General features: G+C 35.7%; 1 protein-coding gene and 1 non-coding gene across 2 annotated transcripts; one reads left to right on the top strand and one right to left on the bottom strand.

Moving 5' to 3' along the window:
- Positions 1-60543: 60543 nt before the first annotated feature.
- Positions 60544-128675, top strand: RAD50 (DNA repair-recombination protein (RAD50)). The gene is made up of 27 exons (XM_086427582.1): positions 60544-60792; positions 60900-60986; positions 72529-72696; positions 75231-75406; positions 79812-79926; positions 92791-93019; positions 93156-93334; positions 93451-93621; positions 96315-96419; positions 96520-96627; positions 96726-96937; positions 97043-97135; positions 98661-98788; positions 99348-99462; positions 99556-99685; positions 99780-99989; positions 102651-102859; positions 103002-103203; positions 120681-120850; positions 120927-121251; positions 123773-123898; positions 123989-124041; positions 125914-126064; positions 126138-126200; positions 127179-127312; positions 127389-127517; positions 128246-128675. Exons 1-27 carry the CDS (start codon positions 60670-60672, stop codon positions 128283-128285), a joined length of 3951 nt encoding a protein of 1316 aa, XP_086283708.1. The 5' UTR covers positions 60544-60669; the 3' UTR covers positions 128286-128675.
- Positions 76200-76317, bottom strand: LOC147382545 (U5 spliceosomal RNA). The gene has a single exon (XR_015174097.1). It is a non-coding gene; the product is annotated as a U5 spliceosomal RNA (small nuclear RNA).
- Positions 128676-144179: the final 15504 nt, after the last annotated feature.

Raw genomic sequence — 144179 nt, 5'->3', positions numbered from 1 at the left:
ACATACATTCTCTAAAAAACTCCCTTACACATCGATCCCCCCATCAATCATCACTCATCTCACCCCACCAAACACTCTACCCAAATGGATTTGGGTAGGATCCAAACCATTTGAATCTAAATCTCACCCATTTTTACTCATTACAAAATTACCCTTAAATCCCCTCAAAATTTCATATCCTCCACCCCCAAAACCAATGTCATTATTCATTTTTCCAACCCTTCACCCCATTATACCCCTAAACATCCTCCAAACATCTATAAATACCATCATCCTCTTCTCAAAAATTATTACTAATTCCTCACCCACTATCACCATAAAAATCTAACCAATCATTATTACCAATTCTCACAAAGTCAATCAATCATCATCTCTTACTAACTCCACACCAAGTCTCACTAAAAAAAATCCCTACTCTCTCTAATCACCTCTTCCCACTCTCGTACTCTCATATTTTACTAAGAACTCAATAAGAATTTTAGAAGACTCAAAGAAGAAGAAGGAAGGAAAGAAAACATTGAAGTATAAAGGTGGGTTCAAAGCACCCCCCCCCCTTTTCTTCTTCTCTACCCTCTCCTCCTCCCTCTTCTATTATCCCCTCTCACCCTCACTTTGTTTTAAATGGATTTATGATGAATGGATCTCAAGGCTAAGGGTCTATAAGGGGCATCTTTATCAATGGGATGACCATATGATCAAGCCAAAAGTAAATCCCTACTTAAGGTACAAATACACAGACATGGCATCTTATTTTTCATTTTTTTTAAATCAAAATGATCGAGTTCTTTGAGGTTACTGCCACTTGACGGAGAGAAAAGAGTGCCTAACACCTTCCCTTTTCTTTAATCGAGTCACTTACCCGAATCTCAAGGTTTGACTACCCCTTATCCATCGTGAGTCACTAAAGTGCCAAAATAGTAATTTTTTGAAAAATGTACATCGGGTAACCATTCACACCCACTTATAATATGAATGGTGGCGACACCAAACCTTAGTAGATGTGACTGTCGTAATGATGAAAATCACGTATCTACACCAAGTAATCACTTATAATATTTTTAAAAATAAAAATAAAATGATAAGGACTCACTCAATACAAGAGATTTTTTAATCATGTTTTAAGGTCTTCAAGTCCTTGAGTTCACGAGAGCTTTTCGACGATCCGATGTTCCAATCACATCTTTAAGTTCTTTGACTTTTTGTGCTTCACTCCTTCCTTCAACATCAGCTTCTTGCTTCAATAGATGTGTCAATGTGTGCAAGGGTTAAGGTAAAGTGAAAAAGGGATTAAATCAAAGGAAGGGGCTTAAGTTGAATGGGGTTTCAACTAAGGTTTGGACCTTCCAATGTGTAGAGAATGCTCTCTAGATGGGAGAGGGGAGAGCACAAGTTCTTTAGGAATCAATCTAACCCACAAATGAACTCACATGAGTTCTAAAATATTTGGGGTGATTTTTGGAGCTTAATGATAAAAAAATATGACTATCTAGTGCTTGCTATCGGTGGCATTGTTAGCCATTGAAAGTTCCAACGGTGGCGTAATTGGAAAATTATTAAAATTCCACTGAGGGTATTTCGACCATAACTTTCAAACGGTAGTTCCGTTTCACACACCGTTCAGGAATCTGATAGATCTTACTATGTAAAACATCCCCAAACTTCCACCAAGGGGTGGACTATGGTATAAATTTGTGAAAAAAATCAAAATACCCATATTTTCATTTTTTGTTAAAATGAGCTCTTAGGAAGTACAATGATGAAACGATTCAGAGGTGCCATAGATCTTACTAATATAAGCTTGCCAAACAATCACAAAGGAAAGTGGATGGTCTTAGGGTGGTCAAATTTCTAATGTCCTTTAAATGATCAAATTTATTTTTCGAAAGATCCGCTGAAGGAACAGGTTGAGCAAAAAGTGTTCATTTATCAATATGGGTTGACTTATCAATCATCTATATATTGGAAAATGTTCTAGGTGGTCTCATTACGTTTTAGGCTTTGTGCACACTCGTTGGAGCTTTTTATCGAGGTACATTCAGTTTCACATCTTTACCGGAGTCTTCATATGTTTTCAATGAAAAATTGATCTAATACTCAATATTAATCTCAGGATTTACAAGATATGAAACTAACAGTCACTCCTTTTGTCAATTACGAGACAAAACCTAAACTATAAAGAAAAATATTCTTAGAATGACCAATACAACTTACACCTTATTAGAATCTTACAAAAGTGTTTAAAAATAAAAAATCTAAGATTTTAACTGCTTCACTCCCTTAAGTACTGTTTCCATTGAATTCAAATGAGATAGCACACACGGGTAGAAACTACATTCTCCCTCTTTTTATCTGTATTTAACAAATGACATAATCAACCCAATGTCAATACAAGATATATATTAATAAGCATAGAAATAAAATAATAGGCATGCAAGTAATAAATTTAACTATAAGAGAAAGATCCATGACCAAAGTAAACAAAGACATGCCAAAAATAATATAACTATAAGGCATATTTGTGGGCTTTAAGTGAATATGACCGATTCACTAATCTAGTAGGATTTATATTTTACTAAGGGTCTTTAAACTTGTATTTAACATAATTTAAGAGATAAATTTTTTCAATGCAATTATTTGTCACCAAATTCTTTTCATTTTTTAATGTGATTTCATAGCCACCCATTTTTAAAACCTTGGATCTAAGTATTATTTTTTTTTTAAATTGAATTTTATTCTTAGGTCCAAACTCTTTTTCATCAAATTTTTAAAAAGCTTTGAAATTGGATTATATATGAGGTGACCACATAACGAGATGATCCTTAGTAAAATTTGAAATCCTATTGCGCTATTCGGGTGAGCTTCCTTTTCACCCTAGGTTTGTTGGGTAACAAACTTCATGAAGTAAAAGTATTTTACATGAAAATTTCAAGAGATTGGTTTGCGTGATAAATTTTCTTTTTTTAAAAACATAAATAAATAAAAAGAAGAATTTCTTTTCTTCGAAAAAAAATCAATTTGTTAAAATAAAAAAGGGGGATTCATCGCACCTTTTCCCTACAATCATCATTCTATCATCAATTCAATATTTGTTGGAATCTTGATTTGTTGTGGGTCGCCCAAAAGTGACCCTTGATTGGACCATAGATAAAAAAATCCTTTTGTTTGGATTAAAAATAAAAATAAAAATTTTCTTGTTTCAATGTTGGATCTGATTATTATTCTTTGTGTTGTACCCATTAATTGCCCATCTATTATGTCATGATCTCTACAAATATATTTTCGATGTGGTTGCCTTGATTTTAATATGTTATGTTTTGTATTTTTTGATTAATTTGATGTCTATATTTTGTGATCTGATCTGACCCACAGGCCCATTTATTTGAAAAATGCCCCAGGCACACCCCATCCTATGTTGCACACTACTAGCACGTTTATTTTGTTGCATTGCACGTTTGCATGTCTCTTAAGCAAACGTGGCACTAGTGCATAGTCCGGTCTTCTCGTGAGATACGATGTCATTCATGAAAATCACAACTCCAATCACGTACCTTTATGGTATATAAAACTGGGGCATCCCTACCATTTGATTAGGTGACTCTGAAAGGTATACCGATGCACCCACGCTGAAACGACATGAGCCTTTGTCCTATTGTAAGCCACAAAGTCACATGTCCCGATTGCCAATACAGTACTAGTACGTGGTCGGTCCCCTTGTGGGATTCTAAACCATTTATGAAAGCTACAACCTTAGATTCATACCTATACGGTATATCAAAACTAATCTAAGTTGCACTAATAGCACTTCTTGATCAAAATCAGTGTCTAAGCGAGATCCTGGCCTGTTGTACCTCGTGTACTAGAGGGATATACGACGTTTATTCTAGACGAAAGGTGACTTAAGAGTGCCTTTGCTCTGCATCGTGCGCCATCTCTCAACTAGGAATGAAGCTGGTTACTTCAATTTTAGAGATTTGAGTTAGAGTCTCAGATTATCACTTTGAATACTTATATGGTATATCAAACTAAATCACCATGTACCGTTTGATTGAGTACGCTCGAGAGGTATATAGGTGCATTTGGGCAAAAGTGGAAAGATAAATTATATTGCACGTAGTAAACGTAGAGTCTAGGAACCTCCCTATAGGTCACGACACAAATTTATCGTAGGTGCTCCCGGGTTGCTTTTTTGGAAAGAAACTTTTTAAATGTTGAGATCAGGAAGTTATAGTTTTATCCTGAAGATAAACCAAATTTTTGTTTAATTTAACTCAGGGCTATCATATCATTGGGTGTACCAACCCAATAAAGAATCCATTTTAAATGTCGCAATAATTCAGAATGACCTAGTCCATCTCGATCTAACAATCACGATGGGTCAGACCATTCAAATCAAAATGGTATTCAAATATTTTTCTAATTCGGTTCCCAACCCATTTCAAAAGAAGAAAAATATTTTTCCAAAGAAAAAGAAAAGGATTTTTTCAAAAATTCTATTTTTTACATAGACTTAGAAAAATTACTAAAATATATTTTTCTAAAGGAAAAAAAAATAGTTTAAATAAGATTTGTTGAAGGTTGTTATTCAATGAAAATATTATATTTCAATAATTTTCAATAATTCAATAAACACTATAGTAAAATAAGGATATAGCAACAGCCACCTGGACTATCGATGGTCGTTGTTAAAACCTCCGACGGTATATGTATTATCAACGGCCAACTATTCATAAAACTATCACTATATATGGGAGTTATAGCGACAACCGCTATTAGCCATCACTATAGGGTATTTTATAATAAAAATATATATTAGGCCTTTAGCTACGGTCGCCGACCGTCGTTATAGGGTATTTTTCAAAAAAAGTTATTAGGTCTTTAGCTACGGTCATGACCGTCGCTATATGAACTTTTGAAAAAAAAAATTAATTTTACACCTACCCCCCTTACCTGTTGCTGAATATTGGAGATACCCATATGTTTTAAAATTGATGACCTAGACCCTAACTAGCAACATGAAAATACCCAAATGCCCCTCGTCTTCAATTTTCATAAATCTAACTATTTTCTGAGCCACCTGTAGTAAATTATATATTGTTAGAAAGTAAAATCAAACAATTACACAAATCTATCTACCAATCCAAATTCTAGTCTACAATTTAAAATTATTGAGAACCCATTATTAGGATCGATCTCAAATGTGTACTTCAAATCCAACTCAACTATGTCCAAATCAAGTATCTCCATGTATGCTTTGGCTCTCCAGAAAATCGTTTTTACATTGCTAGGTTCAAGTTTCAATACATGTTTTGAAACAAGTGTAGTAAATAAAATAAATTTATTAAAACAAAATAACTTTGATAGTTACACTACCTGAAAATATAAATCAAATTAAAAGATGCCTGAAAACCAGTTATTATTCATAGTTACACTACCTGATAGTAGCTATCACAAGCATTGCAAGGAATGCTGACACATGGGAAATCATTTAAAACACGAATTCCTAACATCATTGAGTGAATTTTTGAGTATTCGATGACACTGATTGCAGGTCCATGATGTTGATGTCTATCATGAATCAATGTAATTATATTTTGACAACTAAGTTAACATGTAAGATCAAACAAAATAAGGCTTCAACAGGAACAAGGCCAAAATACAATACATTGATTTACAAAAAAAAATTAATAGGTTAGTTTGTCACGAAAATATATCGTGAGGATAATTTAGCCAAAATTGGTTTAATAAATTCAACCAATATATGAACCACAGTTGCTAAATTAAAACAAATGTATTGTTACAACATTCTTTATCAATGCTTTGCACTAGGGATGACAATGGGTCGAATTGTGTCATGTTTGTGCCTTGTCAAGGTAAGGGTATTCTGAAAATTTACCAAACCCAAACTCGACACATTTATTAATTGGATTTGCCATTTGATGGCAAACTTGTAGAATAGAAAATGCCCAACATATTATTCATCTCACATTCTTAGTTAACAAAATTATTATAGGAAACGTGAAATGTGAAACTAACATGGCCTACTAAGTTTGCAGTCCTAGGACTAAATCACAATGCTAATATTCAACATATATATAAATGCAGGGTTTAAGATTATGGATAAGAAGTAAATGTGTAGGTGACTATATCCATGGGAGTGAGAAGATCATAGGAGGCCCAATGTATGGACTCTTACAAATTGGAAAGGCACTTCTAACCCAAATTTGGTACAGATGCTACTATTTGAGCAATACGATAGACAACAGAAATTATAGTTCTGGCTATTGTTGTGATAGATGAGATATTCTCCAACATCACTTTATCCATTAGATTATTTGAGATAGAAAAATATTTTTCCCAGAACTGAATTATGCACAAACACCAGCACTAGCACTAACTCATGTTTCTAATAGCTATAATACTTAAGGTTCATATGTATATATATATATAGATATGGAGGTAAAATTTGCACCTTATTTGATATCTGCACAAGGCACTCATCCACAGCAACTTGAAATTTTCTGTTCCACTTAATTATGTCAACCCCCAAGTTTGAATCATCAACTAAGCAATATATGCTTTTCTGCAAATGTCTCATTAGGTCATTTACTGCACCAATTATTGCTATAGAAGATTAAATCTTGGAGTGTTGAGCAGGGGCAATGGTGACTTCAACAATATTTATCTGCATATCAGGTTGTTTAATGACACTCTTGTGGTCAAGATGTTTGATTAAGATAGACAACAAGAAGTGTGTGTTATACCTTGAAAGTTGAATTAAATATTAACAAAGTTTAACATCTAAACCCGAACAAAATACAGAAAGAAAATGGCTAAGTAACATTACTGCTTAGAAAATTGGTTTGGTCCTCAAAATGGAAATATAAGTTTTTCCATCTGAATTTTTCTTAAGGCCTCCATAATTTTCCAAAACTACTGAAACAACCTGTAAATCAAGAAATAAACAATGATGAAGAATATTAAACAACATAAGGTCTTTATACAAGCGATGAAGCTAAGAACACTTTCATGCTAAAACTATTCTAAAGATGCCCTGACAATTCATTCAAATCATAAAAAACAAAGTGAACAGTGTTCAGATAGTATTTCTATAGTCAAACATGCTGCCTCTAGTCATGGTTTGAAAATCCAAGTAAACAGAAAAATCAATGTAGATATATCACTTGATGTGGAAAATAAACATTCCAATAATAAATCAACAAAATTCAGCATGATTCTGCAGTGCTATTGAGTTTTTTTTTTTTTGAAACATATATCTATATATATATATATATATATATATATATATATATAATTTTTATCCCATTTTACTTTCAAAAATTCAGTCGATTTCTGGAATATTAATCGAAATATAAAAATAAATAAATAAAAATAATATATATACACACACCTTTAAGTTTGAATTTTCCATGAAAAGAAATAAGACAATGATATGCCATGCTCTATTTCCATGGTAGTTTGCAATATATAAAAGCAAATCAATCAACAATACCACAACTAATATAGATAAAAGGTAATTGTAATTTATGGATCCTTAGGAAAATATTCCTAATACTTTTGAGTAGGAATAGACTTCTTCGGTGCTATTGCATCTTTATTCTGCAAACAAGAACATGAAAGTGTTCAACAAGACAAGTAGTGACATTAAAACATGCAAATACTATAGAAATACACAATGCTGGCACTACAACAAAAATGTAAATTAGGAACGGTTATAAACCATTCCTAATCCAGTTTGAAATGGTTGTTAGACCGTTTCTAATCGAGGCATCGTTAATGAAGTTAAACTATTGGAAGTCGTTCTAGATCTCAGGATTTGGAACCGTTAAAAATAGTTCCATAACTCAGAATTTGGAACAGCTAAAAACGGTTCCAAATCTGCATTTATATAACATCGATTTAAACTCCGATGTCTATAAGATTGATGTCCTAAGTCTGAAACTTTAGACATCGGTTACAAACCGATATCTAAACTTTAAAAAAAAATTAATTTTTAATTGTTTTTTCTAAGCACCCATTACCCGTGGTCAAAATAGACCCAAATAGAGAACATCGAGATTCTCTATCACATTAATTTATATACAAAAAGAGTTACAATGAGTCACAATTTACAAATCCAAAATTACAATGCATCGATAAACCCTTCGTAATCGTTACACAAGCACAAGTGCCTACAAGGAAGTAAAAGGATAGATACCTCCTTACGCTTGCATGCCCTACAAGCCATCTTCCCTCCCTTGCCAAGATTCTTACATTCACTTGGATGACGCTCAGATGGTTGTTCCGATCAATATAAGAGGCTGCGTCGTCAATTTCGTTGTCCCCGCAATCTTTCTTCACTTGGTCAACATCCTGTGCAATGGCCTGCCTAAGGTTGTTCTTCAGAACATTTACTCCCGAGTCATTGTACTTGGCTCTATAATGCCAAAACTGGACTTCCCTAGCTACTTACTTTATTCTCTCGACTAGTTCCCTAATTTTACGATTTATAATCTCTATCTCAATATCTTTCTCTTGTAGCTTCTTGCACACCTAAGAATGGAGTTTCAGACATATCAAATGAAAATGAATAAATCCAATTTAAGCAATAAGACAAATAATGGAACTACCATCAGAAATCTCACAATGTTTTAAATGGAAGTCGGAGGCCAATCCCGAAATAAAATTTTGGTACTCTTTCAACATTTCAAAACAATATATATTGGTGCCCAGTGCCAAACAAATGGAGTAAGATATATCCAAAGAATAAGAAAGTGTTTCTCTAAACAATGTAGTTAATACGTACTCCCCTGTTCAAGGCCTTAATAACCTAGAAATTATTTGGGCCAATTCTGTTTAGATTATTGACACCTAATCTAACCTATATTATCAATTATATTCAGCAATATGACTGGACTATGGGTTGTGCACATGTAACCCATCAAGTTACTATATAGTCATACACACCACACATAACCAAATGTTTCAAATTATAAACTATCCACCAAATTCTTTTATTTTTTTGTAAGAGAGGGAGTTCTAATTTTCAATACCATATTTATGTTGCATTTGTATTAGATTAGTATAAGGCAAAAAATAAAAAATAGTTTATAATTTATATAAATGCTCTTCACGAGTCTTCGATCAATTCACCATTCGCAACCTGCACAAATATTTCCTAAAAGCCAAAGCATGAAAAAAGAAGCCATACCAATCATGCATAACTCCTATCAGTCCACAGTCATATATAACAGGCAAGGTGTTGCGGCCACTAATAAGAACAACGTTCATCACCCAGCAATCTACTTGTAGATCAATTACTGCTGCTGCAAACCTATCATGACCGTAATGCACAACCAATCAATGAAGTATAATAATAAAATAAATGAACTCAGTACCCTCTGTGTCATTTGAATCTGATGAGAAGTCAACCTGAAAATTTTCAAATTTTCTTGATTAGCTCAACCCCAAATCGATGAGAAAAAGCTTCAATGATTATGTGGTCTTCCATAGTTTATGGGCTGATATCCCTTGAAAGTGGAAAAACACAAAATTTTAAAGGTCAGGATACATGTATCCCGAGGATACATCAAGTGTCCCTAGCAATAGCATAAATCCAAACCACTTGATTGCATGTTTTAATGGTCTGGATTTTAAGTTTTTTCATAGTCAAGCATATTCAAATATGCCAATATATAAGTACCATTTCTAAATGAAGAATGAAATGTTTAGTACCAGATCTTTTGAACACAAATTTGTGAGGAGTTGAAGCAGAGCACGTAAATCCTTATACTTCTATGTCTTTGCTTCGCTTAGCAAATTGCTTGAAAGACTCAACGATATCTAAGAACATAGTAAAAATTTATAGTCAGACTAAGGAAAGCACATCTCAAGCAATGTTTAAACAATCCAGCCTCAAGGAGAGGCATAGCATTCTACCTAAGAGGCCTAAGCCTTGACTTGTTTATAAGAGGCTTAAACCTTACCTAATTGGTTGCTCCTCTTAGCCGATCAAACAAACAGCTGACCTACAAGATGTTCATGATGCTATGTGGATCAATCTATCATTCTAATGATGGAAAATGTGGATCAAGGGAGACCTTGCATTACAATCCCTTTCTAGACTTACTGATAAACTAGCATCGAGCTGTTGAGTGATAGTTTTGAAGTCATTCTTACCAGATATATCTACTAGGTATGCTGTCATTGGTCCCATGAGATCCCTCACAAACCTATAAGAATTTCATACTTAATTATTAGGCCATCCGGTATTCATTATCTAAAAGTAAATAAATAAACGAGAAAATCAATGAAGAGCGGCTCACTAATTGGATGCCTCTGAATTTCTCATGCTAGAAATAGAACGAACAAGAGTTTATGCTAGTGAACGCTACAAGAAACAATGAGGATAACCACAAAGGTTGTGATTAGTTAATTGTAAATATCAGGATAACATAGTGATGGGGTTGAAACATATCAAATTCTTACTTGATGAGGAGCAGTTAGTGAGAATAAACTTCTTCTATTTGCAAAAGCATTTGCTAAATTATGCCATGAATCCTGTAGAAAAACGCAACTTCTCTAGAGTGATACTTCTTTAAGTAGCTAAAAAAAAAAAAAAAAATTCAAGTATAATAGTTTCTAAATGTAAAGGGGTTTAGGGCACACATTAACATGAATTAAATACACCTTGGAAATAAGCATTTGGGGGTAGTTTTGGTGGAATGTTTTTCTGGGGGGGTTTTTGGTAGGAAAATAAAGTTTGGAGGTGTATTCAATGTATCTTAACGTGTGCCCTTACGACACATGTTGACAGAATGGGTGACATGTCATCGAGTTCTGAGTGAAACATGCCACCAGACAGTACTGCCATGCCACAACATGAACCTTCATGTGCATCATCTCATGCATCAACACCTTGAATGACAAGTACCATATAAGAGCTGACATATGGCATAGAATCAACATGATGCTAGTACACTAACACGATCTTCTTTCAAATTTTAGGCAACAACACCAACAATAAATAATAATAATAATAATAATAATAATAATAAGTAATACAAGGGACTTCCATGTATGACCATATGAGCCTGCGCATCTTAGTCTTTTGTGAATGTGTTCCAATGTACAGGAATTAAGCAATGTGAAACATGCAAAAAAAAAAAAAACGCAGGAAATGGTATGGTGCTTCCTGAGTAAACCACAAGATAAGAGCAACTAAAGCTCCAAAAAAAAGTATAGCCTGAAACCAGTACTTGAAACATACAGAATTGTAAAGCAAATCCAATAATAACAACAATAATACGAATAATAGTATCGTACCTGCAGAGCCTTCTCTCCAGGATATGAAATAAGTGTCACCATGGAAATAGGAATAGTACTATCAAAAACAAGTTTTCCCTAATCATGCTCCCCGTAAAAGCTAAATAAAGCCTTTCTGGCATAAAAATCAACAAAAGCAGGGGTTGTGCAAAACAAAGCTTAGTTGAAGATTTCCTCAACTAATAATGAAAACTAGAATACAAATTAGTGATCGATAAAATGGGTGAAACAGATTCGATAACACATGAGATCCATTATGCTTTAATGGCTCACAGAGAAAGTGAGATGGTGAAAAAAGAGGTGAGTTACCATAAATGACACTAACAAGTAGTTCATACCATCTTATGTAGTCACCTAAAATAGAACCCCAATTTTAGTGAGATGGGGGAAGAAGAGGTGAGTTACCTTTTAAGGGAAGCACCCTTATTAGGTAGTATCCAAGCATGGTCCTAGACAGACTTAAGGCGGCCCTTACACCTTCTGAATTGGCGCAAACCCAAGAAAGCAAGATTTCATTAGTATTACACCTTTTTTCTATTAATTTATTATTTGCACCACCAAAAGTTGATTAATATAACCCACACAAAAAAAAGGATAGAGAACTACTAAATTTTGACAAGCTTACCCTCATCGGTAAACTCAACAACAGTAAATCATTATGAATAAATATAGAAACGATGTAGCTTTAAGAATTTATAACTAACCATGCATCATCAAGATTTGAAATTCAATCAACAATAACTAAATTAAACTATGTTTTGTAGAGCTAAATGTTGGGCAGTCCAAAGAAGCATGATGTTAATAAATTGAGTATAGAAAAAACGAGGACGTTGAAATGGACAAGTGGAAAGACTAAGAGACACAAAATTAGAACAATCAAATGGTGAGAATGATACGCAAACAGAGGTCATTGGTCAAGGTGGTGTGCCCCAATATAATCAATCTCAAGCTTTATATGGTATGCAAGCAACAATGATCACAAAATTGAAACAAAAAAAATAAATAGGAATTCCTCTGTGAAGAATTTATATTTGTTATTTTGAAGTATTACGCTGCAATAGTATATTGGTTGCTTGACCCACGAAGTTATAAAATTCAATTAGGCGGCTGGAAAGTTAAAGGGATTAAAAATCGAGTTGGGTTTTAAGGCTAATTAGATAAAGTCAAGGGTCATTGATAAATATTACAGCCAAATAAAATGATTCTATGAAAGAGTATCTTGAAGAAAATGAAACATTCCAAATAACAAACAACGCTAACAATCGATTTGAGTTTTTTTGGTGCTGAATGTTGTGTATGTTCGGTGAAGGTTGATTACAACCCTACTTATAAACTAGATACAACACTAAAAGTAGGATTTTAAACAAGCGGAACAATGAATGTAGAGTTTGAGGATATATATTGGGGCAACAATGATAGGTTGCATATTTCCTCAATTAGAAATTTGACTTTCAGAGAGCATCCGAAAATGCATCCCAATAGATAAAGAGTGTGAAATACAACTTTAGCATACTTTAAAAGGGGTAAAAGAAACTCAGATGGACTAACTCTACAATTACAACATAAATGCAGAGGTTTCCATCAACCCAAGAGAAGTATAAAAAATAAATCAATATCTCATCAATTTAAAATAAAAATTACAACAACATTACTTAACAACTTAAAGTTTGTAATTATTCTTGAGAAATGTTTCAATACCTAATACCAAGTACTAACATTTGATGAATCAATCAATGAGTAATGATTCAAAACAGAACAAAAGTATAAGTTAAGAGAGAGATGTGTTAAGAAAGAGCTGTTTACCTGCCAACAACTCTATATAAATACTTTTGACCCATCAAACCATATTCTATACTCATTGTAAATACTACTGAGGTACACCTAAGAGTAGTGTACATGGGAATGTTTACTGCTGTACAAAAAGATGTGAACAACCACATGTCTCAGTGCATAAAAAAAAGATGGATATACATACTCTACAACCAAACGTGTCTCTAAGCTGTAAACAACCTCTTATGGAGTGGTACCCCAAGCTCGGATTATAAGGTTATTGTGTGTGATGCCCCTTTAATGTAGCTTACCTACCAAAACAAAATGTGCATGATAAGAATCAAGTAATCCTCTATCCATATGAAAATTAGCAGTAGTATCCAACCCAACTATCTAATGCATTTGTTCTTAGATAATACATAGAAACATTCATCTTTGGATAAATTCCCACTTATATTGGATGATGTAATGGAAAAAAAATTCCTATTTTCTAACGAAGCAGTGGAGACCAAATACAAATGCTTTCTTCTAAACCAAACTCTAACATACTCATCTATGATTAATTTATAGAAATATTAAGGACTTCTTTAAACTTCGAAATCCATTACAAACTGTTTGATAGCTTATTGAATCCCTGACTTATGAATATAATGAGACTTCCACAAAATTCAAAATTGATTCCTTTTGTTGTTTCTAGTATTTGATGAGTGTCTCCAAACACTCAATTATACGCACATTTTCTGGATATTTATCTTGATTTTTGTACCTATTTCTCTATATTAAGATAATAATCATGATAAGTCTCAAACCACCATTTTGCATGTTAATTAGGTTTAATTATATATAAATAAATTCATTTACTAGATAAATCTAATTACGTGTGTTTCTTGTGCAGAAAATCAACAATTTGGAATCAAAATCTCAAGACAAAAGCATTTGGGCCCACTTTGGAATGTCCTAAAAAAAAAAGTCATTCCCGTTTTCTTTTTCACCCTTGACAGCAGAACTTAAACTGACTGTAACTTTCTACTCCGATCTCCGATTATCTATTAGTGTATATCGATTTGGGGTAGAACGAAATTTTCTATAAAATGTGACAAAGTCAGCAAGATTGTGGTAAGTCAGATTCTGTTTTTGAGTCCGTTTACTATCATTTCTGCTAACATTTCTGTTTTACTTCTTGTAGGTGAACATTTTTTTTCTTCTTTTCTTTCAATTTCTTTTAATCTTTAGTTAGGTTTATTTTTCTATTTTAGAAACTCTTGTATAGGATTTCTTGTAATTTTTTTAAATTATCCAAGAAGGCTTAGATTGTAATAGACTAAGGAAGGACGACGGGTGGACAATACCGTCACGCTCCTTAGGTTCGCACACTAAAATTGGAGTTGGTGGCCTAAGTCGACTCAAACCGTCTTCACCCCGTCTAGTACGGGAGGTAATCTTGAAACACCCACGCCTCTCTTTGCTAGTGGGTTACTCCTTGCCTTTGTATGTTATTTTTCCAATTTGCACACACTTGGAATAGTTAATTAAGTAGTAAAGAGCACCCCTCTCCTAGGGATGGCATGATAAGATAAGGATTGGAAGTCATTACCAATTCCTTGCTCTAATTAGGATAATCAATTCACTAGTCATCCAATCAAATTAATTAAAATCAATTAGACTTGACTATAGGGCCCACGAGTTCAATAGGAGAAATTCCACTTCAAGTTGTGCCAATTGCACTTCTTGGTCATTTTTGTATCTAGTAAGATCCTGCCCTTTGAGGGGATAGACTCAGTCTATTCAAGAAAGGAAGGTATTTAAGCGTGCTCTTGCTTATGCATTATGCGCCTCCTCCGATCTAGAGATCCGAATGATTCAAACTTGACTTCATAGAACCAAGTTGGAAGGCTAGTTGCGTTATTTCTACCCAATTAGGAGCTGTCTAGCTTTAGGCAACCTATCTAGGTCCAGTCTTTTCTTTTCGTGATTGTTTGATCGACTGTGTGATTTGTATGCTTGGTAGACGTTCACAAAATAACGTGTTTGAACCATTTGATCCTGAGATCGAACGTACCATCAGTAGGATACGCAAGACACCATAAGTAGTTATGATGGGTGATCAAGAGCGAACTCTCAATGAGCTCTTCGCTCCAGCTTCCGCATCTCCTCCCACATGCATTGCTTTACCGTTGAACAATGCACCTTAGTTTGAAATTAGGACTGCCACCATCAATATGCTCCCTAAGTTCCACGGTTTAGAGCGTGAACAACCTTACACCCATCTTAATCGATTCTTGACCATATGTCAAACTTTTAGAAATCAGAATCTAGATGAGGAGAGTATCAAGCTTATTCTGTTCCCGTTATCCTTGGAAGACCATGCAGCTGCGTGGTTGAACTCCCTAACACCCAATTTCATATCTACCTGGGATGTTCTATCAAAAACATTTATGGTCAAATTCTACCTTGTGGCCAAAACTGAAAAAATGAAGGACTCTATTAGAAATTTTAGAGCCCGTCCTGATGATGAATTTTCCCAAACTTGGGAAAGATTCAATGATTTATTGGTCAAGTGCCCACACCATGGCATTGACAAAGCACAGTTGGTGCAAAGTTTTTATAGAGGATTAACAATGAATCAACGTACCTTAGTCGAGTCAATGCATAAAGGTCAGTTCATGAACCAGACTCCCAACCAAGCGTATGATTTTCTCGTAGAGTTAGCCGAGAGTGCTCAAAATTGGAGCACTAACCAAGAAGAATTTGATAGAGACGATCCGGTTAGGAAGACATGCATGTATGAGATGAAGGCAGACCCTGATCTCAAAAATGTCATGCGTAGTCTAGTGAGTGGGATGAATAATCTCACGAAGAAGTTAGATGCCTTTACCATCTCAGCATCCAAACCTCACCTAGACCCTCGTACAATATCGCAAGTGACTGTCGAACCGAGTTCTTTGTGTGTCATATGCAACGGCAATGACCATTTGGTCGAGTGTTGTCCCACCTTACCTCAAATCAAAGCTGAACAAGCAAATGCGATTAATGGCTATAGTGCTTTTAAGAAGCCAACTTCAAACTCCTTTAGCCAAACGTATCACCCAGATAATAGGTTTCATCCTAATTTCTCATACAGACAGAACGAACCTATTCAATCTAGTGGTCCATCAAGTTACAATAGGAGTTTTCCTAGGCAATCTGGTTCTTCCACAAACCAAACCATTGTTCCTCAAGTCCCTTATCAACCCCAACAATCTACAGATTGCAGAGCCATCATACCAGATCCCATGACCAATTACCAGCAGTCTGCCCAACAACAATCGTCCTTAGAATCTATGATTGTCGAGTTGATGAGACAGCAACAGTAGTTCATCCAAACTCAACAGCAAACCCATCAAAATCAAACTCAGATTAACCAGGTCACAGCGCAATCCATAGCTAAGATGGAAGTTCAATTGGGACAGTTAGCTTTTTCCTTGAGTAGGAGAGAGAAAGGTCAATTTCCTAGTCAGACTATCCCTAACCCTAGAGGTCAACCTATGATTCCAAACGGATCAAAAGGTCAATACGAAGTAGGAAGCCATTCTGGAGCTCCACAAGACTCAGTCCAGGCTATCCACATCTTGCGTTCGGGAAAGAAGGTGGACAACAAGGTCCAACCTATTGACACGGGAGAAAAAGTCTTAGAAAAAGACAAAGTTCAAAAAGAAGCCATAGAGTCTCCAACAGAGAAGGAGAAAGATTTGGAAAATCCTCCTATCATTTTGCCAATTCCAAAAGCTCCATTTCTCCATCGTCTTAGAGATTTTAAAAAAGGTAAGCAGTTTGAGGGTGTCTTAGAAGTCTTCCAAAATGTGCATATCAATATCCCATTCCTAGATGCCATTAAGTAGATACCTTCTTATGTGAAATTCTTAAAGGATTTGACCACAGCTAAAAGGAAAACACCATTTCCTCGGGAAGCAATTATGGCAGTCCAAGCTTCGTCACTCATCCAACAAACGATTGCAACAAAATTTAAGGATCCTGAATGTCCGACAATTTCTATTCATATTGGAAATCAAGTGGTCGAAAAATGTCTCTTAGACTTAGGGGCCAGTATGAACCTTTTACCATATTCGGTTTATAAACAATTAGGTTTGGAGGTTTTGAAACCCACCGATATCACGTTGAGTCTAGCCGATAGGTCCATAAAAATTCTAAAAGGTATAGTTGAGGACGTGATAGTTAAAGTCAAAGATTTCTATTTTCCTGTTGACTTTGTTGTCTTAGACACAGTGCCAGTCATCAATTCGAATAGTCATATTCCTATCATCTTAGGACGTCCATTCTTAGCCACGTCTGACGCATTCATTCGTTGTAGAAACGAAATTATGACTTTAGCATTTGGGGATATGAAAGTGAAACTGAACATCTTCCACAATTTCCAAGGAATTGATGTAGATGATGGTATGGAGGAAGTGAACATGATAGATACGCTAGTCAATCAAATGTATCAAGAATTAGGGTACTCTGATCCCCTAACGAAATGTTTGGCTCACTTTGGCCTTGACATGGACGTAGAAGAGTCTATAAGTGAAGTCAATGCTTTGCTTGAATCCATTCCACCCTTAGATTCTGTGCGGTGGCACACAAAAGCTGAAAGTCTTCCTGTGCGCACATCCAATCTTGTTCCTTCTCATGTCGAGCCTCCAAAATTAGAACTCAAATCGCTTCCAGAGACCTTGAGATATGCATTTCTTGGCAAGAATCAAACCTTGCCCGTGATCATTTCCTCTCACCTCAATGAAGTGCAAGAGAGAAAGTTGTTAGGCGTATTAAGGAAAAATCAAGAAGCTATTGGTTGGAGCATAGCTGACATCAAGGGAATTAGTCCATCTGTGGTGATGCACCACATTCGTTTAGAGGATTTTGCTAAACCTTCCTTAGAACCTCAGAGACGACTAAATCCTATCATGAAAGACGTGGTTCGGATGAAAATGATGAAATTGCTAGATGCGGGTATTATCTATCCTATCTCTGACAGTCGTTGGGTGAGTCCTATACAAGTAGTTCCTAAGAAATCTGGTATCACTGTGGTAGTAAACCAAGACAACGAATTAATCCCCACTCGAGTCCAAAATAGATGGAGAGTGTGTATCGATTATAGGAAACTCAACTCGATGACTCCTAAGGATCATTTTCCCTTACCTTTCATTGATCAAATGTTAGAGCGTCTAGCAGGACACTCTTACTATTGCTACTTAGATGGTTATTCCGGGTACAACCAGATACCTATTTCTCCAATCGATCAAGAGAAAACAACTTTCACCTGTCCCTTTGGAACTTTCGCGTATCGTCGCATGCCTTTTGGATTGTGCAATGCACCCGCTACTTTTCAACGGTGCATGATGAGTATATTTTTCGACATGCTAGAAAGATATCTCGAAGTATTCATGGACAATTTTTCAATTTTCGGACCAAGTTTTGAGGATTGTCTCCATCACTTGACTTTGGTCCTTCAACGTTACAAAGAGGTCAATCTAGTCCTCAATTGGAAAAAATGCCATTTCATGGTAACATCGGGGATTGTGCTAGGGCACATTGTTTCTGTTAAGGGGATTGAGGTAGATAAGACTAAGGTAGGTCTAATTGAAAAATTATCACCTCCTAGAACGATCAAAGAAATTAGGTCATTCCTAGGCCATGCGGGTTTTTATCGTAGATTCATTAAAGATTTCGAGAAAATCTCAAAGCCTTTATGTGAGCTATTGGGAAAAGATGTTCCTTTCGACTTTTCAGAGTCATGTCTCTCTGCGTTCAACAAGCTCAAGTCCGAGTTAACCTCGGCACCCATTATTCAACCTCCAAACTGGAGCATTCCATTCGAAGTTATGTGCGACACTTCAGATTATGTAATAGGCGCTGTTTTGGGTCAGCGAATTGAAAAACAACCTCATGTTATCCAATATGCTAGTAAAACCCTTAACGATGCTCAACTTAACTACTCTACAATAGAGAAGGAAATGCTAGCAGTGGTCTATTCCATTGAAAAATTTTGCCCCTACCTCATAGGATCTAAAGTCGTGATCTACACAGACCACGCAGTATTGAAGTACCTTCTATCAAAGAAAGATGCAAAAGCAAGGTTAATCCGTTGGATTCTACTTCTACAAGAGTTTGATCTCGAGATCCGAAACAAAAAAGGGATAGAAAATGTCGTAGCTGATCACTTGTCTAAGATAGTTAACAAGCCATCCGAGGAATCCTTACCCATCTCTGAATCCTTTCTCGATGAGCAACTTATGCAAATCTCTCAAGCCAATGCTCCATGGTATGCAGATATTGTCAACTACCTAGTTACAGGTCAATTCCCAGTCGAAATGACTAGTCAAGAGAAACTTCATCTTTTGTAAAAAAAACAAAATGGTATTTCTGGGATGAGCCATACTTATTTAAGTATTGTCCCGATCAAATCATTAGACGTTGTATTCCAACCTGTGAGCAAGTCAGTATCCTAGAGTTTTGCCATAATCATGCCTGCGGAGGGCACTTCAGTGGTAAGAAGACTGCCATAAAAATCTTACAATGCGGTTTTTTCTGGCCTAGTATTTTTCATGATGCCCACGAGTTTAGCAAATCTTGTGATAGATGTCAAAGATTAGGAAAAATCTCTAAGAGAAATGAAATGCCTCAAAATCCTATCCTGATCATCGAAATTTTTGACGTGTGGGGTATAGACTTCATGGGACCCTTTCCTATCTCCCAGGGTTACCAATACATCCTAGTTGCCGTTGACTATGTGTCAAAATGGGTCGAAACTGTGGCATGTAGAACTAACGATCACAAGGTTGTGATAAAATTCATCAAGGAGACAATTTTTTCAAGATTCGGTACTCCGCGAGCTATCATAAGTGATGGTGGCTCGTATTTTTGTAACAAGATCTTTGCTGCGTTGATGAAGAAATACCTCATAACGCATAAGGTTGCCATACCTTACCACCCACAAACAAGTGGGCAAGTGGAGATTTCTAACAGGGAAATATAAACTATCTTAGAAAAAACAGTCAATCCTTCAAGGAAAGATTGGTCTTTGAGATTGAGTGATTCACTCTGGGCCTATAGGACTACATTCAAGACACCCATAGGGATGTCTCCTTACAGGTTAGTTTTTGGCAAGGCCTGTCATCTCCCTGTAGAACTAGAACATCGTGCATATTGGGCGATCAAGCGCCTCAACTTTGATTTTGATAAAGCCGGTGAGAAGCGAAAGTTACAACTAGACGAGTTAGAAGAGATTAGAAATGACTCGTATGATTGTGCCAAAAGGTACAAAGAGCGTACCAAATTCTTTCACGATAGGCACATTCTTAGGAGGAATTTCATTCATAATCAAAGAATTTTATTGTATGATAATAGACTCCACCTTTTTTTCAAGAAAACTTAAGTCTCGATGGACTGGCCCATATATTATCCAAACAGTTTACCCCCATGGTGCTGTTGAAGTCCTTAATCCTAAGGACGGATCCACTTTCAAAGTGAATGGCCAACGTCTCAAACCGTTTCTCGAGTATGTTCCGCAGGAGGAAGTTCTTTTTCTCAATGATCCCGTCTATCAAAATTAACTATGTTTTCGTCTAGCTAAAGACGTTAAACTTAGCGCTTCTGGGAGGCAATCCATGCACTTCAAGGGATATTGTGTTAAATATCAACAAGACTATAGGGTCTTTCTCAGGTGCTATCTAACCCACTTCATTTCATTTTGTCAATTTCAATTTTACCTTTGCATGTATATGTTGAAATATTGAGGACAATATAATGTTTAAGTTTGGGGGTGTATGGGTCGGATTTCCACTTATTATTTTCTTCTTTCAAAAAAAAAATATTGAAAAATATTTAGTTGGCGACTTTGTTGTATTTTGCTCAAAATCTTAGCTTGTATCTTTAAGCACTTAGTTAAAAATATTTAATCAGTCTTTCATTGGAAGCTATGATCTGGAGTCCCCATTTGTGTTTCTCTTAGGCAAAAATTAGAGCAAAGTTATCTTTTGGTTTATAGTTACTTCTAATAAGATTATCAAGAGTCTAGATTATATTAAGAGAGCTTGTTACCTTCTTTCTGCCTAGAGTTTAAGGAAAAACTAGGTTTGATGAACTTTGACTTCCTTGTTCAATTGGTTGGCTGATTAGAAGAAAAACAGAACTGGGTTGTATACACATTGTACAGCAACCATTGAATTAGACTGGGTACCTTGAAAAGGGCTGCCTACTTTTCTTAGAAAAAGAGTGAAGAAGTAATAAATAAATAAATAAATAAAGGAAAAATCTTTCAAAAAAAAAAAAGTCAAAGATCCAAAAGTTTATATAAAGTTTTAGTAGGGTGAAAGCCATCAAGTGTAAAAATGTGAGTATACTGGAATATCACAGATAAAGCCCCTTAGAGGTATTAAAGTGAATATCCTCACTTCTCACTATCCCAGACAGGATGCTAAGTTTAGAATTAAACCCTAAGTTACTCTAGTTATTCTTGAGTAGTTAGAAGGTTGAAACTCATTTTAGAAAATCGAATCTCTTAAATTTCTGAGTTAGAATCACTATCGCTCAAAGGTCAATTTAAGTCTAAGTTTGGTCGTAAAGAAATAAGGGTTGGGACTCTATACCAAGCAGTACTTCTAATTGATTGAAAAAAAAAAGACTTGTGCTTTTCAATATAAATTTTGATTTTGACTATTTTTACTTCAAAGTTGTTTTCAAATTTTGTGGGTATATTTTCTGCAAACCCTCACGAGTCAAACTCGTCCACTAGGGGTAACCTAGCGGTTCAAGGGCTTACTGCATTCGCTAAATGCAGTCGAGGTACCTGCGAAAGTGGCAGTTTTATTTTCTAGGGACTAGAAAAAGGTAAGTTTGGGGGTGTGATGAGTGTCTCCAAACACTCAATTATACGCACATTTTCTGGATATTTATCTTGATTTTTGTACCTATTTCTCTATATTAAGATAATAATCATGATAAGCCTCAAACCACCATTTTGCATGTTAATTAGGTTTAATTATATATAAATAAATTCATTTACTAGATAAATCTAATTACGTGTGTTTCTTGTGCAGAAAATCAACAATTTGGAATCAAAATCTCAAGGCAAAAGCATTTGGGCCCACTTTGGAATGTCCTAACACTTTGAATGCCCTAATCCTTTGGAATGACCAAATCCTTAACTCATATTCTCTTCTTTTGTCTTTTTGTACAAAGAAAAGTGGAGGCTACTTTTAGACTCTTCTACACACATTTTTCTCTATAAATAGAGTCTCCATTTCTAGATAAAGGGTCCCATCTTGGTTCTCTTATCCAAGACTCCTTTAATCTAAGGCTCTTTGCCTATTCTCTTATTTTTTGTATTTTCATTTTCTAGTTATTTTCTTTTGGCTAATTAGTCTTGTAAGAAGTAGAAGAAGAAGAAGTTGTAATTTTCTCTATGAAATGAAGAAAAGTTCTTTCATCTCTTATCTTCCCTCTCTTGCAATGACATTAGGCTAAGTTCCCCTCCATTGGAGAGTGGAAAAGCCTAGAGCAAGTTCTTGTGTTATTTTTAATTTCATGCCTTTCTTTTATTTAAAATGCTTATAAATTCTCTTTAAATTTCTTGCACCTTTTATTCTTAATATAGATACTTTATGCTTAGATTAGATCAAGATAAAGTATGCTTAAACTAGATAATTGGTAGTAGAAAGTTTTCAAAGAAGTCTACTTTGTTTATATTCCCTTATTTCATTTCATTTGTAAAACTTTTCGATCTAAGGAGCTAACACCAAGTCCTTACGATTGAGTTATAAAAAGGCTTGAAACTAAGAATTGCTCATCAACATGTTCTAGGTAGATCCACCTCCAATGGTGTTTTAATTTCATAAGTTTACTTGCTTTTAATTTCATTTACTTTAGTTTAGTTTCTTTTCTAGTAATTTTACATTTTCTTATAAGTTCAAAAATACAAAGAAAAACAGTTTTAATTCCTTTTAGTTAATTTGAATTTTATCTTCTTAGCTTAACTCTATTCCTCCTTTCTCTTGGGTTCGATCCCCTACTTGCCCCACAAGTAAGGTAAACGTAAGATTATTATTAATTCTGGTGAGAAGAACAACGATAGTCTCATCAGTATTCTATTTTATAACCACTGATTTCCAAAGAATCGATATCTTTAGATTGATTCCTTCTTTTGTATCTAGTATTTTGTTTTGTAACCACAACCGTGCTTCGTGTACATCTAACTAATTCTTGAACTTATGAATATAAATCTTCTCCTAATCTGATATTTTCAGGAGTCATAGGTCTTTCTAGTGCTCATTCCATTATAGTACTCAAGAAAAATATATCAAAACACAAAGTAGGACAAAATATAACAAAAAGAAAGAAAAAGAAAAAGAAAAAAAGAAATAATGAAGAAATCACATACACCCAACTCAATAAACAGAGGGAGCTAAGAAATCAACATCAAAATACAATGAAATGAAGTAGAATTCCTCACCCTCGACATTCCTCACTCGTTGGAAACTTTTACTCTTAAAACCATTTTGAGTGTTTAAATACAATGAATAACATTTTAACTTATAGACATTGTCAACAATCAAAGGGCAATTCGTTCACCAATCGGATGAAATTGAAGATGTAAATTTGTGTTTACACTTCTTAGTAGTATAGCGGAGAATGTAAGTTGATTGGAGATAAATTGATAGAAAAGAGGAATGTTGGTTCAGACATCACGTATTGTATCGATTTGATATTTGAAGAATGGGATTATTGCTGGCATATGTCCATGAATTGAAGGAGAAGAATGTGAGCAATTTTATACAGAGTTGTGGTCAACTATTAACTTTGATGACAAGCTTCACCAAGAGAAAGCATATGACATACTTGACAAAACTAATCATGTTCAAATGAAAGCATCCTTTGGACTATGTTCACATTCCAATAGTGGGTATGTACTATGTATTAAGTGGCCCAATCAGCTATAATGAAAATTTGTAGAGACCTCTCAAAAGAAAAGTTGTGAGTTAGCAAATTTAATGGTGTATAATCAAACCAGCATCATAGTTAGAGCCTTATCCTTAATTAGTAAGTAAAAGAAAAACAAAACCTCAAAAATATGTAAAAATGAATAACATGAACAAAAACAAATCATACTAGCCGATGTACACTCCAACAAAAGCATATCGATGCCTTTGCTCATATTCAATGATATTGTGTCTAAAGATCTGTATTCATGTAGTCCATTATAATGGTGGAAGAGTTTTAGTACTATTGTTAAGATCCTTAATAGAGTTTCATTTTAATGGTGAGATCAAAGATTGGTATTCATGGAATAACATGGAACCAAACTACATGGTTTAAAAAGGTCATTATAAAAGTGCAATGATGTGTTGATGTTACATTATGATAGTGGGATCCATAGTTCTTGTTACATAACATAAACAAAATGTTTTTTGAAAATTAAAAAATGGAAATGATATGGCATTTAGATTTGATAGTAAAAATATTTATATAAAAAGGTTGTTTTTTGGATGAGTAAATTTAGGATGATTATAACAACAAATTGTTTTAAAATAAGTTTCTAAATAACATGGTTTTTAAATTCATGTGCAACTTTTTGAAAATGTTAGTGTGTCCATCAACATGCAGATCTAACAGATTGAAAAATTCGATAACAAAAACTACAAATGTTAAGAGAGAAACAAAATCAACAAGAATGCCACAAATAGATCAAGCAACCAAAACACACTTCAAATCTAACAACCTCAATCGAAATATTAATGAAAGATCTAAGTGATTATCTGAATCTAGGTTTCAAAATCCTTAAAAAAAATAATGAGAGAGATCAGTCATTTATAAAATCTCATCTTTAAAGAGATTAAGAAGCTCGAAGGTCACACTGATTGAGATCAAAATCAATCAAATCTCACAGAATCATTTGGCTTCAAGAAAAAAAATCGAGAAAAAAAATCCCAAAAGGAGTAGATTTTGAAAAAAATCCCTGATCAACCCGATTCAGAACAAAAACTTATAAAGAAAAATAAATGTCGATATTAGGGTTTTTGCTTTAGATCTTACAAGTTTGGTAGTCAAGTTCCTTATCGAAATCAAAGATGAATAAGGTTGAAATGAGATTTACATCTCCAAATCGAAGATGACAAGGGTTGAAACGAGCTTCACCATCTCATAATCGAATATGAATGGGGTTGAAATGAACTTCACCTTCTCAAAATTGAAGAAGAATAGGGCTGAAATCGATTTGAATCGAAAAAATCTTTTAAATCGATGGAAGAAATATAAAAGGGGAGAGATCGATGGGAGATATTATTGTTCCTGTTAGAATGAGAGACCTAAGAGGTTTCTTTAGATTTTTTCCATCTACAAGTACCCATTAGAAACGCCCTTTAAGGGTGAAACAGATTAAAGCGTTTTTAATTCGAAACGGCTAAAATCCATTTTACAAATGTTGTTCCTAATTCACCATTTTCTTGTAGTGTGGTGAAGACAACATCGTGATTATTTCTACTATAAAAAGATTTATAACACAATTAGATAACTTGGATATGTACCAACATCCGTTCCTTGGACTCTACAAGAAGGATAAGAGAATAAAACACTCTCTAAAAGGTTGTAACGAGCTAGCACCTTCATAAGGTTCAAGTAATCAATGAACACAAAAATACTAAGATCTGAAATTCTATCAAATATAACAAATGGGTACCTAAAAAGCATACAAACAGAAGCAAAATGAACACAAAAATAAAAGAGAGAGCTCTAAATAATAGTGAAAAAGATAAAAATAGAATAGAATTTTCCATATAGTTGAGGCATTGGAAGTAATATATCTCAAAACATGACAAACAAATTACAGTATAAGTTGTTACCCAAAATCCAACTATACTAAGGAATAAAAGTAGCATGGAGTATGTGAACCAACTATGCAACTCATAGCTGCGCACCAACTCTTATAGTAGAGATAGAAAGAGAGATGGTGAAATGTATCAAATCATTGAGAGAGCAAAGCCAAACAAAGAATGTGAAATAATTAGAATGGAGTACCTAAAGATATTGCACCCTCAAGGTGCCATATCGTACCGTTCGCTCTAGTTGCCTCTTATTGAAATATCACAATAGGAAAGTTTATTTCGCATAAAATAGTTAATAATATACAGAAATATGCTAATTAATAGATGTACAGTAAAAAAGAAGCATCAAAGCAAGAGAAATACCATGGCCAAGGAGAGTGAAAAGTCTCTTCCATGATGAACAATGTTCTTTTGCAATCCAATGAAATAAACAAAGAATAATGAGGAAATAAAGTAATTGAATGGCTTTATAGTGTGCATCAAGTAATTAAATGAAATATCAATTTTTTTTTAGGATAAACTTCATGCCTTTGTTGAGAATGATGTGGACAGCGATGGTAAGAAAAGGAATCATAAATGAAACATAATTTTCAGGATAAACAAGCGGAGATGCATAAAGAAGGAAATGAATCATAGTATTATTGAAGTTCATCATAGCTGAAATGGTAACTAGATAAATCAAAATTCAAACATCCTTATTTCCATTGCTCCATCATTCTTAAAGAACACAAGGGGACTAGTTCTGCCAATTTTTATAGTTGGACCGACTCAAATCATTGAACAACTCTATAGGCTAAGTTGTATGGTCTTTTTGTTCACTAATTTGGAACCTCCACATTAACTTTTTTGTCGTATAGTGGTCTCGTATTGGGATTGTCCTATGCTTACCAAACAGAAAAAGAGAAGTAGAGAGCTTCAAAATCAATATGGAAGTGAACACTTATCATGTGTTTCTGTTGGAATCTCACAGCATTCTTGATGATTTGATCTAATTTCTTGTTATAAGTGTATGACCAGTTTATATTTGATGGCTTGACAGAGATTTTCAAAACAATAGAATCTATGCATCTTCCAACCACCTTTAGATCCTCTGACCAAGGTAGAAGAGAATTTGTGGTCTAAAAAACAATTATAGAATCTTTCCAGCTTCAAAAAATACCAGAATTCAGAAAAACCTTGATTTTGTAAATTAGGTTTCCATGATCAACATCCTCGGTCATCTCAATTTTATAAACTTTTGACGACATTTTTAGTAGGAAAATTAAGTTTGGAGGTGTATTTAATGCATCTTATAGGGGTAAAAAATTAACAAAACCCACGAGTGATAGGAACAGCCTTGACACAAAACAGGACTTATGTTCCATGAGAATAATAACAATTATGCTTTTTGGTTGGGTCTCAGCTCATGTAAGTTAGTTCAGCTAGGTCCTATCTTAGTTTTCTGGTGTCGATCACAAAATGAATTGGAGGGACAAAAACGATAATAAAAAAGAACCTTGATAAAAGTTTTTTGGTGGTCTATTTTTGCAAATCAAATCCAAATTACATTCATCATTCCCTAATCAGATGAAAATAAGAAAAATTAGAACTAGAAATAATATGTTAGTGATGGATGGGTTCAAAATAAAATGGTGCAACAAAAAATTGGCATAAAAAAGTGGATGAGACAAAATGTCATTTGGCCAAGTTTGAAAACACCACTTATTTGCAAATGCTACAATTTATGATGGTGAACTGCACATTATCCAAATCATGCATGTAAAAAATAGAAACAGTTGACACCACCTGAAAAATCATACAAGATCAGATGCCACATACCTGTATGAGTAGAGATAAATTATGTCAAGCATATAATGGTAGGCAATTTCACTTGACAAAGGAAACAGAAAAAAGTTGGGGTGCATAACATAAACTGAAAATTTTACGTTGCAAAGAAGGAAATCACGGGTGAATAGAATTGACATCCTTGTTTCTGAATTAATTGCATATGCCTCATTTGTAGATAGATAACATGTTCTTACGCAAAAATTAAGCATGGTTCTGGGGCTCAATGAATTGGGAAAAAGCTAATAGAGTCTGCATAAAATAGATCACATTTAGAAACAAATTGGGAAAAAAGGATCTTGGTAGGTCTGATTGAAATTCACAGAAAACAAGAAAAAAAAATCTTCTACTAGTTATACATTTTTTTACACATTCAATTTAGTCAAAAACATAAAATGTCAACTTCACACATGCATTTCATATCAAACAACACCGAACCGAATCTAGTCAAATAAACTCTCACAATTAATTTTGAACTTAAAGACTCTAAACTTTACAACAAATGCATCAAAATCCAACCAAAAACTTCACTCCAAACTCAAATACATGTTCAAACTCTTCGAATTCGTAATCGAGATCACATATTCAGCCACAAGGACAGTAATGTTATTTATTTAATGGGTTTGACCAAAAAGATAAATATCTAAGTTCAAATTCAACTAGAAAAGGTACAAATCATGAAGAAATCCAAGCGTTAAAGCTCAATTAAGTGTGATAGAAGTAGGATTCAAATGTAGAATCACATACCTATAAGAGAAATTTCTGTTATTTTGAGATCAAAATAGTTTATTGAATCCATCCCTCTAACTTAGATTGTGTTGAGAATCACACAACGTGGGTCAAAAATTGAAACCCTAATGTAATTTAAGATTTGAGACGATGGCAACGGTGACGAAGATTCTGAGGTCACTGATCAAGGAAAGGAAAGAGAAATTGGAGATAATCCAAAATTAATACACACAAAAATACAGAGAAGAATCACAGAAAAAATAAAAAAATTCTTACCCAGTTTGCAAGATTTTTTGGCGATGATGGCAGCAAACACTTCGAACCTCGAAGAGAGAGAGAGAGTTATAAAAAAATAAGAAAGAGGCAATGGTGGCAGCATAAAAAGCTTTAGAAACTCAAACGAGAGAAAGGTTGACAGGTGAGAGTGAGTACTAAGAGAATACCATAGCCACGGTTGAGTTGGTAAGCTGTCGATAGCTACTCTACTACAACGGCTAGGGGTGATAGTCGTTAATTTTCGTTGCTATAAATCCATTTTCGTGAAAATTATTTTTCCTTTTGAAATAATCATTGCATGGATGAATTGTTTAATGGATTGGTGCACAGAATTCAATAAAATCTCAAGATTCATTAAAATATTTTAAGGGGGTAACACTAAAATTAATTAAATTCCCATTCGATTAAATTTCAAGGTAATCATTGCGCCTAAGCATAATCGTCCACCGCCTAACTAGAGTCATAAGTCCAGTCAATTAGAATGAATGTCGGCACCAAGTCAATCATCAGAAAAACCCTCAGAATATCTCAACATTGCCTAGTTGTTCCTTGAAGATCCCAATGCCTCCGTCTTACTGGTTGGAAACAATGTCCCGAGTCCTCGGTCAATAGTCAAGCCCGTTGTGTGTGGGTAATTGTCTTTCATGAGTCCCGAGTCCAATTTTTTTTATCAATTCATCAATGTCGTATTTTCTTTAGATCGAGTCTACTTTTTTTTTTAGTCGAGTTAGTTTGTCGAGTCTATAGAGGTGTCTGTCGTCCTTTCTGAATTTGATTGGATAAAGGAAATTTGTAAATACTTCGAACTCATTAACGAATTAACTAATAATCTGGCTTCAAGAATAAATGTTCCTCCTAAATGAGAAGATAAATATCGTGCTCATCTTCTAATTAAAGAAGCAAAGGTCACTGACCTCGAACAAAAAATAATTCCCAAGAAATTCAGATAGAAACCATCCTATCCCTAAAGGAACATGAGGGGATAATGAATTTATTAAGAAATTTCAAAAGACTTGCTCGTATAATCCTATGAGGATATGTTAGGTGCAAGCTTGGGTGTTGTCTAACACAGAATAGATACTCGCCCAATAAAATGAAAATATCAATGAGATCTAAAAAGATGTTACAAAATGTATCAATGTTGTCCTCACTACATCTTGAATTACGAAGTTCACTCAAGCACATATTACCAATCGATATGGGGATACCTTTGGAGCTGATATTTGATAATGGATCGTACTTCAAAGTTGAGGTTATTACTCTATGTTCAAAGTTCAAAATCCAGCATTATAAATCATTTCTCTACATTTTTAGACTAATGGAAAAGTTGAAATAGCCAATAAAAATCTCAAGACAATCATCAGAAAAATGTGTTAATCGCACGGGATTGGTTAGAGAAGTTATCATTCACGCTATGAACCCATCACACTTCAACTCGATATTCCATTAGAGCCACTCCCTACTCCCTAATGTATAGTATGGAAGCAGTCTTGCCAGTTGAAATAGAAATCCCGTCTCTCAAGGTCTTTTTGAAAAGTCAGTTGTCAAAAGCAAACTAGATCTGTTATGGGTACAAAGAACTAAACTTTATTGAAGAAAAACAACTTAGAGTTTTGTACCATGTGCAAACTTATCAAAAAAGAGTCACTTGCACATTTGACAAGAAGGCTAAACTTCACCACGTACAAGTCAAGGATTTAACCATCACACTTCAAAGAAAATTGAGCACCTCTTCTCGACCATAGGAGGAAGTCTGAACTTAATTGGAGAGACTCATTCATCAGCAAGGAAACATTATTTTGAAAAACCATTAGACTTCAAAGAAAATTGAGCACTCCTCCTCGACTATAGGAGGAAGTCTAAACCCAATTAGAGAGATTCATTTATTAAGAAAATATTACTTGGAAAAGCCGTTAGACTTTAAGATCATGATGAAATTGAATTACCAGAACCAACCACCTTGACCAAATCAAGTGGTACTACATTTAAGAAGGCCATCTTTGGCCAAATCAATTTTCCTATTAATTAGTTCAATATCTCCTTTCTCAACCCTTTACAACCTTTGTCAAAAAAAATATAACTTTCTCTTTATCATACCGATCACCCAACCTAGGAAAGGATTGATTCGAATTACGTCTTCGTCTGATCCATAAATTCTGGGGCACGTAAGCAACCTAAGAAATTACTCCAGGCCCGACCACGTCAAAATAAAAAAATATTTCTTAAAAACCAAAAAGAAAATATATTGTCAAAATGGGAAAGAAAATAGCACGAAAATGAAAAAAAAAATTTTAAATGTCACACAAGGGGCATTTCGATTTTTGAGCCTCAAACTTCCTTTCTTTTTATGCCCAGTCCTAAGCTTACCCATGAAAGTCCTCCTAAGTACCATGCAAAAAAGTCAAGGAAAGTAGCAAGCATGATCACAGTAACTCTAGAAGTTCAAAATAAAAAGGAAAAAAAAAATTCCTGCTAGTTTGAAAACTTGAAAGGGCGATTTAGGCAAAAATTAAGGCAAGCTCGCAAGATCGAAAAGACGACCTTGATAAGAATTAGAGTAAAGAAACTGAGGCCTGCTAGGTTGAAAACCCAAAAAAGTGATTTAGACAAAAATTAAGGCAAGCTCGCAAGGTTGAAAATCTGAAAGAAACGGTCTTGACAACAATTAAAGCAAAGAAAAAAAGCCTACCTGTTGAAAACCCGAAAGGGCGACTTAGGTAAAAATTAAGACAAGCTCACGTGGTTGAAAATCCGAAAAGACAGCCTTGATAATAATCAGAGCAAAGAAAAAAAAATTGTAAGCTCGCAAGATCAAAAACCTGAAAAGACTATCTAGGCAAAAGTTAGAGCATGCTCGCTAAATTGAAAACTTAAAAAGGCAATTTAGACAAAAGTTATAACAACTAAAAACCAAAAGAAAATCTCCGTTGAGTTAAAAAGTTAAAAAGGCAATCTGAGCCAAAACATCAGAAGTCTGAATGACTATATGTAATACCCAGCTTAAACTAGGCAAAGACTCAGAAGCCACAAGTATCTGGTCTACGATTGATCTAAAATTTTTTACTTCCCTAAGTAAACCAAAAGGAAAATTGATGAATTCTATGATAAATCTCAATAAGAAGTATTTTGTTTCCTTGAGCTTGACCAAAAATCTTCAATGTAAAAAGTTAAAATTAAAGATTAAATATTTATTACGCTTGTGGTAATCAGAGATTTCGAACCTTCAAAATAAGGGACACTTTCCTTTTCTAAAGCGTGTAGTTTTCCCTTTGCACTAGGAGCATTTTTTTTTCTAATTATGTTCAACTATCTCCAGTGCAATATTTCTTGTCAAATTAGGGGTATTTTGTTCTCAAGCTTGATCAATGTTAATTCTAAAGGATAATGGGAATCCCGAATTTAAGGTTACCCTCTTGATAGTAACTTCTTGAAAACCCATGAGGTTCAAAAGAAGTTAAAAAATTCATAAAATTTTTGAAAAACTTTGAGGTTCAAATAGAAGTATTTCTAATCTCATATTTGGTTTGGTCCAAAAAAATAGTTCATTACTCTTTCAACCCGAGTAGGTAGAGTAGGACTCTCAAAAAAATAATTCATTATTCTTTCACCCCGAGTAAGTAGAGTAAAACTCCCAAAAAATAGTTCATTACTCTTTCACCCCAACTAGGTAGAGTAGGACTCCCAAAAAGAATAGTACATTACTCTTTCACCCTGAGTAGGTAGAATAGGACTCCCTAAAAAAAATATTTCATTACGCTTTTACCCCGAGCAGATAGAGTAGGATTCGAAAAAAAATAATTCATTACTCTTTCACCCATAGTAGGTAGAATAAGACTAAAAAAAAATAGTTCATTACTCTGTCACCCTGAGTAGGTAGAGTATGACTCCCAAAAAAATAGTTCATTACTCTTTCACCTAGGGTAGGTAGAGTAAGACATTTAGATTATGCATAGATTATGCTCAGATTTTACTTAGTTTTGGCTCTAATTTGGCTTGACCCTCTGAGATTTATATCAGATTTCAAGTGCACACACGTGCACATTTGTTCCATTAATCAGGAAAAATCTTTTCAAATTCAAGGATCTAACATCGTTAGTGAGAGCTCACGCTCGATGACTTGACAATTTTTAGTTCGAAAAAAATTTTACCCTCAAAAATCCGAACATCCCGACGAATTGCTAAATCAGGCTGCAAAATGAACTGTTGCTAGCTTTGACATTCGGATATCGCACGATCTACGAAAATAGATTTGCTATCTAGTTTGTTTCAACCCACTTCCAAAGAGGGGTATCTGTAGTCATCCCATTTTCTCACTCACCTGATTAATCAACTCGTCAACCCGATTATGACGGTTTCTAATGATGGATGAATATTACAATATTTTTTATTTATAACTAGATATATTTCATAAATTTAGATGAGGTATTTCAAACAAGCAAAACTTTAGAAACCAAGATACGCTATGAAAATATGACTCAAAACATAGAAATCATCAATTTGAGACAAAAAGAAGTTTTACGAGAAAAATCTCTAAAAAATTATCAAATTATTGAAATACCCCTAACATCAAAACATCGTTAGAGCATATATTACAATTAGGAAAATCCTTTTAAACACATAAAATAACAAATTAAAATCAAATAAACTATTTCGTCAATTTTTACCAAATTTGAAAAAATTACGAAAATACCATTCATAGGGTCCACAATCATTTCATGCTAAAAATCTATAAATGATATAAATCGATACTCTCATTGAATTCTTTACAAAAAATTAATTTCAAAACATCGAAAAATAACCCCTAAACCCAAAAGTTCTCTTTGAGAGTAAAATGATAATTTTTCAATCCTAGAAATTTAAATTTTTAAATTAATACTTTAGAGATGAGAAATGTTCATCCTTGAACCTCAATGCTACATTGTTTGGAGTCGCCACCATTCTTTTTTTGAAATGGATGTGAATGGACTCCCGAATCGATTTTTTGAAAATCATTTTTTTCAGGGCATTATAGTAACTCTCATTCATGGAAAATATATAGTCTACCTAAGATCTAGGTAAGGGAATTCGGTTAGAGAATGAGGAAGGTGTTAAACACGCCATTCTCCCACTTCTAGACACCCCATTTTTGTATTCACCTGATTAATCAACTCGTTAACCCGATTGCGACGGTTCCGAATGATGGATGGTTATTCCAATGCTCTATTTATTACCAGATATGTTTCAAAAATTCGGTTGAGGTATCTCAAATTAACAAAACTATAGAAACCGTGCTACGCTAGGAAAATATAACCCCAAAAGCCTAAAAATCATCATTTTTCAGACAAAAAGAAATTTTACGATAAAAATCACTAAAAAATGATCAAATTACCAAAATAACCCTAACATCAAAACCTACCTAGACCCTACATGACGCTTAGAAAAACATTTTCAAACACATAAAATAATAAATTGAAACCAAATGAACCATTTTGCCAATTTTCACAAAATTTGATAAAATTACGAAAATACCCCTCATAAACTTCACGATCATTTCATACAAAAAATTTCATAAATGGCACAAACCAATATTCTCATTGAATTTTTTAAGAAAAATCGATTCCAAAACATCCTGGAACATTGAAAAACGACTTAACACCAAAAAGTCCTCTCCGAGGGCAAAATGATAATTTTATAATTTTAATGATTAAAAATTCTAAAATTAATAATTAAAACATTAATTAATGTAAAGTGAAATTCTAATTAAAATTAAAGTCAATCAAGTAAGACTTAAGTCAAAATCCTAAAATCTAGTCAATCAAGCAAGACTTAAGTCAAAATCCTAAATTTTAGTCAATCAAATGAGACTTAAGTCAAAACCCTAATCAATCTAATAAGACCAAAATCAAACCTTAACTCTAATAGAATTCTAATTAAACTCTAAAACTATTTAAAAGAAATATATTTAAACTCAAAAACTATCTAAAAGAATTCTAATTAAACTCTAAAACTATCTAAAAGAAACATAATTAAATACTAACTCTATCTAAAATAATTCTAATTTAATACTAACTCTATCTAAAAAGTACTTAAAAAATTTATAAATAAGGGTCTCTACAACCTATTTTTGTATCCAAGAGAAAATCCTAGAAAAAGTAAGTCAAAGAGCCTCCCCAATCTTCCCAAAACCTTAATTTTGAAATCCTAATCCCTTACCTATCACCCCAACTTTTGTTCAAAAAATACCTAAAAAATCCTCCAAAATAGTCAAAAATCCATTTAAAAAATCAGAAAACTCACAAATCTAAGAAGAAGATACCTCAACTTGGAGATCAGAAATAAATCCAGTGACAAGAGAATAACAAGGAAATACATACGAGTATACTCTCCGCTAACTCTGAGGGAACTATCATTGTGATTATCTAGGTATTTTTCATTCTGGACTTTTTATTATTTATTTAGATCTTTTAACAATGTAATTTTATTTGGAAAAAGTAAAGATCAGCATTTGTTGGATGGGGTTGGTGCCTAACACCTTCAAACCCCGTAACGTGATCCCCGAACCCGTATTTTCTTTTGTAGATTAATATTATTTGCCTTTTAGAGTCAATATTCGATTCCTAGACAGTAATAACTAGGTGGCGACTCCCAAACCTAAAAATTCAAAAGTGGATCCGAGCACCCCGTGGATCGAGGGCGGTTTCACCACCTAAGGTGGTTACCTTTAAATTTGGCCATTTTTGAAAAGATTAACATAACTAAGAAAATGCATGAGATGCATGAAGTGGGTGTGTACACATGGTAAATATTTTCCTCTTTGAAAAAGAATTTAAAGTTAGTGTTGACATGAGGAATATCTTATGGAAGAGGATATCCCATGAAACCAACACATTTCTGCATGAGTTGAAATATTGGTTTAGGATTTTAGAGAAATTTTATGGATGGAGGTCCTTTAGATCCACAACCTTAATGCATTCATGCTTAGTTAGAAATTTAGTGTTTTAACCCCATCAAGAGGGTTACATAATTCTTCACCATAGCCAAGCATGTGGTATATGTGTGTGCATAGTGTACATTATGATGCCTGAGGTAAAAATGGGTTTAAAAGGGGCTTCAACCTCCATCCTTTTGACCAAATCTCCTCAAGCATTCCATGCTCAAGGTTGAGATTCAATCTACTCGGGATGAAGGAAGGTTCTCCATTACATCCTAAGTCTTCTAAAAAAGAAAAGAAAGGGATAAGGAAGAATATGCAACTTAAAAGAAAACTAAATCCTAACCCACCTTATCCTCCTGGTAGTCTTGAATGAATTTTGAGCTTTGAGAGATAAACTTGAGTGTTGAATTATATAGTTGAGGATTGAGAGAGTTGAAGGTTGAGAGATGGGGGCTTGAGAGCATGAATTGTTCATAGAAAATGAGGGTATTTATAGAGTTTTTGAAGAACTTTTAAAGATAAAATAGTCTAACCCTAAAAATAAAGAGAATGGACATGAGGTTTAAGTTATTTCTTTTGTAGATTTTTCATTTGTATGAAGGTAAATATGACATTTGTGAAGAAACTCTAAAAGTATTCTTTAATCTTTGATTTTTTGATAAATAGAGGTGAGAGAAAAAAAAGTACTTTTGGGAGAGTGAATAGAGGAGTGACATGTATAAAGGTGGAGTGGTAGGTGAAAAGTGAACTTTGGTTCATTTGTAAATAACTAATAAAGCAAAGGTGGAAGTATATTTTTGAAATTGACCAATAGGAGAACAAAACTACTTTTGGGAGAGTGAGTAGGAAAGTGACATGTGTAAAGATGAGGTAGTAGATGAAAATTAGACATTGATTCATTAACTCATAAAGTAAGAGTGGAAGTATATTTTTTAAATGGACTAATACGAGAGCTCAATGTATGTAGTTGAATATTCCCACCTTTTGAGGGTATGATTGGAAGTTCTCTCAACTTTATGGATTATTACTAAAGACCCAAGAATCTTTGTTTAACCAACCTTTTTGGGAAAGGCATTCTTGGATTTTCACAAGGGAGAGTTGACTCTCCAATTAGATAATGATTGGGTATTAGGAGCTTATGAGAAATCAACATGTGTCATCTTTTGAAGGTGTGAGAGAATAGACTTAAAATGGACTTGGTATTGGGCTTAGGGGATGGACTTGGGCTATGGATTATGGGTATTATGATTATTGACTTAATTTATGGATAATGGGTTTGGAGATGACTTGGTTTATGGATTATAAGTTTGGAGATGGACTTGGTTTATAGGTAATGGTATTATAGACATTGGGTTAAGGAGTGGGTAATGGATCAGTTAATGAAGAACGGATATGGATCCGGATTGGATCATAGAGGTGGTATGGAATTAGATTGGATTAGAGACAAGGTTAAGCATGCAAAATTATGTGACATGATACATGTAGGCATGTATGCATGAAAATGATGTTAAGTGGCAATACGGGTCCATAGAAAAGTTTGAGTTTTAAATCGGAATCAATTCGAGGAAATTTGAATTTTTCTAATGAGTTCGTGCAAATTGGGGTATCTACAAATACTTAAAATATTAATTAACGTAAAGTGAAATCTTAATAAATCAAATTAAAATTTTTAAACAAATAAAATCAATTAATTTAGCCCACGGGCCAAATTTTAAGTAGTGGCCCATTTATTTAAGTGGGACCCACATGATATTTATAAAAGACCCATCCATCTGGGGTCCCAAAAAATTAAAAATATAATTACGGGTTCTCCAAAAACTTAAAAATCTTAATTGTACGTAGAATTAAAACCTTAATTAAACAACTTAACTTTATCTTGAAGAAGCCTAATCAAGCACTAACTCTTTCAAAAAGCTCTATAAAAAGGAGCCTCTACAACCTAAACTCACAGGTCAAGAAAAATCCTAGGAAAGAGATGACAAAAACTCTCCCAGGCTTTCCCAAAATCTTAAATCTAAAGTCTCAAGTCCCTATCTAACATCCAAACCTTATTTTTTACTCAAAAAACACCCAGAAATCCTAAAAGAACACCTAGAACATCCAAAAAATATTTAGATCTAGGAGAAGAATACTCATCTCAGATATTGGAAGCAAATCAATGACGGAGATAAAAGTAAGAAAACTCACATATGGGATGCTCTTCTCTAGTTCTGAGGGAATCAACCATCCCAATCACCTAGGTAAATTAGGCTATTTTTATTTTTATTTTGGTAATTTTTAGCAATGTAATTTTTGGAAAAAATAGATATCAATATTTGTCAGACGGGATTGGTGCTTAACACCTTCCAATTTCGTAACGTGATCTCCGGACCCATAGTTTCTTTTTTGTAGATCAATATTGTTTATCTGTTTAGAGTCATGATTCAGTTCCTAGACCATAAAACTAGGTGATGACTCCCAAATACCAAAAAACGGATCCACCCATGCGGATCGAGGGCACTTTTAGTTACCGATTTCTTTTGTACTGCATACTGGATAAAGTACCTTGTTGCAAAGCTATCTAGTCTATAATCATCCTTGATTTCAAACCATTTTTTATCTTATCAACAATAAAAACCAATGCGGAAAAGCTGGACGAGATGTGCCCTATGAGATGAGTATAGTAGTATTGCCCTAGTATTGAGATAAACATTATGTTCATCTCGATTTTTGTCATGGGCGGATTCACCTGCGAAGCGAACTCCCTGAAAATACCAGACTTCGTACCATGTCTAGTCCTAGAAGGAGGACGAATAGGATAATTAAAATTTCTTTCGATTTATCCAATTTTAACTTAGATTAATAATGTGACTATATATTCAAAATCATTTACCTATCCTCGATTTTGCACTTATGTCTCTCAAATGTATTTAATGAAAATACATTTGAAATTTAAATATTTATTTTGTCATGTCATTCAATAGTCCATTCATATAATATTTACCTATTCGGCATTCATGGCATCTTATGACATTCAAAACATTCAAGTGTAAGTTGCATAATCATAAAGCATGTAGAGATATAAGACTTATAATGGTTCGGCAATATGGCTACATCCATTGTCACGACAAGTTTCTATTTTGCAATGCAATAGTTGTTCGCTTAGAATTTAAACATTTATGGCATGTCATACATAGCATAATACTCATTCATAGCATGCATTCATCTAAGTGTAAATTAATAGAGATATTTCTACAAACACGAGACAAGCAATTTATAGTGGTTCGACAACGTGCCTACATCCATTCTCAAGGTTCCTACCTAGGAACTTAGTATTTACTATCAAAGAGGTTTATGGTTCATCTCGAACCTTTTACATAGAATTTTTATACCTAATCTAAATTCTAAAACTTTAAGATCTAGAGAAACACATCATCTCGAAATGGTAAATTTTGTTCATAAAAAATTCACAAACCTCTTCTCGTGTCAAGAGTTCTAGATTCTAACAAAAGCTTGATTTTTAATAGGCTAAACCAGGTAACCTCATACATAGATTTGGAAATGAAAAATCAAAATAACAAGGACCCACTCAACTCTTAATGTTCGCCAATGGGAATCTTGAGTTCCTCAGTTCCTTGTGATCACTCATTCCATCTTCTCCCTTTGATCCTTAATCTATGATTGTACCAATGTGTATGTAAGGTGAGGTTTGATGGTTGAAATGGGATCAAATGAGAGGTCTAAGAAGGTTGAACGAGTTTACCTAAGTTAGACTCTCATGAGAGTAGAAAAAGCTCACTAAGTGTAGAAAGAGGAAAGCTAAACGTCTCTAGGATTTGATCTCATCCATAAATGAACTCAAGAGATAAGTTTTAAAGGCATTTGGGAAATAAAAATTACCTACCGACGACGTCGGGTGCTCTAACGGTTACATTTTCAAGTTTTCAAATCATTGGAGTACAACCCGATGGCGTCAGGTGACAAATCGACGCCCTTAGTAGAAAATGGCACTGTTGCTAGGGCCTCTAGTGAACAACTCGACGATACCAGGTAAATTACCAAAATACCCTTTTGATTTATTTTGGGCCATTTGGCATCGATGAGGTCTTAAACCATGTGACGAAGAGCAACACAATGATCAATAAGGTGACTATGGTTCTGGTGAAACTCACAAATAAATTTGAAGTGTGAGAAACGATTAGCAAATTTGGTAAAGGTCCAAGTTGAAGCAATGTAATGAGTCATTTCTTTACTAATTTCTAAAAAACAATGCTTAAAGACATCCTAAAATTAGTGAATTGCCGACACGGTCGAGGTTGACTGGGATTACTTGATTAATAAAAGGGGTAGTAGATTGAATGAGTATAGTAGATATATTGGCTACGTAGACATGATTGGTTCTGGGTTTGAAAATGGTGAAAGGTTTTTTGAGCTTATTGTTAGAATGGCTGGAAAGGACTCCGAAAGTGAAGACATCTTCCAGTTGGCTACCATCTTGTAATAGAGACTTGAACGTGAGATTGTATTAGGCGACTAGATGTTGGGCATATCCTTAAGTGAGATTCTTCAAGATAATAGCTACTTGTTCCTTTTTTAAGGGTTTATCCCATATTTGTGCAGTCTTAGCTCTCCAACGATTGATGAAATCAATAAAAATTTCTCCATTATTTAGCTTCGTTGCTTCTAAATCTCTCTGAGAAGTCTCAATTTCAATATTATACATGTATTAATACCATAATAACTTTAACATATTTTCCCAAGTTTTAATAGCAAATGGGTCTTGAGGCATCAGCTATCGTAGTTCCGATCCTGACAAAGTACATTAAAAAAAATGTCATATGTTTATCACTGAAGCCAAAAGTTTGCATGTTAATGACATACACCTTGAACTGTGTTCTTGCACAACCTACTCCACTGTATTTTTTCATCTTTGGCATTACAAATTTTTTTGGTAAACGAATCCTAGGGATGTGATTCAAAGCCTTGATATTTGTTATAATGTCATTAATTCCCTTTATACTTTTTAGGGTTGTCTTCAGGTGAGACATTCAATGGTTAACATAAGACTTTCATTGATAGGTTTTTCATCTTCATTGAGTTCAAAAACATCTTGTAGGTGTCTAAACACGCTACCATCTATCATTTTTTCGTTCAGAAGGGCAAGGGGGTTTCCCATTGATTCTTAGATTTGTTTTAACACCTCCACCTTGCTTTTTTATGTTATTTATATTTATGGCGAAGATTGTCAAGATCTTGCGGATCTCTACGAGTTCAGATTCTAAGGTCATTTCTAATTACTGACTTGGTACTGACTTCGTTTTAATTAACCCAACCTACAACCCCAACTAGACGAAATGCTTGAACTTAGGTGCAATGATAATCCTATAACCCCATCGAAGGCAAATTTAATCAATTTTAATGTTAATGGTCCCTCTTGATAGCATTTTAATAAGTCTTGAGGTTATTAAATTTTGTGCACCAATCCATTAAATAATTCATTTATGCAATGAGTAATTTAGTCAAAGGAAAAGTAATTTTATTGAATTATTGAAAATAAGGTGAAAGCGCCCTCGATTCGCGAGATGTGCGGATCCGCTTTTGATTTTTGAGGTTTGAGAGTCGCCACCTAGTTATTACGATCTAGGAACCGAATATTGACTCTAAAAGGTAAATAACACTAATCTACGAAAGAAAATACGGGTCTGGGGATCACATTACGGGGTTGAAAGGTATTAGGTACCAACCCCGCCCTACAAACGTCGGTCTCTACTTTTTCCAAATAAAACTACATTGTTAAAAAACCTAAATAAATAATAAAAAAATAATAATGAAAAATACCTAAATGATCACAACGATAGTTCCCTTAGAGCTGGCGGAGAGATTCCTTGTTTCAATTCCGTTACTAGATCATCTTCTGATCTCCAAGATGAAGTATCTTCTCCTTAGATCTAAGTGCTTCCAAATTTTTGATGGATTTCTGAATATTTTTCAAGGGTTTCTGGGTAATTTTTGAGCAAAAATTAGAGTTTGATGTTAGGTAAGGAGTTCGGGCTTCAAAATTAGGGTTTGGCGAAGGCTAGGAAGACTTTTTGACCTACTTTTTCTAGGATTTATTTTTACCTACGAAAGTAGGTTGTAGAGATCCCTATTTATAGATTTTTTTAGGTGTTTTTTAGATAGAGTTAGTGTTAGATTAGAATTCTTTTAGATAGAGTTAGTGTTTGATTAGAATTCTATTAGAGTTAAGATTTGACTTTGGTCTTATTAGATTGACTAGGTTTCCTTAAATTAGAGTTTTGATTTAAGTCTTACTTGATTGACTAGATTTTAGGGTTTTAACTTAGTCTTACTTGGTTCACTTGACTTATGATTTTGACTTAAGTCTTACTTGATTGACTTGACTTAAAAAAATTTAATTTTAATTAGGATTTCACTTTACATTAATTAATGTTTTAATTATTAATTTAAGAATTTTAAATTGTTGAAATTAAAAAATTACCGTTTTGCCCCTAAAGAGGACTTTTGTGTTTTAAGTCATTTTTTGATGTTCCAAGATATCTTGGAATCGATTTTTCATAAGGAATTCAATGTAAATATCGATTTGTGTCACTTACGAATTTTTTCGGCATGAAATGATCGCGAACTTTATGAGGGGCATTTTCGTAATTTTATCAAATTTGGTGAAAATTGACGAAATTACTTATTTGGTTTCAATTTATTATTTTATGTGTTTGAAAGGATTTTCCTAAGCATTCTGTAGGCTCTAGGGATATTTTGATGTTACGGGTATTTTGGTAATTTTGTCATTTTTAGTAATTTTTATCGTAAAGATCTTTTTGTCTGAAAAATGATGATTTTTATATTTTTGGGGTCATATTTTCCTAGCGTAGTGTGGTTTCTACAATTTTGTTAGTTCGAGATACCTCATCCGAATTTCTGAAACACATCTGGTAACCAAATAGAACATTGGAATAAACATCCATCATTGGGAACCGTTGCAATCGGGTTGACGAGTTGATTAATCGGGCGAGTGCAAAAATGGGGTGTCTACAGATGCCCCTCTTTGGCAGAGGGTTAAAACAAACAAGATAGCAAATCTATTTTCGTAGATAGTGCGATATCCGAATGCCAAAGCTAGTGACAGTTTATTTTGTAGCCTGATTTAGCAATTCATCGAGGCGTTCGGATCCTTGAAGGTAAAACTCTCTCCAAACAAAAGGTTGTCAAATCTTCGAGCGAGAGCTCTCACTAACAGTGTTAGATCCTTAAATTTTAGAAAATTCTCCCTGACTAAAATGAGTAAGTGTGTGCACTTGAAATCTAAGATAAATCTCAAAGGTCAGAGCAAAATCCGGGTAAAACTGAGTAAAATCTGAACAAAACATAAAATCTAGGAAAACCTAAGAAAAAATTTGACTTTAAACAAAACTTGAAAAAAAAATTGAGGTTTGAGAAAAATTTGAGCAAATCTTGAGAAAATGTTGAATGTTATACTCTACCTACCCTGGGTGGAAGAGTAATGAACTTTCTAGGAGTTCTACTCTACCTGCTCGAGGTGAAAGAGTAATGAACTTCTTTTTTTGGGAGTCCTACTCTACTTGTTCGGGGTGAAAAAGTAATGAACTAATTTTTTGGGAGTCTTACTCTACCTACTCGTGGTGAAAGAGTAATGCACTAATTTTATTTTTTTTGAAGTTCCACTCTACTTACTCAGAGTGAAAGAGTAATGAACTAAGCTTTTTGGGAGTCTTATTCTACCTGCCCAGGGTGAAAGAGTAATGAACTAATTTTTTTGGGAAGTTCTACTCTACCTACACGGAGTAAAAGAGTAATAAACTAATTTTTTGGGAGTCTTACTCTACCTGCCCAAGGTGAAAAAGTAATGAACTAATTTTTTTGGGAAGTTCTATTCTACCTACTCGGAGTGAAAGAGTAATGAACTAAGCTTTTTGGGAGTCCTACTCTACCTGCCCAGGGTAAAAGAGTAATGAACTAATTTTTTTGGGAAGTTCTACTCCACCTATTCGGAGTGAAAAAGTAATGAACTAATTTTTTTGGGAGTCCTACTCTACCTGCCCTAGGTGAAAAGAGTAATGAACTAATTTTTTTTTTTGAAGTTCTACTCTACCTACTCGGAGTAAAAGAGTAATGAATTAAGCTTTTTGGGAGTCATACTCTACTTACCCAGGGTGAAAGAGTAATGAAATAATTTTTTTGGGAAGTTCTACTTTACCTATTCAGAGTGAAAGAGTAATGAACTAATTTTTTGGGAGTCCTACTCTACTTGCCCAAGGTGAAAGAGTAATGAATTAATTTTTTTGGGAAGTTCTACTCTACCTACTTGGAGTGAAAGAATAATGAACTAAGCTTTTTGGGAGTCCTACTCTACTTGCCCACAGTGAAAGAGTAATGAACTAATTTTTTTGGGAAGTTCTACTCTACCTACTCGGAGTGAAAAAGTAATGAACTAAGCTTTTTGGGAGTCCTACTCTACCTGTCAGGGTCAAAGAGTAATGAACTAATTTTTTTGGGAAATTCTACTCTACCTACTCGGAGTGAAAGAGTATTGAACTAATTTTTTGGGAGTTCTACTCTACCTGCCCAAGGTGAAAGAGTAATGAACTAATTTTTTTTGAGAAATTCTACTCCACCTATTCGAAGTGAAAAAGTAATGAACTAATTTTTTTGGGAGTCCTACTCTACCTGCCCTAGGTGAAAGAGTAATGAACTAATTTTTTTTTTTGGAAGTTCTACTCTACCTACTCGGAGTAAAAGAGTAATGAATTAAGCTTTTTGGGAGTCATACTCTACCTACCCAGGGTAAAAGAGTAATGAAATAATTTTTTTTGGAAGTTCTACTTTACCTATTCAGAGTGAAAGAGTAATGAACTAATTTTTTGGGAGTCCTACTCTACTTGCCCAAGGTGAAAGAGTAATGAACTAATTTTTTTGGGAAGTTCTACTCTACCTACTTAGAGTGAAAGAATAATGAACTAAGCTTTTTGGGAGTCCTACTTTACTTGCCCACAGTGAAAGAGTAATGAACTAATTTTTTTGGGAAGTTCTACTCTACCTACTCGAAGTGAAAGAGTATTGAACTAATTTTTTAGGAGTTCTACTCTACCTGCCCAGGGTGAAAGAGTAATGAACTAATTTTTTTGAGAAGTTCTACTCTACCTACTCGGAGTGAAAGAGTAATGAACTAAGCTTTTTGGGAGTCCTACTCTACCTGCCTAGGGTGAAAGAGTAATGAACTAATTTTTTGGAAAGTTCTACTCTACCTACTCGGAGTAAAAGAGTAATGAACTAATTTTTTTGGGAGTCCTAGTCTACCTACCCAGGGTGAAAGAGTAATGAACTAATTTTTTTTTAGGAAGTTCTAATCAACCTACTCAGAGTGAAAGAGTATGAACTAAGATTTTTGGGAGTCCTACTCTACCTGCCCAGGGTGAAAGAGTAATGAACTAATTTTTTTGGAATAAATGGGGGATTTACACGGCATTTGATTTTTTTTTTTAAGTAAAAAATTGAATTTTATGAAGGTCTGGTAAACATTTTAACTTTCTTTGAATCGTAGGAGTTTTCAAAATTACTATCAAAAGGGTAACATTTAATTCAAAGTTAACCTTATCCTTTGGGGTTGAAATTGACCAGGCTTCAGAATCACAATGCCTCTAGTTTGACAGGGAACATTGCACTGGGGATAATTGAACATAATTTGAAAACGAATGCCCCTAGTGTAAGGGGGGAAACTGTACTCTTTAGAAAAAGGAAGTGCCTTTGTTATGAAAGTTTGAAATCTTTGATTACCGCAAGCGCAATAAAGGTTTAACTTTTAATTTTGCCTCTTTATATTGAAGATTTTGAGTCAGGCTCAAAGAAATTGGAACAAAATATTTCATTGTAAAATTCATCATAGAATTTGTACGTTCTCCCCGTCGGTTCACTTTAGGACATGAAACTCTTCAGATCAATCATAAACAAGATACTTGTATCCACTTAGTCTATATTTGGCTCAAACTAGGTATTGAAACTTGATCATTCGGACTTCTGATGTTCGGCTCGGACCGCCTTCGCAGCTTCTCAACTCAACAGAGATTTTCTTTTATTTTTTGGTTGCTCTAAGTTTTGCCTAGATTACCTTTTCAGGTTTTCAATCTTAGCGAACATGCTTTAGCTTTTGCCTAGATCGCCTTTTTAGGTTTTCGATCTAGTGATCTTATAATTTTTTCTCTTTTATTTGTTCTAATTGTTGCCAAGGTCGTCCATTCAGATTTTCAACCTTGCGAGCTTGCCCTAATTTTTTCCCTAAGTTGCCATTTTGGGTTTTCAACCTAGCCGGCTTCATTTTTCTTTTTCTTCCATTTTAAACTTTTGGAGTTACTGTCTGATCATGCTTTACTATCTTCCATGATTTTTTTCGCATAGTACTTATGATGACTTTTATGGGTAGGCTTAGGATTGGGCATAAAAAGAAAGGAATTTTGATGCTCAAAAATCCAAATGCCCATTGTGTGGCATTTCCTTTTAAATTGTTTTTTTTTCCTTGAATTTTTTTCCCCATTTTGGATGATATTTCTTTTTCTTTTGAATTTTTTCTTTGTTGGGGAATCTATTTTTTTTATTTTGATATGGTCGGACATAAAGTAACTTCTCAGGTTGCTTACGTACCTTAGAATTTTGGGATTAGACCAAGACGTAATTCGAATTTCCCTTCTCTAGATTGGATGATCAGGATAAGAAAAAAAATGTATATATATATATATATTTTTTTTTAAAGACTGCAAAGGGTTGCGAAAGGAGATAATGAACTAGGTAGTAGGAAAATTGATTCATCAAATGGCCTCCTTAAATGTAGTACTGCTTGATCTGATTAAGGTTCGTTGACTCTGGTAGTTCAATTCTATCATGATCTTGAAGTCTGACGGTTGAATCATTGATTTGTAAGTAAAGAACTTTGATTTTCTTATCAAACGTGTAAATGACTCTTCTCTGATAAGTTTACACTTGGTACAGAACTTTAAGTTGTTTTTTTTTTATCAAGTTTACTTCTTCATACTGCTGAAGAACACAGTCTGTTTCTAACAATTGACTTTCTATCAAGACCTTGAGATACGGGATTTCCATTTCAACTGTTAAGTCTGCTTCCATATCATATACTCGAGAGTAGGGAATAACTCCAATGGAAGACTGATATGCCCATAGTATGAATGGTAACTTCTCTGACGGATCCTAGTGCGATTGACACATTTTCCTGATGATTATCTTGAGATTTTTTTTATTGATTGTTTCAACCTTTCCATTAGTCTGAGAACGTGGGGAGATGATTTATGATGTCGAATCTTGAACTTTGAACACGGAGTAATGACCTAAGCTTTGAAGTACAACCCATTATCAGAGATCAGCTCAAAAGGTACCCCCATATCGACTGATAACATGTGCTTAAATGAACTTTTCAACTCAAGATGTAGTGGGGATAGCGCTAATATATTTTCTAACATCTTCTTTGATTCCATCGATATAGATGAGTATTTATTCTGTGTTGAACAACACCCAAGCTTGTACCTAACATACCCTCATATGATCACACGAACAAGTATTTTGAAATTTTTGAGTAAATTCATTATCCCCTCATGTTCCTTTAGGGATAGGATAGTTTCTATCTGAATTTCTTGGAAATTATTTTTTATTCTAAGGTTCAATGACCTTTCCTTTCTGATTGAAAGTTGTTGAGCCTGACCCTTATCTTCTTTTTCAGGAGAAAAATATATCCTTGAAATCAGATTATTAGTTAATTCGTTAATGCGCTCGAGATATTCAAAAATTTTCTTTATCTAATCAAATTCAGAATAGGTGATAAACACCTCCATGACTCGACAAACTAACTCGACTCAACAAAAAAAAGTATACTCGATCTAAAGAAAACATGATATTGATGAATTGAAAAAAAAACTTGATTCAAGACTCATGAAAGACAATTACCCACACACAACGAACTTGAGTATAGGCTGAGGACGCTGGATATTGCTTACAACTAGCAGGATTGAGGCAATGTGATCTTCAGGGAACAACTGTGTAATTTTGAGAGATTCCGCGACCATTTTTTATTGTTGACTTGGTACTAACGTTTCTTTTAGTTGACCGGACTTACAACCCTTACTAAACGATGGATGATTGAGCTTAAGTGCAATGATAATTCTGAAACCTTATCAAAGGTGGAGTAGGCTTTTAGCAATTAGAAATAGAGGTCCCTCTTGATAGCATTAGTTAACCACCTAGATTCAAAAACTCTAACCGATGAAATATTCCGATCACGAAACATTACATGAAAATGATTTACCGATTGACAATGAATCTTAGAAAATTTTGAATCATGATTAAGGATTGTACAATTTTCTAAAAGTAAGATCCAGGTTATACTAATTAGTACATCCCTTAATATGACTTTTTTACTAATCCTGATCTTGTTAAATATGAAATATTCAATCCATTGAATTAAATTGGCCGATACAAGGTGATTGAGACCATGTCCCATTTGAATTTGGGCTGGTTTGACCCAATGGATCTAAATATTCTACTTGAATCACTTCATCAACTATTTTTTAAGCTAATTAATCCAATCGGTCCATGTGTTGATCTATAAGATCCATTTACCAATTAGGCTAACTAGTTTAATTTCATATTGATCGATATGTCTCATCAATTAAGTTTACTGGGTTGGACTGGTATTGCGGGTTGGATTGAAGTAGTATGGACCAGTTCACCCACTTACCTTTGGGTTGGAATAAATAGAGCAACCCGGGAACACCCATAGTCAGTTCAGATCGTAACCTATAGGAAGGGTCATAGATTCTAGGTAAACTACGTGCAATGTAATTTATCTGGCCACCCTTGCCCAAGTATACCTATATACCTCTCGAACGTACTCAATCAGACGGTACGTGGTGACTTAGTTTGATAAACCGTATAAGTGATAATCTAAGACTCCAACCCACATCTCTGAAGTCAAAAGCAGCCAGTTTAATCCCCAGTTGAGAGGTGGCGCATGATGCTGAGCAAGGGCCTTCTTAAATACCTCTCGTCTAGAATAGACGTAGTCTATCCCTCTCGTACAGTATGGTACAGTGGGGCAGGATCTCGTTTAGACACTGATTTTGACCAAGAAGTGCAATTGGTGAACTTAGATTACCTTTGATATACCGTATAAGTACGAGTCTAGGGTTGTAGCTTTCATAAATGGTTTAGCATCCCACAAGGGGACAGATCACATACTAGTACTACGTTGGCAATCGGAATATATAACTGTGGGGCTTACAATAAGACAAAGGCCCAGGTCGCTCCAGTATGGGTGCATCGATATACCTTTTAGAGTCACCTAATCAAACGGTACTGATACCCCAGTTTTATATACCCTAAGGTACGTGACTGGAGTTGTGATTTTCATGAATGACGTCGCATCTCTGAGGAGACCGGACCACGCACTAGTGCCACGTTGGCTATAAGGGACATGCAACGTACAATGTAATAAAATAAACGTACTAGTGGTGTGTGCAAAACAAGGTGGGGTGCGCCCGGGGCCTTTTTCAGATAAATGAGTCTATGGGCATAATCAGATCACATAAGTATGAATATCAAATAAATATTGATTTGAAAACACAAAATTATCCATAACATCAAGATTAAGATCAAGACATGCACATCAAAAATATATATCAATCAAGATCATGGCATGTCAGATATGCAATTAATTAGCATAGCACCAAAATAATCAATCATTGAACAACCATCGAAATATGCACACGAATTTTTTTTTTTTAAATGAACTAAAACAAAAAGACTTTTTTTATGGTCCAATCAATGATCGCTTTAAGCGACCTAAAATAATTCGGGATTTCAATGAATATTGAATTGAAAATAGAATGATAGTTACGGAGATAGAGAGTAATGTCTTTTTTTTTTTAAAGAAATTCTTTTTTTTAAGCAATAAAAAATTTTATAAAAGAAAAGAAATCTATTATTAATTAGTACTACACAAATTACTAAACAAATGGACTCTTTCTTAAGAAAAATTGTTACTGACTATTAAAGAAACTTAAAAAAATAAAAATTCCTATAATTTTGTTGTCACACCAATTTTTACACGTAAGAAAAAAAGAAAAACATTATAATAATGTTTTATATGTAAAAACTGGTGTACTAAAAAAAATCCTTTAATGATGGCGTAGTCGAAACAAAATCTTTTTTTATAGAAAAGCTTGATACTGAAAAGTATTTCCCACATAAATGAGAGATCAAAAATTTCACATGAAATTCAAATCCTCTCATTGAACGCTTCTTGAATCCCAATCAGAATCAAAGGAATTCTACAAAGAGGGCAAATCTTGATCACGATTCATCCAACAATCCAAATATTTTAGGTGGAAGATATGATTGCACTCCATCGACCGTCAGATTTCTTCATCTCCAAATCTAGATTCAAATCCCTGTTTCAATTATCTCTAAAGCTTTGTTCTCGTTCCCCTTTCAATCTCTTAATTTTCGATTACAAAGTCATGATGGAAATATTGTTGTGTTGAACCCCAAAATTTTCCCATCAGTGGACGATTTTAGCATTATCAAAATCCTAATCCTTAGCTTCAGACTCATCTCTAAGCAAAAAGAAATCGGGATTAAGCTTTTCTTAAAAAAATTCGGGTTTCAAAATAAAAACCAAATTTTTAGGAAGAAACAAAATTTTATTTATTTTTTCTAATCAATTTAGATTGAGAGGGAAAGAGAGGATAAATAGATAGAGAGAGAGAAAGAGATGAAGAGGGTAGATGCGTTTTTTTTTTCTTCTTTGCGGTTTTTCGTCCTCTTCTTTCTCATTGGAGAAAAAGATAGAAGTACGAAAAAAAAAAGGTTTTTATTTTTGTTCTTGGAATCATCTCCTCATCAAAAACAACATTAAAAAAAGGTACTTTTTTATTTCTTAATGCATCACTCACAAATAATTATTTTCTGCTAATGGCACACCACGCATAAAAATATTTTTTTTGCAATTTCTTTTCTTAATTTTTTTCTTGAAACTCTCTCCTCATCATGAACAACATTAAAAAAGGCATTTTTTTGTCTCTTAATGCATCACTCACAAATAATTATATGAGAAGAAAATGAAAAAAAAAAAAATTTAAAAATCGTTTTCTACTACTAGCATACCACACATAGAATTTTTTATTTATTTATTTTTTTACGATTTTTTTTCTGATTTTTTTTTTTGGAATTCTCTTCTCATCACGAACAACATTAAAAAAGATAATTTTTTTATTTTTTAACGTATTACTTACAAATAATTTATTTTCACAACTCGCCACCCATGTAGACGTGCTAAAAAAATTTCATCCAAATTTTTTTTTTTTAAAAGATAAAATCCATGACTCTCATCCCAATCACCATGATTCCATCCTCAATTTATATATCAATTTGAATCTTTCATTGTTTAGGATTATCAAAAAGTGACCCTTAATTAGATCAAAAACAAAAATACAATACCCAAAATCCAAATAAACAATCCACAATCAAGTCACGAAAATAAAAATAAAAGATATAAATAAATAAATAAATACTAAGTTGATTTGGCAATATTCCCATACGTGTGACTTTTCAAGTTTGATCCTCAATAATCCTCAGTGGAGTCGCCATTGAAAGTGCTCTCTATCCGCGGAGTGCGCGGATCCACTTTTGATTTTTGAGGTTTGGAAGTCGCCACCTAGTTATTACAGTCTAGGAATCGAACATTGACTCTAAAAGGTAAATAACACTAATCTACGAAAGAAAATACGGATCTGGGGATCATGTAACGGGATTGGAAGGTGTTAGGCACCAACCCCACCCTGCAAACGCCGGTCTATACTTTTTCCAAATAAAAATACATTGTTAAAATACCTAAATAAATAAAAAAAAAAATAATAATGAAAAATACCTAGATAATCACAATGATAGTTCCCTCAGAATTAGTAGAAAGATTCCTTACTTGTGATTCCTTGTTTCGTTTCCGTTATTGGATCCGCTTCGAATCTCTAAGATGAAGTATCTTCTCCTTATATCTAAGTACTTCTTAATTTTTGATGGATTTTTGAATATTTTTGAAAGATTTCTAGATATTTTTTGAACAAAAGTTAGGGTTTGACGAAGGTTAAGGAGACTTTTTGACCTACTTTTTCTAAGGTTTATTTTTACCTAAGAAAATAAGTTGTAGAGGTCCCTATTTATAGATTTTTTAGGTGTCTTTTAGATAGAGTTAGTGTTTGATTAGAATTCTATTAGAGTTAAGGTTTGACTTTGGTCTTATTAGATTAACTAGGTTTCTTTAAATTAGGGTTTTAATTAGGGTTTTGAGTTAAGTCTTACTTGATTGACTTGACTTATGATTTTGACTTAAGTCTTACTTGATTCATTTGACTTAAAAATTTTTAATTTTAATTAGGATTTCACTTTACATTTATTAATGTTTTAATTATTAATTTCAGAATTTTAAATTGTTAAAATAGAAAAATTATTGTTTTACCCATAAAGAGGACTTTTGCGTTTTAAGTCATTTTTCGATGTTCCAAGATGTTTTAGAATCGGTTTTTCATAAGGAATTCAATGAAAATATCGGTTTGTACCACTTATGAATTTTTTTGGCATGAATTGATCATGAACTTTATGAGGGGCATCTTCGTAATTTTGTCGAATTGAGTAAAAATTGGCGAAATGGCTTATTTGGTTTCAATTTATTATTTTATGTGTTTGAAAGGATTTTTCCAAGTGTACTGTAGGCTCTAGGGATGTTTTGATGTTAAGGGTATTTTGATAATTTGATCATTTTTTAGTGATTTTTATCGTAAAATTTCTTTTTGTCTGAAAAATGATGATTTCTATATTTTTGGGGTCATATTTTCCTAGCGTAGTGTGATTTCTACAGTTTTGTTAGTTTGAGATACCTCATCCGAATTTCTTAAACACATCTGGTAACCAAATAGAGCATTGGAATAAATATCCATCATTGGAAACCATTGCAATCGGGTTGACGAGTTGATTAATCAGGCAAGTGCAGAAATGGGGTGTCTACATAAGGAAAACTGTTATTTTCATTGAATAACAACTTTCAACATATCTGATTTAAATCTTGAGATGACACAAGAAAGGTAATTCAGTAATTTTTCAAGGTCCATGTAGAAAATAAATATTTTTATAAGTCATTTTCTTCCTTTTAAAAAAAAAACATTTTTTCTTTTTTTGAATTGGATTGGGACCCGAATTAGAAAGTTTGAATGGCTCGACCAATAATGATTATTAGATCAAGATGGACTGGGTCATTTTAAATCATTGCCATAATTAAATGGATTTTTTATTGGGTTGGGGCACCCAATGAGATAATAGCCTTAAGTTAGATAAAAAAAAATGTTTGATCATCTTAAGGACGAGATTGCCATTTACTGATTTTAATGTTTGAACATTCTCTTTTTAAAAAAACAACTCAAAAACACTCACAATAAATTCGGGTCGTGACCTATAAGAAGGTTCCTAAAATCTATGGTTATTATGTGCAATGCAATCTATGTGACCACCATTTCCCAAGTATACCTATATCCCCCAAGCGTACCCAATCAGATGGTACATGGTGACTTAATTTGATATACCGTATAGGAATGGAGCTAAGGTTGTAGCTTTTGTACATGATTTAGCATCCCACAAAGAAACCAACCACGTACTAGTATTATATTATAAATCGTGACATATGACTTTGCAACTTACAATAAGACAAAAGCTTAGGTTGCTCCAACATGGGTGTATGGATATACCTTTCAGGATCATCTGATCAAACGATATTAACGCCCCAATTTTATATACCATAAAGGTACGTGACTGGAATCGTGAATTTCATGAATGATGTCACATCCTACGAGGAGATCGGACCACGCACTAGTACCACGTTGGCTATAAGGGACATATAAGTGTGCAATGCATCACTAATTAAACGTGCTAGTGGTGTGTGCAAATAGGGTGGGATGCGCCCAGGGCAATTTTTGGATAAATAGACATATAGGCTAGATCACATCACTAAAATATAGATATCAAATAAATATTGATCATAAAACATAAAAATATCCATAACATCAAGATCAAGATCAATGCACACACATCAAAGATGTATATCAATTAAGATCATAGCATACCATATGCAATCAATTAGGATAATGTAAAGGAGAATAATGACGATGAATCAATCAAGATAACACAAAAATAATCAATCATCGACTAACCATTCGGATAGGCACAAGAATAACCTTTTTTCTTTATGGGACATGCTTGACAAATCTTCTTATTGAATTTTTAATACAAAATTCCCTTACTTTATAAAGTTTGCTGCACGACAAATCTGTGAGTGAGAACATAGGCTATCCTAATCAATTAAATAAGATTTGAAACTTTACTAAGAGTTATTGAGTTCACGTGGATCTTCATATCGGAACATCAATACCACAACCTTCTAGATTTCACGTACAAAGCTTGGATTGAAAAATAAAATAAAATTCGAAAGCAAATTCTTTTTTTTTTCAAGCTTAAACCCAAGATCTTGAAAATGGACGTTTATCAAATTTAAAATTCAAAAAAATCAAAATTCAAAAAAATTCAAAATTTTTCTTTAAAAAACTCTTATAATTGCTTCCTCCACAAGCTTGTGACATATGATTATTTTTCGGGTATCACATGATGAGGTCAATGACTCTTAATAACAAAGAAACCTTACAAAGTTAGTAAGGCTAGCCCTACTCTTTGGATCTCTTTTAAGTTAATAAGAGAAATTGATTTTCTCATTTAAAAAAATTATGTGAGACATATCAAAGTTAGTTTTGAGTAACAAACTTATAAAGTAATGAGTTTCTGTGATGAAAACCAGACAAGTGTGCCAAATTTTTTTTTTGATTTTAAAAGAAGATATGGTGGGCCCAGTCATGGTCTGTTAAATAAAAAACTTTATAAATTTTTTTTTGATGTGGTCCACCCAGGTAATTCTTTATTATTTATTATATCTCACTTTGCTGCACAAACACGCACATCTCACCCATCCCTCTCTCCACGCACACACGTTACCTCTCTTTCTTAGAATCCCCTTTCTATGATTCGATAGTGCGTCAATGATACGCAATCATAACTACTACAAATGCTTTTAACATTTTTGAGTGCAGCAAAATATCTTGCTATCTTTATTGTCAATGCAATCACATCAAGGGAAAATAGTTCTTAATAATTTTCCCTTGGAAATGCACCAAATCTCATTAATTTGGAGAACTGATGCGGCCTAGAAGAAATTGAGCTTCCCCCACATATAAGAATAACAATTGACACCAACTTACTATTTCCTCTCTACTCTAATGGTTTATTTTTATCTACCCAAACCCTGTACATAGGCTTTTATCTCCCGAAAAATCACTTATTTCACAAATGATGGAGAAGACGACTTCTTCTCATAAGGAGTAGAAGGAGAACGAATAGTGATCATGAAGGTTTTCCATTACCTTCTCCACTAACGACCCCGAATTGAACATCAAATCCTTTTTGCGCTCTACCATTGTTAGCTAGCAGAAGATCAATTTGAACATTAACTTTTGCCAAAAAAAATAACGATGCCAAAAATGCCTTGAAATTGATGCCAACTTTCACTATTTCCTAGCTACTCAAATGGTTTATTTTCCTCTGCTTAAAACCTTTCTTATGTCTCCTAACAACACATAAATCACTTATTTCATGGATGCTGGATACGAAGGCTTCTTCTCATAATATGAATCAAAGTAGTAGAAGGATAATGAATCTTGATCTTGAATGTTCTCTCCATTACCTTCTCCATTAATGACCCCAGATTGGAAATCAAATCTTATGTTTGCTCCACCATTGTTGGCTAGCAGAAGCTCGATTAGAAACCCTAACTCTCGTGAAAGTGACTCTAATAAAGATGCCAAATGCCTCGAAGTTGAACTCTCTTTCACTCTTTACTATCTACGACACCACACATCACATACCTTTTTTTTTAACTTTCCATTCCACGCATCTTTTTTTTGTTCCTCTTTTCAGCACACTTTTTCATTAATCTTCATTCTAATAATTGGATCTATCCTCATTTCATTATTATTTTTTTAAACGGTGACCTTGATTGAGACTTTCAGAAAATCACAAAAAATAATAATAATAAATGACAAAAATAAAAATAATCACAAACATGCCAAAAAAGAAGAAAATAAAACTTGGCCAACTTTGCAATGTACCAATATTTGAGATTTTTAAGTTTAAACTTTACAATCTTCAACGGAGTTGTACTGAAAGTACTCTCGATCCGTAGGTCCGGATCCGATGTTTTTTTTTATAGAGTCACTACCTAATTTTATGGTCTAAGAACAAAAAATGATTCTAAACAAATAAAAAACACAAAACTACGAAGATATTGTGGGTACGGAGATCAGGTTACAGGATTGGAAGGTGTTAAGCATAAATCCCGTCTGACGAAAGCTGGTTTCTACACTTCTCAAAGATTTACATTGGAAAAATGACATAGATCTATAATAAAAATAAGAAAAATTATCTTTGTTTTTACCTGAGTGATTGTGATGATCAGCTCCCTCAGAAATTGGCGGTGAGCGTTCCTCATTTGAATCTTCTCGATTTTGTCTTTGCTTTTAGATCTACTCCCGATCTTTAAGATGAAACTTTCTTCTTCTAGATATGAATATTTTTTTTTGACTTTTTGGGTATTTTTAAGGTTTCTGAGTATTTTTAGATTGAAAATTAGGGCATGGGGTTAGGTATTAACTAGGGACTCTAAATTTTGGGTTTTGAAAAAATTTTAGAGAATTTTTTACCTCTATTTTTTAGGGTAAGTGGTAAAGTTCCCTTTTTAAAGAGCTTTATTGATAAGATTATGATTTGATTAGGTCTCTTAGAGATAGCGTCTATCTCTAACTAATCTCATAAGTAGTTTAGATAATATTTTAATTAGTTTATTTGGATTTTGATTTTTTGACTTACGTAGAATGAATTTTTAAAAATTTTGGAAAATCTCCCCAAATGGAGATTTATTTATTAAATTATTTTGAATTCTTTGGACCCTCCGGTGGAGGGTTTTTTTATTAAATATCAGGTGAGTCCCATTGAATAAATGGATCACCACTTGAAATTTGGCCCATGGGCTTAATTAATTGAATTTATCTGTTCGTCAATTTTAATTTTATTTATTAAGATTTCACTTTATATTAATTAATATCTTAATTATTAGTTTTAGAATTTTGAATTTTAAGGTTGGAAAATTATCGTTTTTCCCTCAAAAAAGACTTTTGAGTTGGATGTTGTTTTTTGTCGTTTTGAAATAATTCAGAACCAATTTTTCGTAAGAAATTCACTGAGAGTATTGGTTTGTATTACTTATGGGGTTTTATCGTGAAATAATCGTGAATCCTATGAGGGGTATTTTTGTAATTTTAATAAATTATGTGAAAATTGACGAAATAATTTATTTGATTTTGGTTTATTATTTTATGTGTTCGAAAGGGTATTCCTAAACATAATGTAGTCTCTAAGGATGTTCTGGTGTTAGGGGTATTGTGATAATTTAATAATTTTTTTGATGATTTTTCTTGTAAAGCTTCTTTTAGTCTCAAAATGATGATTTCTATGTTTTGGATCATATTTTCTTAGTGTAGTGTAATTTTCTAAAGTTTATTTGTATGAAATATCTCATCAGAGTTTAGAAGCACATCTAGTAACAAATAAAAACTTTAAAATATTCATTCATTATTGGGAATCGCGACAATCAAGTTGACGATTCTATTAATCAAGCAAGTGTAAAAATGGGGTGTCTACAATTCCATTAGAATTTTGTCATCTACTAAGAAAGGTGCAATAGTCTCGATTTTGAAGTATTTTTGTTTCCTTCTATTTTTTTGTTTCTGATTTCTGTCAGTCCAAATTTTTTTCAAAAAATCAAAATATTTCAATTTTTTACAATCTATGAACCAACATAAGGTCACTGTTGAAAAATAATTTGCAAATCTTCTGTTCTACCCACGTTGCATAACAAACTTATTGTGCTGCGGTAAATAGTGTGATTTGGGTCCTCTAGTTTTGATAGAATTCCTTTGTTGTTCTCTAAATTGTAACAATAACTTTTATTTTTCTTTATTATTTTCTATTTAAATCAATTTCAGATATTCTATTTTCTTTTTGTAGGTTTGTGCATCTCAGAGAAGAATGATAAAAGATTAATCTAGAACCTTAAGAGTGCTGTTATTTTTAGATGGGTTTACTTTTCTATAACAGACATTTTGTATTATGTTATTTGTAATTTTAGTTAGATTTTAATAAAAAATATCCAAGAAAGCTTGGATTATAATAGAGTAGGGAAGGATGACGGTTGGACAATACCATCACGGCTCCGTAGGTTCGTGCACCAAATGTGGAGTTGGTAGCCTTTGTCGACTCAACTCGTCTTCCCTTATAACATGGGAGGTATAGCTTACAACACCTACATATCTCTTCCTAGTTAAGGATACGTGGGTTACTCTTTATCTTTGTTTGTTAATTTTCAATTTGCACACACTTGGATATCAAATTAATTAGTAAATACCACTCCTACTTAGGGATGGTACCAACAAAACAAGGATGGTAAGTCATTACAAATTCATTGCTTTAATTACAACAATTAATTCACTAGTCGCCAAAATCAAATTAACTAAAATTTATTAACTCGATTATAGGGCCAACGAGCTTGATAAGAGAAATTTGTTTCAAGTTACACTGATTGCACTTCTTTATTATTTACAATGCCTATGACAATCTTGTCCTTTAAGGGGATAGACTTTGTCTATTCGAGAAGGAAATGTGATTAAAGAGTGCCCTTGCTTATATATTGTGCATTGCCTCCAATTTGGAGATCCGAGTGATTGATTTTGATTTTATGGAGTCGAGTTGAAGGCAAGTTGCGTTATTTCTACTAGTTAGGAGCTGTCTATAATTAGGCATCAGATCTAGGTCAAGTCTTTTATTTTTGTTATTTGGATCGACAGTATGTTTTGTATGCTTCGTAAACGTTTGATAAGTAACGTGCTAGAACTTCTTGATACTGAGATCAAACATACCATTATTAGAATTTGTAGAAAATCATCATTAACTATGATGGGTGATCGTGAGCGAACTTTAAATGATTTTTTTGCTATTGCTTTTGCTACCCCACCTATTTGTATTATTTTACCATTAATGAAATGTCTATCAATTTGAAATTAGGGTAGCCACCATTAACATGCTCCCTAAATTCCACAGTATGGAACGTGAATAACCTTGCACCCATCTTAATGAATTCCTAACCATCTGTCAAACCTTTAGATATTAGAATTTAGATGAAGAGAGTGTCAAACTTAGATTCTTCCCACTTTTTTTTGGAAGATCACACAACTATATAGTTAAACTCATTTGTATCAAATTTCATAGCTTCGTGGGATGTTTTATCCAAGAAATTCATGACTAAATTTTATCATGTGGCAAAAAATAAGAGCATGAAAGATATCATTCGGAAGTTTAGAGGGCGTCCTGATGAAAAATTTCTTCAAAACTTGGGAGAGATTCAACAATCTACACCATAACATTGATAAAACACAGTTGGTGCAAAGTTTTTATAGAAAATTAACCATGAATCAACGTCCCTTAATTGAGTTTATGTGTAAAGATCAGTTCATGAAATAGACTCTCAACCAAGTGTACGATTTCTTTATTAAGTTATTGAAAGTGCCCAAAATTGGAGCACTAATAATAAAAAGTTCGATAGAGAAGATTTAGTTAAGAAGTTTGGCATATATGAAATTAAGGTAGACCCTAATCTTAGGAATGCCAAAACTAATCTAGTAAGTGGTATGAACAGTCTTACGAAGAAACTAGATGCTTTCACCATTTCAACGTCTAATCCTCACTTTGATTCTCGCTCAATTTCATAATTGTCAGTTGACCCGAGTAATTTATGTATTTTGTGTGACGACATGACCATTTGGTAGAATTTTTTCCTAACTTATCATACATTAAGGCTGAATAGGACAATGCTGTCAATGGCTACAATGCTTTTAGGAAACTCACATCGAATTTGTTTAGTCAGTTATTGGTTTTAACGAATGTTGACATAGTCATTCGTTGTAGAAATGAGATTATGAATTTAACATTCGGGGATATGAAAATCAGATCGAGAATCCCTAATTGATTAGGGGACTAAAACAACCAAATCTCTTATTCCTATAAAAGGATGGGAAACTCATATGTGAAAGACACACAAAACTCTATATAATTTTTATCTCCTCTCTAAGTTATGCAAAATTCTTTGAGCTTTTATCAAGGACCTTAGGGGTGGGAAGTTCGTGATTGCTCTAGTAGCATAGACGTGATGGGTGTTTAGACTCTTCAATCTCCAACGATCGGTGAATGTGACACAATTCAGGGTTGGATCTCCACTGCGCGTAATGGGTGTTCATACTCTAAACTACCAAAATGCTAATGCCTATGTGCCCTTCACTGAATGCCCAATTTATTCGCAATCTTTTGCATACACAAGGGCACCACTTGCTTGCTTTCTCATCAACATCATCCACAGAGATCGATGATTCACAACGATCATCACAAGGATCCTACAAGTGGACTACAATGTCATCCATCAAAAGAATTAGGGAATGTATCTATAGGTTCATTACACAAATATTTTCACACCAAACCACACAATTGAAGCACACCTGCAAAGCTAGTACCTGAAGATCACGTGCAACACACGTGCGTTCAACGTGTAAATTCATTTTTGTTTGCAAGGCCCTTGTATGTATGTAATATATATGTTCCAACTTCCGACCATTGTATTAGGTTCTCCATATGTAGCAACTGTGTAGTGTTGAAGCAGTACTCTTGTGAGAATTCCTCTAATTTCCTTTGCTCTTGCGATATCATAAAGAAACTGAAGATATGAGCACCGTTGATAAGATGCTGATCAAAGGCATCCGGAGTTTCGATCCGGAGAACAAACACGTCATCACCTTCTTCAGACCCTTAACCCTAATTGTAGGCCCCAATGGTGCTGGCAAAACGGTAATTAGTGATTAACTCTCTCTCTCTCTCTCTCATTTAATTAGTTTCATTTTCTTCTTTTTCGCTGATTAATTTAACGTCCAACATCATAATAATCATCATTGCAGACCATCATCGAGTGCTTGAAGCTTTCTTGCACTGGAGAGTTACCTCCCAATGCAAGGTCTGGTCACAGCTTCATCCATGACCCTAAGGTCTGCATCTCTCCTCCTTTTACCCCTTTTATATATATATATATATATTTTTTTTTTTTGGAATTTTTTGATTATTTTGTTGCGTAAATTTGAGATACCCTTCTGGGTTTTGTTGGAAATCAAACTGATGAAATACCACCTTGACTCGGAAAATGACTGAACTACCCTCTTCTTCAACATCTTGCCAAAGTACCTTGGTGGGGCAAACTGTAGTTAACTGGTAAGATTGAAGATGATTTGTTTTGGGGAGAAAATTAAGGGCTTTTGTTTAGAGGTTGAAGAAAAGGCCATTTACGTCATTTTTATCAGTCTATCAGAGAAGGCGGAAGTGAAGGGGGCAATGTAGGGTATCTCAAACATTCACCCAGACACCAAAACACCTACAATCTTCTGTAATAGACTAGTGTGAAATAACCACAGTGACCTCGTCTTCAAGTTGAAACCAATAACCCTTTGATTTCCCTTCCCAAAAGCAGTCATCTTGAAACTCTTGGGTAAAAATTATGACTACTTTTCTACCTTAACATTAATCTACTTTAACCTTCAAGCCTAAAGAACAAGATATGATTTTTGAAGTGGAAGATGATGAATATTTTTTTAGGGTTTTGTTAACTTGTGAGGCACATGTTAAAGAGCAATAAAAACACTTTGAAAATTGGAATCAAAGGGTATTTTTGTGAAAAATAATTTTTTAAAGGGCATTTTCGGTACAAAATCCAATTTCCAAAGTATATTTATTACATTTTAACATGTACCCTTAGGGTACATGTTAACAAAATCCTTTTTGTTAATAGAAAATTCGAGGGTTTTCTAAAAGGAATTATTTTGATGTTCAAAGTGATGAATTGAAAATGTGGTTACATAGCTTTAAATTAATTTATGCTTAAAGATGATTGATTTTAGATAGGAAGAAAAATTAAGGGTTTTTGGTTATGGGTTGAAATGAAGTTATTTAGGTTATTTTTTGTTAGTCTAGAAAAGAAGAGCAAGTTCAAATGGGTATGTCATCAGTTTGAAAACAAGGAGTATCTTAAATATTTACCAAAACGTAATGGGTTGTCTAAATCGCCCATTGAGAGGGAGGGGGAGGAGGGGTTGAAAACACTTGGGTATCTCAAATATTCACCAAAATGTAGGGGGCAACGAGGTCAAATGGGGCTGTCATCAATTTGAAAGGTCAAAGGTGGCATGTTTGAAAACACAAGGGGTATCTCAAATATTCACTAAAACATGTTTTGGGGGGAGGGGGTACTTTCATCAAATATTCACCAAATGTACAGGGGCATCTAAATCACCAAAAAATTGAGGCGGAGGGGCAATAGCCCCCCATCACCCCTACTTGGTTCCAACCTTGCACATACATACACACATGGGAAACAATGATCCAATGCAGCCAATCTCCTACATTTGAATTGTTAGTAATCAAGAAATTCTTAATGATCTTCTCCATGCTGCTTGCCACAAACATTGAAACCATGAAAAGGAACAAAAAAAATAAAATGAATCGACAAAGTTGACAGGGGGCTTTCATCAAAATGAAAACATAGGGGTATCTCAAATATTCACCAGATATAGGGGCGTCTAAATCACCAAAAAAATGAGGGGGGAGGGGCAATTGCCCCCCATCGCCCCTACCTAGCTCCAACCTTGTGCACACATACACACATGGGAAACAATAATCTGACATGGCCAATCTCCTACATTTGAATTGTCAATAGTCAAGAAATCCTTAATGATCTTCTCCACGCTTCTTGCGACCAACATTGAAACCATGAAAAGGAACAAAACATAAACTGACAAACCTGACAGACTACTCTTGATCGGAAAAAAAAATCTTTCCTCATTCGGCCAAATACCTAGATTTCCATTCCTCTAATTTTCTATTAAACCTCTTGGTCATTGGGACTCATTGTACTTCTGAGTTAACCTTAGCTTTGAAGAGAAGACCCAAATAAATCGATCGAAGATGATCAGCCAAACAACCCAAAGCAAGGGTTAATTTGTTAACAACTACCTCCAATGCAAAAATATGCTCCTTGTTGATTTATATTTAAACTTGATATTTCTCCATAGCAATAGAAAAAAGCTTAAAGATTCCTCATAGACTGAAGTGATGACTTTATAAAGAATAATGTTATTATTCGAGAATTGATAATAAAATACCATCAAATCCTCTCTCCCAACTTTGAAATCTTTTTAACAAATTAATGTCTAGTGCTTTTGACACCATTCTACCCAAGCCACTCTATACAACAATATCAAACAAAAAAGAAGGGGGGGGGGGGGGGTGGGGGCGGGGTTGGGATGACAGGATCTCCTTGCTTCAGACCCCTCGAACTTCGTAAAAATCCTATCAGGGTTTCATTAGCTAGCAAAAAAAGATGTGGATGAAAACACTTCAAATTCTACCATCTCCGAGTAATGCAAAAATCATTCTCTCCTGAACATGATCAAAGGTCCTCCATCTAACATTATCTTGCACTTTTTCCCATGGTTTACTTACATAGTTACATACCACCCCAGGTGAATTCGATCTTAATCGTGAACCAATCATTTCATTTTCAATAGATTTCCATCCAAAATCTGCTGTCCCTCAACAAAAGCCCCATGTCAATTTGAAATCACGTAGATGAATAAATTGTAATCTTGATGCTAGAATCTTAGCGATCACCTTATAAACACTTCTCACTAGAACAATAAAGGACATAAAGGACATTACCTAAGCAAGATCTTCTTGAAAGTCTTTTACCACCTTTATATATTGCCCGCAACTTTTTTTTTTTTGATAATTAAAGATGATTTCAATTAAAAAACGAAAGTCGAGGAGACCAGCCGGAAAACAGAAACAAGCAATCACAAGGCTGAAAAACAGTCAAGAAAAAGTTACCCCATTTTTACATTGCATACCCTCTCTCACCTAAGAAGGAAATCTACGAAAAAAAATGCCCTAAACTCCTCATACCTTTTACACCAAAAAAATAACAAAGCTAACACCTCATCATTCTCGTCCATAGCTTTGTTTTCAAAAACTTGACTGTTCCCTTCCTTCCAAATCAGCCAGCATATAGCTAAAAAAATAAAATCCCACAGCAACCGCTTTGCCTTGGTAAAATATATTGGAAATAATTTAGTTTGTTGCTATAGTTTCTTTTTAATCTTAATTACATAGTAGTGATAGTCTTTTATTTAATCCTTATTTATAAGGGCCTTTCTGTAATATGACCTTTGTAATTAATATGAATTCCTGTCAAGCTCTCACAAGGAGATTTGACACAATTATTCTCAAATTCTTCTTGGTATTAGAGCCGAGGAATTTTCTCTTTTCTCTCTTTCTACTCTTCACTCACTAAACTTAACCTAGAGTCAATCTCATTCGATCTTCTCCCCTTCGGGAGTAGTTCAATATTTTTTTTTCTCTCGTTTTTCTCACATGCTGCAATAATGCGCTGTGTTTATACCCTATGCTAGGGTTTGTCTTTTCGGAACAACCATTTTTTGTGTGTGCGATAGCAACTGCGCCACAATAGTGGCTGGTTTTTGTGCAATACCTCGCTGCAACCAGAAAAAAGGGTTTTGGCCTTGTGATAGGTTTGATTGACCCTGCTACAACTATTTCTTCTTATGAAGAGCTGCGATAGGTCCTACGACTTCATAGCAAGAGGTCTTGGCTTCGTTCTTGGTTAGGCGACACTGGTTTGGAGTCGTTTTGGACATGCGACAACAGTGGCTGTCCTGATTTGGTCTTGCGATAGGTTGGTAGCTTCGATTTGGTTAGGCGACAACAGTGGCTGCCTTGATTTGATCCTGCGATAGGTCTCGACAGCCCTAATAACTTCAAATTTACTTTGCAACAGTAGTGGATGACTTGATTTGGTCCTACGATAATTCTAAGGTCTTGCAATTGGTTTGTTAAACCTTGTGGAGCAAATACGACTCTAGGTGGTCCTCACCGGAACCTAGTGACAGTAGTTGATATCTTGGTTTTGGCCCTTTTTGGTATCTTTGAGTCTTGTAATTACATCAGCAAGCTTAGGACTCTTTTTTAAGAAATTTTAAATAATTTCTTCTTCAGATCTCCCTTCAAACCAAAACAGTGTCTTCAGAAAAAGGAATTACAACTTCCGCTACAGTCCTTGGGTCTAATTCCTCAGCTCAACGTACTACCACTACTCTTTTCGATGGTCGGAACTTTCAGTCATGGTCCCGATCTGTGCGTTTCTTTCTAGGCAGTAGAGGGAAATCTGGATGGCTCTCTGGGACTGTTATTAAACCACCTTTAACTGATCCTAAATTTGAATAATGGGAAATCAACAACTGTATTATCCTTTGGTGGCTGTTTAACTCCATGGAGCAGCGCATTTATACCATGTTGATGTACCATGAGAAAGTTCCCTCTTTATGGTCAGCGCTTACTCGAACATATGCACATTCCAGGAATGACTCAAGGATTTATGAACTTTATCGAAACATTGCCCAGGCTACCCAAGGGACTCAGAGTGTAGCCGATTACTTTGGATATCTTCAATCACGTTGGGAAGAATTTTCTCACTATGAGTCTATGGTTGAATTATCTTCAGAGGTCGCTGATTATGTTGTCAAGCAGATTGCTCGACATCAAACCTACTAGTTTCTTATGGGTTTACGTCCAGAATTTGAGGCACTTCGAACACAGATCCTCAACACCACTCCTTTACCTTCCTTATTTGAGATATTTGCAACCATTGACAGTGATGAGCGTCGTCGTCGTATTCCTCCTCCTCAGACTCAGGTCCCTGACATTCTTTCTTCTCCAGCTACAAATCAGATGGTTTTAGCTACCAACTCGAGTTTTTCTGATTTCCGTACCTCTGGATCAGGGAATCGTGGTCGTGGTAGCTGTGGTCGTGGTAAAGGGAGAGGTTTTACTTGTAGTCATTGTGGGAAGACTGGTCATGAGAAGGCTTGTTGCTTTCAACTTTATCCTCATCTCATACCACGATCTTCCTCCACATCATCTTTGGGACATTCTGCTCCTCGTGCTGCTATAGTGGAGTTCTCATCTACTGATCCTCCTTCACTTGGCACGATTGATTTACAACAGCTACAGACTCAGATTGTCATTATTGTTCGGGATTAGATTCAAGCTCACACTAAACCCTTTTCGACTGCAGCCTCAGGTATTCGCCTCCAGGTACATCCTCTGCATTCAATGTCGCTCAGTCTAGCTCTACTCCTCTGACATGGGTTGTTGATTCTGGTGCCTCTGATCACATGACCGGTGAGTCTAACTACTTTACTTCTACTTTTTCACCACCCATAGAGAAGTTCGCCTTGCTGACGGATCTCTTACACCCATCCACAGCAAGGGTATCATCCCTTTATCCTCTGGGATTTCTCTAGATTCTGTATTTCATGTCTCTCACTTATCCTTTAATCTTTTGTTTGTTAGCAGTATTACTAAATCTCATAATTGCTCAGTTACTTTTTTTCCTACTCATTGCATTTTTCAGGACTTGACTTCGAAGAGGATTTTTGGCAAAGGGTATGAGAGGGATGGGCTATACGTGTTTGGATCTCAGCCTACTGCTGCTCCGATTTCCGTATTTCCATCATCTGGCAGCCACACTTTTACTTCTCAGACTCTAGATTTACAGCATGCTCGTTTAGGACATGCCAATTTTAAACACTTGTGTTATTTATTTCCTGTTTTAAAAACTGCTTGTAGTGGACATAAATTTCAATGTTCTGTGTGTGAACTTTCTAAACACACACGTACTTCTTATATTCCTCGTATGCATCGATTTAATATAATATTTGATTTAGTTCACTCTGATGTGTGGGGGCCTTCCCCTGTTACTGCCTTTAATGGTCATCGATATTAAGTTACATTTATAGATGATTACTCTCGTTGCACTTGGGTTTATCTGATGCGTTCACGTTCTGAGGTGCTCCCCATTTTTGTTAATTTTCTTAAAATGATTCAGACTCAGTACAATATCACGGTCAAATCCCTTAGGTCTGATAATGGGGGGGGGATATATATTAGATGGTATCCGCTCCCATCTTCATGAGAATAGTATGCTTCACCAGTTGACTTGTCCTTATACTCCTGAACAGAACGGGGTGGCGGAACACAAGAATCGCCACCTCATGAACATTGTCCGTTGTCTTCTTCGCAGAATACATGTTGCAAAGTCATTTTGAAATATGACAGTTCTTACTGCGGCTTTTTTCCTTAATCGTGTTCCAAGTTGCACCTTGGAGGGGCAGGTGCCCTTTCATGTCCTTCAACCTGATAGTATTCTCTGCCCTATTACACCTCGTGTCTTTGGGTGCACGTGTTTCGTTCAGGACAAGACCCCCAATCGTACGAAATTGGATGACAAAGCCATTCGATGCATTTTTTTGGGTTACTCCTCTATGTTCAAGGGGTATCCGTGTTATGATCCAGTTTCTCACCGTATCATCCACACTCTTGATGTTACCTTCTTTGAAAATGTTCCATTCAATCATGCTTCTTCTACTTTGCAGGATTCTCTTACTTTGCGGGACTTGTCTCATATTGTGCTACCTTCTCCAGTTTTTTCTCCGTCTTCGCCGCCGCTTCAGGTTTACACTCGTCGCACTCACCCCTCTACACCCTTACCAACCTCCTCTTTGGATTCAGGTATACCCTCTTCTACCTCCACACATATATCTGTTCTTATTCCGTCAATTTCTGATTTTCACTTACCTATTGTCCTTCGTAAAGGTAAGCGGTGGTGTGTTACTGATCATCCTATTGCCCAGTTTGTTTCATATCAGGGTATTTCTTCCTTTTATCAGGCCTACCTTGCCGCAATTGATTCTATTCGAGTTCCTCGGTCTGTCTCAGAGGCATTAAAAGACCCTCAGTGGACAAAAACTATGACTGCTGAAATGGATGCTTTGCAAACCAATAATACTTGGGAACTTGTTTCTCTTCCATCTGGAGCGCGGACTGTTAGTTGTAAATGGGTCTTCACAGTGAAATATCTCACAGATGGTACTATTGATCGGTATAAGGCACGCCTTGTTGCGAAGGGATTTACACAGATCCCAGGGAAAGATTTTGGTGTCACGTTCGCTCTTGTTGCCAAATTCTCCACTGTTCGCCTTCTTAGCTCCCTAGCTGCATGTAACTCCTGGCCACTTCACCAACTTGATGTAAAAAATGCCTTTCTGAATGGTGATTTGACTGTGGTTTTTATATGGACCCTCCTCCAGGGTTTCGTTTTCAGGGGGAGTATTTTAGGAAGGTATGCCGCTTTCTTAAGTCTTTGTATAGCCTGAAACAATCTCCGTGAGCTTGGTTTCAACATTTTTCTGAGGTTATTATTTCTATGGAGTTCTCTAGATGTCACTCAGATCATACTTTTTTTGTTCGTCGAGGAGTAGATGGTCGTTGCACCATTGTTTTGGTCTATGTGGATGATATCATTGTGACTGGAGATGATGCACAGTGGATTGACAAGGTTAAGACGCTATTAGTTTGTGTTTTTGAGGTTAAAGACTTAGGTCCACTTAAGTATTTCTTGGGGATAGAAGTGGTTCGCTCTAGCCGGGGTATATCACTATCTCAGCGTAAATATACCTTGGATCTTCTTCAAAACACTGGGATGCTTTGTTGTTGTCTTGCTTCCTCTCCTATGGATCAGAATCATCGTCTTGATGTTGATTCTAGTGATCTTTTATCAGACCCCTCCTCCTATCAGAGACTTGTAGGCCGTCTGATTTATCTGACTAACACTAGATCGGATTTGCCCTTTGTGGTCAATGTAGTTAGCCAATTCATGCACACTCGACGTACATCTCATCTTGATGCAATCTATCGCATTCTTCGCTACTTGAAGTCACGTCCTAGCCTTTTCTACTCTTCCACTGCTCAGCCGCATTTGTCTTGTTTTACATATGCTGATTATGTTGGCTCTCTTACAGACAGGAGATCTATCTCTGGTTTTTGTACCTTTTAAGGTAATAATCTTATCTCGTGGAAAAGTAAGAAATAAAATGTGATATCTCGCTCTTCTGTTGAAGCTGAGTATCGTGCAATGGCCCTTGGTACATGTGAAATAATTTGGCTTCGGTCTTTGTTGACAGAGTTGGGTTTTCCTGGTTCTGGTTCTTCTACTCTTCTCTGTGATAACAAGTCTGCTATTATGCTTGCTTCTGACTCTTTTCTTCATGAAAGAACTAAGCACATTGAGGTTGATATTCACTTTCTCAGGGAGAAAATCGATCTGGTGACCTTCAGACAGTCTTTGTTCCTTCTTCAGATCAGCTTGCCGATATACTTACGAAATCTGTTGGTTCGTCTATCACTAATTCTCACCTTGTCAAGTTGGGTTTAGTTGATATATTCTCCTCAGCTTGAGGGGGAGTATTGGAAATAATTTAGTTTGTTGCTATAGTTGCTTTTTAATCTTAATTATTTAGTAGTGATAGTCTTTTATTTAATTCTTATTTATAAGGGCCTTTTTGTAATTTGACCTTTGTAATTAATATAAATTCCTACCAAGCTTTCAAAAAGAGATTTGACACAATTATTCTCAAATTCTTCTAAATATTTGCCCCATTCCATCCAACTTTCCATCAACACTTACACCGAATTAGGCAAGCAACCCTCCACCCCGAACGATTTGAGATAATGGCTCCATATTTTAAAGGCATAACGGCAATGCAAACATAAATTGTTTGTTGATCCCTTTTCTGATTAACATAAGCTACAAAAGTTTATTAAGTAGAATCCTTTTTTTCTCTACAAATCTATGGTCGACAATCTCTTGTCGCGAGCCATATAAAAACTGAAACCTTAGATGGGTTATTTGTTCTCCAAACTGTTGTACTTGGAAAAGCAAAATCAACACCATGAGCAAATGATGAATAAAAAGACCGCACTGTAAAAATACCCTCCTTCTCCCCATCCCACAAATGTTTGTTTTCCAAATTTAAATCTATCTACACCGATTCAACGCATTCTGTTAGCCTTGCTAAACTTTCTAACTCCGAATCATTGAAAGAGCATTTGAACTCGTAGTCCCAATTTACCCTGTCCGCCTCTCTATGAATAAAAAAAGAGATCATATTATCCTTTTTCAAGGATAGTTGGTAAAGATCAGGGAGTAAAAGGTACAAAGGTCGATCTCCAACCCACCAATCCTCTCAGAATCGCACCATTTCGGCCTTCCCCACTTTAAATTTCACCTTCTTATGAAACAATGGAAGTCTCCTCATTATGCCTTTCCACACTCCACACCCGTAAGCTTCTTTAATCGCGCTGCTTTCCCAACCATTGTTAGAAGCTCCAAACTTGTTCTTTATCACCATCCTCTACAAACTATCGTTCTCATTACCAAATCTCCATAACCACTTTCCTAAAAGTGCCAAGTTCATCATTCCAAATTTTTTGATACCATTGATTAAGGTTCCAATCTCTTTTTTTACCATTGATTAAAACAATTTCCTCCAAAATCATATTTTTCTTTTGCCAAGTCTTCTAAATTCTTCCTTGTTTTAGATTGTTGACTTCTCCTTAAGAGCTTGCAGTTTTTTCACAAACATAATTCTTGGATTTCCTTTTAACTTAAAAGTTTCCCACCACAATTCACTTTTCCTTCTAAAGTAGAATCCTCAAGCCATAAGTTCTCTAATTTGAAAGGAAGATGAAGAGATTTTCTATTTGGCCACAGTCCTAACATCTCCAACGAATGATCCAATGCATCTTGGGATATATTCTTGACACATACCTCTATCTTTCACTCTCACCACGCGATGAAGGTCCATTGGGGTCGACTTCACTAAAATCCGCATTTGATTTGTATTCCTTAACATGTCCAAACTCAATTTCCATCTCTAGGCATTCTCTTCCCACTTCTTAAATAAGCTTCACCATGCTATTGGACTTTGAGTGTAGCGAGGAGCTTCTTAACAATTAGCCACGGGAGCCCTTGCAACCTTAACTCCATATATGCCATGAAATCCTAACACCATGGTGTGAAGCTTACTTTTGTTTTTCCCACCTAGGTACATTTAATCCTTGACAATCTTTCCCTATCCTTTGCATCGAGCATTGGGAATACACATCCATTTGCTCCATAAAGGGTACCAACAATTCACTAATGATCTCTGAGAACTTTTGTCCGGCTCTTCCTCCAACTCTTCCATGGTTAGATAAAAAAACCAATTGAGATTCCCACCATCCAATGCTTATCCTTCCATAAGAGAAAAGGGAGTTGCCACTTAGTTTGTTCTTACCTCTTTATCCCCTCTTTCTACTCCAACTTGCCCATCATTTCTTGAACAAGGCTTACAGCCTCACAAACACGCCTCTCTCTTAACTCCCTTCTGGCTGATAAACTAGAGAGCTTCTAGGTAGAGCTCTTATTTATCTGTTCACTCTCCCTTCAAATTGTTGTTGATATCTTGTACCTCCCTCTTGACTTCAGACATTCAAAAAAGCAAAATATTTTGTTTTTCCTTCTTGGCGTGAGCCATGAATATAGTCATTTTTTTGATAGTTTAAGGGTGAAGGTGAGATTTTGAACAATGGTATCACCACTCACAGACTATACAACTTTGTAAGTTGGCACCTTAATTTGATGAACCTACTCTTTTCATCCATCTTCTCGTTGATCTTGGTATTTCCTTCACGTTAGTTGATGCTGCCTCATCTGGCAACCCTTCTAGCCATAATTGACGTCTTATGAAATCTTTGGCTCATGAATCAATTTTTTGCCCCCTCCTTAAACCAGGACCCCTTGAAATAGCAAAAAACTTTTACCTCAACTCTTACTGAGATCTCAACCATCATCCCTTAACAACAAACAAAAGCAAAACACACTCTAGCAATGATAGTTTCTCCATACCAAAGGAACTCATCATGGCCTTAGCTGTCCGAAGAAGCTAAGGGACCTAAGGTGAAGATTTAGCTCATATAACTCATTGGAGCGACTCTTATGCTAATCAGATGATGTATTCACATCTGATTCATCACTGTGATTCCACATTTAAATTCCAAACACAAATATATTTGTATTTCTTATATAAATATGTGATACCTAAGACTTCTAAAGAGTGTTTCATAGCTTTTTGAGCAAATTTTCATCTTCAACTTCTTGCCAAAAACCCTAGATTTTTTCTTCCCATAAATCATCTTCTTCAACCTCCCAAATTCATTTTTCTTGAGGTTTGAAGGTTAAAGACGATAGAATCTTGTGGTTGAAGACAAGGTTAAAATTTTTCACTCTAGAAGTTGAGGACAATGTTATTTTTGGGGAAACATTTAGTGTTTTTGGCAAGACATTGAAAATGAGTGTATTTCAGTCATTTTTTTGTTAGGCTCTCGTGGAAGATTGAAATTGGGGGGGGGGGGAGTGTCATGAGAGTTTGAAAGCCAGGGGTGTCTCTAATTTCACCAAAACCTAGAAAACTATCTCAAAATTATCTTAATTTGTCTTTTATTTATATTTTAGTTTTTTTTTTTTTGAAACTGTTTAGTTGAAAATCTGGTTTTACATTATGTTGCATTGCTTTGTTTGGGTTGCAGGTTAAGGGGGAAACGGAAACAAAAGGGCAGATAAAACTTCGATTCAAGACTGCAGCTGGAAAAGACGTTGTGTGCATAAGGTCATTCCAACTGACACAAAAGGCATCAAAGATGGAGTACAAGGCGATCGAGAGCGTCTTGCAGACTATTAATCCTCACACTGGAGAGGTAGGGAGCAGCTGCATTACAGTAACATGTAAAGTTCAGGTTTTTATTTTTATTTTTTATGAATAAACACATTTCAATGGGATTGATGAATTGTGTGCTTTCTTCCTGCTTTATTCTTGTTTGGTGAATTTGGACTTCAGTTTTTTTCCTTCCTCAATTTGGGCTACATGGAACTTGAGAAATGGGTTTATGGATTCAAAAATTATTTGATACGTTTTTGTGATTAGATTTTTTCAATGGGTTTGATGAATTGTGTGCTTTCTTCCTACTTTATTCTTATTTGATGAATTTAGAGTTCATTTTTTTTCCTTCCTCAATTTGGGCTACATGGAACTTAAGAAATGGGTTTATGGATTCAAAAAAATATTTGATACATTTCTATGATTAGATTTTATGGTTGTTGTAGAGGTTGATCTTGTGATAAATCGGCCTCAATCACGATTTCATCATTAAATCCATAGCATAATAGAAAAAAATATGGAAAAAAGCGAGCACAAGGGTTTTTTACGTGGTTCGGCAAATGTGCCTACGTCCACGGGCTTGAAGAGTCGTTTCACTATAAATTGAGTTTGTTACATGACCTCCTCATCTCGGTCTCCTCTCCTCCCCTTAGTTTTTTCTCTCTCTCTCTCTTTACAATGGCCTCAAGGCCTTTAAATAGAAAAATCCTAAAAAGAATCGTAATTCTACTTAAATTACAATGGATCTTATTATTCCTTATCCAAATTAGTAATTACATAAAATGGGAAAAATCCTTTAAAATTAGGATTCTTCCCTATTAAGATAGTCATCTTTGAATGATACCATGTGTCTGCCTCTGAATATGTGTTAATGATGCGAATGAATGATTTAGATGGGAGACGATTTTATCCCTCCACATAGCTCTCTCTCGAAGTTGGAGATTAATGTATTGACATCCGCCTTCGAGAAATACTTCTAACCTGAGTGAGCACCATCTCTGATTTTTGAACTAATAAGGTTCTTGATTCCTCACAATTTACTCTTGTCCAAATTAATTGCCAATCTTAAGATGCTTTCAAAGCAATAGATAGGACCTTGCAAATACCTAAGTTGCCCGAAAGAACCATCCATAAGGTTTGGGTGTCACTACGAATTCTAAATGGGAAATCATATGCCCTCCTTCCTTAACCTTAAAACCTCCAATCTCCCCTTGCAAGTCACAATCACTCTAGAAATCATCTTCCCTAAAGCTTTCACACCAATAGAAATAAGAATGGCCACAGAAGATCTCCTCGTCTCAAACTATGAGAGCTTCTAAAAAACTTGTTGATTGCTATTTACTAAGATCTTGAAAGTTATTGACAGTAGATATTTTATAATCCACTTTCTCCACAGGTCAAACCTCAATCTTCCCAGTATGTAATCCAAGAATCCAACTCACATCATCGTATGTCTTTTCCATGTCGATCTTGCATGAAGAGACCATACTACAGTTTTTTTTTCATGAGGAACATATTCCTTTCTGAATTTATTTTCTTACGATTTTTTTTTACATATGTATAATCCATGACTCACTATACACCCTTTTTCCCTGTGGGATTTCATATAGGTACTCAATACAGATGGACTAACACAAATGAATGAAGCCCAAATGAGGGCACTGAGGTTGCAACAGGGCTTTCGGTTTGTGTGGGTTCGATACCACCCATGGATTAAAATTGATGTGCGGGGTTTGCAGCCACTTCATGCATCCTCAGGGCTAAGTCCTGCTTTATAAGGGACGAGGACACTCGAGTCCCGAAAAAATAAATAAATGAATGTTGCCACAGTCGCAAACGTCTACAAATGTTATGTAACATAATAAATAATGAACATATACTTGACAAAGTAGCCAAACAAAATATTAAGTGTAAAAACAATCATCTATGTGCTTAATATTTTATTTTGGTAAGTATAAACTACAAAGATTTGTGGTCGGCTAAACGAATCCTAACATTCCGCTCTGTTCAAAGTCAAGTCTTCTGTAATTGAGAGTGAGTTTAATTCTCGCCAGTATGGAGTTTCTGATCTCATTAAAAGCAGGCTTACCGAACACAAAAATGAATATTTTTTTTTTCTCTTAGTTTGTTTTCTATTGGAGTTACTCCTACATTTACTCGAATGCGTTCATTTCAAATTTTATCTTTCTTAGCCTTTCATCCTCATCATTGCTATGCTCAATTTATTAAATTCATGTTAGAGGGTGGCGGATCTTTTACACCGACTGCCAACCTGACGCAACCCTTCTCGTTTATTTGGGCTTGGGACCCACAATGCAGTGTAAATGGGACACTACAAAGGCAGAGTTTATCCAATTTTTGTTTTGCATATCTGCCTACTTTATTTTTCTGTTTAGTTTTAAAATAATTACGGGTTCTAACCTCTAGCTTAGTTACCATTTTATGCACTGATGTAACTTTGTACATACGCATTTCATCATCATCAAAGCAATCTCCATTCAATTCTGTCTAAAGCATGGCTTGTACGTTTGCATTTGGTAAAATTTAAAGTTTGTTTTTATTGCTGAAATGCAGAAAGTTTGTCTCAGCTATAGATGTGCCGACATGGATAGAGAAATTCCTGCTCTAATGGGTGTATCAAAGGCTATTTTGGAAAATGTTATATTTGCACACCAAGATGATGCCAACTGGCCCTTGCAAGATCCTTCAACTTTAAAAAAGAAGTTTGATGATATTTTTTCTGCTACTCGGTATTGTCCTGTATCTTCCTGCCCATAAAAAATTCTTCTAGTTGAAATTATGGGAAGTTATCGAATAGAGATGATGAAGTGCATTTTCCATCATTTATGCAATTGATATTCTAGAGTTTAGACTTTGCAATTTGCACTTAATTGTTATTAAATCTGTAACTTAAGTCAATTGTGATCCTAGTTTACTTTGTTATTTACTTGTTTATTTACTTATTCAAGAATGAACTGGTCTTATCAACTGGACCAAGTTTAAAATGCCCGTCTTTTAGTTTCTGTTTTTCATAAAACCAAAATGGAACCCAAAAAATCTGAACATTTGGAATATGTTGAAGCATTCCAAAACATTGGATTTAAATCAACAAAAATTGTTTTTAAGTGATCAAAGAAAGAATTAAAACTAACATTTTCACATCCATACGCATTAGAAACACTTTGTAACATTCTGAAACAAACACAAGTACCTTGAAACATTGCATTTATGTATAAATTATGCTAGAATTAATGCTTTAACTGACCAAATGAACTTTATAAATGATATATCAAAAATGCTTTCGATGGAAAGGAAGTCTCCTTTGAAGAAATTGTAGTGTCAATAAAAGGTTTTTTGTTTTCTTGGTGTAAAGTTTTTGTGGAGTTCAAAGGTGTTTTCTTTGATGACTTCATGGGGAGATGGGACTAGGTTTGTAGATTGTCATAGTTGCGTTGGGTTGGCTCGTTTCTTTGTACTTTTTCTTTTTGGTCATCTCGACCACGTTTAATGTAACTTGCATTTACCTATCAATATAACATAGGGTCCTCCCAATTAATGGAAAACCATCCAAAAATAAGCGTATGCTGCTGAAAGTGGCGAGCACACCGCTTTCTTTAGTAGAAGGCGAAAGAATAGTTCGCTTTGTGCTCACCGCGTGGCTGAGTATATATATCGAAAATGTTTCTGGTGAGTTTTCCCCTTTGCCCCCCCACCACTCTCTCTCGATTGAACCAAAATCAAATGGGGAAGCAGGCTCTTCTCCCTTTCTTGATCAGATAATAGAGAATCCCTCTCGACCTGTGATCTTTCAAACTGCACACATGGGTTTGTTTTTCATCTGAAAGTTTAAACAGTGTCTTTTTTTTATGTAAGTATGGTATTTTCGTTATGATTTGTGAAACATCCCAGAGGTTTGTGTTACGTTCCAATTTCATTTAGAGATCTTATTCTGTAGATACTGATATGTTTCGGAAAACATTCTGAAACAGTGAATCCTACCAAAGCATCGCGAAATAGTCAAAATTTTGATACACCTAGCAATGTTTTGTTCCGAATTCCAATAAGTCAAAACCCAGAATGTTTCCAAAAATTCTGGAACGTAATGGAACTTTGAGCCGTCAAACCCATCTCAATTTTGCTGACTAAGGGTATCACAAGCCAAGTGGAGCTGATTTGCTCCACGTGGCTCCGGCTTTGATTTGAGATTTAATTTGGATTGCAAGAACTTGTGGTGCACCTGAAATTTGGGGTTTAAACTTAGCTCATCAATTCTGCTATCGAATTCTTCTTTTCAAATTAAGTTTGCAGAACAGGGCACACCACTCAATTGAGCAATGGTTTCAATCCCTCCTTGCAATTGTGTTACTCTTTTTTCAAAATCAATAGTAAGCCCATAACTAAATGGATACAATTCTATCTTCTACCAGATTGAGTTGTGGAGCTTCTTCAACCAGGCAATGTAGAAGAAGGTGTGAGAGGTAGATTGAGGGAGAAGATTGTTGCTTGGGGTGGGACATATCAACCTTTTTTGTATTTTTTGTGTGTTTGTAGGTTTTGTGATAATATAGCTTCATCTGTAGATGGAGAGGGGAATCGTTATTTTGGGTGGTGGTGAGGAAGTTAGTTATGAAAAAAGGGGATAAGAGGCTAAAATTTGGGGGAGTAGTTCTTTTTCATATACATAATATCCGGGTCGAATACTCAGAAAATGCTGCTCATTGCTGATAGCTAGGAAATGTAGGACTGAGCTCAGATAAAAATAGCTTAGGGGATGAATGGTCCCACCATGGACATGTTTTTGTTCATTGATTCGGACCCAGATGTAGGGGGAGATAGCATAATAACCCATCTTGATTCCTAACCTACGATTCCTTATCCCATAATAACCAAGGTTTCTAGAATCCCGAGGAGAGAGACAAGAATGAGTCAGGAAGAGGTTCCTCCGTAGATAGATAGTTAGCCTTATAAACACATACATATATTTTTTCTTTTCTCTATAAGTAGTCACCTTTTAGTTCTTGAAAGGGACAATAATTGTTACCCAGTTTTTTTTTTCACGAAATTGCCAATTCTCATAAGAAAGAGTGGTTTCTAATTTCTATGATTAAGATTAATGGGGCCATTGTGGAAGGACACAAGCAGATGGAGGAGGAGGGGATGGTGGATTTCTTCCTCCAAGTTGTATTCTAAGAGTGAGGCAGGTAGGCTGAAGCAAGATGGTCTTCACTTCAAGTGTATGAGCATTATTAGGCTAGTTGGCTTGAGAGACCTTTTGAGGAAGCATTATTAGGCAACTGCAAATGAGGAGTTCCTATGGTTTTGAAGCTGGTAGATATTTCATGGTAGTAGGCTACAACAAGACCATTTTTTTTTTTTTTTTCAGTGGTCAAATGCTCACAACTCCCAAGAGAGAGATGATTAAGATTAATGTGGCCATTGTGGAAAGAGACAAATAGATTAAGGAGGGGATTATGGCTGTTGTATTCTAAGAATGAGGCTGAATTTAGATGTCGTTCATTTCGAGTTTATAAGCTCTATTTAGGCTAGTTGGATTGGGATGCCTTTTGAGGAAGAAGTATGGGGTATGGGAGAGTATTGACAGCATGGATGGGGGAAAAGCTCCTTGGCCAGATGGTTTGTCCATGGAATGTAATACGAAGTGCCAGGTGGTGATACAAAGTGACTTCTTGAAGATGATCATCGAGAGTGAATTTTTTCAATAGGGGATTGATTTTAGGCTGGGGAGAGGCAACAAGGTGAGATTTGGGAGAATAGGTTGTTTGATACTTCCTCACTTATGGTTTGATTTCCCTCCTTATCATCTCTTCAAACTTAAATTTGCAGCCACTTCATTGCACGTCGAAGGCATTGGGGGAAGCTACTTCTTGGAACTTAGGTTTTAGAAGAAACTTGAATGAGTGGTAGATAGATTTGATTGTTAGTTTGATGGATTGCATTTCAATTGTTCAGGTGTCCCCCAGGATGGAAGACATGGATCTGGAAGAGTAGAAGTGATGATAATTTTTTTTTCTTAAAGCACTCTATTTCTTGTTATCTCTTTCTTCTTAGTAGGACTTTCTTAGCCCTTTCACTTGTAGAGCAAAGAGCCCATCCAAAATTGCTTTCTTTTCTTGGTCGGTTTCCCTTGACAAAATCTTAATGGTAGACTTTTTAATTACTTGATCAAAGCTATTGTTAATTTTTACATGATTAAGGGGAAGGTCATTGTTAGTTATTGAATGTTGTGTAAATCAAACGGGGAATCATGAATCATCTTATCCTTCATTGCCCTAGTGCTAAAAGCTTTCAGACTCATTTTTTTATCACTTCAGTATGTGCTGGGTCTTACCCTTTTCTTTGTTAGTCCTTTTTGTGGGTTAGTCCTCTTATGCATTCGTTTAATACTTAAGATGTTATCTTGTTCTAGTTTAGTGGATATCAAGGCAGTCTTTTGGGACTGTGTTTGAGTGGAGATCCTTCTTGCCTAGTGGATGTTGGCATTTTGTATTGTCTGCAGTGGTGGGGTCTTTTATTGAATCTGTTGGGTGTTCCGTGGTGCTTTTTTTTAGGTCTCCTTGACCTCATAGCTACGTTGTTTCTATCCATGCATTATCCTAATTCTCTTAACAAAATCTTTTATTGATCTCAAAAAAATTTCCTGCCCTAACTGATTTCTGATGTACATCGGTGATCCTAGTTTCTGTTCTAGATTGGGCCCAGTTTTCTTTCTGTAAAGGGTCCAACTTAATTCTGGACATGTCGGGCATTAATCCATCATTATTGCATTACATTTTTAGTTGAGCTTACTCTTTGAAATCAGGTGATACTTCCAAACCCAAATCTGGAATCAAACATTTTGGATGATAAAGCTTCTATTTTCCATGTGGTTTTATTTTTTGTTTAAACGTGCAATTTACAATCTTTGGCCATAAGGAAATGACATTGTGGTTGTTCACGTGAGTGCCTTGAGCAGTTTTTGTATTTAGTGTTTCTATACATGACAAATGTTTTTGGGATTGCCTTTATGCATTATCGTCTCCATCGTCCATGTTCCATATTTTTTTTAGAGAGCTTCTATTGCCAGACCAACTTTTCCTTCTCAAATTCCCCCTGCAAGTTATATTAAGGTCTAATCTTATTGATATTCTCAATTAGATACACAAAAGCTTTGGAGGTCATAAAGAAGCTTCACAAGGATCAGGCTCAAGAGATAAAGACATATAAGCTGAAATTGGAGAATCTTCAAACTCTGAAAGATGCTGCATATAAGGTTTATTTATTTAATTTTTTAAATAGAATTTTTTATATATAATATACTTCAGAGTTCAGACCATCTCATTTATGATGTTTCTCGTTCCACTTAATTATGAGTTTCTTACAGATAGGTTTGTGAGAAAAGTAATTTGTGAGATGAGATGGTATCACTTTCAGTATTGAGGGACGTGTTGAGTTAACCCCTTTTTCTAGTTTTGTGAATTTTTTTGAACATAACCAGGTCCATAAATACAAATAATGTAACTAGAATGCTTGGAAATACATGATTATATGTAGGTTCCACCCCCTCTTGTTATCTCATTCAATGATTCCATGAGCCCCTTTGGGAAAAGGGTTGGGCCATTTGCTGGCAATCAAAGCTTGTCAGCACGCACATAAAGGGGGAGACTTCAATTATTAATCACTCAACAATTTCTCACAGAAGTGGAAAGTATAGGAACCTCAAGAGGAATACGAGTTATGGGATGCTCAACAAAAGAATCATACATAGACAGAGTATGACTACCACCATTAAAAAACTGGTGTGCTTTAAAGAACGTAACATCTATAAATATGGCCCACCTATGAGAATGGGATAGGAAACCTTTATACCGTTTCTGGGACTTATTATACACCATAAAGACATTTGTTCACAAGTTCATCTAAACTATGCGCATCACCAGCTTTACCAAACATGTTAGGATCAATAGGGTATAAAGGTACAACATAAAATGCAAAACACGTTTGATGTTGACGAAGGAAGGGTGACCTGAGCAACAATGCCACATCATATCAAGGCCTTTAGGGGTATCCATATGAGAAGAGTAAGCCTCTCTCAATGTAGAGATCTTATATAGAACTATATGCAATGATGCTTATGAATTGAACTAATCACAATTAGATGGAAATAAGGTTACACTATAGCTTGTAAATTTGGCAAGTGAACTATTGGGGAGGAAATTAGCGACAGGTTTATGAACAATTAAAACTGAAGTAACAATAGTTGAGTTGAAACATGAACTATCCCATGACCAGCAATGGGAGATAAAGATCCATCAATCATTATAACTGGGCATGGAAAGAGGATAAATATGATTAAATGGTTAGACAGTGCAATGTTGTTAGAATTCTGTCAACCACCTTTTTTTTTTAGCTCAATTGTTATTTCCTGAATTTCACCTTGTTCTATGCCAGGCCCTTTACAAAGTTGGTATACTGTAGACTTATCATCTAGATGGAGATCATTGTGGAGTTTTCATATGTTTGTGGTTTACTGGGGCATTTTGAAAGAAAGCAATAAAATGGTTCTACTAAATATAGTGTGGCTAGGGTGTATTATTGTACTCATGCCAAAGGACAAGGGGGTTGCATGAGAAGGTTTCGACCCCTAAAAGAGGGATGGGAGTGGTGTTGAGGGGGGGGGGGGAAGGAATATGGGGTAGATTCATGTACCAATATTGGCCTAGAAGTGAATGGGGATGTCATGATGTCAATAATGATCCCCGAAGGTGCTTTTTATACAACCACCAAGGCCAAGGTCGTGGTGCATGGTTGAAAAGCAGCAGACTTCTCCAAAGACTTTGGACACTTGGGGCCTATATGATTGCATGAAAAATAAGTTGGGAAAATTGTTTTCCTAGGAAAATGCAAATAACCATGCGTTCTTTAGGGAAAACCATTTTCCTAGAGAGCACAATTTTCCAGTAAAGTGGAAGAATATTTTTGAACGGATCACATGGACAAATGATTTTCTCATAGTTGTGGGAAAATTCTAGCATGTTGTTTCTTAGAGTTACCTACAACTGCAACTCTAGCATGGTGTTAGCATGAATTGTGGAATTACACATTTACACTGGCTTTGGTTCCTGAGGGGTGATCATCTTGAGTTTGCCTACCACATCGATCTCTATTCTTTGGCCAAAATGCCCCTACGCAATCAGTAAGGCCGATTTATCTTGGATGAATATACTGTTTGAAGGAGAAGGTATGCTTGAATGTAAGAATGAATAAGTTGTTTTAAGAATTTGGATCTGGTGACTTCGTATTTGTGCCTCAAGCCTCCAAGGAGTTCAAAATTGGTCGTTTTTCCAAATACTAGTGTTTCTCCTCAACATCTTGAGGACAAAAAGGATTGAGGGGCTCATCAGAGTCAAGCTTGCCCCTCAAGGCTCGTAGCCTAGCAACATGTTTCGCTAAACCTTCGCTCCTTCCAAGTAAAATGTGCTCTTTGATGGAGCTCAGCTCATAATTTTGTGCTACATTTATCTTGGCTTGAGTAAGCTTGTGCAATAAGTCTCAAACCTAGTTCCATAGTTTTGGAGTACATTACTAATATGGGGTTCAATAGTTCATGAGCTAGCTTAAAACAATTCTATTAGTTGTGCCTTGCTTACAAAATTGGGGATAACCTATCAATTTTTGTGAAGTAAATAATTTGTTTTTTTTTTTGATAAATTGAAGTAATTAAATCTTGTCTTGTAACCATTTCCAGTAGTTTGTTGCATTCAACAAAAATATATTTAATTGGAGAGACTTTTTCATCCATATTAACATAAGAGAACTTCTATTGCCAAACAAATTTTATTTTTACACGAATCATGTAAAAATAAATAAATCACACCAAATAAAAATTAATGAAAATCAAATATCTCCATCTCTAAATCTTCTTTTTTCCAAGATTGTCTTTGAAAAAGGAAACTTAGACGAAGAAGATCCATTATTCTTTTTTCAAGAATCAGAGAGAGTTCAAAGTCGTAAGTGAAAGAAACATTACCTCTTGACTGGCCATTGGGAATTGATCCATCTCAATCAGATCACAAAACATTGCTTGGATGCTAGAATCATTGCTTGCTCTGCCTTCCCTTCTTTCTTTTTTCTCCTTAGAATCCTTAGAACCATTCCTTTTTTTAGGGGTTCTTCTTCTTAAAAAAAAAAACACTTTCAATGCTTTCCTCTTCTTATTCTCTCTTAGAATCCTTATGACACATTTTCATCTTTTTGTAGGATTTTTCTCTTTTCAAAGAAAACCTTTCTCAATGTTCCCTTCTCCTTTTCTCCTTCTCTTTTAAAGTCTTCTACTTCTAGATTTATTCTTCTTCAAAGAAAACCCTAAACTCTTCATTTTGTTGTCTTCCACACTCTCCCTTTGCACTTAAGAACTTCTGTTGCTATACCATTTTTTCATATTACTCACCAATAATTAAATAAATACAATTGGATGACCATACTTACCATCCACCCATGTTCTTTTTATCTAATCCAAAATCAACAAAACAAAACAAGGTGCTATAGGAGATAGCAAGATGAAGAAAAGTTTGGAATTTTGTTTTTTTATTTTGTTGTGTTTTTTTTTTCTTTGAAGAAACCTTGAAGCAAATTGACTTTAAGAGATATAAAAATAATGGAGAGTATAAAGATAAGATTTTCTTTGAAAAAGAAAAATCCTAGAAGTAGATGAAAATAATTTTATAGGATTGTAAGACAGAGAAAAAATGATAGGGAAGTATAGAGAGGATATTCTTTGAAGAAGAAGAAACCCTAGAAGAATAAAATGGGGTTTAAGGGTTTCATAAAGAAAAGATGTAAAGAGTAAGGCAAAGTAGGCAATGACTCTAATTTCTGAGTATTATTCTCCAATCAGATTGTGGTGCAATGATTCAGGATTGTTGATCAAGAAGTGATGTTTTTCTCATCTAGGATTTTGAACTCTCTCTGATTCTTGAAGAAGAAAATGAGGTATTCTTCGTCTAGACTTCTTTCTTTTCAAAGAAAATCTTAGAGAAGAATATTAAGATATAGAGATATTTGGTATGCATTTATTTTTATTTGGTGTATGATATTTAATTTTTATTTTTATTTTTATTTTTTGTTATGAGGAAAAAGTTGTGTGGCAATCAAAGTTAATAGAAGAGATTTGCTCAATGTTGGAACCCGATGGATTGAGTAAAAGTCTCTGTATACGTTAGTGCAAAGTCTGAAACATAATACCAACTTTACGCTAACGAAAGGGGAAATCAAACCAAAGTAGTGGTTGGAAGCATTATGATAATTAACTTTTTTGAAGTAAATCACAATGATGTGGTTGTGACCTTTGTCAGTTCTTTGTATGTTTATTATTGATCACAAAATACAACTATTCTTGGTAAATAAAAATATCTCGGTCTTTATGCTTGTAAACATAAAAGTTGGTTTTGATGATGATGATGATGATGATTAGTGATTTTTGATGGATTTGTGCAAAAAAGTAATTCTTGCTAGGGTATGTAATGGCTAGTCGTTGGCAACAAACCCTTTACTTGCTTGGAGTAAACTAAACTTGGTGACATCTTATAAAGGTCTCATAGCCTCTATTGTAATGATTGCATGGCTTAGGTTTCGTCAAATATTGAAGCAATAGTGGTGGCAGTAGTTCCAAACAAAACTCTTGCATAGGCATTGTTTAGGAGGTGATGTTGATAATGGAGGCAATGGGTTAGGCTTCCTTTACTAGGGCGGGTTTGAAATGTAATAATACCAAGTATGCCTAGCCTTTGTAAATAAGACACAAACTAAAGTCTTGTTATACATGGTAAAATAACATTTTTCTTTTGAAACATACCAGACACTTATTCTATTATGCTAAATATACCTAAAGACATAAGTTAAATGCAATGTCTCAGTCAGGAGAAAAACCAAGATAGTCTCGACCTAGACATTCCAAAATATTCTTGGAACAATTCGAAACATTGCTGTAATGTTAAATGTTTTGGATCAATGTTTTGTTTTTGTCTCACCCAAAATTGGAATGTCTCGGCCGAAACATTCTGAAACAATATGAAACTTTGTACTATGGTAGGACGGCCTTCTAAACCAATTGGCTCACCCCTGATAGTAGGGCCTACAGGTTCGGAACCCCTGTCTAAAAAAGAAAAAGAAAAATAGTAGTTCATCTAAGTCAAATGGCTGAAAATAAAAAATCAATGGTTTTCTGAAGCCACAACAAACAAATACTAGGAAAATAGGCCCAGATTCCCAAATCTCATTGGGCCTAGGTATTGTTTACTTCTAGAAGATCACTTTTTTACTTAGTTATTAGATGAATAGCCGTTGGAATACTCATTTGAAGATCTACAATAGATTTTCATGACCTATACAAAGATTCTAATGTTTTAGGAATCAAAATTGTGTTGAAAGTTTTGGTACAACAGAAGTAACGAAAATTAGTGGCATTGTAATCATTATTAGGAAAATATTTATTTGACACCAAACTTAGGTCTTAAGTTTTGATTATTTATTTATTTATTTTATTTTCAAATGGATGTTAAAACAAGTAGAGGGTTTTTATTTTTATTTTTATTGTTGAATGAATTTTTCTATCAGACTTTTATCTAGATCCTTTGTAAATGCTTGGGATGGCATGGACTTAGCTTCCAATATGAGGTTTTTCCTCCCATTTCTGTTCAGTAATTTTGGTTTTGATGATGATTGAAGTTTCATTTGTCACTTGCCTACCATTCTTGCATCACATATGATTGGAGAACCCACCTGAACAATATTCTTTTCACCTTTGCGTAGGTTGGGACCATTTCCTTTATGTTTTGATAGTCCAGACCAATTCTTGATAACTATGCTCGAGCAACGAACCTATTGTGAGAACACACAATAGGACCATATAAGTTGGCTTCCCCCTGATAGGTGTGGATGTTAGCTTTATTGACGAGGAACAACTCTAAGTCAAGGAATGCATGAGAAAATCCATTAGTGTTGGTGTTTTTATTGTAGTTATGACATATAATGCTCTATGTATAGTAAATTAGTAGTTAGGGTATAATATCAATTTTGTTCTATTATTAATATATAGAGTAGTAGAGCACATAACAGATTGCAGAAACTCAATTTGGTATCTGAGCTTTCATTCTAGAGCCTCTTCTTCTGCTAATGTCAACACGAAGCCAACCCTAAATAATACCGAATCAACTTGAAACTTCATTTTTTCAAGATATCTTGATCTTCTGAGTCTTATCGACTTATCACAAGTGTGTTTTGATATGGATTGAAGTATTTTTAGTCGAGTTAAAAGTGTGGTTAGTTTTTCTTCGTTGAAATCTGCAAATTATCGATTTCATAGGGATCTAGATCTCTGTTCATGAAAGCCTTGAACTTGATCGTTTTTGGCTATATATCCATCCCGCAGCCCTGATTTGTTGATCCAATGGGATGTGCTTTGTGTTTAAGTCGACCCCTCTCTTCCCTTTACAGCCCAGTTTCACTATTTATGGGGTTTTCTATACTATCTTCTTATTTTTTAACCAGTTAGATCCTATTTGGTTCTATTTAACTTTAATTTGATCCCATTTAATTCTATTTCAACTTCTTTTGGAGTTTTATGAAGGCCTTTTGTTGTTGTGCAACCTTGTTTTGTGGAGTATTTTCCTTGATTACTTGATTTATCTTTAGCCCTAGAATAATATCCATTGGAGTCTTAAGAGTCTTGACCCTATCATTCTCTCTGATTTCCTACTTCACTCATCACCAACCTTAAATTTATTGGTGGTAATTCCTTGGTTTTGTCTTGAGCAGTCGAGCTTTATATTGGAAGTTGTTTGAAGTTGGGTTATCTCATTGGAATACTCCTAAGCCTGTTCCTAGGCCTCTTGAAGTCCACAAATGGGAGATTGATAACTATATTATTCTAGGATTCCATGGAACCACAATTTGATATGAATTCTATTTTTTATGAGACTGCTTGTGCGCTTTGGGTTATCTCATGTATACTCTTTACACTTTTCATCTTGTTGCTATTCAACATATTTTTCGTTGATACATCATGTCTAGCCCTAGTTGTGGTCATTTTGATATCTGGATATGTTGATGTTGATTGGCTAGGAGCTGTCATAGAACACCATTCTACTTCTGGATTTTGTGTCTTTCTTAGGGAAAATTTGGTTTCATGGGAAAGTAAGAAACAACTTGTTTCCTGCTCTCAAGTGTTGAAGCTGAGTATCAAGCCATTGCACATGACTCGCCAATTGTGATAATGAGGTGGCATAGAAAATTGCATCTGATTCAGTTCTTCATGAGATGTAAACATATCAAAGTCGATGTGCACTTTCTTAGGAAAAAAGTTGGTGATGGTTTACGAATTCAACATTTTTCTTTTTCTCGACAACTTGAAGATACTTTTACCAAGGCAGTTGGCCATGACCCTCTTCATGATGTTTTTATCAGCTAGGGATGTTTGACGTATGTGCTCCAGCTTGAGGGGGTGTTGATACGTGTATAATAGTTGTGTGATGTTGTTATGGTGTGTGTATAATGGTTATTGATATAATTGTAATTAGGTTCTATTGTTAATATATAGATTTGTAGAGCACTAACAGATTCATAGAAACTCAATTGTAATCATATAAAATGGTTGTTCTAAGGAAGTTGGGTTGCTTTCACATGGTTATTGCCAAAGATTTATGGCATGGTAATTTTATTTTCGTTTTGTTAGGAGTAATAAGTTAATAGTTGCAGGGGTATATGTATATTAAATCTAACATAAAATGAAATTACACATATACCCTTACTTCTAATAACTTAGTTCTCCTAACACTCCCCCTAAAGTTGGAAAATATATATCATATAATCCCAACTTGTTACAAATATACTCCACTCTACTAAAACTCAATGACTTCGTGAATAAATCAGTTGATTAATCTTTAAACTAAACAAATGGAGTAGTAATTTCCTCATTAAGAAGTTTGTCACGAACAAAGTGGCAATTTACTTCAATATGTTTATTCCTCTCGTGAAACACAGGATTGGATGCGATGTATATGGTTGCCCAGTTATCACAAAAGAGTCATGGGTGTATTCACTGGAAACCCAAGCTCCAGAAGGAAGTGTTGTAATGATACTAGCTCACAAGATGTATGAGACATGGCTCTGTACGTGGGCTTTACACTAGATGTAGTAACAATTGTTTGGTTCTTACTCTTCCATGTCACAAGATTACCTTCCAAGAAGGTACAATACCCAGTGGTGGATCTCCTATCAAAAGGAGAACCAGCCCAATCTGCATCTGTATACCCTTCCACACGATTATGACCATCGACCTCATACAATAATCCATGGCCAGGGGAGCCCTTCAAGTACCTGATAATACGTACTTGCGTTGCAACCCAATGGGGTACTCTAAGAGCTTCCACAAACTGACTAATAGTACTAATTGCAAAGGAGATATTTGTTTTGGTAATAGTAAGGCAATTCAAATTTTCAACGAGTCTCTTATATTTGCCTAGATCATCCAACAAGTCTCCCTCATCAGTAGTCAACTTTTGCTTAGGTCTATGGGTGTATCAATAGGCTTTGAACCAAGTAAACCAATCTCATGTAAATGGTCAAAAGTATGCTCCTCTGGAAAAAAACTAATAACAATTTCTGAATGAGTCACTTCAATGCTGAGAAAATACCTCAATTTACCCTAGTCTTTAGCGCGAAACTCAACTAAAAAATGAATTTATCATTTTAATTTTTTTAGCACCGCTACCTATCAACACAACATCATCTAGGTACACGGCTAGTAGAATAAACCCACTAGTAGAATGGAAATGAAAATTTGAGTGATCTACTTGACATCTCGACATGCCAAACTCAAGTATTGCATCACTGAACTTCCAAAGCCACGCTCTTAGAGATTGTTTCGAATCATAGAGTGCCTTTCTCAACTTGCATACCTTACCTATCTCCCCCTGAACAACAAACCCATGTGGTTGCTCCATATAAACCTCCGCGTATAAGGCCACCTAGACATAGCAGTTGAAATAATCACATGTATTGAGGTAATTTTAGCCAACGAGGAAAAGGTCTCTACATAATCAATGGCATAATTCTGTGTATAACCCTTTGCAACCAATCATGCCTTCAATCTCTCCACTTTGCCATCAAGTTGAAACTTAACAATATACACCTATCTGCATCCGGCAAGCTTCTTCCCAGATGGAAGATAAAGAAGAGTCAATGTCCCATTACTATGAGTAGTCATTTCCTCTTCCATTGCTGTCCTCCAACATGGATTAGATAAAACGTCCTGAAGACTTATAGAAATAGAGATAAAAGACATGGAAGAAACAAAAGAAGACAATGACGAAGATAACAAATTAAATGAAACAAAATTGCAACTGGATGCTTGGTAACACAAGAATGGGTACCTTACTTAGAACAACATGCAACTCTTTTGAAGGAAAAATTGGCAATGGAAGTAGATCTTCAAAGGACGAGGGAATTGGAGTAGGTGGTGCTGTACTGGCCCTTTTCTGGATTATACATGATATAGAAATAGGCAATGGAATACTTGGAGAAAATGAACAAATAATGTTACATGATATAGTCATTAGAAGAATTATCACTAAAATAAGGAATTGACTCAAAGAAGGTAACATCAACACATACAAAATATTTGCATAAAGCTAGATTGTAGCATCTATAACCTTTCCGTGCACGCGAATACCCAAGAAAGACACATTTTTGACTTTTGGGATCCAACTTTTCTCTTCATGGTCACAAATGATGAACAAAACAAATGCAACTAAAAATATATGGAGGAAGGTGAAAAAGACTATTAGGAAATAAAATCTTACGTGGAGGTTTACCATCAGGAACAAGTACCGGTATTCAATTTATGAGATAAAAAGCAGTAAGAACGAATATTACTCCTAAGGATTTGGGAACATTCATCTGAAACCTTAAAGTGCTACAATTTCCAAAAGATGCGATTCTTTCGTTCATTAACGCCATTTTGTTGAGGTTTATGTATACAAGATTATTGATGGATAATGCCAAGAGAACGAAGATAAATTACAAAATCACCAAGAAAGTATTCTTTAGCATTATTAGATCGTAAAACACAAATTGATAAATCAAATTGAGTTATGTATTTCCAAATGAAAGGCTTTAAAAATAGTAGACAATTCAGAACAGTCTTTCATAAAAAGCAATCAACTCATTCTTGAAAAATGATCCACAAATGTAATAAAATACTTAAAACCAAGATGTGATGTAATACTTATCAGACCCCAAACATCTGAATGAAGTGAACGAAAAGGACTAGACTCTTTACTATTAACACTAGGTGGAAAAGAAACATGATAATGTTTACTTAACTGACATGCTTCACAATTAAATAGAGACTCGTGACCTAAACTAGGAGCTAAACTACATAAAATCTGAGAAGATGGATGACCGAGCCGACAATGCCATTGAAAATAGCTAGTAGATGAATTAAGTGCTGAATTGACATAAGCACGATCCAAATAATCATCTTCCTTGGCTTTAGATCCTTAACAACTTAAAAATACAATGACCAAGAAAGAAAGTAACTAAGCATTGTAATTTCTTGTTAGTTGACTATCAAATAAAGGGCTAAAAGAAAATTTAGGACATAAAAAACAAAAGACAAAGAAATAGCAGGATGAGGTTGAGATGTACCCAACCCAACAACTTTAGAAAACGAACCATCTGTTAGTTTCACACTTTGACAAGTAGAAGAACGAAAAGAAGACACCAAACTAGAATTACTTCTTATAATTGACACACTAGAGTCAATGATCCAAGGACTAGATGTGGACAGTACAAGTGGATGTCATACTTGTCTAGGCTAAAGTAGCAGTAGAAGAGGAGGCCTAAGAGTGAGAAGACTTAGCGAAGTGCCTATCATACTTTTCCTTGGAAAGAAGGATGGACTCTTCTGTAATCTAATCAAAAGGAGTAGGAGTAGGTGCTTGATATGCATCTTGAATTGATGATGAAGCTTGATGGGCAACGAGCATACCATTTAAATCTAAACAACAATCTATTGTGTGGCCATCAAGGCCACAATGGGTGTACTTATAGGTTCCACAACCTCCACCTCGCCCCCCTAATCTCTACCACCACCTCTAACACCACATTTACTGCCATGACTACCTCGACCACCACGATTACCACGACCATGGATTCCACGATCTCCCGGAATTACTAAAGTTGGACGATCACCACCACCACTATTGCTATCTGATAACGGGACTCTCTTAAGTCAGGAGAAAACATCAGTAAGAGATGGGAGGTCTTGGCTGCCCAAGATTTGGGAACTGACAACCTCTCACTCTTGCCTGAGTGAGGATAACAACCTAATTGCATTTATATCCTCCTTTTGCATCTTTCAAATATCACTAGTAATGGGTTTATACTGATTTGATTTCTTACATACACACATCATGGTTGCAAAAATCTGCTTGAGTGTCCTGCCATCTTGTTGCAAAGAAAAATACTCATGTGTGAGCTCATAAATCTAAGTGATACTATTAGATCTTGAGTACATATTCTTGACCCTTTCTCATATCTCCTTAGCAATGTAGCAATGTCCAAGAATATAAAATTAACACTAATTTGTGGCTCCATACTATTCCACATCCACATCACAATCTAAGCATCTTCTTGCTCCCATGCACAAATAACAATAGGGTCATTGGAATTAGGCTTATCTCTGATCAAGTGACTGTGTTTCCCTTTTGCTTTTGAAAACACCTTTATTGGTTTAGACCACTGTATGTAACTACTAATAAAAGGCATCTGAAACCTATAAGGTGTTTGGAAATCCCCATAATCATTTTTTGCTCCATAAATCGACAATGAAAAACACAATAAAATCTCTCTACAATTTTCCAACACTTTCCCCCCATTTTTTTTCCTTTTCATTCTAAGTCTTCCACTCACGTTGCTCGTGGGATTCAGGGGTTTTCAAATACCTTTTATTTATTTATTATTTATTGATTTTCTATTAGTAGAAACTTGATCCGATGCGAATTCTATACAGTCAAGACTGGAGAAAAGTCTCCAAAATATTGAGAGGAAAATATCTTTGGTGAAATCTTACAACCTAAAAATCACACAAACAACAACCACCGCATTATACTGCACAGAAAAAACCACAAAACTTACCCGCAACAACACCAAACCACTAAAATCCTTTTGCGGTTTGATCACATGAGGTTATATATGCACCCATGACAAAAAACAATCCTCTACATAAAGGATTTAAACACCAACGAAGTTGTAAGCTTCAATCATATCAAGAAAATCCGATTTTCCAAAATGAAGAGGAAACACAGAAGAAAAGATGAAAAAATAGAGGAAAAATCAAACCTTTATTTCACCATGTGCTTTGATACCATGTCAAATAAAATTTTGTGGAGTGAGGAGAAGAATGGAGAAAACGTGGGAGTCAAAATGGCTCCAACCCTATATATATATATATATTAAATCTAACTAACATAAAATTAAATTACACATATACCCCCGTACTAATAACTTATTACTCCTAACACGCTTGAACTCACTATCTTATTTATTTGCCCTCATAGCTTCAAGATAGAAAGTCGGTTTAATCTTGAAGGTAAACAACCTTCAATTTTTTCACAGAGATCTATTGGTCAATGTAGCCTATGATAATGTGGTCAAACCACTCAATAGTCAGCCTTCATCTTATTTTTGGTGGTTTTAATATAATAACATATCATCATTATTAAATTTAAATGCCTTGTCCAACTATTTGTGTTTGGCAACATGGATTTCAACTTATAATGTTAGCTTCTTATGATTTCTTAGTTTTGAATTTGCAATCTTTTCTTGTTCATTCACACAATTTTAGGTTGGATTCCAACTAATAATGTGAGCTTTGATTCAACGATTTTCTTATTCTTTTGTTGTAATAAATTAATAGAACTTAATGCTTGTTTTGCCTTGCTGCTATAAACAGAGTCGATTGTACCTTATGTTATATCATAGTGGAGATATCAATGAGATGTTAATTATATAATAGCCCTTTATATCTCTACTTTAATTAATTATTTTCTATTGCTTTGGGATTGTGTTCTTACAGCTCCGGGAAAGCATTGATCAAGATCAAGGGAAAACGGAGTCTCTAAAATCTCAAATGCAGGAGCTAGAAAGGAATATTCAAAAGGTGGAGACTAAGATTCAACAGACCGATTCAACCCTAAAGGATTTGAGGAATCTACAGGACCAAATATCAACTAAAACTACTGCAAGAAGCACTTTATTTAAGCTTCAGCAGACACAATATGCTGCTCTCGCTGAGGAAAATGAAGGTCGGTCATGGCATTACGATCACAAGATGAACTTCATCTCATATATTATGTTTTCTTTTTGTTCTTTAGTTGGGATCATATTTGTTGAATTTCTATAATACTTGGGAAAATGATTGTAATGTTTTCTATTATTCAGACACTGATGAGGAGTTGAAGGAATGGCAATCCAAGTTCGAACAAAGGATCACACTTTTAGAATCTAAAATTAGCAAGCTTGAGAGGGAGATGAATGATACAGAGATGAGCAGTTCTTTCCTTAGTCAAACAATAAAGGAATCTACCCGGGAGATTGGCAAGCTTCAACATGAAGCTGATGTAATTTTTCAACTCCATCCATGTTTTATTTATTAGTTGGGCAATATAGTATACTAGGGAAGTGCACACATAACAAATGCTCATTTATTTATTATTTTTTAATTTTTTTGCTTCAGGCTCATACTTCTTTGAGGTATGATCGGGATTCAACTATCCAAAAGCTTTTTGCAAAGCATAATTTAGGGTCTCTTCAGAGTATCCCCTTCAACAATGAGGTCGCATTCAACCTCACAAACCGAATTAAAACAAGGTTGAAAGATCTTGAGAAGGACTTACAGGATAAAAAGGTAGATTTATGCTTTATTTTGGATACGGGATACTTGTGTTATTTAATTTATATTTATTTAAATATTCACTTTGACTGGATTTAGACTTTTAAGGTTTTAGATGGTTGTTACTTTGAATATTATGTGAACTGAAATTTTCCATGCAGAGATATTTTTTTCTCTTATGTAAAAGCTTCCAATTTTTTTTTAGTACTGCTAGAGTTTGTACAATCTCTTGTTTAAATTTTCTTTTAATCTAATACTTGGATCATACTCCTACTATTGCGGAGCGTTTTTAGCTGTATGCCCTGTATTTAGATTCTTAAAATTTACGATTTTAATTCTGTGATTCAAATTAAATGTTAACTCGAACTATTGGAATCTTAGGTGTGAATCTCTTGAGAAAAAAATCTTACGATTTTTATTTGAAATATGCCTTAGGTTAGATTCACGAAGGAATCCTACAATTTTCTCAAATCTTTATGATTAGAATAAAGACATGAGACACTGTTTAAGTAATCGCTCCCTGCTGTTTTAGTTTTGGGGTTTGATAGGCCTTGAATTTTACAGGAAAGCGAATTAGTGGATGCTTTCATCAAATAAAGAAGTTTATAGATGTTTCCTGCTCTGTGCTTCCATACAAATAAAGGAGCATTTTTGTATGGGTCTGCAATCATCCATGGGCCCTTTTTTCTCGATTGATTTCTTCTTTTTTACATTTAAAGTTAAAAGGGCACTTAATGTAAATTAAAAAGAAAGGTCCTTGTCAAGGAATTTTGAAGTGGTTAGTGTAAAATATTTTTGTACAAGCATTCTTGCTTTGTCCATAGGGACATTTTTATAGGAATGCTTTTATGTGTGAGATCAAACCCTATTTTTATTATGATAAAGCAAATGAGTTATTTTTTTAATTAAATAAGCAATTTCATGCATGTTTCTTCCGATGTGTTCTCTATAAACACAGATGAGAATTTTAATGTAATTCTGGCCATTAGCCTAGGGCTCTTCTCTGTTTTTCTCTTGTTTTCTTAACTTTTTTAGGCTTCTTTTTTATACTTTTAAGTTAAAGAAGGCCTTTGGTGTTTAAAAAAAATAAAGAGAGAAACTAGTAACCTAATAGGAATGGTTAGTAAAAAAAACTTGTGCTCAAGTTTGGAGTGGGAACCATGGGTGGCAAATTGATGAGGTGTGGTTCGTTAAATTTTGAGGGGCATTCTATGGCTAAGTAGATCATTCTTCGCATAGGACCGGGACTCATGGTATACATGGAGACATGCATGGGCGGCAGTGCACAGAACATCTATATATATATATATGGGAAATGTTCAACACCCTAAGCTTTACCCTACACTTTAACAAACGTGTTTTGTCCTACATGGGTTAGAAGTTTTGGAATGGGCTGATTTTTGGTGAGGATGATCTCTACAATTAGAAGATCCTCCTCACCAAAAATCAGCCCATTCCGAAATTTCTACCCCCATGTTTACAAGTTGAAAAATTGTGGACCGTCCATTTTTGTAAACCATTTTTTATGGGGTAGAAATTTTGGAATGGGCTGATTTTTGGTGAGGATGATCTCCTCACCATGGAGATCATGCTCACCAAAAATCAGCCTATTCCAAAACTTCTAACCCATGTAGGACAAAACATGTTTGTTAAAGTGTAGGGTAAAGCTTAGGGTGGGGAACGGGACCCTATATATATATATATATATGGGTCAGGTTCAAGGGCCATATGAGAAAACATATGTAAAAACTTTCGTTTTTAATAAAATTTTAAAATATGGGTTAGAAATTTTGGATTGAGCTGATTTTTTGTGAGGATGATCTCTATGATGGGAAGATCATCCAAAAAAAAAAAAAAATCAGCCCAATTTGAAACTTCTAACCCCATTAAAAGTGATTTAGAATGTGGACCGTCGATTTTTTACCAATTTTTATCACAAATTTGTAAATCACTTTTGATGGATTTAGAAGTTTCTGATTGAGCTGATTTTTTGTGAGGATGATCTTTTCATCATAGTGACCATCCTTGCAAAAAATCAGCTCAATCCAAAACCTCTAACTCTTATTTTGAAAAACGAAAGTTTTTTCATATGTTTTCTCATATGGCCCTTGAACCGCCCCCTATATATATATATATATATATTTTTTTTTTTTTTTTTTAGTTTTGTTTTGTTTTGTTTTTGAAGTAAAATTTTTTTTGATAAGAGGATAAGATGTCCTTGAAAAAAAGATAAACCTAAAGTCTCCCCCTACTTACAAGATCTCATCTAACTAGAAAATCTTCAAAAAACAACCCTCTAAACTCCTTTCCTTGAAAATTCGATGCATTTTATTCTGTTGCAACTTGCAATGTTCGTAAATACAATCGATCTCAGTAAATAGGAGTTAGAGAGGTTGCAGTCGAGGAAATTTGAAAAATATTTTTTTAAATATATTTTCCATATTCTTACTTGATCCAAAATATCTGTCATATTCTTAAATTTAAATAATGGGTGGATATAATAGGAAGTGGATGGTGATCTTTTTCTGGAGATATTTGCTGCAATTGTTTTTGATCTGTTTGTAATTTTAATACAATATCTTGGGTAAGAGACTCATTTTTTTTTTGTAAGCAAGTGAAACTGCATCTTTTTAAGCCACGCTTGATTTATTTTTATATTTTTATTGATTTTATGTTCTGAGCATCAATTGACCACAAAATTATTTCAGATATCAAATGAAATGGAACTCACAGCCTTGTGGGATAACTATGTGGTTGCAAATGAACGCTGTAGTGAATTAGAAGCTCAGAAGAATGCTAAGCTACAGATGAAGGTCTGTGTTAGAAAATATATACAAGACACAACTTTACCTACCTTGCACATGTGTTTCTTCTATGTCTGAAGCAAGAGTTCACTATTTTTATTGCATGCAGGTAGGTTTGTTGAAGCGCATTAGAGACAAAGAAAATGAGCGGGATTTGGCAGAACTTCAACTTTCAAACCTTAACCTATCACACATTGATGAAAGGGAAAAAAACCTGGTGATTGCTATGCTCACTATCATTGCTTTGGTTTCAGAGCTTACTATTTACAAGCCACATTTAAGTGTACCCTTCTTTCATTTCTGCCATCTTTGCAGCAAATGGAGGTCGAGAGGAAGACCGTTCAACTTGCAGAAAGAGAATTTGATTCAAACATACAACAAAAGAGAACCGAACTGTTCTGCTTAGAACAAAAAATTAAAGCTCTTTATCGAGAGAAAGATGTCATGGCTAGTGATTCTGAGTATAGAGTAAAATTGGATCTAAAGAAGGGGGAACTCGAAAGCCGCAAGAAAAAACATAAAAAGATGTAAGCCAATATTTTTTTCCTTTGTTGTTTTTGATGTTTGCGAAGGTTGTTCTTTTGTTGATGGGGATTTCATATTTAATGCTTATATTTTTGTTTGTACTTCAGATTGGATGATAACAAGGATAGAATCCGAGGTGTGCTGAAAGGGAGGCTTCCTTCTGAAATGGACGTGAAGAAAGAAATCACTCAAGCCCTAGGGTTGCTCTATATCTTTTTCTTTCCCCATTTTTTTTTCACTATAAAGAAGCGGTCCTAATTGAATTTCTTGTTGAAATAGATGCATCCTTGTGATATTACTCAATGAGATCATAGTGCTTGACTAAAATTGCTTGAGAGCTTTTCGATTTATTTTACAATGGCAATTTTGGTTATTTTTCACATTCTTCTACAAGTGTTGCATCTTTATGGTCGATAGAGGTAGACTAATTATTTTCTATTTCCTAATGGTAGTTTTCTCTTGTATCTTGCACCGTTGTGTGTTGGTAGTCTCTAAAGGAAATGAAGTTGAGAGGACCTGCCTACAAAGAGAAAAAAGAAAAAAAGTCAAAACCTAGGGACACAAAGACAACCCCCGGCTAATGCGAACCAATACGAACAAGATCTGGATTGAACATAAAATCTTAGAAAAAAATTCCCTTCAGCTCTGGATATTTCTTTCACCAAAAGAACATAATCCCCAAAATTGTTGTAGGGACACAAAGACAACCCCCGGCTAATGCAAACCAATACGAACAAGATCTGGATTAAACATAAAATCTTAGAAAAAATTTCCCTTCAGCTCTAGAAATTTTTTGCACCAAAAGAACATAATCCCTAAAATTGTTGTAACCATGGAATGCCTATCTTGCTCTCTTGTGTCAAAGGAATAAGAGTTATGCACCCTCCGTGGATCCTTATAAATGGAGAAAGTGACCAATGACCAAAGGATCCTTTTCCTGCTAAGGAAATTGATATCTAAAATAAGGCAGCAATCGCACTTGTAGGGACTGAACTGATATTAAAAATACGCATGAACTAGGATGAAATTCCACAGTCAAAGCTACAATGGATCAAAAGGTAACACTCATTCACCATTGGATTTACAGTTTTACAAATGAAACATAAATTAATAAGCACAATGCCCTGAGCCAAGTCATGATCTTTAGTAAGAATCTTGTCTGTAGTAGCAAACCAAATAAAAAAAGAAAAAAGAAACCTTGGAGTGAACTCGAAGACCCTAGGTATAAGGGATAAGGTTAGAGACCGATGGAAAGACATCACTAAGAAACCACCATCCTTACTACACATCAAAATCCATTGATTATCCTCGAGAGGAGTTGGAACTAGGGAACACAACCAGCTAATAAAACTAATGACAAACTCATCCCAATCATTTAGGCTTCTCTTGGAACCGAGAACCCAAGTCAAGTCCCCTTTTTGGTGGGAAATAAAATTCTGGACAAAGTGATTTATCTTCTTTCTAAATACCATTTTTCAAGGAGGGCTTTATTAATAGATTTTAAGTTTCTATATTTCTTGACACCTGAACCTCTACTTTATTGGAGTAGACTGACTTCTAATTCACAAGATGGAATTTCCAATGCCCTTCTCTATCATTCCACAAGTCACATAATTTGCTTTTGATTTAATCCCATAAACATCTCTCTTCTTTAATTTGGTTTTGATTCGTACTTTATATGCATTTTATGCTCCACTTTGAATAGTATATCATTTTCTAGTGCAGTTCCCTCAAGAAAGAGTACGACGACTTGACCTCAAAATCCATTGAAGCAGAAAAGGAAGTGAAAGTGGTCCAGATGAAGATGCAAGATGTCAAAAATAACATCTCAAAATTTCAAAAAGATTTGGAGGGTGAGTAGTAACACATCCTATGGCAAGTGAATATAATTGCTTTTTGGCCAGCAAAGTTTAATTAGTTAAGTAATTCTAGTTTTGATATGTATCTATTTATTTTAGAAGCTCCTTATTGAGATAATACTCTTTCCTTTGCTATACTAAAGAAGTAACCACAGTTACATATCGTAGAAGCTCCTTATTTAGATAATATTCTTTCCTTTGCTATACCAAAGAAGTAACCACAGTTCCATATCTGGCCAAAAGGATCTTGTACAAGTCAGTTCCATATCTGCTTGAAGCCATCAGTTTTTATTAAAGCTCTTACATATAGTATTTGCTTTTAGTAGCATTAGTGTCCAACACATGTACTGCGTAGTTTGATAATTATAGTAATTCACCATCATTAAAAGACCTTCAGTATGAGTTTCCTATGCGTATGATTTCAGACTTCTATATAATTGATTTTATTTGCTCTACCGAGCTATATTTGAATTCTTCTGTGCTTGACTATTGATTGTCTTGTATTATTGTTATTTTATTAGTATTATCATTATCATCTTCTATTACAATGCAGGGAGGAGAAGATTTGTTGACTCAAAACTACGGTTGTTGGTTCAGCAGTCTTTTAGTATCGAATCTTTTCCAGATGTCTTAAGTGAGGCTCAGGAGAAAAGAGATGTCCAGAAAAGGTTCATGATGTCGCTCACATATTGATGATGTCTTGGAATTATGTGTCTAGATTTAGATGTCCTCACATTTCCCTTGTTATGCATCACATGCAGCAAGTACAACATTGCAGATGGTATGCGGCAAATGTTTGATCCTTTTGAAAGAGTTGCACGTGCACATCATGTCTGTCCCTGCTGTGAGCGCCCTTTTTCTTCTGAAGAGGAGGACGAATTTGTTAAAAAGGTTGCTATATTTCATTTTTTTTGTTTTTTTAAGATTCTCTTTTTTCAGCCTTTTATAGTTCTCATGCAAATGGTTATTATGTTCTGCAATACAGCAAAGAGTGAAAGCTGCAAGTTCTGCAGAGCATATGAAAGTGTTGGCAATGGAATCGTCAAATGCTGACTCATATTTCCAGCAGTTGGACAAGCTTCGTATGGTATATGAGGAATATCTCAAACTTGGCAAGGAAACAATTCCTCAAGCAGAGAAAAACTTGGAAGAGCTGAGTGAGGATTTTGATCACAAGTCTCAGGCACTTGATGATGTAAGCTTCTTTTCTGCTCTCACTTACCTTCTCTTCTTGCCTTTGATATTGTAAAAACTGATTTTTGTCGAAATGTCAACTTGGCCAAGTTGGTAAGACATGTGGAGTGTTGTTCCCACGTCCTAGGCTCAAACCCCTTTGAACCCAACTTCACCTTACTAACCACTAACCCTTTACCTAAAAAAAAAATCTGCTTGCACAGTACTTGTTTTTCCACTATAGAACTTGATAATTGCAAATAAACTAGAACATGAGTTGCTGATTTATAAAATTGTAGGGAATAGCTTTCACTTATTGAAATAAAGAGCTATGCAAAAGGTGGTATGCTCAGCTAGAACTAACAGTTGGAATTCTTCTACTAAATAATCCGTTTTACATCAAAATTCTTAAACACATAACACTGACTATATTCACGCCATTGTTCACCCCGCCATTCCTAGTTCTAGAAAAATTGTGTTAACTAAAATTTAATAGCCTTAAGCCTTAACCAAAAAAGTAAGCCTCAACCTAAAAAGGCTTAAGCGTCAATCTTGGCTCAAAAAAACTGAACCAAACCTCCATTTAAAAAAAAAAAATTTATTTTACTTATTTTTCTTTGTTTTACTTATTTACTCTTCCTGATATTATTTATTTACTAAAACATTTAGAGAGAAATCTCAAGATCTCTTTTAAACCTTATCTTCTCTTTACACAAAGATTTCTTCATTGTGCTTTCAATATTCATTTGAACTAGAGAGAGTGTTGAACAAATGGCTAGTAATGACTTTTTGGGAAGTCATATTTATATAGAATATATATATATATATATATATATATATATATATATATATATATATAGATACAGTTCTAATGTAGTAAAAATTTTTCTTTTCTATTTCTTATGATTTTTTTTTTTTTGTGTAGGTTTTTATAAAATTGTCGTGGCTTACGCCTCACCTCAAGAACCCAAAACACCTCAAGTGCGCCTTGGGAACTTTGAAACACTGGTTATTTCCAAATAATAAGAGGAAGAGTCTTCATTTTGAACAACTCTAGGGAATAGCTTGGAACAATAATTTAAAGTGAAGTACAGAAGTAGGCTAATTGGCTACAATAAATAATTGAGATTCCCCTACAAAGTAAATTTTCTATTAAGTCCAAATTTTTACTGAAGTTTTCAATTTCTGCTGTTATAATATAAAAAGGAGGCATCATGTATTCGGAGAATTTTATGAGAGTCAAACCCGTAACTTTATCACACTGATTCCCCATAATGGAGGATAACAATTGGCGATCTTCTCCCTACCAGTTTGGAAGTAAAGTGTGAAATTTTGGTCAAAGTGCTATTGTCTCGGTTGAGGGAGGTGATGAAAAAAAATAAGGGGTGCATTGAGGTGCTTTGTTGAAAGGGAGCAAGATGGGTTCTGAAACTTTTAGTCTGTGAGTGCATTGATTTCAAAATTGAGGGAGCAAGTAGTTGTTGTTTGAGTTTGATTTAGACAAGATCACGTGGATGTAGTTTTCTGGATAATGTTACGGATGGGATGGGTTTCGATTATAGATGGAGAAAATATGTTAGAGAAGGCTTCTGATCACGTGGAGAAGATGTTAATTTTTGGGAACTATAGGGGTCTTCAACATGGGATCAATCTTTCTGGAATTCTTTGGTGCTTGAAGGATGAGTTCGGTTTGCACATCTCTGGAATATGGTTCTCATTGGCATTGGGCAGGTAGATTACCAACCACTTCAGGATTATGTTGCAAGCTTGGGAAATACTTTTTCTCATGCACAAATTCGGGGTGATTACATGGTTACTAGGACTCTTTAAAAGCAGACTCGACCTACGGGGTGGGTGTATGGAAGGGCCTTGTGAAAATTCTTAAAGAATTCAGTGGAAACACTAAGCTCAAAGTTGGTAATGGATATTGGATCTTGTTTTGAAAGGGTGATTCATGATTGAAATACGGCAGGTAGCCTTCATGATATGCCCAAGGGGCTATAGACCCCTTCTAGGAAAGGGATTCCCATTAAGCTATTTCATTGTCAAGAATTGGAGTTTAAGTGCACGACATGCAATTTTTAGAGAGGACCTTCTAGAGAGCACAAATGAAGACTTGCCCATGAATCCTGTTGAAGAAGAATAACGCTTTGATGCATAGACCCCAAAAATAATTTTTCAGTGAGGTGTGTGTACTAGTATTAGAGATGAAGGATGGTTTACTCAGGGCTTCTATTTTGGGAAAACTGATACCTCGAAGAGTAGAGGCTTTTTTTTTTTCAGACAATTGTAAAAAATAAAAAAAATCATGTAAAATCATAGAAAGATGATGATTCTGAATCGAATATAATGTGCAATGCAGGTGAAGAAGTGGTAAGCCGCCTATTTACTTGTGAAAAGTATGGAGCTTCTCCATCTCTTTGTTCAGTATTGCTACTATAAAGAAAAATATATTGGCCAAAGCGTCTGTTTGCATAGAAAGGAAGTAGTCTTTGGGCTTTGTTACTATTACTAGGTTTAGTTAAGAAACCTTTTATGTTATTGGAGCTTCCTCAATCGTAATCCTTGATCTTTTTGGCTTCTGATATGTGTTCGTTTCATTGTCTGTGGCTCATCTTTCTGTATTTCATCTAATGTAATTATTGGAAGTTTTGAAAATTTGTAAGATTGTGTTTTTGTGCAGGTTGTGAACGTTTTAGCTCATATAAAGGCTGAGAAAGACTTGGTGGAAGTCTTGGTCCAACCTGTAGAAACTGCAGACAGGCTTTTACATGAAATTCAGAGTTTGCAAGACGAAGTTGATGATTTGGAGTCTAGGCTTGATGCTCGAGGGAAAGGCCTCAAATCTATGGTAGAACTTCAGTTGCAGCAGAGTACTTTGGAGAACACGAGGTATCTTTTCCTTTTTGCTCCCCCCCACTTTTTAGGTTCACCATTTGAAAGTTGTGATTGCTATTGCTTGTATCTCTTAATAATTCTCCTGATTATCTTTATTTATCATGTTTTGCTCAATTTGTTTTTTCATGGAAAACAGGGAAAACTTGAATAATGATTTACAGAAGCTTTGGGAAGAGCAAAGCTATATGAATAATGACTTATCAAATATTCAAATGCGATGGCATACTTTAAGGGAGGAGAAATCGGAAGCATCCAATATATTGCATAAGGTTAAAAAAGCAGAAGAAGATTTAGATCTTCTAGCAGAGGAAAAAGATCAAGTAGACTTTGATGAGAAGGTAGCCACTTTTCAAACCGAAGATCTTCTTTCCTCTTTTATCCAATGATTTAAGCTTACATTGAATTAGTACGACACTTTACATGCTAATGATGTGAGTGATGGAGATTTAGACCTTTACTGCTATAACCTTAATTTGACAATTAGACGAACATGAAGTTTTCATGGGTTGATTGGATGGATAAGGTATCACATTTGAGCCATCCAATACTCTAAAGTCTCCTTTGTGACACTTTTTTGAATCCCCCCATCCCTCAAATTGTACACGAGTCCCACAATTTCTCCATAGTTTATTGAATGCTAACTATTTCTAAAACAATTTCTTCATCAATATAATCATTAAAAGTAACAATGCTTTACCCTTACGTTTTGTGGTGTTAGAGAGAATCTTGTTCTACCATTCAGTAGGACCATTTCTTTCGTTAAAGCATGTGGCGTTGCATCCTTTTATTGCGATTGCCTTTTAAGAGACTTTAGCTAAGATGTGTAGACAAGAATACCCACACAAGCATTGCTATAGGAAACACACAAAGTCTACACTTACTAAAGTGTAGGTCATTGGTATGGTGGTGTAAAATGTAAACAAGGCTTTGACTGAAGTACATGGAAAAATATGGTGAGATGGACCTGACGCTCTGCCTAAACCGAGAGGATAGACATTCGAGAATTGTTTAGCCTATTAGATGGGGAGAAGATGTAGATTAGGTTATGAAATGGGGAGATGGAGAGAAGAGGATGTGAGAGAGGTGTGGATTAGGGTTAGAAATGAGCTCTCCATTGTATGGTGCCCTAAAATTCTTTTTTATAGGAAAATGGACGTGAAATGATGAAGTGCTCTTTTTCATTCAATGACTCGTAATGTAATAAGGTGCACTGAGATGCACAAAATCATTTCTATAGAGATTATGATAAATCTCGTATCAGATTAGGACCTTATTATAAGTGATATGATTAGATTAGGATTTGTTACGTTTTCTCTGTAAACTCTATTTGTTACGTTTTCTATATAAACCCTTTTTAGGGTATTGTATTTGATCAATCAAATTAATCAAGATAATAAGCCTAATATTAGTTTTTTACATGGTATCAAAGCTTCTGGTATACTGAGCCCAAGATCTTGGTAATTGTCGCTTTGTTGGTGGTGGCAACACCACTGGTGGAACCTCAAATGTTCTCAAACCATTCTTCTGTCTGATAGGTATTTCATCAAACATTTTACACGCATTGCAGATCAGGCACATGCTTTCTCATCTCAACAATCATTCATCTGGGTATTTCATCAACTGGTTTGTGCAACAATGAATACACCATTACAGCCTTTGATACTGTTGCCTCCACATCTCTAACCATGTCATGGCAGCCTTTGATACTGTTGTCTCCACATCTCTAATCACATGGTTGCACAACAACAGAAAAAAAAAAGGCGAACAGTGGCAGTGGCATTTGTATGTATATGGCAAGAAGGGATTATGGAGAGTGATGAAGGTTCAAGGAAGGCAAGTTTGCTCTTCCAAATGGCATCATGGCGTGTATTAGCAAAGGCAGTGGTCAAATCTCGAACCATAACCTGGTGTGAAGAACCCATGGAGTGAGGTGTTATTCCATTTGGTAGCCCTTGTCGACATATTCACATCTAGTCGTAGAACTCCATCAGCCATAATGCATTTTTGTCGTCATAGTTGAAGGTCAAAGTTTAGGTTTCCAAATAATCCATATTCCTACTATCTTAAAAGTACAAAGAAGAAGAATTACACTATGCCAAGTCTTTTTTCAATACTATAGGTAACGTTGCCCAGCCAATGTCATTCGTTCATTTGCTAGCCAATTAAAAAAAAAAAAGGTTGGGGGGGGGGGGGGGGGCTAAACCTAAATCCCGGTTGGCCCGTTAACCCATGTGTTTAAATCCAAAATCCATTTGTGAATTTTATTTTTGTAGCTTATGGGTATATATAATCCAAAGCTCTCCTTATTCAAATGGTCTCTGAATCATCCATGATCAAGCTCCTTTTATCTCTTAGAGTCTCTGAATCATTTTATCTCCTTTTATCTCCTTTTATCCATGATCAAGCTCCTTACTCATTTTGAACCTCTGAATCATTCATGATCAAGTTCATTTTATCCCAGGCCCAATTTCATTTTCGTTTTAATATCCGACAGGTTTCGGTCTAGCCTAAACCAACCATGGCCAATCAAGGTCTATTTGAGTTGAGCTAATAGCTCCTCTTTTTTCTACAATTTGGATCTGGAGACGGTCATCATCGGGCAATCACTCTTATGGACAACGTAATTGGATAACAGTGACAGATTTGGCAGAGTCAGTTATTATCTTACAAAATGAAGACGAACAATTTCAAGGGTTCAGATTTGGTCGAACTCATATCAGTCCTCAGTCATCCTGAGTTTGAGGCAAGCACTTTATATCTGGCACGATGGATTTCAATGGCCTAACTTTTCAACAACATGCTTTCAAACAACTCTTCATCAACAATTGCAGAGGCAATTGATTTTAGCAAACTCACAATGACCTTTGATCACCATGAGTTTGAGGGGGGATGTTAGAGTATTAGATAGGAAGCGATGTAATAAGTGCACTGAGATGCACCAAATCATTTCTATGGAGATTATGGTAAATCTTATATCAGATTAGGATCGTATTATAAGGGATATGATTAGATTAGGATTAGAACTGTTAGGATTTGTTATCTTTTCTATATATGATCAATCAAATTAATCACAGGTCGTAGTAATCTCTTGATCTCCAAACATACATCCTCTTTGTTTCCTCCCCCCCACCCCACACACACACACACACACACACACACATTGACTGTGCTTTTCCTCCCCACTCATAGACAGTTTACATAGTTACATATTACACACTGGACTGATTCATAATGCCCCTTTTACATTCACGGCGTAGAGGTTTTTTTGACCTCTACGGTGGGAAATCCCTGGTACAAATCATGATTTTTATCATTGAATACATTGTGTTCTGACCAAATAATGGTAGTTCGTGTATCATATAACTTGTAACTTAGGGAACGAAATTGAATCAATCTCGTTGGTCAATAGGCACCTATGGTGGATGAGTAGAATGAAACCTTGACGATTAAGTATATCTCAAAGAGAGACAATTGAGATCTCGATGATAATGTTTGCATGAAACAGTCACTTACCATGGTTGATATGGGCCAAGAGGATCAGACACCAAAGCTTGAAGATTACGAGAGAAACGATAAATGCTTGCAGAGATGCAAGTGGTTGAGAGATTAGATCTTCACTTGGAGGTGGCAATGGCTGAAGGTAGAATAATGCTAGATAAGGCAAATGGCCATGGCTAGAGGGGTGCTATAGAGTCAATAATTTTCTTAAAAGAAGTAATGTTTTTATTACAAATGCCACTATATTTTATTATGTTTGTATGTTTAACTAGTATTTAAGAATGGATAAAATAGCAAAATTGGAAGGAAAAAAAAACGAAAAAGAAAAAGAAGTGACCATGGAATTTTGGATGTTGCAAAATTCTTAAATCTTCTTGATACTTGAATCTTGATTCTTGCTTCTTGAGCTTGGTGTAGATGATTTAGGGAGTAGAAAAGTAGATAATTTTGTTAGATTGGGGCATAATATTTCTATGAATCTCGAGGAAAACTTGTAAATTGTCTTTTCTTCTCCCTTCCTTTCTAAGGAGATCCTTCCAACTTTATTGCATTTCCTCTTTTACCCCCTTTCCGAGAATACTACTCCAACCTTATTGTCTTTCCTCTTCTACCCCCTTAAGCCCAAAGAGGATGCTCATGCCATAGGCATGGGTGATCTCTAGTTAAACTAAAACTTATAAGGGAGATAAAATGAGAGTAGAAGTTGGCTTAAATGATAGTAGTAGTAGGATAGTTGTGTAGGACTGGTATTTATAAAAGTAAATTGTTTAAAATAAATAATATAAAATAAGGTTTTGACCATTGAAACCATGTGCATTGCATACTATGTATGCACTCCCATATTATAGTAGGTGATTGTCTATGCCATCTAATACTTACTATACGATTGCATAATGGTCAATGGTCTAGTATAAAAGGTGGCGTATGGCATACACATGAACTGAATCGCTAATGTGTGTATATATTGACAAAATTCTGTTTAGATAGTGTTTCCTTTGTATAATAATGCTAATCCAAAGCCCTATTAGAGAAGGGTTGTGCAGGTTGCCAGCCAGTGTAACACTTTGCCCCAAAATGTGGGATGACTCTTTGACGATGATTTTGGTGTTGATCTTCCAACAAGAATCTTGATCCTTCGTTTTATTTAGTCCGTTCTGGCTAGGTGCCCTCTAGGGGCTATACATTGCAACTTGGACCATATACCAATTGCACGGGCAAGTAGTCAAAGGTTAGCTAGGGCATCCTATATAATGATACGTCGCAACAACACCTTAGTTATGGTGTTATTTCAGTCTCAATGGGAATAGTGTTTCCTTGTACTCTCAAAGAAGTAATACTGATATCTTATGAAATATATGTCATCTTGTCATGGGATAGTAACACTTCAACTCTTTTGACCCTTGAATATCCATGAAATACACTTTTACACTCACAACACACCCAACATTTGCAACATTTTCAAAGTATTTTGGAGATGTAGGACCCACGAGGGGTATTTTTGTCATTTTATTGATTTCTGTGAATTTCAAAGAAAGTTTTCTTTTAGTCTTAATGTTAGTATTTTTAAGTCTTAAGGTCTCAATTTCTTAGCATTACGAGGTTTCTAGGTTGTCGAAACATACATCGATCATAAGTGTGCGTAATCTCTAAGTTGAATGCGCCAAGAAGAAAAGAAATAAAAAATAATGGTAACTCTGATGATTGAGAAGGGATTGGAATAAAAATCGAGAGAGGGCCTCTCACAAGTTTTTGGCTTCTTCGCATATGCGCTCATCATTATGAATCCACAACAATTGGATTAGGTAAACGCAAATTGAGGTGTCTACAAAGGCCCCTCTTTGACAGAGGAAGCAAGCAAACTAGACGACAAGTCTATGTTGGTGGATAGCACGACATCTGAATCCCAAAGCCAGTGACATTTCGTTTTGCTACCCGATTTGACAATTCACTTGAGCATTCGAATCCTTGAGGGTATAGCTCCCCCTGGATTAAAAGGTGTCAAGTCCTTGAACGTGAGCTATCGTTGATAATGAGGGTGTCAGATCCTTGACTTTAGAAATTCTCCCTAATTGATGCAAAAGTGCACGTGTGTGCGATGGTGTGATGATTCTAGAGCACTTATTATCGAATCCTTGGGTATAAAGTCTCCTTGATTAAAGGTGTCAGGTCCTAGAGTTTCAAAAATCTCGTCGATAAAAGATGATAAAACATACTAAACTTTGATAAAACCAAAGTATAGTATGTCTTGGTGTGATTCTCCGAGCATTTATCGAATCCTTGAGGGTGAACTATCATCGATTCGAAGTACGTCAGGTCTTAGAGATCTTCTCTTGCCGGTGAAAATGATGAAGATTGAAGTGCACATGAACAATGAAAGCAATGACATGATAGTGAATTTGGATTTGTTGAATCCACACTATGACTGCTAAGATTAATTTGAGCTGCGATATTATCGAGCTCGAGGTGATAGAGTCGTGGTATTGTTGGACTTAAAATAGTTAGAGCCTCTGTATTTTAGAGCTCGGGGTGATAGAGTCGTGGTATTATCAGACTCAGATTAAAGTATCCATATGTAATGAGAATAATCATCAATGAATGAAATAAAATAATGAATGCCCAAAAATAAGAACAACTTGTGTTGGATCACAAACATCCGAGTAAATAATTTAACAGGTATTATTACTAGACAAATAAGATGTGTGACAATATTTAAAACATTCACAATCTTCACACTGAAAATTAGAGTTTTGAACTCAACAAACTTATTCGAGGCTTTAAGCACAAATGACCAAGGCAAGTATTCCACTTATATACACACTTCTTATTACTACTAGAGTTAGGAAGAGAAGCTGCAGGTATACTGCCCATATCAAACATAGCTCATTGGATTCACGACCACCGACAATTGTTGTCCTCATTTTCAAGTCCTGAAAAACACGACATGTCATCTAAAAAACGTTGTTTTGTAGTGCTACATACAAAATAAAAATCACTTGAAGGAAAACTTGGCATATGCATAAAACATTGGAAAGGGGATAGAGAGGGTGAGAGTTGATACATCCCTTTATTCGTAGAATGTTATAAAGTAGCATCAACAATTTTGACACTAGTAGAAAATGAATCATAAGATAGAAAACATCTTACTTTTTGAAATCCTTAGTTTCTATAGTATCCCTCCATGGTTCTAGTTTCGATTTTATTCCCATAGTAAACTAGCAATCTACGTCAAATTTGCTTTACGACAATGGTTGCATGCTTATGTAGAAGGGTATTTCAAGTTGCACACATGGTGATGAGAAGGACACAACCACTGTACAAACTTTCACTCTTCTCAATAGAGTTTCATCTCTTCATCTTTCTCTTGAGAAGCTTGCAGTGGCTGGCATCCTTTTATCATCCCTTTTCATGCTAGATGTATGACGTGCTTAAAGATAGGATTGAGGGGATGAAGCTTTATCTCCAATGAGTCTTTTATTTCCCAACAATTGTTTCAGGTAATCGCTGAGTAGTTCCCCTGGTTGGAGCTTTCAAAAGAATTACTTTTTTCCATTATATTATGTTAGAATTCTGTTATATATATGAACAGCTAGGCCGTTTGTGTGTGTTTGTGCGACATCCCTAAGGGGCTTTAATTAAATCGTGTGGGCCTTTTATGTGATAGGGCCCTTATTATGTTATTTATGTGGGCCCCACACACTTTTTATTAGTGGTCTTTTATAAATAAAGAGGAGAGGCAGAACCATACTACAAAGGTAGTGCTTGTCTCTCTCTCTCTCTAATCTTCTTCTCCTCTTCTACTTGTTTTAGGTTTTGATTTTCTAACTTGGTATCAGAGCAAAGCCCTTTTTTTCACTTTTCTTTTTTTAGTTTTTAAATCTTTTTTTTTTTTTCTGTAGTGGTGAAAAGAACTTCGATTCGTTATGGTGTTTCAAGATAAACCCTAGATGTGTATCTAGGGCGTGTTTGCGTGCTTGTGGTTGATTGTGATTGAGTTTTGGGGCTACGTGATGCTATTTTTCAGACTTTTTTAAAAGTTTAATTGCGGTGGGTGGTGTCTAGGATAGTTTTTTTGGCCAAAATTGGGTTTTTGATTTACCCAAATTTTTTGGAGTTTTTGCACCTCCTACCTTTGCCGCACCTTTCTTAGGTGTCTTTTACACCAGTTGTTGTCTCTCTTGTGTGTTTTGCTCTTCTTTGTGGTAATGGATGAGGTAACTCTTCAAGTGATGGTTTGACCAAACAAATTACTTCGGTAAGGTTGAATGGAAATAACTACCATTCTTGGTCGCATGCTATAAAGGTATTCCTACAAGCCAAGAAATAAATGAAGTACCTTGTTGAAGATCCTCATCCTGAGGATTTAAAGAACTATGAAGATTGGTGGAGTGAAAATTCCTTGGTTATGACCTGAATTTGGTTAAACATGGAACCAACTGTGGTTTCCAATGTCCAACTCCTTGATACTGCAAAGAAAATCTAGAGCTCTCTTGCAAAGATGTACTCTCAAGAGAGTAATGTAACTAAGGTGTTTGAGTTGTTTGAACACATGTTTACTATCAAACAAGGTGATAAACCCCTGAAAGAACATTGTAGCAATCTAAAAGGAATGTGGGAATAACTACTGCTCGATTAACCTTTGAGCACTGATTTGAAGTTCAGCGTCCCCAACGAGAAGAGTTCCAAGTTGCATTGTTGTTGTCCAGTATAAACTCAGACTACAGTTTCTTCAAGGATCAAATTTTGATTGGTGAACTGTTTCCTACAACAGTGAATGCCTACTCTCGCCTTTAGAGGGCCTTTCTTACATACTTAACATCTCTTCTTATGGAGTCATCTGCCTTAATCACTAGTGATGGTACTCGTGGGACTCCTCATAGTGGACGTGACTATATTCACGGTGGTGGTTGTAGTGGTAATCATGGTGGAACCCGTGGGGGTGGTGGTATTGTTTCTGGTTGTGGTATCAATAGGTCAAATTGCAAATGCAACTATTGTGGTAGGAAAGGACATACCGAGGATTATTGTTGGGACAAATGGGGAAGTCTTTACTATGCTCACAGTGCATATATTGATACATCTTCCGCATCTGTCACTCAACCATTTGCTTCTAGACCCCCGATTACTAATTTTGAGTCTCAAGACAATCTCACTGCTCAACTTAGTCAAATCCTTCAGAAGTTGTCAGGTCTACCTTCTCTTTCATCTGCTCCCACAACAACTATGGTCAATACAAGTAATCTTGCTTGTGTAGTTGCTTGATCCCCTTCATCTTCTTGGGTTATTGACTCTGGTGCTTGAACTCACATGTCTGGTATTTCTTCCGTCTTTTCTAATTTTCACTCATCTAGATCTTATATTGTTTTAGCTGATGGTTCTCTTGTCCTTGGCACTATTGGTCTTCATCTTATTAATTCAGTGACTCACTTCTGGCTTATTTGTTCCTCAATTTTCTTTTAATCTTCTATCTGTAAGTTAGCTAACAAAATCTCTAAATTGTTCTGTAACATTTTCTCCTACCTCAGGACCTCAAGATGAAGAAGGTGATTGGTTCGGGGCATGAACGGAATGAACTATGTTTTATGGACTATGATGAGTCGATTCCTACTTTTAAGGTTGCCGTCTCTCTTCTATAGTGGCATTATTGTTTGGGTCACCCGTCATTGTAGTAGTTGCGTCAAGTTGTTCCCACATTGAGTCCTATTTCAGTATTAGAATGTGAGGCTTTTCAATAAGGCGAGCATCGTCATAGTATTTTTCTCCTAGTCTAGAGAGTCATCGGTTGAGTCTTTTTGATGTAGTCCATTTGGACATCTTGCAAGAACAAAAAACACTTCTAATTTTATTTATTGTCTTTTTGTGGATGATTACTCTAGAATGATTTAACTTTTTTTTTTTTTTATAATGAAAGACTATTATGAACTACCCAAAATTTTCTTAGTATTTTTTAATGAGAGATTTGTTCAGTTTGAGCACTGTGTTAAAATTTTCCGTTTTGACAATTCTCTTGAATATACCTAAAACTGTATGTCTGATATTTGCAGAGATTATGATATTGTCCATCAGATTACCTATCCACATATTTCCCAACAGAATGGTATCGCTGAACGTAAACTTCGTCATGTTTTAGATGTGACTCACCCCCTATTGTTTACCATGTCCTTTCCTAAATCTTATTGGGCCAATGGTGTTTTTATTGCTTATTACCTAATTTATTGAGTTCCTGCACTAACCATCCTATTTCTAATTTTGTATCTTTTCATCGACTTTTTATATTTCACTCCTTTCCATTTTCGTTGTCCACTGTTTCTGTTCCTAGTACGTATTGCCAAGCTTTGTCTTCTTCTGGATGGAAACTTGCTATGGATGACGAGATGCATGGCCTTTATCAAAATCAAACATGGGACCTCACCACTTTTCCTTTCGGGAAGACCACTGTTAATTGTCGTTGGGTGTATACGATAAAATATCAACTTGATAGATCGGTTGGTTGTTTTAAGGTTCGATTGGTGGCTAAAGGGTATACACAAACTTATGGTGTAGATTATTGTGAAACCTTTTCACTTATTACTTGCCTTAACTCTATTAGAATTCTTCTATGTGTCGCAATAATTATAACTGGCTGCTTTACCAGCGAGACATCAACAATGCATTTTTTCATGTAGACTTTTAGGAGGAAGTGTATATGGATCAACCCTTAGGTTATGTAGCTACAAGGAAAGAACATCTTGTGTTTAGGTTGAAGAGGGCGTTGTATGGACTGAAATAGTCTCCACGTGTTTGGTTTGACAAATTTAGCTTTGTGATGCTTCGATATGGGTTTTAGCGGTACACTTTTGATCATTTTGTAGTTACTCGGCAGGAAACCTTAGGTATTATTGTTCTCATTGTCTATGTGGATGAAATTATTATCACTGGAAGTGACTCTATTGGTATTGTCCAGTTGAAGGCTCATTTGGGTATTTAGTTCCATGCAAAAGACTTGGACTTCTTTCGTTATTTTCCTAGGATTGAGGTTGCACGTTCCAAGGATGGACTCACTCTGTGCCAACGCAAGTATGTGTTGGAGTTATTATCTGAGACGAACACTCTGGGATCTCGTCCAATTGATACTCCTGTGGACTCTTCTGTCAAGCTTGATGCTATACAAGGGGAAGTTTTTGAGGACATTGGGAGGTACAGGCGGTTGGTTAGCAAGCTAATATTTCTCACAGTTACTCGTCTTGACATTGCTTAAGCTGTGGAGTGGTTAGTCAGTTTATGCATGCCCCTCAATAGCCTCATTAGGAAGTTACTTGTCGTATTCTACACTATCTGAAGGGTGTTCCTGGAAAGGGTCAGTTAAAATAAGAGAACAGTAAAAGTATCTCATTACTAAGCCCTAATTAGGCTTTAAAGAGAATTACATGGTCTAACAAGTAAAAAGACGAAAAAGGACAAAAAATCTGTAGAACTAATAAAATAAGAGTTATTCAACACTCCCCCTCAAGTTGGAGCGTGGATGTCGGCAACGCCCAACTTGGACAAGACACCTTTAAAGGCAGCTTTGCTGACACCTTTAGTAAGAATATCAGCAAGTTGCTGAGATGTAGGAACAAAGGGGGTACAAATCTGCCCAGAAACAATCTTCTCTCCAATGAAATGTCGATCAACTTCAATATGCTTCGTTCTGTCACGCTGAACCGGATTTGCAACTATGTTAATAGCTGACTTATTGTCACAATATAATGAAAAAGGGGTTGTCACTGGAATACACAAATCAGTTAATAAGATCTTGAGCCACAACAACTCACACACTCCAAGTGCCATAGCTCGATATTCTGACTCAGCAATGAAGCGAGAAACCACATCTTGCTTTTTAATGCGCCAAGTGACCAAGTTGCCACCAACCTTAGTACAATACTCCAAAGTAGATCGTCTATCAGTCACTGAGCCAGCATAATTTGCATCCGTCCATGCCTCAATGCGAAGATGACCATGATTACTGAACAGGATACCTCGACCAGGACATCCCTTAAGGTATCTAAGGATACGATGGACAGCAGTAAGATGAGATGTTCGAGGCGAGTGCATAAACTGACTTACAACACTAACAACATAAGTAATATCAGGACGAGTCATAGACAAGTAGATCAGTTTTCCCACAAGACGTTGATACTGACCAATATCCTCCAAACACTCCCCCTCAGAATCAACCAACCTGTGATTCTGCTCAATAGGAGTATCAGCAGGACGAGAACCAAGCTGACCAGAGTCACTGAGTAAATCAAGAACATACTTACGTTGAGAAATAAATATACCAAATTTAAACCTCGCAACCTCAATACCCAGAAAATAGCGAAGATGCCCAAGATCCTTAATCTCAAATTGACGTCCTAAGTAAGTTTTGACCTCGGCAATGCCAACATCATCATCTCTAGTAAGAACAATATCGTTTACATAAACAATCAGAGCGACAGTTTTGCCCTGCGAGTGACGCAAGAAAATAATGTGATCAGCAGAACTCTGGTGGAAACCAAACTGATGCATAGCCTTAGTAAAGCGTTCAGACCATGCACGAGGAGACTGCTTCAATCCATAAAGAGAACGACGAAGATGACAGACATAGGTAGGAGAAGCAGATGTAAGAAACCCAGGAGGTTGGACCATATAGACATCTTCTTGAAGATCACCATTGAGAAATGCATTCTTGACATCTAACTGAAAAAGAGGCCACCCATTGATAGCGGCAACAGAAAAGAGAACACGAATGGTGGTCATGTTGGCAACAGGGGCAAATATCTCTTGATAATCAATCCCATAAGTCTGAGCATAACCTTTGGCCACTAACCTGGCCTTATAACGAGCAATAGAGCCATCCGGATTGTGTTTCATAGTGAAAACCCAGCGACATCCCACAGCCTTCCTACCAGGTGGAAGAGGTACAAGTTCCCAAGTCTGAGTCTTTTCAAGAGCATTCAACTCATCAATCATAGTTGCTCGCCACTCAGGATGGGTAATAGCATCTGCAACAGTAGTAGGAGGAGAAACAGCGGAAACAGACGCAAGAAAACTCCGATAGGAGGGTGAGAAGGCAGAATCAGATATATAATTAGCAATAGGATAAGTACAAGTGTGCTTACCCTTACGAGTGGCAATAGGACGATCATCACATGTGACAGGAGGCGGAGCTGGAGGCGAGGAAGCGAGCTGGTCTGGCATAGGAGGGATGGCAGTATTGCGAGGACGCCGAGAGTAAACCTGCAGAGGAGGAGGTGATGAACTGACAGGAGATGGAGAAGGAGGAACAGGCATAGGAAGAGGAAGAAAGATAGGAGAAGGATCATCAGGTGAATCTAGAGGAAACCACTCAGATTGACTGCCAACGGACCCATTGTAGTAAGGGGTATGTTCAAAAAAGGAAACATCCCGAGAAATGAAACGGCGTCGAGAAGGAGGGTGGTAACAACGGTATCCTTTCTAGGTAGAGGAATAACCCAAAAAGATACATTTGACGGCCTTAGGATCAAGTTTAGTACGAGTTTGATCAAGAATTTGAACAAAGCAGACACACCTAAATACACGTGGAGGAAGTGGAAACAAGGGACGATCTGGGTAAAGCTGAAAGAGAGGCGTGGCAAACTGAAGAACCCGAGAGGGAGTCCGATTAATAAGGTAAACCGTAGTAAGAACTGCATCGGCCCAATAGGATTGAGGCAAGTTCATGCCAATAGAGAGGGCTCGGGCTAACTCTAGAATATGGCGATTTTTTCTTTTAATCGACCATTCTGCTGAGGAGTCTTAACATTGGACATTTGATGCTCAATGCCAAATTCTGAACAAAGTTTTAAGACCTCTCTGTAAGTGTACTCAGTACCATGATCAGAACGGAAGGTCTTGACGGTACGACCAAATTGGGTACGAACCATAGCAAGAAATTACTTAAAAATCCCAAAAACTTCACTCTTGTGTTGCATAAGATAGATCCAAGTGGTACGACTGTGGTCATCGATGAACAAGACAAAGTAACGAAAATCAAGAGTTGACGTGATAGGGGAAGGACCCCACACATCAGAATGGATTAGGTCAAACATAGCAGGTGCAATAGTATTCATACTAATAGGATAAGAAGAACGCACATGTTTAGCTAACTGGCAAGTTTCACAAGAAAAATTAAGCAAATTGCTATTATTAAATAAAGCAGGGAACATGTGTTTCAAATATCCAAAAGAAATATGGCATAAGCGTAAGTGCCAACGCATTACAAGAGCCTTATTAGACTTACTACTACTACTAATCTGGGAAGCAGAATGGGTGCTAGGTAAACAAAGTATGTCCAAGAGATACAAGCCATTCACTTCATGTTCAGTGCCAATCGTCCTCTTCGATTCCAGATCCTGAAAGACACAATGAGAGGGATAAAAAATTACACTGCAATTCAAATTTTTTGTAATGCTACTAACAGATATAAGATTAGTAGTGAGTTGAGGAACATGCAATGTGTTAGTTAAGGATAAAGAAGATGTAACAGGAAAATGACCTTGACCAGCTATAGAAGACAAAGAACCATCGGCTAGGCGAACCTTGCGATGACCAGAACAAACACTATAGGTTTTAAAAAAAGAGGACGTACCGGTCATGTTATCGGAGGCACCAGAATCAATGATCCATGGTGAGGAAGTGGTGGAAACACTGTGTGCAGATGCAAAAGTATTTGAGTGAGCGAATGTAGAGACCGGCTGAGATGAAGTCTCCATCTGATTGAAGAATTTTCTGAACTTGTCAAGCTCAGTCTGAGATAGAGATACCGAATCCGATGAGGATGTAGGAGCTGAAGGAGGTGCTGAATCAGTAGTCGGCTGAGAAACTACATGAGCTGAAGATCGTTGAGACTGTTGACGTTGCTGATTAGGACGACCATGGAGTGCATAACAACGAGCCTCCACGTGACCCAGCTTCCCACAATGATCACACTTATGTCGCTGACGGGTAGACAGAGACCCACTAGGAGGTTATGGAGAAGGTAGGCGAGCAAGCATAGCAGAGTGGTTTCCTGAAGAATGAGGTAGGACAGCTGCGCGACGACTTTCATCAGCCAAGACATAGGAATACGTAGTCTGTAAGGACGAAAAGGGATCCATACCCAATAAGTAAACTCTTGCATACTCAAACTCCTCTCATAAACCGGCTAAGAATTGAAAAACTCGATTCTTATCCAGAATCGACGCATATAATGTCTCATCAAACGGATCCTTCCAGGCGTAGGACGAGGAATAGAAGGTCAACTCTTCCCACCGAGCATGTAGCTGTGATATATAGGTGGTAACTGAAGAATCACCTTGCGAAAGACGGGAAATCTCACGCTCGAGGTTAAAAATCCGGACGTTGTTTTGACGTTGCGAGTAAATGCTCCTTGCGGAGTCCCATATCTGTTTTGCTGTCGAGGAGAACATAAACCCAGCCGCAATTTGTGGTTGCATAGATGTAACCAACCAAGAACGGACCATAGAATCATTAGCAAACCAGTGTGAGTGAGAAGGGTCGGTCTGTGTAGGTTGTTTGTCTGCTCCCGTGAGATAACCAATCTTCCCTTTTCCACCAATAAACATTTCAACTGATCGTGCCCAAAGAAGATAATTAGGGCCATCTAATTTCACGGTGGTAATTTGAATTCTTGGAAAGTCGGTTGAGTGAGAAGAAAGGTCACTTGAGCCATTAGTACTACCGGTGATCGAGGAAGAGGACGTCTCAGAAGCCATTAAAAAAAATAATAATCTATGTACTTCGGCTTGAAGAGAGTTTAAGAGGACGAGGGTATGACTCTTAACAACAACTTTGCTGTGAGTATAGGCTCCAAACAGCCCTTGTGTTGATCGAAGGCCTTAGAAAAATCTCCAAACAGCACCCTTGCTGTGAGGACAGACTCCAAAACCAACCTCTGTGCTGATCGTTGACCTCAAACGATCCAAACAACACCCTTGCTGTGAGGACAGACTTCAAAAGACAGCCTCTTTGCTGATCGTTGATCTCAAACGAGTCTTCAACAGCCTCTGTGCTGATCGTTGACTTCAAATGATGTCCCTACACTAGTCGTAGACTTCGAACAGGGTCCCTGTAGTGGTCGCAGGTCCAAAAAACAGCCTCTGTGCTGATCGTTGACCTCAAACGAGTCTCCAACAGCCTCTGTGCTGATCGTCGACTTCAAACAATGGCCCCGTTGTGGTCGCATGTTCAAACCAGGTCTCTTATAGTGATCGCAGGCCTCAAACGATGGCCCTGCTGTGGTCGCAGGTTCAAAACAGATCTCCTATAGTGATCGCAGGCCTCAAGCGATGGTCTACAGTGGTCGTGGGTTCCAAACAGCAACCTTGCTGTCTTCGTAGGTCCCAAACGACTCCAACCAGCGGCCCTGCTGTGACTGTAAGTTCAAAAAACTATTTTCGTAGGTTCCAAACAACAACCCTGCTGTCTTCGTAGGTCCCAAACGACTCCAAACAGCAGCTCTGCTGTGATCGTGAATTCAAAAACGATCTAGAACCTATTGTGGCAAGCCTCTAGAGCCATTAGTTGGCCTAAGAACAGCAACCCTGCTGTTGTTGTAACGTTTCAATGAGTTTTAACAAACCTATCGCATGTTGCGATTAGGGATGGAGTAAAACAACCCCCGTGGGGGTGAGTATTTACACTGAACCGAGAGGTTGTGACGTAGATTTAGGAAGGATTGAGCGATGAGGTTGTAACAAGGAGGAAGGAGGAAGGAGAGGAGATGGCTCTGATACCAAGTTAAAATAAGAGAACAGTAAAAGTATCTCATTACTAAGCTCTAATTAGGCTTTAAAGAGAATTACATGGTCTAATAAGTAAAAAGACGAAAAAGGACAAAAAATCTGTAGAACTAATAAAATAAGAGTTATTCAACAGGGTCTCTTGTACCGTCCTTCATTTTCCTTAACTATTTCCGGATACTCTGATGCTAACTGGGTCGAGAGTCGTTTTGATTGTCGTTCTACCTTTGGTTATTGCATATTTGTTAGTGGAAATCTTGTTACTTGGTGTAGTAAGAAGCAAAATATAGTGGTTCGCTCTAGTGCTAAAGCTGAATATCATGCAATAGTTCATATTGCTTCTGAGATGTTGAGTGAATTCTCTTCTTCGTGACATGGTTATTGATGCTTCATTACCTATGTAGATGTATTGTGACAACCAGACTGCCATTTTTATTGCTAGCAACCTTATCATTCATGAGCGTACCAAGCATATCGAAGTCGACTGTCATTTTGTTTAGGATTTAATCATGCATAAACAGATTGTCATACCCTATGTCGTGTGGGTCTTTTATGTAATGGGGCCCATCTTATGTTATGTATGTGGGGCCCCCACAATTTTTATTAGTGGTTTTTTATAAGTAAATAGGACATGCCAAACCCTACAGCAAAGGTAGTGTTTGGCTCTCTCTCTCTCTCTCTCTCTTTCTCTAATCTTCTTCTCTCCTTCTCCTCTTCTACTTGTTCTAGGTTATGGTTTTCTAGCAATATAGTATGCCTCAGTTGACGAGTTCGGCAGATCACAAGCTTGAGAAAAATAAAGTAGACTAGGGCCAACTTTGGGTGAAGGTTGAGTTTGATTTTTATTTATTTTTTTCCTACACAGGTTGGGTTGGAGTCCTAGGAATTGGGAAACTTAGTCCGAGTATTCACATGGACCAAACCTAGGACCTAGAGTTTGGGCTCAGTTCAAGGATAGGTTGCTTTAAGGCTCAGAACTCTTGACTTCGGAAGTGCTTGAATTTTCCTTTTGGCCATCCCAGTTTAACCTTGGGTTTCACCATTACTAGGAATGTATCCCATAAAATTAGTCATGCAATTTCTCAATCATAACCCATCAGAATCTGAATTATGGTAAAGAACTGTCTAAAAAGAAATACTAAATATTATAAATTTTGAAATTCCTTTCAAATGATTCGGTCATAATCCATCTGATGTATGGCCCTTTATAAACTGGAGTGATGGAACAAGATTTCAGTAGCCAACCGCAATTAGTTGGGATAATTGATAATCCAACATTTACTTTCTTTAACCATTGAGATTCTCAAATGGATATAGGAACTTATTTCATGGCTATGGTGCTACTACTGTAAGGGTTCTGAGTACCTGAAGCACCTCACACTCACTAGTTTACGGATTAAAGTATTTAAGGAAAACTCTTTGAAGCATGATATATCCAACAGCTTTTAGATCCATGGTTTATACTTGTTAAACAGTACAGTTGTCATTTTGTTAAATTTAATTTTACCTTAGTATTATTATTTTGATTCATTATTTAATTTCTTTTAACTTAACAGCATTTGGTGGAGGCCCTTGTTCCTTTGTCCAAGGAGAAAGAGAAGTTGCTACATGAACATATTGATTTGAAATCAAAACTTGAGCGAGAATTCGAAGAGCAAGCTGAACTTAAAAGAAATTATAAACAGGAAGTTGACACGCTTCTAGCAATTAATTCTAAGATCAGAGAGTATGTTTTGTTTACCGAGGGAATGCTAAAAACATTTATCTTTTGTTATTGAGCTTGATCATGAGTTTTACCCCAGGTACAATGATTCAAAGAAAGGAGAAAGGCTGAAGGAATTGCAAGAAAAGCTATCTGTGACTGAGTCTCAACTTCAAAATTTGGAGATCCGAAAACAGGAAATTTCGGCAGAGTTGGACAAAAGTAAAGAATTGATGAGGAATCAAGATCAATTAAAAAGAAATATTGATGACAACTTAAATTATAGGAAAACGAAGACTGAAGTGGATGAGCTTGCACACAATATAGAATCATTGGAAGATCAAATTTTGAAGATTGGGGGAGTTTCCAATTTTGAAGCTGAGCTTAAAAGGCACCTGCAAGAGAAAGAGAGACTTCGTTCCGAGGTAACTACAAACATCTTTGCATGTTTCTCATACAGAACCGACAAAGATATAATTTTTCTATTTTTATTTTTTATTTCTTGATTGCACTAGTTTAAAATATCTTTGCACATCTTAATAAATCATTCATTTTAAGATTTCTATGCAGATTTTTAAGTGATGAATATATAATTGTATTTTTGTGATAATATAATTACTATTGTTAATTCTGATACACACACTCTCATATGTTTGGTAGGGTTCAATATCTTGAAACTTGATTCTTACTGTCATTGTCTTGATCTACACCTTTTCCCAATTTTGGTCGTCAACATGAATCTGAGTTCTCAATTTTACTCTTAGCTAGTAGATATATTCTTTGTAGGCATGTTTCTTCATATCATTTTCTATTACCTCAATCCACTTAATTTTTGGCATTCCTTTTGCCCTTTTAAAACCCTCAAGATGCACATACCATTCATCGGTTCTGTCATTGATCTTTGCTCTTCATGCCCAATCCATCTCAGTTAACTTTCTTAGTCTTTCTTCTAATCGGGTTCTTTCTAAATTCCCTTGAATATGCTCATTTTTCACATATTCTGAGTTCAATGTCATTGCCAGCTTCTCCATACAAATTGTCCATCAAAATTTAGCTATCTGAGCATGTAATATAACTGAGAAAATCCTGAAGATTTGTTATAACCTATCAGGTCATCACAAATATACTCTAACATCTAGATTGTAATCCAAGGTAGCCACATTATTTTCAAATTGGTCTCCTCACCAGAGGTATTGTCATCTTACCTTAGAAGCCTGCACCCTTTGGTTCCTTTCTTTCCCTTATGTGTTTTAAGTAAAGTGTGAAGGGTGTTAGTTGAGTAAACATCATCAAGTATCATTTCTACCTCGCATGATTTCTTCATTAGTTAATTCCAATGCTTGGTAGCCTTCCTTGTGTCGTTGTATGTTAGGATTTAGGTATTGCGGTACTTCTTTGGATCAATTTTCCAGAACAACTTAGTTATACCTTATGAAAGATCGTTCTGAGGTTTGATCCGTTATCCATGCCCTTCATATGGAACTTGAATCCCAATTCAGTGAGATGATGTTTGTATTTTATGATCTAATATTGCTAGAGAATTTACATCTTCTCCTCTTTAGTCATTATTAATCAGCATGGCATCTTGTATCAAATTTCATGTGTTCATACCCCTCAACAAAATATGGTTTTTAAGAGAAAGAACAACTTATCCTTAAGGTTACTCTTGCCCTCCTACTTCAAATGTATGTTCTTAGGGGATGCCATTCATACTAGGTAGCCAACGAGGGGACTTGAACTCAAGACCTCTCCCTTTTTGGAGGGAGGCCCTGGCCACTATGCCCAACACTCGTTGGTTGGAAAGTTATGATCTCTCCCTATTGACAAATGTGTTGCTGGATGTAGATGTGGTCTACACGTATCTCCGGGTTGTCATGGTTGACAATCTAAAAAGCTCGGTCAATGGCAAAGGGGCATACTTAGTCTTATGGGGTTGACCATTCAAAGATGTTTCTCCTTTGTTCAACATTAACTCATTCCATGTTATTGCATCCCTTGGTACTAATCTTCTTTGCCTTGTTATCTCCTTAGGGGGAAGTTTATCATATGTTACTCAAAGAAGGCAATATAGATCCCAATCTCAAATTGGTCATTTAGGAAGGAGAGATCATTGAGGATCCAGTTATTGTATGCTAGTCGGGTAATCTCGTTAGCACGGAAGAGCAAGAAGAAGAGTGTAGTGGCACATACTACATGTGAACTTGTTGGTTAATGACTTATTAAAAAGATGTGGTTCATCAAGTTTGACATGCCTATGCAATTATATTCTGATAATTAGGTTCTTCCTGCCTTGCCAATAATCCATTGTTCCATGAAAAAACAAAACACATTGAAGTAAATTAAAGTTGGGTGGAAGTTTGGTAGCCATCCATTTTCAAAACCTTGGATCAAGTTCAAAAGAAAAACAAAATTGAATTTTTTTTTTAATCTGAGATTTTCAATGAAATCAAGAGGGCTGTGGTTTTGGATAGGGCTGTTAATGGATCAGATCAGAACTGAAATCCGATCCAATATCTTATTGGATCAGATCTGAATCAATCATGGCCCGATCCAATATATATTTGTTGAGATATATAAAGTTTACTTAGATTTTTTATATAAAATCTGGTCCCGATCCAATTATTAATGGATTGGATCTGGATCTTAATATTGAGATCCAATGAAAAACATGATCTGATAAGGGTCCGATATGATACTTCCCTGATCCGATCCGGTCATTATTAGGCCAGCACCAAATCGACCTCGATCTGATCCGGACCCGATCCATTGACAGCCCTAATGTTGGATTGCCAATGTGGTAATCTCTTTGAGCAAAATGACCCTTAGTAAGGCTTAAAATCTTACTCAATAAGGAAAGGGTTAGTATATTACTTATTGGTAGAAATTCTGTAATTTATTTATGTGATCATAATATATTGGTATTATTTTTCCGCTTCATTGTTACAGCTCGACAGGTATCATGGAACGTTGTCTGTTTATCAGAGTAATATTTCAAAGCATAAACTTGACCTTAAACAAACACAATACAATGACATTGACAAGCGGTACTTTAATCAGCTGATCCAACTCAAGGTGCAACATGTTTCTAGTTTTCTATTGTTATATAGTTTTCATTTTTTTTTCCTTATGTTCATATGTTTTTTAAAATCATTCCTGTTACAGACAACTGAGATGGCAAATAAGGACCTGGACCGATACTATAATGCACTTGACAAGTGAGCAATTCAGATACCTTCTTATTTCCATGTCGTTTAAATTATTTAGCTGTTGATCAAGCATTTAAGATTATAATTTGTAAGTTGCAAATAATAATGATTCTCACTAAGAAAAAATTACACATACTGTTCAATTATTATTATAAAATTAATTATAATTTGTTTGGTGTATTTTTTTTTATTGGTCAAAGAGTGATGCCGGTTTTATGATCACAGGTCTGTGGTATTACCACTTGAGCAAATATGGTCGTCCTTGCTCTAATTGGTTAGATATATTTATATATTTTTAAAAATATAACATATTGATGCATAAATTAAGAGAGCTGCTTTTGGCACCCCAACTTTTACTTATTACACCAATAAAAAATAAAGAAAATAAGTAAATGGTTGAGAAGAAGTTAGTAGTTGGGGTCCCAATAGAAGCTCTCTTATTTTTTCTTTTCCTTTTTTCCTATATGTATATTTTGGGTTTAGGATTTTATTAGAGCCTAATTACAATGGCAAACAACTACTGAAATTGTTTGAACAAGTGTTATAATGTTTTGTAATGTTGGGATTATAATTTGAGCCAAGCCTCTATAATGTTTGAAGAGTGTATTAATCTTTAATTGGAGTGCAATAAATAATTCAAGAAATTGGGGTGTAATAAGTAAAAGTTGTCCAATAGCATCTCTCTAAATTAATACTTAATAATTTTTTCATTAAGAATGCACTGACTTTCTTTGTTCCATTATTCTGTCAAGGTCTCAATTCCCTGTTATTTTCATTGTTTTACAAGGAAGATCGCTCTATTCAATTCATAGTCAAAGGATTAGGGGAAATTCCAACAGTTCGGAATGTGACTTCGACTTGTTTTATTTAAGCTTTTCTCCTTGTGGGTTTGGCTCAATAATGAGTGAGCCCTGTTCTCAGGGTGGGTCAGCGAGCTCTAAGAGTATGCCATGCGGCAATGTTTTGCATGACCAGCATTCAAGAAAAAGATTTGTAAAGAAGACCTTAAATTTCCTCATGGCATTAGTGACTCATTTGGTTTCATGAACCGGCAACTCCCGTTTTAATGGTCGAATGATAAAGCACATGTATACGCCATCAGTATAGTATTTGTTAAATAATTTTAAATTTTAAATTAAATAAGAAATTTCATGAAGCATCATAGAACTCAAATTTGGTCATACGTTTGTCGTTTGCATCAAATTCAATTATGATTAAGCAACGAACTTCTAAATTTGTCTGAGTCCCAATTTTCCCAATTTCATCGTTAGTATGTATATAATGCTATTGGTCTTCGTGTCCTACCCCAAATGATTGTTTGATGTGATATAAGGAATGAAGAGTCTTTTTAATGTCTGTTTTATCATTTATAAGTCTGCTCCTTACATTTTTCTCAATCCTTGACTGTACTAGTTTTGTTTCACAAAACCTCCGAATGTGGCTCTAATGCATTCGTCTTTTACTGGTTGAACTTTTACAGTGAATGTCTATGGTAGTTTTAAGTTCATCTCGTTTCATGAGGCATATCTAGAGAGCACACCCCAATCAAAAATAAAGAAAATAAGTAAATGGTTGAGAAGAAGTAAAAGTTGGTGTCCCAATAGAAGCACTCTTGTTTTCTTTTGCTAGATTTCTATTATTTGTGTTTAAGATTTTATACGAGCCTAATCATAATTGTAAACAAAAATTGTTTGAACATGTTATAATGTTGAGATAATAATTTGAGCCAAACTTTTGTCATGTTTTAATCTTTAATTGGGGTGCGATAAATAATTTGCGAAATTGTGGTGTAATAAGTAAAAATTGGGGTGCCAATAACACCTCTCTATATTTATTGTTCTTTTTGTTAATAGTCCTCTAAATATTTACCTTTATTTGTAGAGCACTTATGCGTTTCCACACAATGAAGATGGAAGAAATAAATAAGATAATAAGGGAGTTATGGCAGCAAACATATAGGGGACAAGACATAGATTACATAAGTATTCATTCTGATTCTGAGGGTGCGGGAACTCGATCCTACAGCTACCGGGTATGCAGAAAGGATCTTCTTTTGCACATTTATTTTTTGTTCTTTTTCTCAGAATCTTGATTTTTCTTTTCAGGTTCTCATGCAGACTGGTGACGCAGAGCTTGAAATGCGAGGAAGGTGCAGTGCTGGTCAGAAGGTGAGCACGCATTGGATCCATTAAGTTTCAGCTTTTTATATCTTTACCATTAAAATGAGAGAAGGCGGAGTTGGAAGCAGTTTGACACCAAAATTTGAGTGGTCATAAATGCTGGCACTTTTAATATAATTGAAGGTTATTTTTAGTCAAAACCCAAGAAAATTGTAACCCACGGCCCTAGAATCAAGTTGCTTAGTTTTCAAAATTACAAAAATATCCTTTTTTTACTACTTAATCAACAAAACCCTTTAACCAATATTTTAAATTACAAATAGGCCACCCTTTTGATATATGTGCGTTTGCACATGCTGCCTTCTAGTTTAGAAAAACAAGAAAGTGTATTCCTAAGTAGCTTCTTGTGTTATAGCTCCAAAAAAAAGGCTGAACTTTGAACAAAAAAAGTCCGTTACTTGGGGATTATCAGGGGTCAATTGCAATTTTCCTTCTGAAAAGAGAAACACGGGGGCAATTTAATGACAATGTGGATGCGATCAGGGGAAACCCATACAATTTTTGTAGGGCCCCTTATTTTGATTTGAGAACTTCTATTGCCGCACCAACTTTTGCATGCGCCACCCCAAGTGTGTGTTAATTCTTTGATGATTTACATATGGATTGGGATGGCATTAGCAAAAGTTGGTGTGGCAATAGAAGATGTTTAATCATTAAATCATATTTTATTTAGATAATAAAAATTTAAATTTAAATTTAAAAGAAAAAGCTAATTATTTTGATTAAAATATACAAAATCCAGGTTGACTCAGACGAGATTATGAAAATATTGTCCGTGTCATCTCGTTTGGTCTCGTGAGATTTTGCACATGTGAGATGCCTTGTCTATCCGTCTTGTTCATGGATGATATCGAGATGACTCAAGCAAGTAATCTCGGTCTCGGACAAGATTTAAAACCATGTGTAGGCTACAATATCTTGAAATTGGGATTCTTCAGTTCTTACAACATCATAATCTTGTTTCAGGTCCTTGCTTCTCTTATAATACGGTTGGCATTAGCCGAAACCTTTTGCCTCAACTGTGGAATACTGGCACTTGATGAACCAACTACAAACTTAGATGGCCCAAATGCTGAGAGTCTGGCTGCAGCGCTCCTTAGGTATGCACACTTCAAACATGAGTCAAGATGCAGTCATGTAAATCTTTGTTTCTCATATTTACCATCCCTTGTTCAGAATTATGGAGGATAGAAAAGGCCAGGAAAATTTTCAACTAATAGTAATCACTCACGATGAGAGATTTGCTCAACTAATTGGTCAACGTCAGCATGCAGAGAGATATTATAGGGTCACCAAGGATGAACAGTAAGTCTTATTAATGCAACTCTCTTTTCTTTCCTTTTTTGTTTGGGTGATTTAGACTATAGCCCGTCCATGTTTTAGTCAATATTAGATATAACCCCCATATGTTTTCAAACTGGTGACGTGTACCCCTAGACCTAGGTCTTCTTCACCCCAAATAGGGTAAAGTTTTTTGCCCCTGTTCAACATTCAAACCTTGAGAACTAGATAGGATTTTTCCAATTTGTATGATGATGGATTCTTGGGTATAAAAATCATGGTTTTCTATGAGACATTGAAGATAAATAGGTTAAAATTTATGTCCTAAACCTTAAGATTCTCTCTCCCCAACAACATGATAGGATTTTTTGAAAAGTAGAACTGTAGAAGGATGGATTTTTGGGTTGAAAAGTTAAGGATTTTCTAGAAGAAATTGAAAATGGATTTAACCAAGGTTGAATAAGTGAAAAATAGTTTACTCTAGAGATTAACAGCTTGAAGATGACAGAAAATTACGGGGTTTTGGTTTGATGTTGAAGACAAGGTTATTTTATGTTAGTCTTTCAGAAAAAACCTCGGTCAATGGGGGCGGGTATGCCTTCAGTTTGAAAATACACAGGATCTGTCTTATACTTGAACAAACCGTGGAGGGGAGCATCACCTTTTTTAATTTTGCTCCTCTTGAGGGTTTTTTTTCCCTTACTGACTGCGTTTTATTGTCCAAAATGGTCTTATTTGTAATCCTTTCTCAGTCAGCACAGTATAATTGAAGCCCAGGAGATATTTGATTGAGAGTCTTGAAGGATTGCATATGCAAGACAAAAGATCTACAAACAAGAATCATAATTTCTCCTTGTTTCTATACGGTGGAGGCCCTTATAACTGATATATGCTAAGTCAAGCATCATTGTTGATACTTAGCTTGGAAACAACCTCATATTACCCTTTTTTGGACAAGAGAGTGGTTGGGCGGGGCACAGCAGGGTTGAGGAAGGTTACACAGCACATTGGAAGCTAAATGACACTCAGAAAAGCCATGTGTATAATTTTTACAGTGTCAAGATTTCCCTTACTGTTTGTTATTTTATTCACAATGGAGATCTTTATGTCGTTAGTTTATTTGAATAAGGCATTTGTTATTTTTAACGGATTTGGAAATGTTATTCTTGATTTTTAGAACCATTTGTGATCTTGGAACCTCAGATCAGAACATAAACAATAAGTACAGGAATGTACAGCATAGAACACAAAATTAGGAGAGTAATTCACTATATTGGAAAAGGGCATTTTCTGTGTGTTTGATTGCATTTTTCCATGGAAAATGGATTTTCACCCTCATCAAAAGGTCTAGCGGAAGCTGGATTACTTAATACTTGTTGAGTTGACTCAAAACTTGGTTGAGTTGACCTGATTGGATTTTGAGGTCACCTCGGCCTCAACACAGTTGTAAAACTTGTCGATTTTACTCAAAATTTGACCGTTAAAGCTTTTATAGCTTGGAGGGTTAAATTACATTCCCTGTGATTGCATATGATATAGCCCTACGGGTGGAGCAATTTACTCCATAAGGCAGCTTAGGGTGGGTTCTTTTAGTGAGAACTCTTAGGGTCAAACTCTCAACTTCGGTGAGAGGATTTGGCCTCTAAATTGGGTCGATAACCATAAGAGTCAGAATTCTGTGACCCGAACTCTCTGGAATGAATCATTTGGCAAACTCTCTACTCTTAAGTTATGTAGGGATTGAGAGGAGAAACTCATTAAGAGGAGAAGAGAAATTCAATTTCTCTCCATCGTTTTTGGATTGACAAGAGAGAATTTGAGGAATATTTTGAAATTTTAAATACCTTAAAAAGAGATTTAGGGGTAAAGTTGGAATTATAAAATATTTTAAAAGGGTTTCTCTCTATTTCTCTACACTTGTGAAGTAGAAGAAAACTCACCTTTTTTTTTTTTCTCCTCTTCTTTTCAATTCTTTTCTCTTCTCTCCGTACTTAGCAATCTAAACAAGAGAAATGGAGAGAAACTCATTTATTCTCTTTTTTTTTTTTGTTCTCCTCTCTCCATTTCTCTCAATCCAAACCCAGCGTTAGTGTCGAACTAAAGGAAGTCTGTTCTTGATTCACATAGCAATCAATTGGAATCATACTGAAAAAACTTTGAAGCGGCCATCTTACTTCATAAGTTTGGTAGAACCCTCTCCTTTGAATTACATGTGGCATTTCTAAAAAGGTATTTCAAATATTAATGAAAATGTAGAGGCATGAAATAATACAAAACACCAAATCACCAAATGTCTTGTAATGAGGAGGGTTGAGTTGAGGGATGTGTGATGTTGGTTTAGGAGAGGGTGGTTTTTAGCTCATAGGGCATCTAAGAGAGGGGAGGGGGATTTAGGCTTTGGGTTTCTATTTGTGACTTTTAGGGCACTTAGCATGGAAGGCCCATCCAAATTCGGGTGTCTACACATTGTGTAAGTCACCATTTGTCACTAAAAGTATGTCACAAACTTACATTTATGTTAAAAACTTCAAAAAGATTTCTTATTTTATTACAAAGATGCATTGTGCAGGTGGATGGTGGATGTAGATAATTAGTGTAAGGGGTTGGTTGGGTTTGGAAAAGATTTTGAGGGTTATGAAGGTTAGGGATGTGAGGAAGTTGATTGGGATAGTGGTGGGTGTTATATTGAAGTTGGGGAACTATAGCAGCATGGTATGGCTGCCTGTCAAGGTGTGAGGGGTGGTAGGTGCTGGATGGGTAGGGGTAGCAAGGGGCTGATGTTTGTATGTCACCTCATGGCTAAAAATTTGTGGAAAACTTTCTGATTGCATAGGTTGATCTTCTCCTTCTTTTTATTGTCATTAAGCTTGTCAAAGTAGTTATGATCATGTCTTGCAACATGATAATCAAGCGATCTTTAAGTTCTTGAAGCCTTTGATCCAGTTGCTCTTTGGTGACGAAATAGTTCCTTTCAACCATGTTGTGATAGATCTCAATCGAGTCTCAGATATTACTTAGTGTAGCGGAAGTGTAGGATTTAAAGTCAATGTATCAACTAGAACTAATAGGTTCAAAATGGTGAAGCAATGGATCTAAAACTCAAGAAAACTAGGAGATAGATTTGTTTTAAGAAAGGGATTGTATCTATTGACTATTATCAATTTTCGGATTTTGAGTTTCTTATAGATAACTCCATCATAACAACTTAGAATCGTTCTAAAACACTAAAAATTAACATCCCCCATTGATACCAAGATAGCAACTTTCTAATCCTATTGTAACTCAATTTTGATATTTTTAAGTACTTCAAACTACAATCTAAATAATAAAAAATGAATTTAAAACTAACAAGGAATTGTACTCTTAACATAACTATAAAACAAAAATCCTTCTAAAATTAGAAAATATAAATCCTAATATAATTAAGAAATTACTTAGACTCTAATTAGGATTGTAAATATCCTACATCGGGCCCCCCCATTCTTGAAGAGAACTCGTCCTTGAGTTCGGCATAAATAAAGAAACTCCTTCATTGGGATTGTAAGAAAAGATATTGTTTACAGTGAAACACCTATGCTTGTTGGCAACATGCATGTATTTGGCTGGTTGAGAAAGCTTTGGTTTGGCGTATGAGGGGTATAAAACAATTTTCACTTTATTGACATGAAGGAGTAGGTGTTGGCTTTCCCACTATACGTGACATTCTTGTCGTGGAGCCAAGGTCAACCTAAAAGTATGTGGCAAGCATGCATAAACACAATGTTGTATAAAATTTGATCCGTGTATGTACCTATGCTGAATGTAAGGTTGCATTATTGAGTGACTTCTTTGTGGTCTTCATCATCAACCCAACCTATTGAATAAGTTCTAAGGTGTGGAGTTGTGAGTAGCTTGAGAGCTTCTACCATATGCAATGAGATGATGTTCTCACTACTCCCACTATCAATGATCAATTAGCACAAGTTACCTTGAACTTTGCAAATGGTGCAAAACAATCTATGCCATGTGGGTGGATCAACATGTTGGATGGAAAGAGAGTTGTGAATTACAAAAGTAAGATGTTCTCCATTTTTATCATAACCGTATACATCATAAATCTCAATTCCATCCTCATGTCCAACATTATCAACATCATCCAAACATTTACATTCGGCCTCCGCAACTAGGACTTGTTGACTACGGCACACCTCGAAGGTGTGACCAAGTTTGCCACATTTTAAGCACTTATTTAGCTTTGGGTGTGCATGAGGGTTGGTTGGTTTAGGTTTAAGAGGGGGTGGTTGATTGTTGTTGTTGGTTTGATTGGGATAAGAAGGGGTGGAATTAGTGTTGTTTTGGGGTTGAAATGAAGGTTTAGATTGGTTGGGAAGTGAAAGTGGTGGGAGAGGATGGCAGGTGGAGGTGTGTGTAAATGGATCATGTTGGGGCTGATTTCGAGGTGGATAAGCATCATAAAAGGGAGGGGAAGATTGAGGGTAATTGGTTATGCGATTATGTTGTAGGAAGGCGTAGAAAAGGACTTGGGTTTGGTCATGAAAGACTTTATGTTCAATGCGTTGTTGACGACGGCATGAAGGGTAGCAAACTTTGCCTGTATCTTCCGATTCAGCCCATTAACAAATCGACCAATTGTTTGATCTTCATTCTCATGAAGCATGTTATGTGAAAGAAGCCTTGGAAACTCATCTATGTATTCTTGTACTGTTTGGATACCTTGCTTACAACTTTATAGGTTGATAAATAAAGTTCATACATAGTTCGAAGGAAGATAGCATTGCTTTAGCATTATTTCATCGTAGGCCAAGATTGTACTTGGCGAAAACCTTGACGAAGTCTATCAATTTGTAGGTGATCACACCATGATGAGGTTACACCAGTCAGTCTGAAGGCAACCAACTTGACTTATTTTTCTTCGAGTATCCCATGTACTGATACTTGAAGAAACGCTCCATGGTAGATAACCAATTGAGAAAATCCTTAATGTAGAGAAGGCCATTGAATTTTCGGGGGCCTGCCTTAAACCAGTATTCGACATGAGGATCATGATTACCATTGTTTCAATTGTTAGGAGACTGGTTGTTGAGGAAAGGGTGTTCAACCTCCTCATAATCACGGTATGGTTGATTGAAGTTTTGAAGGTAATAACCCCTTATTGGGTTTGATTTGTGATATAGGGGATGATGGGTGTGAGGGGGACTATTTAGGATTCAATCCATATTGTATTGATGGATTCGAGTGGGTGGAGGGGTATAATATGAATCCAATTCATCGAGATAATTAGTGTAAGGGGCTGGTTGGGTTTGGAAAATATTTTGTGGGTTACATGGAGGGTTGGGGATGTGGGGAAGTTGATTGGGATAGGGGATAAGGGCTGGTGAAAGTGTAGGGTGGTGTTTTGAAGGGAATTGGGGGACTACAAAAACATAGTATGGTTGTCTATCAAGGTGTGAGGGATGGTGGGTGGTGGTGGTAACAAGGAGGTGATGTTAGAGGTTATCTCATGGCTAAAAACTAGTGGAGAACTCTCTGGTTGCCCAGGTTGATTTTCTCTTTCTTTCTTCCTGCCATTATGCTTGTCAAAAATAGTCATGATCATGTCTTGCAACTTGGTGATCAAGCAATTTTCAAGTTCTTAAAGCCTTTGATCCTGTAGACACCCCATTTTGCATCTGCTTATTCTTCATGTTCTTAAAGCCTTTGATCTTCAACTTCTTAATCTAGATAGGCTATACTTCGATAAGACTCAATATGGTTTATGTTTAATTTAGATATTGGGTAGTAGGGATTCATACCTTTGAGTAAAAGAAACCTAGCTTTAATATCGCTTTCTTGGCTTTCAAAGTTAAATCTTTCAACCTAACATGCATTGGCATGCTCTTAGGTTGATTTTCAAGAGAGGTTTGCAATTGAATTATGTACTTTGTCTACTATAGGTAGATCCATATCTTCAATGGGCTTTTCTATCTTAATTTTATTTCAATCCTAGCATTTTAATTTTTATTTTATTCTCCTAACAACAAGCAAACTGATTTTTATCTTGTTTTTAATATTTCTTAATTCTAGTTGGAGTTCCACCCTTACCTTTGTGGATTCGAAAGGAGCCTTATGACACCTACATTCATATAGCAACAATACCATCGTATTCATAAACAATAATTAGTCGACGAACACATACCCTCAAATCAGTGGGTTTTTATTTACTTTTCTGTGGATATTTTTATACACACCTGCACTTTTAGTAAGGGCCCTCTATTGGGAGGACTTGAACAAGATAAAGATTAGATTCCATCATCGATTCAAAGTCTATATCAAGCTACCCCAATTGTGTTTCTTAACCCTAATCGGTGCCTAAGGACTGTCTTGCTCTATTAAAACGAGGGGAAATAGATTACATCTTTTCTAGGAAATAGGTGATTTATGACTGCCCTTGCTAAGTGTAGTGTGCTACCTCTTATCTAGGGACCAGATTGAAAGGTTTTGGTTACATAGCACCGAGTTGAAAAGCTTATCGCACTATTTCTACCCAGTTAGAAGTTGTTTAGTTTTAGACACTTATAGTAAGTCAACTTGATTGCTATGATCATGTCTCTATGTGATTATGTGTATGCTCGGTAAACGTAGTATAGGAAATGATCTTCATCTGTTAGATCTTGAGATGCACTCTCTCATCTTTGCAAATCCCTAGATAATGTAAATTTATCCGAGCGAGAAATGACCAACCTAAATAACCAAGACATTCCAATTGTTAGAGAAAAGGCAGTGCACGAGCTACTTGCTCCTGCATCTACTCACCCTCCATCTTGTATAGTATTTCCTCTCATAGAGGCAGTCAATTTTGAAATAAGCCTAACTACCATTAACATATTGATCAGTATCTCAAAACATTGATTTATCCATAATTTTCCTAAGCATTTATCTCAGTTTTTGTTCTATTTACTATATTAAGTAAATAATCATGTTAAATCTCAAATTATCATACTGCATGTCCCACCATGTTAAATAGGCTTTATTTATATGAAATAATTATATTTGTCGAAAATTTAATTATGCGCATGTTCATTGTGCAGTAAAAAATCAAATCATCGAAGAAGAACTCGATATCAAGAAAGCAATTTTGAATTACAACAAGGAGGACAAATGGAGAAACCCATTCAAAATTCAACCCCAAAAGTATTGACCTCATCGTGCCACAGTAGAATTTTGATGAATCACCTTAAGTTTTTGGGAGTTTGCTCCACACGTGATCTTATTTGCAAATATGATAGAGGTTCAAAATGGATTCTTCCAGAACTTTAGATTTCTATAAGTGGATCTCTTCCCCAATGAGGAAAGGACCCATCTTTTTTAACCTAAAGCCCTTGACCTTTTCTCTTGTATTTTCTATATTTAGCTAAGGTTTTTCATTAAAGTTTTGTAAATCATGTAAATGAGAGAGTGAAGAAGAGAATATAATTGTCTTTGGTCAGTGAAACAAGACTTGTTATTCTACTTCTATCTTTATCTGTCACTTGCAATGACCTTAGGCTAATCTCCCATCCTTAGAGAGTGGAGAAGCTTAGAGCAAGTTTTTATTATTGTTGTAATTTTATTTTTCTTATCTCTTTTATATGTTTTAATGGCTATGAGTTCACTTCAAGTCTTTTCTACCCCTGTGGAATAAGGCTAAATTGAACTCTTATACCTTTCATGCTAGAATTAGATGCCTCATACTTAGATAAGTTCAAGATGATGCATGCCTAAGTTAGATGTTTGGTTGTAAGAATTTTATATATTAGTGAGGGAAGGAACTCTAATCTAAATTGTTTAATATGATTTTCTTTTACTAAATCTTCTGATCCAATGAGCTAATACCAAGCCTTTGTGAATGAATTATCAAAGAAGTTAGGAACTAGGTTTTAACTTAATAGCTGATCTAGGTAGATTCATCTCTAATGGTAGTTTTTCTATTATTTTTAGCCTAAAATATCTTTCTATTGATTTATTTTTTCAGTAACCTTTAATTCTATTTTGGTGACTTCAAAATCTCAAAAGCAATTTGTAGATGCGTGATTTTTCCAAGATCACTGCTACTAAGGTTTGGAGTCGCCACCATTCATATTTGCAAATAGGTGTGAATAGTCACCCGATGCGCATTTTTGACGTTTAGTGACTCTCGATGGATAAGATACCGATCATACCTTGAGATCAGGGTAAGCGGCTCCATTGGAGAAAAGGGAAGGTGTTAAGTACCCTTTTCTCCCCACCAAGTGGTGGTAACCTCAACTCAACTTGACCATTTTTTGATTAAAAATGAAAAATAAAATAAGTGCTATGTGTCGATAACTTATACCCTAAGTAGTGATTTATTTTTGGCTTGATTATCGGATCATCTCATTGAAGGAGATGATCCTTAGCCTTGGGAATAACATATTTTTAAAAGTGTTGGCTTCGGCTACGGGTCCATTCTCATGAGCCGAGAAAAACCCGAATGCTGAGTACTTTAAAACAATTTGATGGGTTAAATTAGTTTTGTTTTTTATGAAGGTGGTTACAACCCTTATATTTTCGACCGAATCGAAGTTTGATTTATTGAAGATAAGGGAGGGGAAACATTGCATCTTAAGAGCTTTGTAAAATAAAAAATAAAAAAGGAAGGGGATGGTAGAAGAAGGATATGAAAGTAAGAGAAAAGGGAGGGGGGTGTTTCTTTTGACCCTACCTTGAAGTTTTAAGATATTCTTTTCTTTTCTTCCTTCTTCTTGAAGTCCTTAGTATAATATTAGATTTTATATTTTTTAGAAGTTTAATGTAAGAGAATGAGAGTGAAGTAGAAAAGAGTTGAGAGAGGATTTTTTCTTAATTTTTCATTAGGTTTTCTGCGTTGAGAATGAGGGGGTTTTATAGGATTTGAAGACTATTTTTAGGAGTAAAATGGGATGAATTGATGAGAAGAGGTAGAATGGTTAGGGGTTTGTGAGAGAAAGTGTATAAATCGAGGGTAATGGAGGGACATTTGTGTAAAGGGGGTTAAATGAGTTATTTGTAAACCAAATGAATTGGATCTCTCAATTCATTTGGGTTGAGTGTTAGGTGAAAGAGAATTAATGGTGTTTGATTGAGAGAATGAAATTTTAAGAGGGTGATTGATTGGTGAGGTGAAAGGGGAGTGATGTTTGATTTAAGGGGATGTGGGGGTGTAAGAGGGTGATTGATTAGATTTTAGGAGGGTGAGAGAGATGATGACATATGCAAGATGTGTGGAGATTAGAGGTTTAGATGAGTTGATGGGAGATGAGTATTTTATTTGAGAGAATGAGGGTTTATAGGGGATGATGAGGGTAGGTTAGGGGGAGGTATGGGTTTATAGAAAATGATGATGGTAGGTTAAAGGGAGGTATGAGTTTGTAGAAAATGATGATGGTAGGTTAGAGGGAGGTATGGGTAGGTTAGAGAATGATGATGGTAGATTAGGGGGATGTATGGGTTGGAGGTGTTTGATTGGAGAGAATAGGAATTTATAGGGAATGATGAAGGTAGGTTAGGGGGAGGTATGAGTAGATAATGTTTAGAGAAAAGGTGATTGAATAGGTAGTAGGATGAAGGAGGTGAGTTGAGGTGGTGACATGTGTCCCACCTTAATGATCATGTTGATTGGTTGTGATATTGGGTTGGGTTGAGAGTTGGGCTTGGGTAATGGATTGGATAGGTACAATGTTAGGTTGAGGAATAGTTGGGCTTAAGTTGTAGTTTGGGCTTGGGTATAGTATTGGGTTGAGGAATGGTTGGGCTTAAGTTGATGGGTTGGGTTGAGAATTAGTGGGCTAAGGTGGTAAGGGGTCTTTGGTTCGTGGGAAGCCTTGGGTCATTTATTGAAAAATAATGACAAAATACATTGGATTTTTGTAGGTTTGGGCCTTGGGGTCCATTTTAATTTTTACGATTTGGGGGCACTTTGCATCGAGGGCTCGGTTAAATTTGGGTGTCTACAAGTTTGATTATAGTTTTGGTATGAAAGGAATTTTATACTCTTTGCTTGATTCTACCCTGTTTCCTAATGTTTAACCCTCGCATGCCTTCCAAGTTTAGTTATAAATTTAAGTTATATCCATTCTACATCACATATTATCCAAATTTGTGATCAAGAAAATGAACAAATCTATACCCACTCAATAAGTTATTGACAATTTGTAGTTCATTAAAGAAAAAAAACTTAAATGATAAGGGTGTAAAGCTGAGACACTTTTTGCTAATCTTAAGCTACTAACAACTACATGTTTTAACTCCCTCACTCCATACTAAATCTATTATTTAGATGAACTTTCAAGAAGGTTCATGGCCAAGTACTAACCTCCAACAAAAGTAGATAGAATAAAAGAAGCCATCAGGAAATTCGAAGGAAGGCCCGAGGAGGAATTTGCCCAGAATTGAAAAAGATTTTGAGACTTGTAGGTTAAGTGCCCATAACACGGGTTTGATAAATACAATTGGTAAACTCTTTTTATAGGGGTTTATCGACAACTCAAAGAACCTTAATTTGGTCTATGCATAAGGGGAGATTCTTACATCTAACCCATATCGAGGCAAATGATTTTCTAATAAAATTAGTTGATAGTGCACATAATTAGAATAGTTATAACAAAAATTACTACTAAGAGGAATTAGGGTCTTGAAGGCCAGACATTTATGCAATTTCCCTGACCAAAGAGTATGAAGAGAAAATTACTTTACTCCAAGGTGAACTAGCCTCTTCTAGCCAATTCTCTCAAGAGGCCAGAGAGGAGATGGAGGCGAATTTGGCCTAGTTCACTGAGGCAAACGAAGTCTTGGAGGCCAACAATAACAAGTTGATGATTTCCTAGGATGTTCTTCGATTGGAAGTAGCTAGCTACAAGGAGAGTGTGTAGAGGAGGAATGCAGAATTAGCGAATTTCTAATAGAAAATGTAGCAGCAAGAGCTTGGGCTAGGCTCCCTCAAGGTTGGTTTTGAGTTAGCAAGGGCAGAAGCTAGGGCAACACAGGCCAATGAGGATGAGGTAGGAACCAAGAAATTGTTGGGTCAACTTTAGGCCTAGTACTCTCGGGTAGCAGAGGAAGCTTCCACCAAGGCCTACCATGAAGGCTTTAAGGCTATTCGGCTTCAATATGAGGAAGATGAGGACGAGGAAGATAAGGAGGACTATGATGGGCCTGAAGGTCCTCCTCTCAAGGAAATTCTTAACCGGTCTAATGACCATAGGCAAGTCCCTTCCTTCTAACTGGATGAGGAAGGAAATCCAATTGCCATCCTGGATAGTATCTTAGACGAGCTTATGGAGGCTGGGCGGATCATAAACTTGAATCAGGGCAGTCAGACCAACTTGTCTACCCTTGCCAGTGATTTGCCTCTTGTCCCCATTATTGATGTCAATCAGAACGTAAAGACCAACCCTCCCAACTCTGTTGAGGCCTCACCTCCTGCCAATCAGTTTGATGCTACCAAATGAAGGCTTGTTCTTTGGTTTTTGCTATATTTAACTTTTGTTACTTTTTCCTATACTCCCCCATTTTTGGGATTTCTCTTGTACGCCTTTTAGTATTAATGAAAAGACTTTACTTTTATGCCAACTGTTCTTTTGCTCTAACTTAGCTGAATAACATAGACTTTATTTTTGTGCCAATTGCTCTTTCGCTCTAACTTAACTGGATAATAGAAAATAAGTTTCTTATAAGGAAATTTTTATTTTTCCCTACATAAGGGGAACCTTGGAATATGCTTTGTACCTTGCTTTAGTAAACTCTTCAATAAGAATCTTATCTATTTTTTTGCACTGTTTGCATTGTACACTTTACTTTACTAAGCACTTCCACAAAAATCTGATCTACTTTTTTGCACTGCTTACATTATATCCCTATTTATTTCCCCCAAGTTCTACCATATGTTTTTCTTATTTAAGTAGAACCTTTTCGAAAGTAGGTGCATAGTGAAATATCATTTAGAATTTTAAGCAATATGTGTTTAGGTCAAATAACATTTTGCCTTGGAGAGATATCTCTGAGTTACTGCCCTCCAATTGGGTTCTAACTCAGTTCAGTGTTATGCCAATTAGGGTAGTGCAGGATATCACTCAACTCTATACACCTTGTCTATCAAGACATAGTGGGATCATGTACACCCTTATTCACAAAATGAGTTTATCTCCATGCTTCGTCCATTAGGGAAAATTATAATCGTCCAAATCTTTACCTTGTTAATTAGGGCAAAGAGGAGAATTGATGCCCTTATTCCTAAAGGGACCCAACTGCATGTCCTATCTCTTAGGACAGAGCATGCCCATCCAACTCTTCACTCTACCACTTAAGGCAGAGGAGAGTTGCGAGGACCTGATTCTCAAAAGAGCCCAACTTTTTGCTCTGTCACTCAAGACAGAGTGTGGCCGTCCAACTTTCACTCTACTGATTAAGGCAGAGGAGAGCTGTGAAGACTTAACTATTGAGAAAGCCCAACTCTATGCTCTGTTACTTAGGGTAGAGCGTAGTCATCCAACTCTTCACTCTACCACTTAAGGCAAGGGGAGTTGTGAGGACCTGATTCTTTAAAGATACCAACTTTGTGCTCTGTTACTCAGGACAGAGTGTGGCTATCCAATTCTTTACTCTACAGCTTAAGGCAGAGGAGAACTGTGAAGTCGTGATTTTCTCAAGAGCCTAACTCTATGTTGTATCACTTAAGACAGAGTGTGGCCGTCCAACTCTTCATTCTACAATTGAAGGCAGATGAGAGCTGTGAGGACCTGACTCTCGAAAGAGCCTAACTCTATGCTTTGTCACTCAAGATAAAGTGTGGCTATCCAACTCTTCACTTTATCGTTGAAGGCAGAGGAGAGCTACGAGGAGCTGATTCTCAAAAGAGCCCAATTTTGTACTTTGTCACTCAGGATAGAACGTGACCTTCCAACTCTTCACTCTACCATTTAAGGCAAAAGTGAGCTGCGAGGACCTGATTTTCAAAAGAACCCAACTTTGTACTTGTTACTCAAAACAAAACATGGCCATACAACTCTTTAGTCTACCACTAAAGGCAGAGGAGAACTGTGAGGACCTGACTCTCAAAAGAGTCTAAATCTATGCTCTATTACTTAGGATAAAGTATGGCCGTCCAACTCTCCACTTTACCAATTAAGGCAGATAAGAGCTGCAATAACCTGACTCTCAAAAGAGCCCAACTTAGTGTTATGTTATTCGTGTCAAAATAGGGCCCCAACCAGCTTCATATCTTGCCAATCATGGTAGAACAGAATAACGTATACCCAGACCTCAAATGAGTCCATCTCAGTGTTATATTACTCATGACAAAGTAGGGCCCCGACTAGCTCCATACCCTGCCAATTAAGGCAAAGCAGAACCACGTAGACCTGGACCCCCCAAAGGGACTCATTGCAGTGCTATGTTATACTTGATAGAATAAGACCCCGACCAACTCTATACCCTACCAATTAAGGTAGAGAAGAACCACGTAGACCCGATTGGGGGCCCATTTTAGTTATTTCTACATACAACCTATCAACAATCAAATGAGCTTTCTATAATTAATAGTATCTTTTGAGGTTACAAGTATTCCACGATCTTGGTAGCTTTTGGTCGAACATTGTTACTAAGTAATCACCCTCTTTTGGCCCACTTTCACCACTCTATATGGCCTTTCCCAATTTGGACCTAGTTTTCCGTTATTCTACTCTTTTATATTCTGGAATACTCTATGTAGCATTAAGTCTCATTCTTTGAATTGCTTGTGATAGATCCTTTTATTGAAGTAGTTCTATAGCCTCTGATGATAACTCTCTAGCCTTATTAGTGCTGCTTCTCGCTTCTCTTTTAACAAATTTAGCTTTGCTATTATTGGCTTATTATTTTGGTCAGTCTGTAACACCTTTGATATTATTGCGGGGAAGCTGCTTTCTGTGGGTATTACTACCTCCATTCCATACGCCATGGAGAATGGAGATGTCCCTGTAAAAGTCTTGACAGTCGTCCTGTAAGCTCAAAATACCCTATGTAAGATTGCCGTCCACCTACCCTTTGTTTTTCCCAGTTTTTTTTTTTAACATATCAATCAATACTTTGTTTGTGGCTCGACTTGTTTATTATCATGCGGATATTATTACGTGAAGAATAATTGTGTTATCTCATGCTATTTACAAAAATCCTTGATTTACTCTCCTGCGAATTGCCTCCCATTATCTGAGATTATTGTGTGTGGTAGGCCAAATCGACATATTATATTCTCCAAAATGAATCTTCTAAAGTTTTTGTTGGCGAATTCTGGTAAGAAAGAGTGTTTCTGCCCACTTTGTGATGTAATTTGTTGCTACTAACAAGAAAATTAAGTTCCCTGGTGCTTTGGGACAAAGGACCTACCAGATCAATCTTCCATTATACGAATGGCCATGGGCTGACTAGGGAGTTGAGTTGTACTGCAGGCTGACGGATAATCCTTCCATGCCATTGGCAATTATCGTAGTGCTTAATGTACGAGGTTGAATCTTTCTACAAGTAAGGTCAAAAATACCCTTGGGAGAGTATTTTATGAGCTAAAGACCTCGTCCCTAAGTAATTTTCGTAATCTCCTTCATGGTTCTCACTTAGCACTTTTTCCGCTTCTTCTGGCATTAGGCAACGTAGGAGTGGTCTACCCATAGATTTCCTGTATAGTTTTCCATCAAAGATCGTGTGTCTCTCTACTCTGGTTTTCAAATGTCTTGCCTCCTTAAAATCACCAGGCAGTAATCCTAATTGTCAGAAGGTGAAGACTAGGCTCATCCACCCCTGATTTTCGATCGTAGTCACTACACTGACCAGCTCAAGTTCATTTATCGAGGGCTTTTCTTAGTAGCCTAGTAGAAGTTTTCTCTTATCTCATCCTGCCAGCATTGAGGCTATGAATACTAGTCCATCTAAATGTCTATTGTTTGCTCTATGTGCTATACTTTTACTTCTCCTGCTTGAAGTATGGTAGATCTAATTTTCTCCAAGTAGAACTGCATCTTGGGATTTCATGCCTCAAACGTTCTGTTGACGTGGTTAACTACTAACTGCAAGTCACTATAGACTGTAGCTTCTGTTACCCATAACCCTATCAGCGTAATAAGGCCGAACAACATTACTTCATACTCTACTTCATTATTTGATGCTTTCAACCCAAGTCTAACTATTTTTTCTATCCTGGAGCCTTTAAGTATGATTAATACCATCCTATTCCTGATCCTCCCAGATTTGAAGACCTATCCACGCACATTTTCCACCCGAGATGGTTGCTCATCTCTTATCCATCTTCCGTGTTCTCCAACTCTTCTACCAAAAATATATTTTTTCTTTTACTGGAAAGTCTGCCAAGAAATTGCCCATTGCTTGCCTTTTCAATGAAACTCTAGGCTTGTATTTGAGTCCGAATTCTGCTAATTGCACAACCCATTTTTCTATCTTGCCTGGCCTTCCGTTTTTCCTAAGACTGACTTCAAAGGGTATTCTGTGATGACCTGTACTCGATGCACTTCGAAGTATGGGCTATAGAGATATGTAGACTAAGGCTAGTCCTATCTTCTCAATCTTGGAATACTAGGTTTATGCATCGGTGAGGGTATTACTCAAGAAATAGATAGGTTGCTTAGCTACTGTCCCCATTCTGATCAAAACTGAGCTGAACGTGCATTCAAAATTTGCCAAGTACAGCCCAAGTTCCTCCCCAATTTCAAGATTGGAGAGTATAGGCAATCGTCCCAAGTACTTCTTCAACTCTGTGAAAGCACACTCACACTCCTTTGTCCATTCAAACCTAGTGTTATTTTGCAACAACTAGTATAGATGTCTGCATTTGTTAGAAGGCTTGGATATGAACCTGTTCAGAGTTGCGACTCTTCCTATCAACTTTTGAACTTGCTTATGTGTTTTTGGCAAGGACATATTTAGTAATGCTCTGATTTTGTCCGGGTTCGCTTATATTTCTCTCTTCGTGACCAGGTACCCAAGGAACTTTCTTAAAGTTAATGTAAAAGTGTATTTTTTAGGGTTAAGATTCATCCTAACCTTCTTTACTCGAGAGAAGATCTCCTTTAGGTTAGTAATGTGGTCTTCCTTCTTCTTATTTTTACAAGTAAATCATCAATATAGATTTCCACGGTCTTTCTTAACAGATTTTTGAAGAGCTCTATTACTAGCCTCTAATAGGTTGTCCTAGCATTCTTCAAATCGAAGGGCATGATTTTGTAATAGTATAACCCATTGCTCGGTGATGAAGGTCGTCTTCTCTTTGATCTGTAAGGCTGAGTTAAATCTGATTGTAACCGGAGTAACCATCCATGAAGGATAGACTTTCATGACCTGAAGTGGCATCTACTAACTAGTCAATCCTTGACATAGGAAACTATATTTAAGGTAAGCCTTATTCAAATTTGTAAAGTCAATACATACTCTGACTTTCCCATTCTTCTTTGGTACTGCTACTATATTAGCTATCCAATTAGGGAACTACACTTCCTTAATAAATCCTACTCTGATTAGTTTGTCCATCTCTTCATTTACTGCTTCCCTAAAATAAGGTGCTAGTCTTTTTGGTTTCTACTTTATTGGTTTCATAGCTGGTTCAACGTTTAGGTAATGGCAGATCATTTCAAAGCTTATCCTCGGCATTTGTTCTATAGACCGGGTGAAAACGTCCATGTTCCTTCTTAAGCA

The sequence above is a fragment of the Akebia trifoliata genome, chromosome 16 (assembly GCF_017979445.1).
Source record: "Akebia trifoliata isolate Shusen 1 chromosome 16, ASM1797944v1, whole genome shotgun sequence".
In the NCBI taxonomy this organism is placed as follows: domain Eukaryota; kingdom Viridiplantae; phylum Streptophyta; class Magnoliopsida; order Ranunculales; family Lardizabalaceae; genus Akebia; species Akebia trifoliata.
This window is presented reverse-complemented; position numbering and strand designations above follow the sequence as displayed.

Coding starts and splice junctions, on each gene's coding strand:
- RAD50 (XM_086427582.1), top strand. CDS start 60,670: ATGAGCACCGTTGATAAGATGCTGATCAAAGGCATCCGGAGTTTCGAT. Junction 96,628..96,725: donor ATGAAAGGGAAAAAAACCTG/GTGATTGCTATG, acceptor CCATCTTTGCAG/CAAATGGAGGTCGAGAGGAA. Junction 102,860..103,001: donor AGTACTTTGGAGAACACGAG/GTATCTTTTCCT, acceptor CATGGAAAACAG/GGAAAACTTGAATAATGATT.